The 119056-nt window shown below is 33.8% G+C and overlaps 12 protein-coding genes, 2 long non-coding RNA genes, 2 other non-coding genes and 2 pseudogenes across 19 annotated transcripts; 7 read left to right on the plus strand and 11 right to left on the minus strand.

Annotated features, from left to right (window-relative positions):
- Positions 1–12315: 12315 nt before the first annotated feature.
- LOC123911121 lies at positions 12316–16254 on the plus strand. 2 transcript variants are annotated; one of them, XM_045962475.1, is made up of 8 exons: positions 12318–12473; positions 12630–12724; positions 13010–13124; positions 13271–13329; positions 14042–14326; positions 14509–14587; positions 15094–15202; positions 15991–16254. In XM_045962475.1, exons 2-8 carry the CDS (start codon positions 12668–12670, stop codon positions 16067–16069), a joined length of 783 nt encoding a protein of 260 aa, XP_045818431.1. In that variant the 5' UTR covers positions 12318–12473; positions 12630–12667; the 3' UTR covers positions 16070–16254. The 2 variants fall into 2 exon arrangements, with proteins under 2 accessions (XP_045818432.1, XP_045818431.1); XM_045962476.1 differs by lacking the exon at positions 12630–12724 and having other exon boundaries at positions 12316–12473.
- A 684-nt stretch (positions 16255–16938) lies between these two features.
- Positions 16939–22597, minus strand: LOC123909888 (ras-related protein RABH1e). Its single transcript, XM_045960817.1, has 6 exons — positions 22290–22597; positions 20874–20944; positions 20614–20702; positions 18364–18475; positions 17702–17792; positions 16939–17429 (listed from the first exon to the last, which is right to left on the minus strand). Exons 1-6 carry the CDS (start codon positions 22404–22406, stop codon positions 17286–17288), a joined length of 624 nt encoding a protein of 207 aa, XP_045816773.1. The 5' UTR covers positions 22407–22597; the 3' UTR covers positions 16939–17285.
- A 1942-nt stretch (positions 22598–24539) lies between these two features.
- On the plus strand, positions 24540–26324 carry LOC123908449 (F-box/kelch-repeat protein At3g06240-like). Its single transcript, XM_045959091.1, has one exon. It carries the CDS (start codon positions 24679–24681, stop codon positions 25894–25896), a length of 1218 nt encoding a protein of 405 aa, XP_045815047.1. The 5' UTR covers positions 24540–24678; the 3' UTR covers positions 25897–26324.
- A 5032-nt stretch (positions 26325–31356) lies between these two features.
- Positions 31357–32087, minus strand: LOC123904953 (ribonuclease S-7-like). Its single transcript, XM_045954556.1, has 2 exons — positions 31857–32087; positions 31357–31755 (listed from the first exon to the last, which is right to left on the minus strand). Exons 1-2 carry the CDS (start codon positions 32085–32087, stop codon positions 31357–31359), a joined length of 630 nt encoding a protein of 209 aa, XP_045810512.1.
- Positions 32088–34195: 2108 nt separating this feature from the next.
- LOC123908498 (sister chromatid cohesion 1 protein 3-like) lies at positions 34196–39079 on the plus strand. The gene is made up of 13 exons (XM_045959152.1): positions 34196–34478; positions 35557–35821; positions 35907–35953; positions 36042–36073; positions 36192–36256; positions 36354–36724; positions 36810–36969; positions 37076–37206; positions 37299–37777; positions 37954–37999; positions 38158–38206; positions 38391–38526; positions 38698–39079. The coding sequence occupies exons 1-13, from the start codon at positions 34355–34357 to the stop codon at positions 38794–38796; spliced, it is 2004 nt and encodes a 667-aa protein (XP_045815108.1). The 5' UTR covers positions 34196–34354; the 3' UTR covers positions 38797–39079.
- A 4851-nt stretch (positions 39080–43930) lies between these two features.
- On the minus strand, positions 43931–44833 carry LOC123908519. The gene has a single exon (XM_045959185.1). It carries the CDS (start codon positions 44735–44737, stop codon positions 44171–44173), a length of 567 nt encoding a protein of 188 aa, XP_045815141.1. The 5' UTR covers positions 44738–44833; the 3' UTR covers positions 43931–44170.
- Positions 44834–52459: 7626 nt separating this feature from the next.
- On the plus strand, positions 52460–57792 carry LOC123906940 (asparagine synthetase [glutamine-hydrolyzing] 3). Its single transcript, XM_045956976.1, has 13 exons — positions 52460–52786; positions 53322–53417; positions 53516–53657; positions 54415–54510; positions 54611–54705; positions 55515–55676; positions 55801–55881; positions 55978–56199; positions 56327–56461; positions 56830–56910; positions 56992–57078; positions 57175–57282; positions 57412–57792. Exons 1-13 carry the CDS (start codon positions 52568–52570, stop codon positions 57598–57600), a joined length of 1713 nt encoding a protein of 570 aa, XP_045812932.1. The 5' UTR covers positions 52460–52567; the 3' UTR covers positions 57601–57792.
- A 291-nt stretch (positions 57793–58083) lies between these two features.
- On the minus strand, positions 58084–60977 carry LOC123906941 (oxidation resistance protein 1-like). The gene is made up of 8 exons (XM_045956977.1): positions 60728–60977; positions 60026–60546; positions 59859–59931; positions 59616–59696; positions 59422–59485; positions 58805–58892; positions 58640–58724; positions 58084–58495 (listed from the first exon to the last, which is right to left on the minus strand). The coding sequence occupies exons 1-8, from the start codon at positions 60839–60841 to the stop codon at positions 58412–58414; spliced, it is 1110 nt and encodes a 369-aa protein (XP_045812933.1). The 5' UTR covers positions 60842–60977; the 3' UTR covers positions 58084–58411.
- An 87-nt stretch (positions 60978–61064) lies between these two features.
- On the plus strand, positions 61065–61137 carry TRNAR-ACG. Its single transcript has one exon. It is a non-coding gene; the product is annotated as a tRNA-Arg (tRNA).
- A 2039-nt stretch (positions 61138–63176) lies between these two features.
- TRNAR-ACG lies at positions 63177–63249 on the plus strand. Its single transcript has one exon. It is a non-coding gene; the product is annotated as a tRNA-Arg (tRNA).
- A 34-nt stretch (positions 63250–63283) lies between these two features.
- LOC123906943 lies at positions 63284–66498 on the minus strand. Its single transcript, XM_045956978.1, has 5 exons — positions 66250–66498; positions 66081–66154; positions 65162–65291; positions 64700–65014; positions 63284–63801 (listed from the first exon to the last, which is right to left on the minus strand). The coding sequence occupies exons 1-5, from the start codon at positions 66361–66363 to the stop codon at positions 63529–63531; spliced, it is 906 nt and encodes a 301-aa protein (XP_045812934.1). The 5' UTR covers positions 66364–66498; the 3' UTR covers positions 63284–63528.
- Positions 66499–69392: 2894 nt separating this feature from the next.
- Positions 69393–77984, plus strand: LOC123906944 (annotated as a pseudogene).
- Positions 70281–76211, minus strand: LOC123906945. Of its 3 annotated transcripts, XR_006809056.1 has the most exons (7): positions 75771–76192; positions 73218–73323; positions 72686–73006; positions 72379–72598; positions 71920–72085; positions 71084–71188; positions 70281–70979 (listed from the first exon to the last, which is right to left on the minus strand). It is a non-coding gene; the product is annotated as an uncharacterized LOC123906945 (long non-coding RNA). The 3 variants fall into 3 exon arrangements; XR_006809057.1 differs by having other exon boundaries at positions 71920–72598; positions 75771–76204; XR_006809058.1 differs by lacking the exon at positions 73218–73323 and having other exon boundaries at positions 71920–72598; positions 75771–76211.
- A 2813-nt stretch (positions 77985–80797) lies between the features above and the next one.
- On the minus strand, positions 80798–81626 carry LOC123909597 (annotated as a pseudogene).
- Positions 81627–95908: 14282 nt separating this feature from the next.
- Positions 95909–105150, minus strand: LOC123908530. Its single transcript, XR_006809633.1, has 5 exons — positions 103115–105150; positions 102866–102936; positions 97392–102010; positions 97143–97213; positions 95909–96287 (listed from the first exon to the last, which is right to left on the minus strand). It is a non-coding gene; the product is annotated as an uncharacterized LOC123908530 (long non-coding RNA).
- A 1114-nt stretch (positions 105151–106264) lies between these two features.
- On the minus strand, positions 106265–107089 carry LOC123909147. Its single transcript, XM_045959924.1, has one exon. It carries the CDS (start codon positions 106941–106943, stop codon positions 106344–106346), a length of 600 nt encoding a protein of 199 aa, XP_045815880.1. The 5' UTR covers positions 106944–107089; the 3' UTR covers positions 106265–106343.
- A 7326-nt stretch (positions 107090–114415) lies between these two features.
- Positions 114416–115354, minus strand: LOC123908835. Its single transcript, XM_045959563.1, has one exon. It carries the CDS (start codon positions 115128–115130, stop codon positions 114531–114533), a length of 600 nt encoding a protein of 199 aa, XP_045815519.1. The 5' UTR covers positions 115131–115354; the 3' UTR covers positions 114416–114530.
- Positions 115355–117146: 1792 nt separating this feature from the next.
- Positions 117147–118354, minus strand: LOC123908838. Its single transcript, XM_045959566.1, has one exon. The coding sequence runs from the start codon at positions 118229–118231 to the stop codon at positions 117632–117634; it is 600 nt and encodes a 199-aa protein (XP_045815522.1). The 5' UTR covers positions 118232–118354; the 3' UTR covers positions 117147–117631.
- Positions 118355–119056: the final 702 nt, after the last annotated feature.

A 119056-nucleotide genomic window follows, 5' to 3' on the forward strand; every position in this document is an offset into this window, starting at 1 on the left:
CCAGAACCATCATCTTTTGTGCCATAGCCAACAACCAGAACTGCATGGTTTGGATGATCAACTAACATCCATGTTGTCCAACCTCTCCATGCATCCGTCGTTTGTTAAGGAGCCCTAATCAATTAAGTACAAATCCTCATATAAATGCTTCCCTGCATAAATAATTTTCTAACTTTTTTGTAACCCTCTATTTCGTTGTCCACACAAATATTTACGTCGACGAACTGTTGTGCAACGGCATACATCAACTCATCCTCGTATGGATCCCATCGAAGCCCGGACTCTATTCTAACTTTGTGAGCTCCTTTGACTTTAAACAATGAAGCCAAAGTAGTAATGAACAAATGGTTAACAAATTACAAATTAAATTAGGTGAGCAAAAAAATGACATTAAACATGGAACTAACCATTTTTTCTTTTTTGTTTTCCGTGCAATAGACACCCTCAAAAGGATAATCTTTTTCTAAAAAATGTCTTTCTCGATCACATAACTCAGTCTGTCAAACACGTAACCATCTTTAATATGTTATAGTGCCGTAAACAAATGTTATTGGTGACAAGCCCACAACAATAAAAGATATTAGGCTTAAATACAGTTTTGTCCCCCCTATTTTGATTAAATCGGAATTTTACCCCCCCCCCCCCCCCCCCCCCCCCCGTTTTAAAACTTGGACTTTTACCCCCCCTGTTTTATAATTTTTTGGATTTTGCCCCCCACTAAAATTCTGCTTTCGAGTAACAACTTCAAAGCTTCGCACACAACTCAATTTGGATCAATAATTCACCAAATGGATATAGAAATGACCGTAATTGTGTTATCTTTCCACAGAATCAAACCTCACCAAATTTGGTGTTATAAAGAGAGATTAATTACCATTTTAGTGAAGGTATGTCCCCCAAAAATTCTGCACAAAATCTGTTTTCGAGTCACAACTTCAAAACTTCGCACAGAATTTCATTTGGATCCATAATTCATCAAACGGATATCGAAATAACCGTAATCGAGTTATATTTCCACAGAATCAAACTCCACTAAATTTGGAGTTATAGAGAGAGATTAATTATCATTTTAGTGAAGGTCTGTCCAAATTAATTATTGTATGGAACTACTACTGGTATTTTTGTAATGTCTCTCACCCTGTAGCTCATTTTTCAATAGTATTTACATGTTCGGAAAGCTAACGAAATTACCCTTGTGTTCATTTAAATTTCTTCAAATTTGAAGTTACGATGTGTTTGGTACACGATGTTGAATTTGAAGGTCATAAGTAGATTTTTGCAAAATTAGTAATTGGACAGACGTTCGCTAAAACTGTAATTAATATCTCTTTGTAACTCCAAATTTAGTGGGGTTTGATTCTGTGGAAAGCTAACTCGATTATGGTTATTTCGGTATCTGTTTGGTGAATTATTGATACAAATTGAGTTGTGTGCGAAGCCTTGAAGTTGTGACTCGAAAGCAGATTTTTGCAGAATTTTGGGGGACATACCTTCACTAAAACGGTAATTAATCTCTCTTTGTAACTCCAAATTTAGTGGGGTTTAATTCTGTGGAAAGCTAACTCGATTATGGTTATTTCGGTATCTGTTTGGTGAATTATTGATCCAAATTGAGTTGTGTGCGAAGCTTTGAAGTTGTGACTCGAAAGCAGAATATTAGGGGGGGCAAAATCCAAAAAATTATAAAACAGGGGGTAAAAGTCCGCGTCTTAAAATAAGGGAGGTAAAATTCCGATTTAATCAAAACAGGGAGGGCAAAACTGCATTTAAGCCAAGATATTAAAAACAAAGAAAAAAAACAAAAAAAAAGACATAAAGCGATTTAATTGGATCGGGCGGCAAATAGGTTGTACTAAAAATTATTTTCACTCTTGTTCAAATATGGCTTTTATGTCATTCTTTTGAGTTCAATTGATTCTTTATTGTTAAGAAAATTATTTGATTTTGTTTTTTAATGGCCGAAAATAACTTGATTTAAAATCTTGTAAAATGTTATTTCGCCATCTAAACATTTGTAGGAAGTTTTCTTGATTATCATATTCTATTGAGTCATCGTGACCACGAACAGGAAATCCTTGCAACAATAGATAGCAAAGACAATAAAGTGAGGTTGTCAATCGAATTCGATACAAGTCACGAGCAACATCAAATTGCCTTGATATCAAAACTTCAATATGTTGATTTTGTTTATTCAAATCTTTACATTTATTCCAAGCAATGTTATGAGCATAAATACAGCCTAGATGTAATGAGAGTTTGTTTTTCTTATTTCAATTTGTGAATTCCTCTATTACAAATGTATCACCGCTATATTGTTTTCCAACATCATGTTTAAACAAATAACAATAAAGACAAAATGCAACATCTTTATTAATACTATATTCTAACCAATTGCCAATTCACTAAACCAAGAGGAACAAAATCTTCTCATTGAATTCCAAATTTTCTTTGGGGAAAGTTATGTTGCATAGCTTGACATAGTCCTCTTTGTAAATATGTGATTTGTATTATCTCTTGATGAGTAGGATGATATGTTGATATTTTAAAGGCCGCTTGCCAAGATCTTATGGAGACTCTTTCAAATTAAATTGAACATAATTAATAAAATTAGAACTAGATTCTTGCTCTTGAGATGATAGTCTCCTCTTAAAAAATCTTTCCATAACCTCATACAACACCAAAATGAGCATAATTAATAAAATACAACAAATTAAAACAAGTCATAATAAGCATCAATGACTCCAACCACAACATATTTTGTCACCACAATAAAAATAACACGATTCATACATAACACAAGGACATATTCTATTATTTAATTTAAAATTTAAACAAACTACAGATTATGTTACCACAACACAACAACACACTTTTCCATTACATTAGAAACTTATTAAATTATACTATACACATTTATCCAACACAATTTTTGTCACAACAACAGTAAAGTATGGTTTACATTTTGTCTAATATACTGAAGAGAAATTCCTTCACCATTATCAATTTCTCAGTGCAGATGAAAAAGAAACAAATTGCAAAGGGAATGCAGTGCATTGCAGTGCAAGTTCTTCACCACTCACCAAAATAGGAACAAAAAAGATACAAATATTGGAATTCAATTTTAATTGCATAGACAGATTGCAAATAGATTGAGAGATAAAATAGTGGTAGAAGGTTGAAGTTATACATCAAATTTTATCACAATTGAAGTTATACAAAAAATTATCATATTGCAAAACCCTAAACCATAGATTTTTTAATTGATTACCTTAGTGATTGTTTCAAGGTTGTTAGAGTTTGCAATCAATTTCTTCGTGGTTGCAGAAGGGGGGAGGATGACTGGAAAACGGCGAGCAACGACAAATTCACATTGGAGGTTGAAATCGATTTTGTTTTTGTTTTGGGTTCAAGCACCAAACATGGAGAGAAAGATAAGGGAGATTGCATGTCTCGCAGAAAGAAAGAGAAGGAGGTCGCGTGGTGGAGGAATTGACAGACCGGCGTCAGACTGTGGCAGTGTGTGGTGGAGGAAGTGTCTATGTTTGTGTTCGTGCTTGTTAAGATAAGTCCCATATCGGATGTGAGATGACCTGAATATGTACGTTTATAAGTGAGGACAATCATCACCATACAAACCGGTTTTGTAAAGATGAGTTAGGTCAAACTCCTAGAATTGTTCTCACTTATAAACACATATTTATGTCATCTCACATTCGATGTTGGACTTCTCTTAACAGTACTTCATATGCAATATGAGATTTGTTTATGATGACATTTGCTTCGCATCTTGAAATATTAGAATGGACACGAGACAGATTCAAACAATATGGTCACAAACAACAATTGTGTTCATATTCAAATAACCATGGCAGTTGGTACATTTTTGGTATCACACTGAATTTGATAAAATTAAGGTGACTCTAAAATTTTAGCGAACCTTTAAGCTTTTAAGTACAATCGTTTTCAAATTTATGATAGTTTACCGAAATTATGTCAAATTCGCCTGGGTTCAAACACGAACTTAAGCGGCTGGCATTCTAAGCTTTTAAGTACAATTGTTTTGAAATATTTATCCTTTATCATGTGCAATCAACGGTATATTAGTGAAAACTATGGATTTTTGTTTTTGTTTTTATCACTACTATTCGGCTTGCTGGACCGTCTAATATGGTTTGAGAGTCAGTTCTAACATGAAGTGGTTTCAGCCTCCTCCCGATCGCAGTTGTAGGAGATCGAACTGTGATTCTTCCTACTAAGTCCAATGTCAATCATCACTAAATGAACTATGAATTTATTTATTATGACTATTAAGTCTTAAATTTTAGTTAACTAACTCAACTGGTAAGACAATTATCCTAATTAAATTAATGGAGAGAAAGAGATTGATATAGAAAGGTGACTACTAACAGCATTGTATAAAGTAAGTGGGATCTGCATTATTGTAGTAAATCAGCTTAGAAACGCTACCAGCATTCTTATCAGCATTCCTAAAATTGATTATTCCCATCATATCATTGTAATTAAAATCTGATGTCATTAAACCCACACAGATGATTGGTCATAATCATAGGGGGCTATTATTACTCTAATACGTCAAACTAACACTTAGATAATGCGGTAGTTCAAGTTTAGGAGCTGAATTGTTTTCTTTTTATTTTGATTGAAAAGAAATTAATTTAATTTTTTTGGTATTAGATGGTAGTATTACTTTCTTTTTTTGTTTACAATGAGTAGGAATCAAACCCATGACTTATAGCATACTACCCAAACTTTTCACCAGTAGACCAAATCTAGTGGCTTATATGGTAGTATTACTGTTATTAGCAAAATAAGATTGTTCGATGTCATTGTATGTTTTTCTTAAATTATTCTACTAATTTCTAACTTAATTCAAATTTAATATGATAATTTTAACTAAAAAAAATATACAATAAATTTTAATATCAACGTATCATATAATGTTGTCTCACCAAATTAATACTTGATTGAGACAAGATAAGATTCGATTATTATATCATAGAGAGTATCTCTTATCATGACCATCAAACATACTCTTATAGTGCTTTTAGAGAAGATAGATATTGATAATTTTAAGTTCAATCAAAAGGTAAATAAAATCGAATAATGATGGTTCTAATTAGAATTTGAACTTGCGTAAAAGAAAATCAAAATTTGAACTTAAATTATGTTAAATGGTTTGTCAATAGGTAAAATTCATTAATTATTTGAGTTCAATTACTTAATTTTAGTATCATCGTAAATGTACAGGAGGTGATGACAAGTTTCCCCCAATTTTTAGTATTAGTTTGACCGGACCCAAAAAAAAAGTTCATTAGGAGTTGCAGATGATAACTTATGTTAATATTAATAGAGTTTAATTTTTTACACTGTTGGAATAAAAGAAATGTCTTAGTTAGACCAAGTTTTTACTCTTGTATTGGAAAAGTGTATAGATAAAAAATATGTCTTAATTAGGCCAAGTTTTTCTAGGACTTTGAAAGTCTAATGCTCCTCATGTAAAGCTATTTCATGGTCTAGGCTTGGACTGGCATTATTTTAACACTAAAATTTCATACTCACAACACTTTTTTATTTGATCGTCTTTGCATGTACACCTCATTTATAGGAGTTGTTATAATGACCGTTATATTATTTTTGGGTAAGATATCTTAGGTATGTAAATATTAATTTAGGGGAGTGTATTGAATTGGATCAATAAGAATTATATTAATGATGTATATAATTATTATTTTTTTTTACAATAATAAATCTAATTTTATATTAATCTATTTCCGTTTTTTTTTTCTTACTAAATCTATTTCGGTTATAATTATATGGGACTTTGTACACCCTTAAAATTAAAAATTGTATGATGCATTTTCATCCCTATATATAAAGTTATAAAGTGATAAAATAGGCCTAGTAATCAATGTTTTGGAATGTACTATTATCAACGAATAAAAATGTGTTTAAATTTATGGAATAGGCCAAGATAAAAGCGGTGCATCACCAATCTTTGTCAATGGGTACCACCGCCATATCATTCACCATAAGAAACTCATTTGTGTCAATAATTTTTAGCCAAGTATTTAACGAATTTCTCTAAAATGAATCGTTCGAATTTGAGTTTGATTTTTGGTGAAAAGTGGAAATAACTATTAGCTATATTTTATATACCTGACGATTAAATTCTATATTATCGGAATTCTTTTTGCCTAAAAGAAGAAGGCTTAAATGCAATTTTGCCCTTCTATTTTGATTAAATCGGAATTTTACCCCCTGTTTTAAAACACGGACTTTTACCCCTGTTTTATAATTTTTTGGATTTTGCCCCCCCTAAAATTCTGCTTTCGAGTCACAACTTTAAAGCTTCACACACAACTCAATTTGGATCAATAATTCACCAAACAGATACCGAAATGACCGTAATCGAGTTATCATTCCACAGAATCAAACCCCACTAAATTTGGGGTTACAAAGAGAGATTAATTACCGTTTTAGTGAAGGTATGTCCCCCAAAATTCTGCACAAAATCTGCTTTCGAGTCACAATTTCAAAGCTTCTCACACAACTCAATTTGGATCAATAATTCACCAAACGGATACCGAAATGACCGTAATCGAGTTAGCTTTCCACATAATCAAACCCCACTAAATTTGGAGTTACAAAGAGAGATTAATTACCGTTTTAGTGAAGGTGTGTCCAATTACTAATTTTACAGAAATCTACTTCTGACCTTCAAATTCAACATCGTCTACCAAACACATCGTAACTCCAAATTTGACGAAATTTAAATGACAACAAGGGTAATTTCGTTAGCTTTCCGAACATGTAAATACTATTAAAAAATGAGCTACAGAGTGAGAAACATGACAAAAATACCAGTAATAGTTCTATACAATAATTAATTTTGAGGATCAGGGACGAACCTACGACTTAAGACTTAAGACTTATGTAGGCAGCCGCCCCCACTATATTTTTAGGAACTTTAGTTACATATACACCAGCTAAATATTGAGAGAATAGAGTGAAGACATAAAGATTGTTAGGTTGGGAATAGAATTCGGCAGAAACTCCTTATATACATACACTAACACGATACCATATATGTTTTCTAATTAAATTAAATAGCAAATATAAATAAAAATGCCAAATTCATTCCGATGTCTTTAAATTTAATATTTGTAATAATTACGTGGTTTAAATTTTTTAGGTAACAAATTGATCTTTTAAATTTCTAACATGTTGCACCGTTATCCTTTTTGCAATTATCCTTCCTTTCAGTTGGGTCTCAATTGTCTGAGACTCATAGTTCACATCAATGTGGATCCATCGATTAAAATAAAGTACGTACAAATTAATTTTTTTTTATCACATATAATCTTGCTTGCCCCCACCGGCTAAAATTTCTGGATCCGTCCCTGATTGAGATATAATTTTGAATAGTCTTCATCTTCTGATAGTTCATTGTCTCTCATAACCCAATAAGTCTCCATGGACTAGCCTAACCAATTCATACATTAACAGATACAATCTCTTCTGTTGATATTTTTACCAAATAGGATACTAAAGCGATTTCAAGGGACCATATATAAGTTCTTTCCCCCTTGCCTTTGTCTTGTTTTGTCAATATGATGTAGAGTTACACTACCCGTAGATAGTAGTGAACCATGATTGTCTGTTGTCAATCTTTTGTCGCATTCACGTAATTAAAACAATCGTGATCGTTGGATCGCGATTTAACAATTCAAAATTTCAAGTTTAATATTGTTTATTTTAATTATTTGATCTTAATCCAACGATCATGATTGTCCTAAATACATGAATACGGCCAAATGCAACTTGGGCGAACTACGAGACTAGGCTAGAAGTACCATGTTTAGTCAAGAAAAGAATCGATCCACGGACAAATAGAGAGATTGTGGAATAATAGTTATGAAACCCGTGACTATACTTTCTCTACTGACTTTTGTCTTGTTGTCCGTGGCAACTAAGCCAACTTTTTCCTTTCACAGCTTCTTCCTAACATCAAAATCACATGCATGCATTGCATTGCATTGCATCCTTTACCAACAAACAAACACCAATGTATATATTTCACTATATAATTCACCCATTTTGCCCTTCATTTTTTAGCCAACAAAGGTAGTTCTCTAAAGTCCCTACTCGTCATTTCAGTCATTTATTCCTCTGTCTCTACGATGTCTCTACAATTTAATATAAGGAGTGGTGTTATTAATTAATTTGGCAGACAACTACCCGGTTGTTTTATTTTAAAATAATAATATGGTTTTATAAAATATAAAAAAAATTTATTTTTTTTGGTACATAAAATCATCTTGTTTTATTCTTGCATTTTAATAAGATAATAATAAAGAATTAAATTACATAATAAATACTACAAGAAATTTAAGTTTTACTAACGATTTGTAATGAAAAGACGTTACCAAAAATCAAATTTATTGGAATAGGCTTATAAAAAAAAAACTTGGAATAGTGGTAAGAGATTTAAACACTTTAAGTAATCAATCATGAATTCAATCATTAATTTTATGCATGAAGAAAGTCAACTAAAAGAGAAAAATTCACTTAAAATAAAAGTAATGTTATGAAATATAAGTAAAAGTAATAATATATAAGTATAGAGGAGAGAAGAAGAGAAGAGAGAAAAAATAGAGATCGTATTATTCTCATCAAGATGTATCTTTACATGACAATACAAGTCCTATTTATAGGACAATATAATGGGCCAGTGGAATGGGCCAATGCTTAATGGACATCCACCAAATTATTCATAACACTCCCCCTTGGATGTCCATCGAGGATATGCCTCGTTAAAACCTTACTAGAGAAAACCTATTGGGAAAAAATCCTAGTGAAGGAAAAAGAGTACATCATCCTTTGTGTGTGAACTGCCTCATTAAAAACCTTACCAGAAAAAACCCAGTGGGACAAAACCATGGTTAAGGGAAAAAGAGTGCAGAACATATTTATATCTCCCTCTCATAAAGACAATTATATATGAGACGAAGAAAATCAAATAATCTTATGTAGTTGTAATAGTTGCTTAAAAGTTTTACTTGAAGCCGACTTTGTAGAAAGACATGTCTTATCTTCTTTATCATATAATCTTCTCCAAATATGTAGTTTGTGCGACATTATCTTCATGTTGAATCGTTGCAAGAACCCTTTAGAAGAAAACTCACAAATTCTTGTATCTGATGAATCATACACTTCAACCAAATCACATTCTTGATTTATCTTCTATAGTGCTCAACTTTCCTCGTCATTTTGTTTTTCTTCATGATATTGTTATCGTTGTTTGTTTCATAGATCTCCATGAGTAATTGTACTTCTTCATGTGAACATATAGTTTGTTTGTGATCTATACCTTTACGAGGATTAAACAAATTACCTGCATATCTAAAATAACAAAATATATATACTTGATGATATATTGACAACAAATAATAGGTCCATAATGTATTTGGCCCCAATTAAACTAAAATGTGGTACTTCATGACCAATTTGTTCTTCATCATTTACTCGAACTCTAAAATATTCTTCAAATACTTATTTTGTAAGAAATGACAATATTTCAAACTCTCAAGGAGTGTCTTGATGATATTTTTATCATCAACATAGATATATAAAAAAAATCCATTGCCAAATATTTTCTTAAAATGAACAAATTGTCATTTTTCATATTTCTCACTTGGAAATATTCAACAAGAATATTATACAACATGCATATATATTGCTCGAGTATATAACGAGACTTATTCATGTTTATTAAGTCACCTTTCCAATAGTTTGATATATGTGTCTCACGAAAATTAAATCCTTTTGGGATTTTCATATAATTATCAAGTGAGATGATTTTCATGTAATCATCATTATTAAGTGAGCCATTCAAATACATATACTAAACTTAATCAATTATAAAGAAGTTCAAAATTCACTTCAGGTGAATATGCCTCTTGAAAATTAATGATAGACGTTTATCATTATTCTTTAATAATGAGTCAAACTTTAAATATTTGTATATTTTCTTTTCTCAAATAGTTTGAAATGTATGTCTCGTGGAAATTAAATCCTTCAAGGAGTTTTATATAATTCACACTAACAAGTGAGCCATACAAATATATCGTGACACATTTTTCAAATTAATTGAATTTTCCATGTGTTAAGAAACTTAATCAAGTAAGAGAAGGATTTTGATTTCACTTCAGGTGAATATTTCTCTTCACATTCAATGGCAAACTTTTACCAATATGCTTGAATAAAAAAATCAAGCTTTTAATGTTTGTATGTCAACATTTTCTATTCACACGAAAATTAATTCGCATCTATCATGTTTTACATCTTCAGGTGTATGGACTGCTGGTCCAAAAATCTTCACTTTGCAAGGTGACTTTAATTACGTAGCAATTGCGTTTTGTGATACAAAGGTATTCAATACCTCCTTCATTTCTTGTTTCAATATGGTATCCATTTAGACGAATATCCTTGAAACTTAATAAATTTCTATAAGATTTGGAGGAATATAATGCATTCTCAATATGTAACTTTGTTCCACCATATAACAATATATCTGCTCTTCCGGAGCCTTCAATTATTTTTGAAGTGCCGGATATTGTACTTACATTAGTTTCTCGTTTCACCAAAGAAGAGAAATATTTTTTATCTTTAAAAATTGTGTGGGTAGTTGCACTATCCACAAGACATGTATCATCCTTATTGATGCTAGTGTCAAAGCTCAGTATAAAATAAATAACGATATTGATAATAGTGATGCTTCACCAGACTATTGTCGGTCACGAAACTCAAACAATATCAAACATCCAAGATACATATTATAAATAAATAAATAAATAATTGATCAACATTTTATGTAATATTAATGATCAAAGTGTTATGCTTCACCATACAAATGTCGGATATCACGAAGCGTAAACAACATTGAATCAATTAAATACATAAAGAAATGATGCTTATTTATTTATTTAATTTTAATTATTATTATTTGATCTTTTATAAGTATACAAGGTTCAAACGATTGATAATCATATAATAATCAAAAATAAAAACTACTTGTGATTTCATAAAAATAGAATAAGAATTGCGTACCTCAATTAGTTAGAGCGTCGTGCTGATAACGTGTTATGAAATATAAGTAATAGTAATAATATATAAGTATAGAGGAGAGAAGAAGAGAAGAGAGAAAAAATAGAGATCGTATTATTCTCATCAAGGTGTATCTTTACATGACAATACAAGTCCTATTTATAGGACAATATAATGGGCCAGTGAAATGAGCCAATGCTTAATGAACATCCACCAAATTATTCATAACAAGTAAAACGTTTAAAAATACCAAAGACATAGAACACTCGGAACATTATTTTTAGATACTAGTAGTACAAACTAGTACAATAAGCCAAATAGCATAATAATTTTGGTCTTACAAGTGCTCTCGGAACTTTTTTTAAACATTTCATTTAAATAAATAATTCATTTAAAAAATGAAACATTTTTTTAAACCAAAGGTATGTCCGCGCGTAATTGCAGAGATTAACCCCTTCGAGGTAACTGAGATTCATTGAAGGAATTGACCCCTCGCAACAAATGTTTTTTCATACGCATTGGCCGAGATCGAATCTATGATCAAATGATTAAGAGACCTGAGTATCTACCAATTATATCATACTATGTCGTAATGAAACATCTTTAATATATTTTTGTGAGCATATTCTTTTCTAGTATTTTTTTGTGAGCATTTTTTTTTTTTTAAGTTTATGAACATCCATTAATCTACTAATTTAATACTCATAGAAAGTAATAATATCTAAATATTTAGTTTCCTAAAATAAAGTATATGAAAAGGAAAGGCAATTATGGTCACGGATGAAACGAAGGTCTTTTGTCGTGACAGTCCAACTCGTATTCATGAGGAGCGAGCTAGCAACTGTAGGTAATATAGCTCTAGCCTCTACTGTACTTCCCATACAATTCTTATTATTAATAGTAGTAAACTATAGTAATAAACCAAATCAAATGTTCTCGTAAGTATAATTTAGTTAGCAGAGACATCACATTATATGTGCAGATTTCGGATTCGAACTTGAAGTTGGATTTTTTAGCCACTAACCTACTTGACAAAAAAAAACTAAAAAAAAAAAAACATAAACTAAACTACAAAAACAGATAAACAAATAAACCTTTTTCTTCCACACCTCTTCTCTTCTCTTCTCAGATGTCCTAACGTTCATATCTCTCTATATCGCATTTCATTTCACTCACTTTTATTTATTTATTTATTTATTTATTTTTAGAAATTTTCCTTAAATATAATAATAATTAATTAAAAATAAAATTATAATATAACCAGCACCACCACCGAAATACTCATTCATTCACGTGTGAAGCCAATTTCCTCCATGACAATGGCCGTCGATTCTTCCTTCTGTCAGGTAATAACAACATTCATTCTCTCTCTCTCTCTCTCTCTCTAACCTTCGATTTCATTTTCCGTTATTCTCATCCACATTCACTACTTTCAACTGAATCGGAATCTCAACTTGTTTCTTCTTCTTCTTTTTCTCTCTCTTTTAACAACTTGTTAACAGCTTGCGTTTCAACTCAACAAAATTGACGTTTACGAGTAATGTTAAGATACTTTCAATTCAATAACAGCTGGAAACTAAATCTCAACCAGACTCATGTGTGTTGAACTCTAACTCTAACTCAAACCACACGATTTTCTTTTTAAGTTTTTCATTAATTAAATTAGTTTACAGTTCCAAATTCAACTTGATTAGTTATAGAATCTTGATTAAGTACGGTTTATTTTAGATCACGTTATTAGGTTCAAAGTTTTTACTCTACTAACTAACTTGAGTTCTTGCATTACATTGTTTAATGTATAATGTTATTCTTGATTGCGATTTAGTTTATTTTTTATTTATTTTTTTCAAATGTATTTTGATTTTTTTCGATTTTATTGCAGAAAGAACATTTAATTCATGAGTTTCGAGAGGGGAATGGAAATGTACCTGTCGGTTGTTCATGTTTGAGGTTAAATAAATCAGGTGTTGATGATCTTAATGCAAAGCTACCTCTAGGTAATTTAATTTAATTTAATTAATTTCGTTAAGTTATGTATTGGCGTATTGCTTAATGTTGCTAGTTGTGGAAATTACTTTAGTATTTACAGCATTTTGAGCTGATTTTTTTTTGTTTTTGTTTGTTTGTTTGTTTGCTTTTTTAGATTTACCGCCAATTCTGGTCGAAGAAACTTCGATTCCAGTAGGATTGCACGGTTCACAGGTTAGTTCTTCTTTCCGTCAGTGCTGCGAATTGTTGTGGATCACTAAAAATAGCGGTTTGTTCAAATTTTGTTATGCTACAGTGTTGTAAGCACTATTTGACTAAATCGTGTAGTGTATTGTGGAACAATAGCAACAATAGCAGTTTGTTAAAATTCTGCTACGCTATGGCGCTGTTATATCTGCTATTTTACAACACTGCTTTTGATACAAAGATCTAACTCTTACTATTTACTTTTTGACTTGTTAATTTAGTGCATTGCATATTGTGTATCGTTGAATGTAATGATTTTATAATCTGGTATATCTTCTTGTATTGCATATGTTACTGATGGTTAGAACCATAAGATTGAGGGGGACAGGTTGAACAATCTTTGTCCGCAATCATGTTACATCTTGATCAGGAAAATAAAAACACTGTTAGGACCAGAATTTCCATTTGGTTCTAGTCAACTTGTTATTTTGGATCAAATGGTATCTAGAAATATGAATTAATATGAATTACTGAAGCTCCTTTTTCTCAAACTAAAGAGACTAAAGAGACATAAACTCAAATGTTTTTCTGTCAAAAAATACTCAAATGTCTTTTCAATGGTTCTTATTTGAACTGCCTTTCTTATTTTAAATGGTTCAACCGATTTGTGCAATGAATGATTCTTTGGAAACATCTCAAAATATGGTTTCAGAAACTGGTCCCTTTCCATTTTTTACAGGTCAAAGATGTTTATAGTATTTCAATGGTACCAGAGGAAGGTGAAAATGCAAGCAGTACTTCACCACTAGCTTTCTTAAGTGTTGTAGAGGTTCCTAATCAAGCTAAAAGTGGAATGTGTTTAGACGCTCATATAAATTGCCAAAACAACATTGATTTTCAAATGAAGAGCAAAGATACTTATACCCAGTGCATAGTTGATATACCTAATGCGAATGGAAACTCAGTTTCACCTGAATCCTATGAAGACGGAGTTGAAAGTTTTAAAACTGGGAACTCACCAACAGTAAGTCTCATAAATTCACCTTCCACGCTGTGATTTTTTAAGATATTGTGTGCAAGATAGCTTTCGTTAAATGCGGATAACATACTACCCTTACACATATATGTATGTGTCTATGTCTCTCTCTAGTCTCTGTGTGTGTACCAACATCTTTATACAAAGGCTGATAATTTACAACATTGCAGAGCGTACTGTGGAGAGAATCTAGTCTAAAAGCAGGGGCAAAACTTATGCAGAGTTTAGTAAACCTCAGCAATCCAAGAGGTATTCTTCTGTTCTTGTGTATCTTAATATTTTTCATTTCAGATAAGCTTGTGTAGTTTTATTTACTGGAATCAATTAGATAGCTGGTTCTTTAAATAAACTATAAGATTTCTGGTTTGTTTGCCTTTTCAAAAGAAGTAAAAGATAAGTGGGTTTTGTTCTGGCATTGGCTTATGCAATTGAAAAAGCATATGAAATACTCATAGTACAACTGGTTTATTTGAACTTGAAGAAGACGACAAGGGTATCTTCCATTGAAAATTTAAATTGTCCACCATAATCTTTTTGTTTTCCATTGTTAATCACATTGATAAGACTTCATAACCTGACATGCTATATTAGTATATTATGATATTTTGTTTATCTTTAATCTAGAATTATTTTGTCATATGAATAAACTATTTTTGCTCTCCTTTTTCTTGGACTAGTATTCATAATTTTGTTGGCAGAACACAATAGGTTTGTGATCCAGATGTATTTTTAATTCTTATTTTATAAATTAACAGATAAACCGGTCACTGAAAAGTTACATGATTTGCCGAGTAACAAATGGAGAAGATATAAGCGCTCTACCTCATTCGATTCCAGAAAAGTTGCTCTTCTGTTTTCAATATTGTAAGTTACAGCAGATCGAATAGTAATGCTTGAAATAAAATCATAGCTATCCACATGACTATATACATTTTATCTTAGTTACTTATTCGTCTATCTCACTTTACTATCATTATTTGAGAAAATAGGCTATTATTTTGTGCGTATTTTCCATTTTTTCGTGGTAAAGTATTTCATCTAATATTCTACTAGTATTACTTTTTTCATGATCATAACAAATTGTTGAATAACATATTTTATCATTTTACACTATTCATAATAGTAGACAACTGAAGTGCTTCAATAGGAAAATAGAAGTCCTAATATATCAAACTTTCTCTTATGTTTATGTAATTTTTTGCATATGGTTTTGCCGTTTTGAAACTTGCATTTCATATGTTGTTGTGCATTGCATATCTCGTGAATTGTGGAGTCATGTTCATGTAGTTTTATATAGACAACCTACATCTTCATAAATGGTTATACATAAGGTTTTACCGTTTTGAAACTTGCATTTCATTGTTGTGGATTGCACATCTGATGCCACATCAAGAATGCTAACATGTGTTTCATTTTTGCTGAAAGATTCCCAATTAATGTAGTATTTGTCAAATACATATTCCACTCGAACAAATTCTGATTGGATTCCATGCAGTGGGAAATAATGCACGTAGTCATTTTTCCAAGGAACTGACATACTGTTGCCATGTTTCTCCAGTGTCTATTTTTTTTAGTATTTTGTTTATGGGCATTTGTTATTTTTTTCAGTTCTAAATTTGTGCAATTTACTAAATAAAACAATTTCTCTGCAGGTCAAGTTTGGGAACATTGGTATTGATATATCTGACATTGAGGGTCAGGCAGAAGGCTGATGGGTTTGTTCTTATGTGAAGGTTTCAATCTTCGTTGCCTCCTGTTTAAGTGTACACTTCTAAGTTTCTATGGTTTTTAATATAAACGTGTCTTTTGAATTGTAATAGAGCTCCTTGTGATGATGTTGAAGATAGAATTTGGGAAATGCTATTTGGCACGAAAATGTAGATTACGTTTATCCTAAAAGCTTCCTCTGTTATTTACTCTCTGTCTCATAGTGTGTTTTTTTTTTTTATTGTGTTGTTGTAAAAAAGTGTTCTTATTTCAAATTATTTTTTATTTTAGAATATTAATAAAGTATTAATTATCTTTATTCACCAATATTCTTATTTGTTGTATCTTATTCCACATGATTACTCTGCAAGCTATTTTTGATTTATAAAGGTATTTTGGTCGATGAAGCTCATGTCATTATAAAATTTAGTACACTCAACCAAAACATAATACACTTCTATGAAACAGAATGAATATTAAATTACCTGCTAAACCGGACAATCTAATGATTTAGCAGAGTCAAACTAGGACGATTGAATGGAAACATACCAAAAAAGACCGTTAGACCGTTAATCACTTAATTAGACTCAATGTGCTGGAAGGAATAAACCTTGTGTTCTGATAATATTTTTGCCGCCCTTTAGCTTTGATTAGAGAAGCTCGCGAGATGAAACCATGAAACTAATGCAAAACCAATACTCTGTTTAAAGAAATTGTATATAATGTACCAATGAGAACTGTGTCTAGTGGAAGAATTAGACTCGCAATGTGGTGAATCAAAATTCAAATCCCAATCATAAGAATTATTCTCAGGAACTTAGTGTCTCACAAGCATCAAATAGGATTATTCTCGGTGGAGAAAATCTATAAAATTAAAATGAAACATGATAACATTTGGTCGATAAAAGCCTCCATTTTGAAGCTTTATCTAAGTATCCATTACTTGATGATGTCTACTCCATGTCAACCAGTAATGTTTAGATCAGTTTATTATATGCATTCTTACATAAAGTGACTAACTGCATAAGAAAATAAAACAAAATTATCAAAGTATTTTTAGTTTCTTATTTTATCTTACATCGAAACCATTACTGCTAAGTGCTAACCCTACCAAACTAAGCTGAAGAGCGTTGGTACAAAAGCACATCTGGCCTAGGTGCATGTTTCCATTTTAGTTGCCAAGCCAATAACTGTGCCAAGTGAAAAGATTCATGCTGGCTTTGTTGTGAATAGCACTTGTTTAGCACGAGCAACCTCCTCCTTGCTGATCTGCCTGGGACGAATTCACAGTGGATTTTAAATTTACATCAACCATGTCGTCATTCTTTGTTGAAGAAAGAGTTTCCATCCCAGGTAAGGCTCCAGCAATCTTGCGAAATAAAGGCTGCAACATTTTATTTATTTGAATTAATACGTACACAATAAATTGATGAACATGTATGAAATGAGACTAAATTGTCAAAGAGAGAGACAGTTGACAACAAATTTGAAATCCCTGAATGGTCTAATTTTACATTTTATGAAAATGCAGCAGGGAATCATTCTAGGTTTCTCAGATTGATATACAATTATACATTCAGAAAACAAAGTTCAGAATTCAAAAGCATAAAAAATATTAAAAGTATGGGGTGACTTGGAGAATTAATCAAATTTCACCTTGATATTAAATCCTGCTTTAGCACTGGTTTCTATAAACATGATCCCGGTCTCACGCGACTTGGCGTCTCCTTCCTCTATAGAGACTTGCCTATTTAAGCATTACAAGTGTAATAAAATACATTGTCATTTAGTATATGAATTGTATCAGCAAAGATTTAGACAGCGATATCACAAGAGTTGAATCGCAAACATCACATGCAAAGCTAACAGAAAATATCATGTCCAATAATGAAATTTTATCATCCTGGACTTAAATTTACCTTATAATAAATAAGATTTTGAAATAACAACTTCAATGTATGGCAATTTTGGCAAACCTGTCGGAATTGAGTGTTACATAGTCTATTTACTAGCAAAACAATCATAATCAAACACTTTTAACTAAATTATTATTTAATAAAATCAGTTGTTAGGCAATCAAAGGAGAGACTTTGTCCTACCATCATAGTATTCAAACAGAACATAAATTTACAAATATTTTCTTGCCAAGTTTTTAGAAAACGAAACTAGAATTATAGCAAACATTAAATAAAGTCTCATCTAATCTAATGCACAAAGAAAAGCATCTGAAAAAAATATCATGTCAAATTAGCAAACCAGTGGATATTTAACTTTAGAGAAAAATGCTCACTGTCCTGACTGGTTGACTCCCTGCTCACCTTTTTTCAACTAGATCAGTTTTGTTTCCAACCAAAACGATAATAACATCACTGCCTCGTTCTGTGCGTACCTCCTCAACCCACTTGTTAGTATTAAGAAATGATTGTCGATCTGCATCAGAATAGCTTGCTAAGAAATTTGATGATTATAATTTGATTTATGCCTCATAGATTGATTAAAAAAAACTAAGCACATCCAATTCCACAAGCAAACAGCGCATAGTGTACAATAGAATACACACATAGAGAGGTACGGACTGGGGAGCTGCCGTTTTCAACCATTTAGTGCTTTTCTGATAAATAAAGATCATAACAGTAAGACAAACATCAATCTTAAAGAATGGATTTAATATACATGCAGCAAAGCAAGCTTCCACTAGTTGGGGAATGCCTAGATCAGACATCATAATTTTCTGTCATGTATTAAGTGTTAAGATAGGTTGTTTATTCTATAAGTTTCTTATGAGTTTGGCCTATAATTTATCTTAATTCCCCTCTATGTTAGACTATACTCCATTTAGTCAACCAGTGCTTTTAATTCTTCTTCGTGCTTAAATCACCTAAGATCTTGCCATCTTCTCTACAAAGGGAACCACCTAATTTTGGAACCACCTAATTTTTTTTCCCAATTAATGTATTTTTGGTCCTATCTCATCTTGTGTAAACCGCTCATCCATTGTAACATTCTTATCACTGTGACGCCGAGTCTTCCTTCTTTTTGGCTCTTTACAACTCAATATTGAGTCCCATATAACATTGTAATTTGTAAGTTTATGACTATGCTGTAAATCTTCCTTTATGCTTAAGGGGTGCTTTATATCACACGGGTCAAACTCAAATTATCCTTCTATTTTGTCAACCCTACTTGAATCCTATAATTGACATCTCTTATCTGTGGCGGTCATTTTGTATGATGGAGCTGTTGAAAGAGAGAATATAGAGACATATGATGATGAAGCCGTGCGTCTCAATTAAACAATGAAGATATTATTTTGGACGGAAATATAGGAGATAGTATTCCTAATTACGTTGTAATATATGCTTATAAAGTTAGTAAACTATATAATAATTACAAAGATCATGATCATATTTTCAACATGAGCCAGAGTACTTTTAATATTTTTTATTTTCTCCAATTTTCACCTCTAAAGCTAGACACGTCCCTCTTGCAAAACTTGTGTTTCATAAACTTATTTTAAGTTTCATGGAATTGGAAGCCTTGTGTTTCGATTACCGACTCTGTATCACTAACTTCCATTACTTTTTTTTTAGCCTACAACTAAGACTATATTATCCACAAACAACAAAAAGTACAATGACATTGTCTCTTGGATATAAGCATAAACAAAATCAAGACAAAATTATAAGCACTAAAAATTGACTCTTGGAGCACACCTATAGCTATAAAGAGTATTCTCAGTTTAGTTATGTTAACTTGACTATTCTTATTTGTTTTTCTCTCAACTTGGATATTCATAACTAAAAACCCTATGCTGGATGGTCAAACTCTTTTCTGATACGACATTGTAGTTCTGTGTCCTTTTTTTCATGAAATAAGTGTTAACTATGGGAAGATTAATAATTATAAAAAAATCTAAAATGGTGTTTACTTCCCAATATACCATATCCCAATAAACACTCTCACACCCTCTTGAGCTATTTCACGTGACCATTTAGATTATCTTTTACGAAACTCTTTTTCCGTACAGTATTTCATGATCCAAACCTTCTAAAACCTGTCCAAACCTGTTTAGAATTTCACCTTGTATTACTCTTCTAACCTTACTTGTGGTGCATATGCTGCTTAGAACTTCACCTTGTATTGCTCTTCTAACCTTACTTATTTTTCCAGTATTTCAAATCTTGAATTCCAACGCGTCTAGTTCTTTATCCATCTCTTCTACTCACCTAGATTTTTGCAAGTACTTAAAATGTATCTTCTCATTAATCATGATCATGATTTCTACTTTCTAGTACTTTTATTGATTTACCTATGAGTGTGCCTACATTGCATGTTCCAAAATGAATATTACACTCATGAACAAACTTCCATACCCACTCCCATTCCAAAAGAAAGCATTCACATGATACAAATGTTATACATTAGAAAATAATTTGGAATAATTATGTCACAACTCACAAGAAAATCTATGAAGACTAAGTAGACAACCCTTCCATTTCATTTTTCCTTAAAAGAACAAAAAAATTATTACTTACTGGGTTTTTCCCAATTATAAACATAATACTTACTGGCTACGTCATATACAATAACTGCAACCGAAGAATCTCTTATATAGCTTGGAATTAGACTTCTAAATCTTTCTTGTCCTGCAGTATCCCTGTGGAGTTAAAATAAACCACACTCAAAATATGCAAACAAAAAAAAAAAAGAGAGGGTAAAATAGTGTCTACACTGCAATTTGAAATCTGCTATAACTTTTAGAATAGACAAACATATAATCCATAAATAGACTGATGATTTATATGGCTTGAAGAGGAATACTGCCTACCAAAGCTGCAAACGAACCGTTCGATCTTCAAGGTACATTGTTTTTGACAAAAAGTCAATACCGATAGTAGCCTGAAATTTATACAATCAAAAAATGTGTCACGAACCTAGCAGCTGGAAAGGGGAAAAAGAAAATGCAAAAGTTGAGACCAAAACAACATGAAAAAGAAGACATTGATATTTTAAGCAACCTTGTATGATAAGGTGGTAACTGACATAAACGAGGAGCATTATGAATGAAGTAACTTTAGCGTATCGTCTCTTAATTTTTTCAAGGAATGAGGTATCCCCGTATCGGATACAATTATCGTATATTGTCTGTGCATCATTGATAAAATGGCAGAAATTTCATAAATATGATTACCATGAAACTATATTCAATTATTTCATGGTACTTTTATTATAACAATTAAACCTTGAAAATAATTTCACAATCACTAATAACAGCTCTTCTTCCCACTCTAGCACTTCACAAACTTAAACTTAAGGGTCATGCTAACTAGTGCCCTGCCCCTAGGGGCACTAGATAGTTAAGGAAACCAAAAAAGGTAAATTTTGTATTGAAAAGAGCATGTATTTTATTATGAAAATATAGACTACACAAGTTTCAAGACTAGTTTACTGCATTAGGTTTCTTAACTAGTGCCTCAGGGGCACTAGATAGTTAACCTGCAGATATGATCAATCCACGACGAAAACGGAATTTACAACTAATTTTTAATTCTTAACTGTAACTTATTTTTCATTGTATCAAAATCAACATATATTATTACTCCGTACACTTATATTTAGATCAACTCCAGCTGTTCATCGGTTATAAAAAAAAATCCCGCTGTTCATAATACTCCAACGACAACACAGAAAAACCATTCGAAGAAAAAGCATCTAGAGTACATTGCAGACAAAAAATATCCTCTGATTCTCCTAACTCCTAATCAAGTTTTTTTTTTTTGGTAAAGCCTAATCAAGTGTTATAATCACACAGATAATTATGCTTATTTCCTATACGCAACAGAAAATAATTTTTTTTTGGTTGACAAACAAATTTTACTTATTTAGAAACAACAGAAAATAACAAATTTCAAATTAGCAATCAATGACGCGATCTTTTCACATCTTTGTTATTGATGCAAACAAAACAATCACAAAATTGGCAAAAAAAAAGGAAAAGAAAAAAAGAAGTTACATGATTAAAACGGCAATAATACTCTAATAACAATCAATCGTATAATCAAAATGCCCTATCTGATTTATGATGAGCTGAAATACAAGATCAATGGAAAAACAAGACGATCCAGATTGATAGCAACAGAATTGTGATAAATTGACATGAAAATTGAAACAGAGAATCGATAGATCAACAAAATCTTCCAATCACGATAAATTATAACAGAAAAGAAGAGAACGATGGAATTACCTGATAGGTATTGTCGAATTTGTCATACATGAAGCGAGTGATGATGCTGGTTTTACCAACGGATTGATCACCTAAGAAAACGAGTTTGTATTTGGCGAGAGGAGATACAGTTGCCATTTTTGGGGATTTTTTTTTGTTTGTTTGTTCTTTGGATGAGATCTAGATCTGAATCTGAATCTCTCAAAATTCGAGAGAAACAGTTAGAGAGAAAATGAAGAGAGGGAAAGAAAAATTGCAGTTGACGATAATCACCACTTGTTGCAATTTCAAAGTGCAAACACTATATATATGGGCGCCACTAAGCGCCAACCACGATGACTAGTTCTTTTGGGCTGCCTTTTATTATTAGTTTATTATGTGTACAATTATATAAATAATTTTTTTTTTTCTTCTCTTCTAACCTTAGCCGTTATAATTATTTGTTTCCTTTCTTAGTCGATCAGAACGAGTGATTAAGGTCAACATAGACTTCTTCATTAAAGTACCCTTGTGCAATAAGTTTGGCTTTGTTTTTTGTTACAGTGTCATTCTCATCAGACTTGTTCTTGTAAACCTACTTGGTATGAATCACATTCACATTTTCTTGTATAGGGACTAAATCCCACACTTCATTTCTTTTAAACTGACCTAATTCCTCTTGCATAGCATTGATCCAGAATTCATTAGTTAGAGCTTCCTTCACATTCTTAGGTTCAAATTTAGATACAAAACATGAATTGGAAACTAAATCATTTGATCTTCTGGTAGTAATTCCTAGATCAGGATTCTCAATGATGAGTTCATTTGGATGGTTCTTCTGAACTCTGATAGATGGACCTTTATTTGATGGAACATTGTCTGATTCAGAATTAGAAACTTCTGAGTTGGATTCAGGTTCCTTGTCATCTTCATATACATCTAACTGTTGATCAGATGCTGCAACATCAGCTTCGACATATGTTACCTTGTCAATTGTTGAATCATCTATCACCGCATTAATTCACTCCATCAAAGTCTTGATTCTATAATTGAACACTCTATAGGCTCTGCTATTTGTAAAATTATAGAACCAAGTGGATAAGTTAGCTTCTTCTTGGGGTCCATCTTCCTTCTATGTTCCCTATCTGTTAAGATGTAACATTTGCTTCCAAATACGTGGAAATATTTAATAGCAGGTTTCTTGTTTTTCACAACGCATACAGAGTAGTTGAGGTATTTGATCTCAAAGTGACCTGATTATGGGTGTAGCAAGCAGTATGGGTGGCCTTAGCCCAAAAGAAATATGGAAGTTTCTTGGCATGTAGCATAACTCTAGCCGATTCTTGTAATGTTCTATTTTTCCTTTCTACTACACCATTTTGTTGAGGTGTAATGGGGGATGGGAACTCATGCACGATTCCTTCAGATGCGCAAAATTCAGAGAACTTAGAGTTCTCAAACTCCTTCTCATGGCCACTTCTTATCCTAACTATCACATTGTCTTTTTCTCTTTAAAGTTGTTTACAAAGATCTTTGAACACCTCAAAAGTATATGATTTTTTTTTTCTAATAAAGTTTACCCAAGTAAATCTTGAGAAATCGTCAACAACCACAAGAGCATACTTTTTTCCACCAAGATTTTCAACTTGCATAGGTCACATCAAGTCTATATGTAAAAGTTCAAGGACTCTTGAAGTTGTCAGATGTTGCAACTTCTGGTGCGACACCTTGGTTTGTTTTCCAATCTCACATTCTGCACAAATGTCGCCTTCTTCACTTATGAGTTTAGGTAATCCTCTAATAGATTATTCAGATATGGCTTTTTTCATACTTCTCGGATTTTGATAACCAAACTTTTGGTGCCACAATTTTACTCTATCTTATTTAGTTATCAAACAAGTGGATAAGTTAGCTTCTTCTCGAGGAACCCGCACAATACCCTTATCACCTAAAATCAATTTTTTTTTACGGGGACTAAAATCAAAACTAGAATTAATTTTCATATTTAATCCAAAATCCAAATATTCAACAAATACATCTCTTTGAAAAGAAAAAAATCATTTTTTTTTACAGGGACTAAAATCGAAACTAGAGTTAATTTTCATATTTAATCCAAAATCCAAATATTCAACAAATACATCTCTTTGAAAAGAAAAAAATCATTTTTTTTACGGGGAATAAAATCAAAACTAGAGTTAATTTTCATATTTAATCCAAAATCCAAATATTCAATAAATACGTCTCTCTTTTTGAAAAGAAAAAAATAAGTTACTTCTCAATTAAGTTTTTTTTTTTCTTTCTATTTTTGGTAGAAAAAGATATTTGTCTTTTGAAGACCAAACCATCTCAATCTGAAATAGTTTAAAAACAATGGTAGGAAACCAGTTTCCGTCACATTCAAAGATTACTATGCTCGTTCCTCGTTCTGTCAATGGAGATGGCGAAATCTTTGACAATTGCAAAAGTAAGTAACCACATACCTGAAGATCTTGCATTCTCTGCTGTTCTGTATAAACTTCCTTTGAAATCTTTGAAGCGATTTGGATGTGTAAGCAAAACATGGTCTCTCTTATTTCAAAACCCTAATTTCTTGAGCAAGTTCCGCAATAATTTAATATCTATTCCTCACTCTTACTACAATGATACATCACTCCTCCTAAATCAGGTTATGTATCATGATCATAATAATAGTCAAGTTTATTCCTCTATGCATTCACTTTTTGGTGAGAAATATGAGAATAGACTCAAATTAGAGTTTCCAAATCCATTTCAAGAGGAGGATCCTTTCTTTAATATTTTGTGTTGTGGTAGTATTACTGGAATTCTTTGTCTTTTCCAACATCACAAAGTTGTATTGTGGAATCCAACTACCCATGAATTCAAAGTCATTCCTCCAAGCTCTGCTGAATCTATACCACCTCCTTGGGACCCTTCTCCGCTTCTCTATGGATTTGGTTATGACCATGTAAGTGATGACTATAAGATTATTAGGCATGTATGTTATTTTTTAAATACTCAAGGTGAGGATTGGGATGATCTGTTGTCGTCGAGCCAAACATGCTATGAACACTTATGGGAGATTTATAGCCTTCGATGTAACTCTTGGAGGAAAATTGATGTCGATATTCCTAGAGATTGGGAAGTCTCTACGGAGAATGGATTGTTTATGGACGGAATATGTCATTGGTACTCTAGTTGTACAAAGAACGATGATGAATGTGAACATATCTTAGTGTCCTTTGACTTGACCAATGAGGTGTCTTTTGCAACACTCATACCCTTAGACATAGATGCCAATGAAAAATGTAATTTCGTTCAGCGAAATTTGATGATGTTAAATGGGTCAATTGCTTCGATCTCATGGTATATACATACATCTACTTTTCACATATCAGTTTTGGCCGAACTTGGTGTGAAGGAATCATGGACTAAACTCTTTGTTGTTGGACCTTTGCCTTACATTCAGTATCCTGTTGGTGCTGGGAAGAATGGTCACATATTCTTCACAAAAAAAGATGGAGGACTAGTCCACTTTGATTTAACTACCCAAATGATTGAGGAACTTGGTGGTGTCAAAGGAGCGCATTATTATTCTGAAGTAATAATTTATAAGGAAAACCTTCTTTCGATTGGAGGAATAAATCATTAGTTGGTTTTCGCTTGTCACCTAAGAGGTTGTTGATTGGGTTTATTAGGATAATTTCATCTTGTATAATAAAAAGGGGGGTTTTCAATCACCCATATCATAATAGTGATTATGAGGATATTGCTGCTGTATCAATTTTATGAGGATATTGAAAAGTCTATTCTCTTCTGTTGGAAAACGGATGTGCTTTTTATTTCAAATATTGGAATAATTTTTTGGCTTTTTCTTATCTGCTCGAATTTTATATAGAAATAGATTATATTTGGATAATATGAGAAGCCTATATTTGTTTGAATTTCATTTTATTCTACTTGTAATATCTATGCTCTATGTTTGAGTTTACACTGTAATTTTGTCTTGTATGTCCTTTGGCTTAGGAATCATGCTGATGAGATTTCAGAGCTGTAATTATACAAACATAGATATTATCCACAAAATCCTCTTGAAAGAAAAAACCTCTTTAAACCAACAATGAGAAGGGAATCAAAACACACATCACATTGATATTCGGGGTTTAATATAGAAATCATGTGTTTGCAGTTTAGTTGTTTGATGTAATACTTGTTTGATTATGTGCTAGTTTTCCTACTTCATTTAACTTGCATTGCAGGTGAAAGTTTCTTATTATGGTTAAATGTTTCTCAGTATTTTATTAAATTCAAGGGCCAACAACATTTTGACGTGTATGCAAATACAAGCTTCGTTTCTGTTTTGTTCAAGTTTGATGTGTTTTAATCTTATTGCAATTTTTGTTCTTATGTCTTGTAAATCATCATTAATATGAAAATATATTGTAAATCTTTTCCCTTCAAAGTACTTCATTAATATGAATATATCAACTTTTTCTTGTTTTATGAACTGCTCAAAGTGCAGCAGCATATAGGGATTGATATGAATCTGTTTCTTCAATTGGTCAACAAATCTATTTACAGACAGCTGCCAACCTCTTCAATTGTAGACCATCAAGTTTCTGTCGAGGTATTTTACATTTGCATATTATCTCCAGTTCATATATCTGAAGAATGCATAGCTAAATTTTTCATATATTCAGCACACTTTTTTTAAGATGGGATACTATTGAGGATTTTTATCATTGATTAATCTCACTGCCCTACCTGAAATATTGAAAATAACATGGCTACATTCATTTCAGTTTAATAATGTTAAAACTGAATATGTACTTTTTTATAAAGAATAAAAATTTCAGTTTGATAATTAACATTGTTAAAACTCTGTGTCTAAAAGAAGATCACACAATTTCTATTTATAATGAAGCTGCAATAATTACATTAAATGTCTAGGATGTTGTAAAGTCGAGGAATAGTAAAAACACACAGACTTTTAACACTCCTCCTCAAGCTAAAGCTTTCTATGCTTTAAGCTTGTTACATCGAAATCTTTTCTCACTAAAAGATTGGAACTAAGTTTGACCACTGTTGGCTTTATGGAGGGAACAACTGATCCAGCACCAGACAAGACCAATGGTGAAAGAGAAAAGATTGCTAGGAAATCACCAAAAAGATGAAAAGCAACCTCGGAAAGTTGCAGGGGCAATCCTGCAGTGGCTGTTGCTGGAAACAATAGCTAGAGAGAAGCTCAGGCGCGGAGTTGGGGGCTGTGTTTGGGACCCACTTGCAGGAAAGGCAGTGGCGCACGCAGAAGCGCTTGTGGAGGTGGTTGGCGACGGGAAAAGCACCATCGGACACGCCGAACTATTCTGTGGCGGTTGGCGACGGGAAAAGCATCATCAGGCACGCCGAACTATTACGGCGGTTGGCGACGGGAAAAGCACCGTCGGCCACGCCGAACTATTTTGTGGCGGTTCGCGACGGGAAAAGCACCGTCGGGCTCGCCAGACTATTCCACAGAAGTTGTTGTTGGTGGTTTCTGGTCGCGGGTAAGGCTTGCAGACTGGCAACGCTATTTGAAGATGGAGAAGACAACGGAAGATTGCCACCGGCAACGATAGTGAAGTACAGAGTCAGGTCAGAGAATCAGAACCTGCTCTGATACCATGTGAAATATGTAAAACTGTGCGTCTAAAAGAAGATCACGCAACTTCTATTTCTAGGAAGTTGTAGTGACTTGGAATACTTACAAATAGCCTACGATGTTGTAAAGTCAAGGAATAGTAAAAACACACAGACTTTTAACAAACATAAACAGGAGAGTGGTGTTTTTAAAAAGTGGAGTAGAAGAATGATACTTACTAGGAATTAATTCCGAGTTTAATTCGTAGTATGATGCATACCAAGATGAAATGGCATATTTTCTAGCATGGCAGCATGCATTTGCAGCATTGGTGTGAGTAACATTTCTTTTTTATTTGTACTTTTAGTTTCGTGAATCTGTCAGATGTGAAAAGGTTTCAATAAGACTCTTCATGTTATTTGAACAACTTTTTGCATAGAGGACGATCTTCTACCTGGTGGTGTACTTTTTATTTTTCTCTCTCAATTTTCAGAAGAACTTGAGAGTTGAGAATGGGCAACATACGAAATTATAAATCAAAATGATGAAAAGGTAAAAAAACTGAAAGCTGGCAGTGTGGTCTATGATTCACAAGTCCTTTGCACTCTGATGTATACATTGGAGAAAATGAGAAACAATCAATACTTATTTTTGGCCGCATAACGCTTTGCCTAGCACATTCATGCCCCTGTCCTTTTCATTGCTAAGGCCCACCCATACTCTAGTCCCTTTTCAAGGATATGTTCCTCAGTTAATTGGTTAAATTTACCAAATGCCTCTTACTGCGACAAAGTAATCACATTATTCAGATCTTCTACATCTTTCTGCTGCAGATTTTCAGGGTGTGTGTTGGGGTTGTGGTAGTGCAGTTTTTTTGTCAGATCAGGGAGTATCTGTCTAGTCCGAGGAGGCATGATATGGAGGGTTCTTTAAGGCATTGGAGGTAACTTTTTACAGCAGAATTTTATGCATAATACTTTCTTTATGGAGCTGCTCCAATGGTAGCAGAAAATGTCCAAATACTTGGCATAGTATTGTTTTGTATGCTTTGTTTCAACATGGTTACTTGACTTGGTTTGTAATGTATTTTGGCTTGTCATTTATAAGCCTTTATATTTGAGTTGGAGCCTCTTGGAAGTGTCGGTCATTATCCATGAGAGGCCGGCTTGTGCTTTTAAAGTCTTCCTTGTATGACATGCCTATCTATTTCCTGTCCTTTTTCAAGGTACCACCAGGCATTATTTCTCTAATTGAATCTCTCTTTATAAATTTCCTTTGGGGAGGGAGCAGTGAGGCGGGGAAATTTAATTGGATAATAGTAGTATTTTCAAGCCGAAGGAGTCGGGAGGTCTGGGGATTAGAAATTTAAGAATATTTAACATGGCCCTTCTAGGCAAGTGGTGGTGGAGAATGAAGGTTGAGAATAAGGCGTTGTTGAAAATGGTTCTTATCCGAAGATATGGTTCAAATTTGGAAGAGGTGGACAAGAGCAGTTCGATATGGTGGAGGAATTTTAATTCAATCATGAGAACGCCGGGGAGAGGAGGTGTAAATTGGTTTGAAGAACACCTAAGGAAAGAAGTAGGAGATGGGAAAGAAACATTATTTTAGAAGGACCCATGGGTGGACGGAGACGTCTTGAGTAAACTCTTGTCTAGACTTTTCAATCTATCGCTAGATAAGGAGAGTCGTGTTTCTGATATGATTGTTGAAGAAGAGGGCGTGAAGAAGGTTAAACGGAATTGGAGGAGAAGAATTTTTCAACGGGAGATAGAGTTGGTGGATATTTGTAATGGAGTTGCCTTAGGCGCCGATAGATCCAGCAACAGTCAAGACCGGTGGAAGTGGAGTGAGGACCAATACACGGTTAAGAAAGTGTATGACTTACTAACTAGAGAAGAGACAGAGGACTGTGAGTGGGTTAAAGACGTTTGGAATCCTTTAATCCCATCTAAAATGTCGATGCTTGGCTGGAGACTTTTTCAATCTAGGCTACCAACCAAGCATAACCGTCTTAAAAGAGGAATCCGTCTCACAACCTCTTATTTGTGTGTAGGAGGCTGTGATGGAGTCGAAACAGAATCTAGGTTAAATGCGATGATTTTTAACTGGGAAGGGTTTGAGTGGGAAAAGGTAGTAGAGGAGACCAAGGTTCCCTCATGGCGAATCCTTAGAACCCCTTTGAAAGGGTTTAATTACCAGTTATCGAAATGGATGGAGAATTCGACTATGTGCTTGGGAATAGTTACAAGAGAATAAACTCTGATTTTTCTGTCTTTAATTTTGTGCTGGCTGTTTCAACTTTTTTAATCTTGTAGGAATCTTTAGCGGTGCATCTGCAGAAAAATTGATGAGCCTACTCTTACCGTTGTGATGGGCAAGTTGAACTAATTCTCTGGTATTGTTTAAAGCTGTCTGCATAATGTGGTAATAAGGTAGTATCTCAAAATCCCTGTCCCGTTGAAGGCGGATCTGTAAAATTCCTCGTCAATTCTTACACAGTTTCTGCTAATTATGTGGCTGGGGCCGAGATCCATCGCTGCCAAATTGTGCAGACAGTTTTGACATCTGTTTACTGGTTAATTGTATCAGCTCAGAAGGGAATTGGACTATTTCTCATTGGTCTTGATGCTGTCGGGTTTGTCCCATCGTAGCATGTTCACTACAAGGACTATTTAGTGGTGATATATGTTTACCACTCTGTATGTTAGCTTCTTTTAGGTCTTTTGTTTGTTATGCTGTGATATTGCTATCTCATGGATGACATAATTGTGCATTACTGGTAGAATTAAGGTGTGCTTTTGTTGGTTTGGTCGTGGACTTGTAGATTTGATGTCCTTATATTAAGGGATACTGAAATACTATATATCTTCAGTGTGTGGACTTTTTCTTGGTTTTGAATTGCTCCTTGTTTTAATATGATGTACTACTATACTGCTAATTACTGGTTCTATTAGCCTCTATTTTAAACTAAAGCCTCTATTTTAAGCTAAGTTACCAAATATTGTTATTGAAGTGATTACTCTACTCTACTGCTAAAGTGATGCAACTCATTGTGTTCTAGGTGGTTTGATAAAAGAGGAGTGCTAGCAACACACTCTTTAACAAACACACTCTAACACACTCTCTTTTATTGGTTAAAATTTATATGGGTCTCATAAAAGTTATATGGGTCCACATTTTTTTATGGAACCCATGTGAATTTCAACCAATAAAAAAGAGTGTGTTGGAGTGTGTTTGTTAAAGAGTGTGTTGCTAGCATTATTCTTGATAAAATGTAAACATAAAACTCAATACTACTACTTACATTACATAATTTTAGCAGTAATTAAGAACAATGAGACTAACTATAATAACCGTGCATCACACACACAATAGCTTAAGACAATTCATTATTTTACCAGTATGAAAAATGTTAATTAAACTTTCATGTCTTCACTAGTAAAAAGCAACCATTACAATTGTATTTACTTTATTTATAAATTCTTATAATTATAATGGTAAATACACATTATTAAGTGGACAATTTGTATTAGTAGAACAATTTTTATACTTTGGATTTGTGCTAGTATCGAAGCAAAGTCTAACTTCCAGCAAATTCCCAGAATTTTGATCACAACTAAGTTGTGGTGCCAAGCCGCCAGTGGCTACCTTTATAGCATCCTCAATGTCTTTTCTATTTATGGGTCCTTTCCCCGGTGTTATATTTTTCTTTTGAAGAAGGTCTTTGATATTACTTTTCGCGTAAAGATCTAACGTGAGCTTAAAGTAATCAAATGCTGCCATTGTGGAGCAAGTTCCGTGAACTGTCCACTCATGATTCCATAAGCCAAAGTTGTTTCCAGTTAGAGACGGCCAAACATTTGCAATCCTAGGCTTCAGTGGCTTAAGCTGGTAAAATAAATAGAAGTAAATTATCAAATTTCCAACACCATATAAAAATAATACTAGTAAAATTAAAGCATTAAAGCTATTGATCCAGATAAACAAACCATTGTCTCCACTAATTTTTTAGTAGTTTTGCACTGTGTTGGGTGAGGTAAGGAGTTGTTCTGCGGCCACAGGCCGTGGATACTAAATTTTGAAGGTATAGCAGAGATACATGTCTTAGTTTGACAGAAAGATGGTGGCCATGTTTCAGCCAGCATGAAGTAATCAAAGTTAATTGTTGCAGAACTTGAGTGTATGAACAAAGAGAATACTAACAAAAGAAGGTAATTCATTGTTTGAAGAAGTTCCTCCAAAGACTTGATTGTTTTGATTGCGTTTCATTGATTTCAAAATACTGAATTTATAGGATCATTGCCAACTGCACCATTAATTGATCATGAAAATAGGGACTTGTTTTGCTCTCACACTACTTGCTAAATTATGTCTTTGCTGATAAGACTTACTAAGTCTATGAAATTTGATTCTATTAGGACTTTCTAATATCGACCAAAAGATCAAGTTTTGTTTTGATTCCTATCAATATAAACAAGTTTTATTCATATAAGTATTACCATCTTTATATTTATTCAATTTTAGAAAATACTTTGTTTCACACAATGTCATAATAATTTCTTACACATGGTCGATATACTCATTTTGCACATGCTTTCTCTTTATCTTTTAATTGGTTCACACACAAGGATCTAAATTTCAATAATTTGAATCTCTAAGCTATGTTTTTATTCTTAAGAAATCTTAACTATTATGCTTAATATTCTTATTATATATGTTTTCAGGCTAATTTGTTTTTTTTAAGGTTAATAATACATTTTATAAACAAGCTAGACACCGACCCGTGCTATCACACGAATTTTGTACACTATCATATATGATATTACAAAACATATAATAATAATTTTAAAATAAATAAATAAAAAGAACTCAAAATATAGTGATGATAAAAATAATAATATTCAGTACAAAAACAGATATAGATAAATAGTTTACAAATTAACTACTAAACATTATGAAAAACTTCTTGATAAACCATATTTTCAGTTCCATCCTGTATCTTCCTCTTTTTCATCCGTTATCAATATTTTCAAGCCTTTCTTTGAAGTTACTCTTGATACTATAGTTGCTCATGCATGGGAGAAAATTGACCGTGGAAGATATACACCAACATGTTTAAGTGACTGACCTTGACTCTTGTTGATAGTCATATCAAATGAAAGAGCCAATGGAAATTGTCTATGTTTAAACTTAACAGAGATTATTTTATCTGAATGAGTCGATGATAATCTAGGAATAAAAACTTTCTCACCAATATTGCTGCCGGATATCTCTCTTCCTTCAACGACATATGTTCTCAAATTTGTAATTATCAACTGAGTACCATGGCATAATCCTAAAGATTGTTAAATGTTTTCATAGCAACATTACCGATACTCCAACTTTTAATCTTAGCTTGTGATTCGGAATTTCAAAAGAAACGATGGTGTTCAAAAATTCACGTGTATGAATATCATATGGTGTATCAAGATTTGATTTGTCATGACACGGAGAATCATAACTCAAATAATATTTTTTTTTTGGAATTAAATTCATTTATTACATCAAAAATTGTATTTTAAGAGCTAATATAGCTCTATTTATTATGGATGGAGCATCCAAATTTTTATACACGGGATGAAGGTTCTCTAGGTTATATTATTAGCCAGACTCGATGTAGAGAAATGGAGAATCTAGGATTTGAAGTGCAATCCCTTTAATAATGTCAAAATTTACCAACTGAGTTATATTCATAGACCACAGGGATGAAAAATTTACAAGTATAGAAATGAATGAATGTTTAATATTAAATTACTTATAAGATTTAAAATTTTCAAATGTTTTATTTTGTACGTAGAAAGATAAAATTTCAAGATTTTGTCCTTTAATCCTAGGCTAGGGATTATAGAAATTAATATACACTTTCAGTTTTTTTGTGAAACTATTTCGTATAGGAACTTGAAGATTAACACACAAAAAATACTTATATACACCTTCAATAATAGAGTAACCACATGTACATTTAAATTTATTATTAATTTTTTAAAATTTTAATATAATTATTATTAAAAATACTGTAAAAAAATTGATATCATAGTATAAAATAATTGATATTTTTATAAGTAAAAATAATTTATACTTAGTTCGAATAATATATATATATATTTTTGACAAATATTGAATTCAATATTAATAATACTAATATTCAATGGGTTTTATCGTAAATATAGGGTGAAACGAAGGGTAAAGTACAGAAACCAAAAGAAGTGTATCCAACACACCGCTTCCCCAACACGATTCTACGACACTTCAAAAAAAAAAAATCCAATTGATTTACGCGCGCCAAAAATTTCCCTAAAATAAAACCCACCAACGAATGCGAAAATTCAGAACCCATTTCTAATAAAAACCCTAAAATCCCAAATCTTCTTCACTCTCCATTCGAATCTCATCTGAAATCAACAGCAACAACAACAAAGAAAGAAGAAGAAGAAGAAGAAGAAGAAAAATGTTTTACTCTCAGACATTTTTGGCGCGAAAAGGACCACTCTCTACAGTGTGGATCGCCGCGCATCTTCAACACAGACTCAAGAAATCTCAATGGGCTTCTACTGACATTCCATCCACAGTTCGTAAGTTTCTTCAACAATAAATAAAAAACCCTTTTTTTTTATCTAAAGGTTAAAAGTTTGTATTTTTTCTTAAAATTCCATCTGGGTTTGGGATTCTTTGAGGAAAAATGTTACTCATTCTACTGGGTTTTAATTTTTAATTGAAAAATTTAATTTTTATTTGTTGAAAAAAAAATATGTCTGAAAGTTTGTATTTTTATCAAAATCGCATCTGGGTTTTATGTTGAGATTCTTTGAGGGTCAATGTTATTTTTTTAATTTAAAACAAAAAGAATCTTTGAGTGGGTTGGGGTTGTTTATGACAATTGAGAACCTTGATAGCATTGAAGTTGGTAATTCCTGGAATTTGCAATTTATTTACTATTGAGTTTTGGTGATTTTGTTTCTTTGGTTGCATGATAGTTTTATTTTAGTGTTCTGAACTTGTATTTAGAGAGCTAGGTTTTTCTTATTGTTGTTATTGTCATGGTTAATTGTTAATCGTTTGAATGTTTCTTTCAAAACACATAATTCCTCGAAAAACAATGTTGCTTGTTTTTTATTTTGCTGTTGAGAGTACTTGAAGGACAATGTTACTCATCCTACTTGGTTTAAATTTTTCTTGATTGAAAACAAAAAGGATGTTTGAGGTGTTGGTTACTCTTGTAGTGTTTTACTCACAGTTTTTTTGTGTTGAAAACTCGGTATCCGGCCCAAGGGCCAACTAATCCGAGTGTTAAAGTTTGAATAATATGTTGTGTCACAACTTGAGGAGATGTGCTCAAGTTGAAAATTCTGAGAAAGTTTGTTTTAGAAGTCTTACATAGTTGCAATTGCAAAATATTATCAGCGAGCTCAGTAATAGTGTGGAGCTTTGGTTAAAAATAAATTTGTGTTTTGCCTATATCACTGGTTAATTGGTTTGTTGCCTGAATTTATGGTAGAGTAGGTTTCAACCTTTATTGCACCAGGCGCAGGTACCGTTCACGGGGTTCCGATTGTTGTTTATCAATATAAAGAGTCTGCTCTACGAAGTTTATCAATATTGTTGTTTTTATTGTTGTTGCGATCAATTATCAATTTTGAATGTTTCTTTCAGAACATATAATGGATCCTGGGGTTCCGATTGCATTGAGAATGTCAGCTCACCTACTCCTAGGTGTTGTTCGTATTTATTCGAAGAAAGTTGATTATCTTCTTAACGATTGCAATGCTGTTCGTACTGTTTTGTACAAAGTATTTCCTTCTATGCCAAATAATACTTTACCTGAGGATGCGAGACAAGCCCCTGTTCATTCTATCACCATGCCAGCCACTTTTGACCTTGATATGCTTGACGTGGACTATGAAATAGATACTAACGGGTAGACTTTCCTTTATGTTTCTTTTATCTTTTCAAATTATTATCAAAATCTATATACAACTGATATATAATTGGATGTGTCTTAGGTCTGAGGATGTTCACATGAGGACTTATGAAGAGATTACAATTACAGGTTATTTAAGTGAATCCATAATTTTAGTTATGTATTTTTCAAGTAACACATGAAAGTTTAAAATATTTTCATGTTTCTTCATGTGCAGATGAAAATTATGTGATTCCACGTTTTGATGAGGTGCATGCTTTTTTCTTTCCTTCTCATTCCTTTCATCTATGTATAACCTATGTTAATAATTGGAATAGTTTTTTCTTGAGTTACAAATTTATTTCATCTACTTTTCCTTTGTTTTTAGGGTGAAAGATTTGGTGATTTGAATGAACAACCACCACCAGATTCTGAGGCACCAACTACGGAAATGTAAGTTTTGTTAGTTTTGGTGTTTAGTTGCATTTTTTTTTTTAATTTCTATTTTCCCTTATGAACCAATAGAATAATACATTGTTTGTTCTTATAGCATTATTCCCCAGTCTCCATCGACAAACGAGGCAATGCCAGTGGATGTTCAAGATGGTAGTCCAAGTACCCGTAGAGAGTCACACACTGGTGATGATAACCAACATATCTTTCAGGATCCCAATACAAAAGAGACAATGCCAGTGGAAGCTTTTCGTAATCCATCCAATGATCATGATACTATTGGAAATCTACCGGACCCTGGGTCTAATGATACTGAACCCAATAGAGATTTCAATCCAACTGTGAATGAAGAGGATCCAATTGTTGAAGTGACTGAAGTCCGTGTTGAAACCCCACAAGTTCAACCAACTGGACCACCAACTCCAGTTTCTATTCAAGAAGGTGCCTCAGATGCACACGTTAATGGAGGTTAATGTTTATCTGTTTCATACATTTTACTGATTTACATATGAATTCTTGAATTTCGTAACTGATTATTCTCGCTCAATCTTAGGGGAAATTTCTCAACAAACTGCAGGAGGGCATGGTTCTTTCGATTTTGGGATGATTCCTAGCCCTCAAATAGAGCAGAGACAGGATCAGGGACAGGATCAGGGGAATCAAAGAGGAAGGAAGAGAAAATTCATCGATGATGCCATAGTCTTAACAAACGAGTAATTTTTTATTATTATTTGATTCTACTAGTTCCATGTTCTGTAACATATAGTTATTTTTAGAAATGTCCGATTTTTTGTTTCTCATGTTGGGATGCCTTTATAGATTCATGAGGAAAAACCTTAACGATACTCGCAAAATACGGCGGAAGAGAAAGGATGTTACTACTTTGGGTAATTGGGAATTGAAGAGCAAACGATTGAAGGAGGATGTTTTTGACCAGCCTTTATTTACAGGTAGGCTGTTCTTTATTGTTTAATTTACATATATCGGTACTTGCAACAACATTTATGAATTTGTCATTTGAAACTTGTGTCTTCTTATTCAGGGTTATGTAAGGAACTTATAAACATACACAAAAGAGAATATATACTTTCAAAACCCCACCTGGTCATCTCTGAGGAAGATCATCCGGATAATACTACTAGAACTTCTCCAATTAACGAAATTGCTGACGAGCCAATACCTGATGCACCTGAGATTATTGGTAATGGTAATCCACCACCGAACCCTGGTGTGGAGGATATTGAACGCATGCGTTCTGATGCTAATGCTTCCCCTCCCATTATCCCAACTCATAGTATAGACACTGAACCCGTTATTGAAGATACTACTTACAAGAGTCCTGTTAGAAGAGATGATGCAACACCTTCGGTTTCTGAGACAGTGGAGATACCATCATATGGTGCAACATCACCTCGTGCTCGTGTATCTGAAATTGGTACCCCAAGCACATATCAAGATACAATAATTCATGACTATGACATTCCAGATACTAACCGATTGATCAATTCTCCAGAAAACGAAGTACGATTTAATGTTTCTTTATGAATACTTTCATACAGTCTCACTTGATGAGTTATATTCCATTTCCTTTCATCATAAAAGTTTTATTCTTGATGAATTATATTCCGTGTGGTTTTGCTATTGGTTGAATTGAAGCAGCTCAAGTAATCTAATATCTATTAACCTTGTTCTTTTAGGACCTTTATTTTCTTGAAGAAGATAACAACACACCAGCCACATCCAGTAAGTTCTATTTTCATGTCATTGTCTATTTGATTCATGACAGTATTTTACTTAATGTGCTGTTACTTGTATTATGTCATGATGAGTTAATATTATATAGTCGGTTTCTGCTATTGGCAACAGTTATATTATAGTTGACGTGAATTTTTTAACGACAGGTTCACAAAGTACAAACAAAAGTATTAGTACATTGTCCGGGAGGAGTAGGTAATTATCCATTTATTACTATTGTAGAATTCTTGGTTAAACCATACTTTAACCGATATATTATTTTCTTGGTAAAAGCTGTAGAACACATCTTAATTTGTGCCACATTGTTTGTTAATTTTGTTCTTCAAAATACTTCTCAAGTATCTGAATCTGCCAATATTTTTCAATTGTTTAATTCCAGGGGTGTAGCTCAATATCTAAAAGATTATTCTCCGTGTACCCCAATTCCGGAGCATCCTGCTGAAGACTTAAGCTTGAACAAGATATTGGATGGAAAAACTCGAAAGATTGCTGCTCGGATGTTCTTTGAAGTTTTGGTGAGTTTCATGACATTTCCATCCATTGAAATGAACTTCAGTTATTATGGTTTTGATCTTGTTTACAATTTCAACATAATTACATTGCTCCACTCTTTTGCTAATTTTTTTGTGAAATGCAAATCTTTGTTTATGATTGATGTGACATTTTTATTTTATGTTGCATTACAGGTGTTAAAGACTCATGATCTTATTGATGTAAAACAAGAGGAGCCTTATGGTGATGTCAGTATCAAGTTGACACCAACACTTTCAAAAGCTAAAATTTGATGTGCAGTCTCTGATGTAGATAGGCAAGGTTCTACAAATTTTGAGTTAACTATTTGAGACTGATAGTGGAAACTAGTATTATGAGAAATGTATATTTTACTTTAGAGTAAATTTATTACATGTTAACCCCTTGGAAGTTTTTCATTACAAGTTTACAACTCCCTAGTTTCAAGTGTTTCTATAGATAAGCTATTGAGTTTGATAATTGTAAGAAGAGAGCTGCTAAATGGTGCGAATAAGTACCACGCGAAAATTCACGAATGTGCGTGCACAGTCTTTCTCACATGTTCGGGCGGTCCAACTTCTGGTTTTAGTAAATTAATGGGAAAATTAACTATCAAATGTGGTCACCATAAAATGTATTCTACACTACAATCCTTAATAGACAAATATCCCACTGCTGCTCAACGCGATGATGGTTTTGATTTTTCAACCAAGGAATCACTATGATCTCAATTTCTTTTCTTGACTAATTATATTCTCAACTAAAACTGAGGGTGTTAGGGTGTTAGCAACTAGTTAATTCACCAGCAACACATTAATTCCAACCACCATCACTATTCTCTCATCATGCAAAAAAGCTTTCTCCTGTTGTAGAGCTTTTTCTTAACAATTGGTCCTTTGGACTGGATGTGCAATATGGTTTGCTGTGTGAGCCTATCAGAACCTCTATGCAAGTGGCCGGATTCACAAGATCGAAGCAGAACTCTGAAATTAGCGTTGTTGCTAGAGGCTGGTTCACTTTTCCGGTGACGACATCAGCCACAGTAGATTCCAGCGGAGTAGTTGTGCGAACATATTTGGACTGTGAAAGAAGTTGGCGGTGTATGCTGAATTTAGTAGAGTCTGATGAGTTCGATTTTACTTGAGAGACTATGAAAACTCATTCGTGAATTTTCGCGTGGTTTTGGTTCGCACCATGTAGCATTTTCCTTGTAAGAAACATGGTAAATAAGACCATTGGATCTCACAAGAACAAAATCAAACTCTAGCATTTGTTTATGTTTGTTCTATTCTTTTTTCTTAATTTTATTGATATTATATTAGTGTGTCACCCATATGAGAATCTAGCTATTATTGCTCTTTAACGAAAGAGCCACATATATATTAAATTAAAAGACACTCCCCATCAATATGTGTGCACAATGAAGAGGTTAAGACAAAAGTCAAATTACAACGAGAACACCCAAAATAAGAAATGAGATAGTGCCGTGAGAGCCAACATTCATAATTCTTCTCCTTATTAAATTGTCATTCGTTGATAGTCGATCCCTAAAAAACGCCAAGCAAAAACTGAATTCTTATTTATTAATTTATTAATGTTATTGATATTATATGATGAGGTATTTATCGTAAGTACAAACGTTTATCTTTTTTATACAAACATTTATGGTCATGGCACGGTCACGACCTTAATTATCTGTTTCATGTTTTTTTTCACCATATCTCTTTCCTTGCTTGCATGTAAGACTTAGGCTCCGTTTGAATTGAGTTATTTTAAGCTCATGTGAGTTTATTTATTCATATTAGTCATTGTATTAGTGTTTAGATAACTTATTAAAAGTGTGCTTATCACAATTTCATAGCATAATTGTAGAATATGAGACATGATCTGACATCGTCCGAAAGCTTATCATGTAATGCTGAAGATAACACAACGTAAGTACCAAGTACAACATGAATTTTGAAGTATTTCTACTTCAAGAACACACGTCTAGTAGGAGTTCACCGTCTTTGATGTGTGTCTTGAGCTAGACATTTCTATAATGCTACTAATATAACGGGAGCTTCAACTCCATGTTTAGTTCTTTGGAAAAACACTCCATGTTTAGTTGTTTTTATAGTTTTCGTTTTTTGAGTTTCGGGACTCTTGAATTCCCAAAAAAATAGTAGTGAAGATGTGAAAGTTGTCGTAATATCATTTCTTGTCTCGGAAGCTATTTAACAGTAAGAGGAGATTCAACAGATATAACTCATAATTCCAAATGCAATTTTCAGAACTTGTATTCTGTAATAACAACATTAAGAAACTAGTTAAAACTGAAATCAAATAAGAGAACATGACAAGCATTCAAACGATGATCAAAACATTAAAGTCCACAGAAGCTGTCACGGGAAGAAAGGTAAACAAGAGAAGTAGCTCACAAAAACTGTAAACAACACTAAACTATGGACATTAAAACACACTGAGAAGAACTTGAAAATGTAACCAAGATGGCAGAACTGCATAGTTACTATTTCAAGTTCCAATGAGTAAATGTGAAGTTGAACGGCGAGTCAAAGTAATGGATGGAGTCTAAATTGGAGGAAGATAAATAACCTGTGCAAACCAAGATGGAGTTGATGGAACTATAATGTGATAAAACTAAAGTTACCAAACCCAGATAATAAAGTTTATTGTAATTCAAATGCAATTGTGGTTAGTCAATGAATGTTCTCTCATAGATCAATTACTGATGCAGCTTAATGTGCTCATAGAAGAAGCAGTTGGTAGATCATTAACTTATAAGTTAGCTTCCATCAAAAAACACTTATAAGTTAGGAAATAATCATAATACAGAAAAACGAGGCTTAATTGTAAGTATGCAATATATGTCTACAAAAATTTAAAATGCAGAAAATATGCTCCTATAATTCGCAAACAATGTTTTCATTTAGGATGTCTCTTCATGTTCACTACTTAACAAATTCCATTCACCTGCTCTTTGAACTTTGAATCACTTGACAAATTTCTGAATCACAATATAACAATTCACTCTAATATGTAGGCATGGACAAAGTTGGGTTCAGAACCAAAACTGCACCAAAGTGGTTAGTTTTAAACTGGTGAACCGGTTCTAGACACCGAACAGAACCAGTTTCAATTTAATTGGTCTGCTCGGACTAAACTGAACTGTTGAGATATGCATCAAACCAGTACTGAATCAACTGAACCAAACTGTTTTTCAAAATGAAAGAAAATCCGAGAAAACCACCAAATCAAAACACACAAGCATAATATATGGAATCAAAGAGGTGCATCTCTGACCTTAAAGTTGGCAACTCAGGTAAGCATCATCCAGCTAGATATAATGAATAATAGTCATACACATTTTTTTTTTGGGTCAAGTAGCCTAGTGGCTAGAAAATCTACCTTAAAGGTGAATAAGTGGAGTGTCCCAGGTTCGAACCTGGGCTCCTGCACATATAGTGCGATGTCCCTACTAGTTGCATTCAACTCATTGAACTCAAAAACATGATCTTACATTCTTACTTGCAGCAAAAATAGCACATTCAACAAAAAAACTATATGCAGTACTTTAAGCAAATGCTACGAGCATTAGACAACCAAACAGGAATATCATATGAAACTAGAGTTCATAACTGTCGATTAAAAATGTCAAACAGGAAAACCATTTAATACCTTACTACTAAACTCCTATCAAGTTTTTCAAAAAAAAAAAAAAAAAAAACTCCTATCAAGTTTGAAGGTATTACTTCAAATTAATTGACTCATAAATTAATAAAGCATTTGAAGAACCGGAACAATGAGTGTGTGTGTAGAACTATAATCAATGAAAGCTTGTTTAGCAGCAAAAAAAGAAACAGTTTAGACATGTGGGTTTCCTTGTATCATCATATATCTTTTTGCGTGTCTGAGATGATCAGAGGATAGCAACCCTCGATTACTAAATATTAGTACTAAATATACTACTTACTTACAGGAAAACCATCACGATAAAGGCCAATAAAACTATGACAAGAAGCACATACTACTACTCTTTTAACAATCACTCACACACTTATGTGTATATTTATACTAATTTAAATGTACCTGGCTAGCTGCGCACTTTGATTAATACAAATAGATAAATATTTGACTACTGCACAATAAACATGTTTTAGTGACATTAAATCATCGTGATCAATTTATTCAGTGTTTGTGCTCTAAACATGTCTCTTGCAAGCAAACATAAGCCACATAATTTATGTAAGAAATTAAAATTACATATTAATTAGCAAAGAGCCAAAGACAACTTTCCACAGTGCACGGCCCAGCTTCTGATAAAATAGCTAAGTAACGATTCTTAAATGCCCGAGTAAATTCTCAAAAGCATAGAGAAAAGAAGAAGTAGAATGTAAGAGTGCACACAAAACATCAAAGGTGCAACACAATCAATCAAAGATCAAACACTATACACACACATGACAAAAAGTACAATGCGAAGGCGGGTGATTACCTTCACTTTATTATCATCTGCACCAGTAGCAAGGAGTTGAGTCCGGTGAATATGCGACACAATTGACATCAAAGTAATGACCCTGCTGCTTCAAAATATAACTCTCATACCTCCATTCCCACACAAGAAGCTGACTGAGTTTCACACAGCCAAAGGACAACAAATTTCCGAGTTTCGCACAGCCAAATAAAGACAGCCTAATAGTAGTCAAGTCATGTAGTGGAGCAACTTATAGACCAGAGAATAAATGGCTTGTGTACTGTCAGACTACAACGATGGGAAAGAACCCATAAAGACTCCTAAGTGCTAAGTTCTACTAACTCGTGAAATGTTAAAGGCAAACTCGCATTATTAGTGTAAATAGTATTACTCAAGAAATTCCCATAGGCAGCAAACATGCATTTCATGCTGCAAACCCCCAACATACAGAAACGGAATGAAACAGAAGATCAAAGACAATTGTCAGGATAAAATCTGAGAGTAAAAACAAGTCAAAGTAATCTGAAAACCTTTTCGAACTGAACCAAAGAAAGCTGACATTTGTGATTGTGTGTTCATACCATAATGCCAAACACTTGCATATTATTATTCATCAACATGCAAGAAATAGGTTTATAATTTGTTTGTTTAAGATAAATAGGTCATCAAGTTAAACATAACCAGAAAAAACACAACCGCAACTGCCCGATATTTGAAATGACTAAAAGAACCGAGTCAATAGACCATGTGAGCACATAATATTCCGCGCGCGCACACACACATACACACACCATATTTTGCAAACAAACAACTAGCACAATGCATAGCAACAAGTACATAAATGAAAAACAAGCGATATTAGTTAGAACAAGAAAAATCTACCGTTACTGATTAATCACATATTTACTAAATACCAACTAATGAACATTTCATCCTAACAGTTAACATCAATGCATTGATTTCGCAATTCATCTCAACATGTTTTTCCAATTTAATAACATCTTACATATTCCTTGCTACTTCCAATAACATAATAGTTAATCCTCAAATGTAACATCTCAAAACAAAAATTTATTCATCAGAAAAACCACTATCATCACTAAAAAAATCCAATAAACAACCAAAACCCATAACACAATTTCCATCCTCAAACAAAACAAACAAGTTAACAATCACTACCTAGGAACAATCCTCCTCATATTAGTCCAGGGAAACTTGGCACCAGAACCATCACCAGACCGGTTTGAATCATGACGCTCAACCCGTCCACGGCTCTCCCTATTCGATCCAGAACCATCGAACCGTCCCCTATTATAACCATTTTGTGGCTTAACCCGTTCCTTTTTCTCATCAAGCCAATGACTTTTATTCGGAGCTTCCTCAACAAGACTAGCCATAGCTTGTTTATTCAAATTCTTCTTATCCTCTTCAATAACTCGAATCGGGTAAAGATTCGGGTCAATTGAAAGTGGATTTTTTAGGGTTACATAAGCTTTCTTGTAATCAGGTTTAGCAATCAATATTCCACCGCGTTTCTTCTTCTTTCCGTCCATGTTCAATGTACGAACCTTATCAACTTCGAATCCGTAGAGAGATTCGAGAACGCGTTTGATCTCGATCTTGGTGGCTGAAGGAATGGTTTTGAGAGCAATTTCTTGAATGTTGGTGAAGGTTGTTGGCATGAGAAGTTTGATTGGTAGGTTTGCGAAGTTGATGACTCTTCTTCCTAATCTGCTTCCCATTGTTGTTGTTGTTGTTGTTGTCTCTGATCGATTCTCTGCAAATTCGATAAACCCTCGCTCGCAGTTCAATTTTGCAGAAGTTCTATTTGTTTGGAAATGGCGATTTCTGCAGTGAGTGCTTCGTATGCGCTATTGGGCTTGAGGTCATGCTATTGTTTTGACAAATATTATTAACACCTCTCATTTTACATTTATCACCTTCCAATTTAATAAAAAATGACCTAGATTAAATTCACATTAATTTAAAGAGTTTTTTTGTTTGTGAATTGTTAATTTAAATAATTTAATTATAATGTACATTTTTTAATAATAATAATAATAAACACATTAAGTTTATATTATTAATTTAATTATCGGTCTATGTAAGTTTAACTCAGTTGAGAGGAACATCACATATGTTATGCAATAGTCATGATTCGAATCCCAAACACTCTACTTATTCACATTTAAGGTAGAATTTCTAGCTACTAGGCTATTAAAAAAATAAAAATTATAAGTTGGCGAACCTATTAAGCTCTTTTCTCTTAAATGAAATCTTAAAGAACCTAAGCGATTTTCATGCTTATAAGTTATAACCCTTTGTCTAATCTTATATTCTTCACATTTCGTTCTTTCGATCTCTATCTAAAACATGCAAACATATGGCTAATATGCTTAAGAAACGATATAATATCATAAGACTAAATTAATCAATACAAAATGCTATAACATATAGTAAGGATAGAAATTGCATAACATCTATCAAGGGACTCCCTACAACCATAAGGTAAAGGGGACTACTCACTCTTGATCATATTTATCCCTATATTTCAGAATTGAAATACTCAAAATAGTAGCAAGAATAGGTAGAAAACTTTAGAGAAAACTAGATTTATAAAAGTGCAATTTTATTGAAATGTATAAGAGTTAAGTTATAGACTATTACACGTAAAATTATTAAGAAATATACAGTATTGGAAATATGTTGTGTATATAATTACTTTTCTATGTTACCTTGATTCTATAGTTATGTACTTTAATGTATAGAATAAATTAGATCCCATTGATTGTGGATCACGTCTGTCATGAGCTAGAATTAGTGTAGAATCTTCTTGTATATGTATTATATATATCAAGCAAATGATCAATAAAAAGATATACACATAATATATCACCTTTACATTGTTCTTTTAGATGGTATCAGAGCACGATCTAGAAACAAAAATAACATCACCTCAAAAACAACCAAATAGCAGTAGCAACAATTCAAATAACACCAGTTCCAGTCTCAAAAACAATAACAACAGTTCTGATATGGATTCCTCAAATCCATACTATATCCATCCTTCAGATCATCCTGGTCATTTGCTTGTCCCAACAAAATTGAATGGTACCAATTACCCATCATGGAGTATATCGATGATCCATGCCCTCACAGCCAAAAACAAAATAGGCTTTATCAATGGATCCATCAAAGCACCATCTGAAATTGATCAATCTGCAGAATATGCTCTATGGAATCGGTGTAACAGCATGATTTTATCATGGCTCACCCATTCTGTAGAACCCGATTTAGCTAAGGGAGTCATTCATGCCAAAACTGCGCAACAGGTTTGGGAAGATTTTAAAGATCAGTTTTCACAGAAGAATGCTCCAGCAATATATCGGATTCAAAAGTCCTTGGCCTCTTTATCCCAAGGAACCATGGCTGCCTCAACCTACTTTACAAAAATCAAAGGTCTTTGGGATGAATTAGAAACATACCGTATTCTTCCTACTTGCAACCAGATGAAAGCACATGATGAACAAAGGGAAGAAGATCGCTTGATGCAATTTCTCATGGGTCTTAATGATACCTACAGCACTGTTCGCACCAACATTCTCATGATGTCGCCGTTACCCAATGTGCGGCAGGCCTACTCCCTAGTCATTCAAGATGAGACACAGCGCCAAATGTCTTCCGAAACAACGGAGAATTTCTCCATTGCTGCTGCAGCCAACAGTCATTCAAACAACTTCTCCAACAAGCATTTCAAAAACAAGCATTGTGAACACTGTAATAGAGATGGCCACACAATTATCGAATGTCGAACTCTAAAATTTCATTGTGATTTCTGCAATAGGGATGGACACACAGAGGATCAATACAGGATTAAAAACAGAACATGGGGTTCGAACAACATGGGAAATCAGAGCAATAGACAAAATCAATCACAGCAGCGACAAGTTGGGTCTCGAAGCGCTGCATCCAGATCTTCCCCTGCTGCAAACGCAGCGGAATCTTCACAAACTGCATGTGAGTTATCTGCAGAACAACTTCAGCAACTTGCCCGCGCATTGAATATGATGTCTTCAAACAATACCTCTGGTAATAGCGATGTTTATGCAAATGTTGCAGGTCTATCTCTTTTCTCTAATGCTTCAATTAATTCTGTATTCACTAAGCCTTGGATATTGGACAGTGGAGCTACCGATCATATCACATCTGATTCTACATTTCTTTCTACAACAAAATTTCCATCCATACCTTCTGTCAATTTACCTACTAGGTCTTCCGCTCCAATCACATCTATTGGAGACATGTCATTTAATTCCAATATAACCTTAAAAAATGTTTTGTGTGTTCCTTCATTTCGGTTAAATTTGATGTCTGTTAGCAAGCTCACCAAATCTCTGAATTGTTGCGTCATTTTGTTTCCTGACTTTTGTGTGTTGCAGGACTTGGCTACGGGGAAGATGATTGGCTCGGGTGAACAATGTGGTGGTCTTTATTACATGTCCCCATTACAAAGAATGCCTGTCTCTCATCAAGTTTCTCAGCCCTCAAATATATGGCACATGCGACTTGGTCACCCATCTATATCTCGTCTCAAATTATGTTCTCCTTTATTGTCTCCAAATAACATAGCATCTTTTGAGAATAATTGTAATGTTTGCCCTATGGCTAAACAAACTAGAATTCCTTTTCCTTTAAGCACTATATCAACTAATGCTCCTTTTGATTTGTTACATTGTGATATTTGGGGTCCTCATAAAATTCCCACACATTCAGGAGCACGTTTTTTTTAACTATTGTTGATGATTTTACAAGATGCACATGGGTATTTCTTATGCGATACAAATCAGATTCTCAAAATATTTTGAAATCCTTCATTAATTTTGCTTATACCCAATTTCAAGCGTTTGTTAAAACAATTAGAGTTGACAATGGTTCTGAATTCATGTCGATGAGAGAATTCTTTCAATCTCATGGGATAGAACATCAACGAACTTGTGTGTACACACCACAACAAAATGGAGTTGTGGAACGCAAGCATCGTCATATCCTAGTTGTAGCACGAGCACTACTATTTCATTCTCATCTACCTCTTGAATTTTGGGGTGAATGTGTATTGACCGCTGTTTACCTTATAAACCGTTTACCATCTCCATTATTATCCAACAAATCACCTTTTGAATTATTATACAATAAGCCCCCATCACTTGATCACTTGAGAGTATTTGGTTGCTTATGTTATGCTACTATTGTCCACCCTACACATAAATTTGATCCTCGTGCAAAAAGGGGTATATTTGTTGGATATCCCACTGGTCAAAAAGGTTATAAGATTTATGATCCCGAGACAAAGACTTTCTTTGTGAGTCGTGATGTCAAATTATGTGAAACCAATTTTCCTTCCATTCCAAACACATCTGAACCCAACCTAATTTCATCTCATCCTTCATATGAGGCCATTGATGATTTGCCTTCCCCTACATCATCTCATCATCAATCGCAACAAACCGATATACCTTGGCTTCTACACATGAGCCAAATTCTCCTTCACACATAACTACCGAAACATCTTCCGCTGCCTCACCTATAGTTGAACCAACTCCACTTACTACCCACACAACAGACCCTCCAACCCCCTTCATTCCCCAAGTTTGGAAGTCTGTACGTGATAAGCACCCCCCGATATGGCATAACGACTACCACATGTCCACACAAGTCAATAAAACTCCCTCAGAGCCAACTTCTGGGTCAGGTACTCGGTATCCCCTTTCACATTACCTTTCATACTCACGCATTTCTTCTTCAAATTGTGCTTTTTTAGCTAACATTACAGCCCATAGAGAACCACAATCCTATGATCAAGCTGTCCATGATCCACTTTGGCAGGATGCAATGAATGCAGAATTAGAAGCATTAGAACAAAACAACACATGGAGCCTTGTACCTCTTCCTTCTGGTCATAAGCCTATTGGTTGCAAATGGGTGTACAAAATAAAATACAAATCGGATGGTACGATAGAGCGCTACAAGGCACGCCTTGTTGCTAAGGGATACACTCAAGTTGAAGGAATTGACTATCAAGAAACCTTTTCACCTACTGCCAAGGTCACTACTCTTCGCTGCCTTCTCACTGTTGCAGCTGCTCGTAATTGGTTCATACACCAATTAGATGTGCAAAACACCTTTCTTCATGGCGATTTACATGAGTTAGTGTACATGGAGCCTCCACCTGGTCTTCGCCGACAGGGGGAGAACGTTGTATGTCGGCTCAATAAGTCACTCTATGGACTCAAACAAGCATCAAGGAATTGGTTCTCCACTTTTTCTGAAGTCATTCAAAAGGCTGGTTACCAACAATCAAAGGCCGACTACTCCCTCTTCACCAAATCCCAAGGTACTTCATTCACAGCTGTTCTTATTTATGTTGATGACATACTTCTCACAGGAAATGATCTTCAAGAAATGAAACGCCTTAAAGAGTTTCTTCTCAAGCGTTTCCGTATTAAAGATCTTGGAAATTTGAAATATTTTTTGGGCATTGAGTTTTCTCGTTCCAAGAAAGGCATCTTCATGTCTCAAAGAAAATATGCTCTAGACATTTTACAAGATTCAGGACTGACAGGCGCTCGCCCCGATAAATTTCCAATGGAACAAAATTTGAAACTAACTCCCACAGATGGAGTGGTGCTAAATGATCCAACAAAATATAGAAGGCTTGTTGGTAGGCTAATTTACCTTACTGTCACAAGACCTGACATTGTATATTCTGTCCAAACATTGAGTCAATTCATGCACGAGCCAAGAAAGCCTCATTGGGATGCGGCATTGAGAGTCCTCAGATACATCAAAGGCACACCTAGACAAGACTTGCTATTTTCATCTACTAATGACCTTACCTTAAAGGCCTTTTGTGATTCAGATTGGGGAGGTTGTCATGCCACTAGAAGATCTGTTACAGGATTTTGTCTTTTCCTTGGGAATTCTCTCATCTCATGGAAGTCTAAGAAACAAGTTGTTGTCTCTAGATCATCAGCCGAATCTGAATATCGAGCCATGGCTAATACATGCTTGGAGTTGACATGGCTACGGTTTATATTACAAGATTTGAAAGTCTCACAAAATACTCCAACACCATTATTTTGTGACAACCAGGCAGCTCTACACATTGCGGCTAATCCTGTATTTCATGAGCGTACAAAACATATTGAAATAGATTGTCATATAGTACGGGAAAAACTACAGGCTGGAATAATCAATCCTTCTTATGTGCCAACACGATTCCAGTTAGCAGATGTGTTTACAAAAGCTTTGGGAAAAGATCAATTTGTGACATTGCGCAGCAAGTTGGGACTTCACGATATTCACTCACCAACTTGAGGGGGAGTATTAAGAAATATACAGTATTGGAAATATGTTGTGTATATAATTACTTTCCTATGTTACCTTGATTCTATAGTTATGTACTTTAATGTATAGAATAAATTAGATCCCAATGATTGTGGATCACGTCTGTCATGAGCTAGAATTAGTGTAGAATCTTCTTGTATATGTATTATATATATCAAGCAAATGATCAATAAAAAGATATACACATAATATATCACCTTTACATTGTTCTTTTAGAAAAATTGACCCTTCTAAGTCAGAATTTGTGCCCTGTATATAGTTTGGGAGGCTTCAAAGACTCATTAAAATAAAGGACTTATGAAATTATTCAAAGAAAAACAGTTAAAGTATACTCATAAATTCTGCCACAGTGATGGCAATCAGTGTGTGCAAAAATTATATAAATAAGTTTTCAAAAACAGAAGTATCTTTATTTAATATTGTAAGAGAAAAAGCCTCTAGAAGCTCATTTATTTAATATTGTAAGAGAAAAAGCTACTAGGAAGCGTTTGTTTCACGGTTGAGAATTTTATTTCCACGAATAACTTTTCCAGAAAATAATAATGGACATTTTATTCCCAGGTATTTTACAGAAAATGTGTTTGGTTAATAAAAGTCATGTTCGGGACTTATTTGTAAGAGTGAGTGTGTGGGTAATTATTTTAATTTTATTTAATCCATCTGTATGAGAACCTTTCATTCCCACCCATTTTTTTGGGATCAAAATCATAGGAAAATGGAAATTAATTTTTCCCTAGGAGTTAATTTCCTAACTTTGTAACAAACATAAGAATTTGGATGGTTTTTTCGTGTTTGAAACTGACAGAATGAGGGGAGAAGGTGGGGCGTGTTCCTTATACACTTTGGATCGTCCATGACCTAAGTCGCGGTATGTTTAAAACTGACGGTCCGTGGACTTAGGTACCGAGTGTAGAAGTGTAAAAATTGGGTGGTAGGGTGCCGATTGAGGTGTTAATCTGTGGTCCTTTGGAGTTATGAATTTTTTTCACATCCGTGACTTAGCCAACCGGGTAAATTCAAACTCACTACATACTCCATGGAATTGAGAACCCGACGTAATTGGTTTTATTCTGAGACTCTTTTTCCTATATTCTTTCATATGGCCCTACTACGTCTGCCCGGAATGGTTGAGTAGATTCATGAGAGAGGAACCACTGCTTGAATGGAAAGATAAAAGGCGAAAAAAGGCTCCTTAACCCACTCACTCTGAAACCCAGAGAAAGAAAATGAGCCAAGCCCGTAGGGTGTAAATTGATAAGATCAATAGGGAATCAAAAGGCATGATTTAGAGATAGTCTCGGGCATTATTTAGTGACCTAAGTAACGGGCAAGGGTAAAATGCTAATTTCATAGGGTGCGTCCCAGAATCAGTAGGGTGACAAAAGTAAATTTCTTATTCGTAAGAGTGAGTATGTGGGTAATTATTTTAATTTTATTCCCATCTGCACGAGAACCTTTCATTCCCACCTATTTTTTTGGGATTAAAATCACAGAAAAGTGATTTTTTTTTCATAGGAGTTAATTTCCTAACTTTGTAACAAACGTAAAAATTTATATTTGTAACTTTAACATTCATGAAAATAGTTTTTCAACCATGAAACAAACACACCATAAATGTAATCAAATCAGTAACTACAAAAGATATTATGGGTAGTTTGACTTTGGGGTCTTAGAAATATTTTCTTTCTTTTGACTCATAAAAAACCAATCCTGTTGAATTTTAATCAATTTTGTTTAATGTGAATAAGTGAGATAAAGTCTTAAACCACATACAAATTTATTTTTATCATTAGTTAAATCAATAATTTTCACTATTAGATCAAATAAGATAGATGTGATATAACATATTGACGAAATAATAGAATCTATTAATCAAATAATAAAAATAGTTACAAAACTTGTCTATTTTTTCGGGTGTTAAGTTAACAACCAATTTCAGAAGGAGGGACGTAAATAAAATCCGATTAAAAATTGTTTTAATTGGAACCTGAACTCGAATTTTCCCAAATAATTCATTTCCAATTTGGTTAAAATTAGTATCATTTCCAATTTGGTAAGACATTATTTTAATCTATATCTCACGAGTACTATAAAAATCGGAGAGAGTATCCAAACTGTGTACTTTTTCATTTCATAGTAAAAAAACCATCCTTGCTGTTGCAGCCGTCATGTGTGGAATCTTAGCAGTTTTAGGTGTGGTCGACAACAGTCAGTTGAAACGTGCTCGCATAATCGAATTGTCTCGGAGATTGAGACATAGAGGCCCTGATTGGAGTGGTTTACATTCTTATCAAGATTGTTACCTTGCTCATCAACGTCTTGCTATTGTCGACCCTACTTCTGGAGATCAACCTCTTTACAATGAAGACAAGACCGTTATTGTCACTGTATGTATCATCATCAATCAATTTTCATTTTTTTTGTTATTTTCTTAAAAATATCCATTTCATTACAAAATGCATTGTTTAACTCATAAAAGTACACTTGCATGCAACCAATTGTTACTTGGTCCGGTGGTGATTGACGTTGGATTTGGTAGGGAGGACAAAGTTTGATCCCAGATTAGGCGGTTAGTGGGCCGGATACCGGTTGTGAAAAAAGAAACAAAAAGTACACTTGCATGCAGTTTAGGTTTAGTACATTGTGTGATTGATTGACCGTGTAAAATTCTGGATGCAGATATAAAATGACAACCAATTACATGCGACTTAAAAAGTAATTAGGACAGTGATTGATTGATGGTGTAAAATATCTTTATAGTGAATGTGGATATAAAATGACAACCACTCGAATGTGACTTTAGAAGTAATTACAATTGTGATTGATTTACGGTGTAAAATATCTTTATTATACCGAATGTGGATATAAATTGAAAAATGTTTTTTTTTGGGTCTCATTTTTTTGTTGAAACTATGGTGGCAGGTAAATGGGGAGATATACAACCATAAGAAATTGAGACAGGGACTGAGTTCTCATCAATTTCGAACGGGTAGTGATTGTGAAGTGATTGCTCATCTTGTAAGTGTTTTATGGAATAAGTTTGAATTTTGGTGATTATTGTATACTACTTTTTTTTTTCAAATTATTCTGATGATTGATTATTATGATGTGATTAGTATGAAGAACATGGGGAAGAGTTTGTTGATATGCTGGATGGGATGTTCTCATTTGTGCTTCTTGATACTAAAGATAAAAGTTTTATTGCGGCTCGTGATGCTATTGGCATTACCCCTCTTTACTTGGGTTGGGGCCATGATGGTAAATACATTCGCGCCTTCTTCAGTTGTAACTTTTTACATTTTCACGGTAGACCCTGTTTAGATAAACAACTTAATTAAGCGTCTATAACATATCAGCACTTATCGGAAGTACTTATGTATAAGCTATTTTTATAAAAGAAATTAGAATAAAGTCAAACTGTTCAATATAAGCTATAAAGTATAAATTGTTTTCATAAGCTATCTTGTAGATAACTCGAATAAACTAATCCAAACACGCTCATAATCTCGTTCGCATGCCAACCACTGAAATTGAGCTAGCTACTGTTCAATTTAAGTCAGTATGAGAAATGCATTTGAGTTTGGGTTTGGATGTGCTAAGTTGCTAACTGTTTTTGTCAATAAACTGAAATAAATCATTCATGCATGAGCTCCTATATAAACTTTGAAGCTTCAAATCAATGTGTTTTGTAGTATGTTTCGTAGTATTAATAAACTTGACGTTGTTTACCCACATTTGCACATTACATGAATTTTTATAACTCAAGCGAAGGTACTTAAGATTGAAAGTACAATACTAATTTCTTATAAATTATGGACGAATATTCTGCTACATATATGTATAAACATAAAGAATGAATTTGTTATATCTGCCAATGCTTCTATATTCTGCTGTTGCATAATTCTAGAATATAAAATATAGAGTTGTCTATTCACTTGGGTGGTATGCATGGCCTTTTCTTTATCAAATGAACAAGTCAGATATATTATCTATGGAATTGCTGATTTATTTGCAGGATCAATATGGTTTGCATCTGAAATGAAAGCTCTGATGGATGATTGTGAGAGATTCATACCTTTTCCTCCGGGGCATATCTATTCCAGCAAACAGGGTATGTCTTATTCTATTTTCTGTTTATGATTACTCTTGTAAATCAATTCCCATTTCCACTCTCCTTTAACTGTCTAAATTTAACACTGAGATATTTGCAGGAGGATTAAGAAGGTGGTACAATCCACCATGGTTCTCAGAGTCAATTCCATCAACACCCTATGATTCAACGATTTTGCGTGAGGCCTTTGAGAGGGTAAGCTGTTACAGTCTTATCCACTGACTTCCATCACCGTTTTAAGTTTAGAAAGGATGTTCTACTCTGTTGTTAAATAGCGGTGCTATAGCATAGTGTAATTTGAACAAATTGCTATTGTTCCGTGGTACACTATTTGTCTATGTTGTACAAAATATTGTCAAGTAGAGATTATTGTGGCGCTATAGCACTATTGCATAGCGGAATTTGAACAAACTGTTATTTTCTGCTATCCATGATTGACAACGTTGGTTCTACTGCATGTGCTTAAAGAAATGTTTCGTACTATTTTCAGCTCTCGATGGAATTTTAGAGCATCCTTACGCATTTTTTTGTCTATTATATCATTTTCACAAGAATACAAAACTGCTAAATTTGCAACAAATTTAGGAATGTCATGGCATAACTAGAGGTGATGAACCCAAAATGCACCATGAAATGCTACCTAGTGCCTTTTGAGAAAGTATACTTAACTTCTGGAAAAATTACATGCATTTTAGGAATGATACATCATCAGTATCTGTTGAATTTGATGTCCAAATACTGAACAAGAGGTCGCAAGGTCTTACTTATGGAAGATGTAGGCCTTCCGTACACTAAATTATTTGATACGCTGCTGATGTGTGTGGACAAAAGCTCAGTGTTGGAATTTGGAGCTGATTACTATGTGCTAATTTGTAAAGAATAAAAAAAAAAACCATTTTGTTCCTTTTATATTTAGTGACTTCTTTTAGTGTACTTGTGCCACATACTAACTGATAACCTTACTAACATCCCTTTTAACTAATTTTAAATGTGATATCATGCAGGCTGTTTTTAAAAGAATGATGACTGATGTACCTTTTGGAGTTCTTTTGTCTGGAGGACTAGACTCATCACTTGTTGCTGCAGTGGCTAACCGATATTTGGCTAAATCTGATGCTGCTCGTCAGTGGGGATCGCAGTTACATACTTTCTGCATTGGTTTAAAGGTCAGAATTCTTTCCGCAGTGTTAGGTCAAAATGAGTTATATTATCCATCTTTTTCTTCAACGTCCAAAACTAGTAGTATATTAGCATTTATATGCTTCATGATATGATATTTCCACCATTCAGGGATCTCCGGATTTGAAAGCTGCACAAGAGGTAGCAGATTATCTTGGCACTTGTCACCATGAACTTCATTTCACGGTTCAGGTTACCATCTCACTCATTATCTCATCATTTTTTACCTTGTGCAGATGAGATTTTTATTGCTAACTCATAGATAATATTTTATTTTGGCTATATCAGGAAGGTATAGATGCAATTGAGGAAGTCATTTACCATATTGAAACATATGACGTAACGACTATCAGAGCAAGTACTCCAATGTTTCTTATGTCCAGAAAAATCAAATCATTGGGAGTGAAAATGGTTCTTTCTGGAGAAGGTTCAGATGAAATATTTGGAGGTTACCTGTATTTCCATAAGGCGCCTAACAAGATAGAGCTTCATCAAGAAACATGCCGAAAAGTAATATACCATAATTGTTATGCGTATCCCCCATATTTTGATCTGATTATTATGTGCATCTTTATCTCTTCACTCTTTTGTGTACTTTTACACATTCAAGTTTTTGGTGGTTTTGATGGTTTGACAGATTAAAGCACTTCATCTTTATGACTGTCTGAGAGCCAATAAATCAACTTCAGCTTGGGGTATAGAGGCACGTGTACCGTTCTTGGATAAAGAATTTATCAGCACATCCATGGCTATTGATCCGGAGTGGAAAATGGTATTTTACCTTTACTTCTTTCTTGGTGTTCATCTTGTCATGCAGCATACAGCTCTTGCCTATCTTATGATTTGGTTGCCTGCATTGTTTGTTGATAGAGATTATGTTTACTACTGTAAAATAAATTCTAACGTCATTTCAATTTCTTGCTTTGGTTTAAATGTTCGAGTTGCTTCTTTTGATGATCTTGCTTTAGTCACTAGGGCATATGATGTTGATAGAGATTAATGCTTACTGCATAATTCATGCTTATGAACAGTTCTAAATTTCTCACAAGTCTCTATGAAATTGAATTTACTAGTATGTGAAATTAATCTCGTTGACTTCATTTTTTAATCACCTCGTGAAATTTATGACAAATTCCACAGATAAGGCCTGATCTTGGAAGGATAGAGAAATGGGTATTGCGCAATGCATTTGATGATGATAAGACTCCATATTTGCCAAAGGTTTGCATCAACTTCTGCTGTATTATGCTATTCATATGTCTTGAAGGATTTTTTCATATAATTATTCTTCTGTTTTTTCAGCACATATTGTACAGGCAGAAGGAACAGTTCAGTGATGGTGTCGGATACAGTTGGATTGATGGTTTGAAGGATCATGCTAGCGCACAAGTAAGCTCTAAACTGTGAACAATGAATTCAATAACTAATTTTATAGAATTCCATTGATATTATTCTTGTTTCTGTTTTATTCTTATAAATGGCCAGGTCACAGATGCAATGCTGAAGCATGCCAACTTTGTTTACCCTGAAAACACTCCAACCACAAAAGAGGGATACCACTATAGGACAATTTTTGAGAAGTTATTTCCAAAGGTGAATTTTAGTTTTTTTTTTTTTCTATTAAAAAATATAATACATTTTCATCAGAACATGGAATTGTTTACAAATTTCAACCATACCAAACCACTTCTTGACTATGTTGAACCATTTCCATTTCAACAGAATTCTGCCAGGTTATCAGTGCCAGGAGGTCCTAGTGTGGCATGCAGTACTGCAAAAGCTGTGGAATGGGACGCAGCATGGTCCAAAAATCTCGACCCTTCTGGACGTGCCGCGCTCGGTGTTCATGCAGATGCATACAAGGATGCAGTAGATACCAAAATAGCCGAGCCCAACAACAAATCTCTCTGAAGGCTGTGATGGATTGTCAAGTAAAAATTTAAAATGTATATGTAACTTGTGGATTTAAATTCAAGTAGATGGAAGTGAAACTACTGAAGAGAGTTGGTGTTTTCCCCTTCATTTTTAACAAACCAAGTAGTACAATTGATGTTTTAGAACTTCACAGCAGGTTAATAATATTTATGATTTACTTTTGTCATATATACTAAAAAGGTGGCTTCTTTTAATATGGGTGAATGCTTAAATTTGCCCACCATAGTCTATTGCCCTTTTAGCCATGGATGAATGCATAAACAGTTTCCGACTCATCTCCTGCACTGCCATTTTTGTCGCGGCATCATCAACGGTGCTCCCCTCCACCACCCCAGCATGGTTTTATATTCAACCATCAGTCTCTACTCTTTCTCATGATCAATTTCACATTATTGACCATGTTAAAAGTCACCACACTAAAATAGACACGAATCCTCTGTATTATGCAGGAGAACAGAATTGTATTAAAACATGATATATACGACACCAACAAAAAGTTTCTATAGACTCGGACAAATACAACCTGTCCATCATTAGCTTTTGAAATTGCAAAAACAAATAAACCTGCTCCACTTTTTGTTGTGTACAACATTTGCAAAAATGTGCATAGATTATAATATACACAGGCTATGTAAATATTTACAGATATGTTTGTTAGTGGAAACATAATTGGATACATGAAAATTTCTCCGTGATCGTTGCATTGCTCACTTAGTAAGAAGCGACTATTCCATGAAATGCCGACCGCAGGCTGTTTGATTTACATCAGGTAAATATTCAGAGATGTTTACCATCGACAGATCCCTGGCACCTCAGTTCTGCTCAATGCAAGCATTTCCTCATATCTTGAAGTCTGTACAAACCCCCACAACTGCATGATGGATCACACAGACCAATTAACTTTTCTTTTTATAAATGTCTCTAAATTTAGCAACTAGCTTGTATCTGGAAAAAAAACAAATAAAACGAAGGCTGGAGATAAGTGTGATAGGTCTGTGCATTTATTGTGTACTACCTCTACTTCCTTCACTTCAAAGTCCTGAGAATTTGCAAGGCAAGGATTCCCGAAAGTTTCTGATACCGAACTCGAGCCATTCAATCTTTAAAATAACAAAAACCACGTTGATAATCTAGGAATAAGAAAGGGACCACAATGAAACTGAAAGTACAAAGTCCTTACAGATCACCGTCCAGATAAAGTGCAAAATGACCTCCCCCGCCAATTGCTATGTAGTCAGTGTTGCAAAGTGTGAAATAACGGTTTACCCCTGTAATTTTGAGGTGTTAATAAGCATCATTCGGAAGTCTAAACCAGGTTAGATCTGAACTTTTTTAGTATCACATATTTTGCAAATGAAAACTTAGGCCCCATGCTGATGCTGAATCTTGCAAAATTACTCTATTGAATCTCAAAATCTATTTTGTAAAGGGAAATGTGGCATCAAAATAGGAGTTTTCAACAGTTCATATATTTCCAGAAGAATATGAAATCACACAATGGATTGACAACTGTATCTAGCAGACAAAACTCTGTAGATTCTAAAGAAAAGAAAAATGAAGTAATCCTCAACTGGAATTAGTTCCATGGTCAACTCAAAAGATGACATTCTGTTATAGCTATCATGTGTAGACCAAGGAACTATAGGAAAACCTAAATGTCATTAAGCTTTCATTAATCATCACAATAAACAAACTTTAAATTCTCTTCTCATTCCATATAGTTATAAGACCAATTAATCTTTGATTTTGATTGCTTGTAGAAACACAGTATGACCAAATTCATATGCAAGTGCATACCTGTTGGACGATATATGAAAGGATGACCAGATATATTTGTGAAAACATAAGTACTGTTTGTTCCCTGTACACACAATCTGTCAACAAGATAGAATAACAAGTAGCATCATTGCATGATAATCAAGAAAACACTATCTCAGTCTATATGAATTGATAATCCATATGATTACAGGATAAATGAGTTTTCGCATGACCTGATATTTTCTCTTGTTGGATGGTTTGAGAGGTGTTTCAACCAAGCTGCCAAACACAGCTCCTTTTTTATCTCCAACAACCTATAGAATGGAATCACTAACATTGATCGAAAACTAACACATGATTGTAAAATGAAAGAAATTTGCCTTTCAGTTTAAAATGCAGATCAGACTTGGATAAGTGCATGATTAAGTTTAACATCAACTATTCTGCTTAAGGATAGTTTAGTCTGTAGTCTGTACCAGCAAACTCAATCCAGGCCAAAGCATGCTTCTACGGTAAAGAGTTGAAAGCGATATACCATTCCTCCAAGTGCTGCAGAAAATGTATTGAAATTTAATAAAGAAATAATCATATCAATCAAATAAACTAATCATCAACACAGCAATGAACCTTCATCTTCAGATACCTGTATAGCAACAGCCATTTTCTTCCATGCATAAGCGGCGGAAGAGAAGCATAAAGAACATTCCTTATACTTTCCGAAACAAGAACCGAAGGTTCAGAAATTCCAGGAAAATCATCCAAAGGCAACGACTCTTTTATAGGCAGTGATTCTTTCCTCCTATCTTCAAGTTTCACCTCAACATTATTACTACTATCCTTCCGATCATGATGGCGAAATCCACGGATTCTGACAGCTCGGCGAATAACTCTACCAACTGATTGCTTACTTCTAGAAAACAAACTTTTCCTACCACCATTTTCCTCAATGGATGAATCAACTAAAGGGCTATTATGATTATTATTATCAGGTTCAGCTTTATCATCATTATGTCCATTTGAGTTATCATTCTCTTTAGAGTCTGAAGAAGACAATAAAGAATAGAGAAATGCAGTGAAAGATGAAGTATCAGGGCCATTATCAACTAAATCAAGATTACTATTATTACCCTCTTCATCACTTTTTTTTAATTCACCTACTCCTTCCTGATAAGAAACAAAAATGGAATCTTTACTTTAATTTGAAACAAAATGCCACAAAAAAAAAAAAAAAAAAAAAAAAAGTTAAAGAAAAAAACAACCTATGACATAATCTTAAAAAAACATGAACCTCGTACAAGCTAAGATTTAATCTTAAATTTAGTTTGAAATAAATAAGAAAACTTACTGAAGAAGTTGGAGGGTGTTTTGAGGGTTGATGAGAATCAGGATCAGAGATGGGGTTGAGAAGGACAGAGACAAAGTTGGTGGCTTTGGTACGCAAAGATTGTTTCTTTTTCATGTTTACTTTGTTGTTTATGCGGCAAACAAAAAAGACAAGATACTATGTAATGGTGTTAATGTTGTTTGTTGATGCAACTATGAAGGTTGGTCACATAGGTTGACTCGGTTCCTCACCTTCAATTGTATTGTGAAGAAAAGCATGCCATGGTTAAAGTTGAAGAATCAACTTTTTATGGTTTGTTTGTTTATTAATATAAAATGGGAAAAAGTAATAACAAGAGGACTTCATGGCCCAATGGATAAGGCGCTGGTCTACGGAACCAGAGATTCTGGGTTCGATCCCCAGTGAAGTCGAATTCTGATTTTTTATTCTGTGTGCAACAGAACACAATGAGAAACAACATTTTTTGGTCTGAATGAAAAAAAAAAACATGGGAGCTAGTTTTATGCCAAAATGAATGGCTCATTGTCTTGCTCATAGGCATCAATGTTGCAGAAAATACCTTTTAAAAAAGATCCATTTCCGATTATAATATAAGATCTCAAGGCAAGTTGAGCTGTCTAATTGATTTTGAAGCAACCTTGGTTTGGGGGTGTAGTCTTCCATGAAATATCAATTTATCTATGTTTGTTCTCTTTATATGAGGAAGAGTTTCGTTATCCATTGTGATTCTATTATGCTCGAGAGATTAGTATATGTAGTTAGCTCTTCTTGTCTACTCTCTCGGTACATATCATAAGTCTAACATTAGAGGGATAAAAGTTTATACATATAATTTTAAACGTGTGTTCAAGAAACGAGTCGCTTGGCATTAGATAAGTGTTTACTTGAAATTACATGATGGACAACTTTTGATTTGACATGAATTTTCACCATTGAAATAAAAATATCCAAACATATGCTAAGTTAGAGTATGATGCATCTATAAAAAAAGTATATTGGTAACTAGGGTTGAGCAAGACTCACAATCCGATTTGAAACCAACATATTGAAGTATTCAATCGGATGTCAGTTAGATCTCGAGTCAACAATTGTGAAAAGTTGGTTTTGAACAGTTGCATACAGGCGGTCCGAGTCTCTAAAAATATATCTCTCTGTAACCGAAACTGATCGAACAATTGCTAAGATACAAATTAATTTTTTTTCTTCTGTTTTGAGAACCTCTTCTCTCTCAATCTCTTATACTCCCCACTTTATTGCTTTTATCCATCTTTGATAGGGGAGAGAAATGTTATATTTTACAAGTTTGAAATATGTTGATGAAGGTGGTGTGAAATATACTCTAATATTCTAGATCTATTTTAATTTCTACTTCACATCTACTTAATTTATTATATTCTTTAGATCTACAAATTGAAACAAAGCAATTGCATCTCACCCTCTTTGTTGTTCATTTAGTTATTCTATCTCTTGTTGTCTTCTATTTGAATACTAGGAATTTCGGGATCAATGGAGTTCTGGATATAGCAACAAGGTTTCAATCTAACCTCTAACAACCGATCTATTTTACTTGTCATCCGTATGACCCAACACCCGAATAAACTGAAGTCGTAGGCGTTCATAATTGGATCCAAATTAGGTGGTCGTAGTTTTTAACTGTTTTGCGACTTTCAGTCCGAAATCGACCAAAACCTACTAATGCTCAACCGTATTAGTAACATCGATACATTAAATAGACTCATTTTTCTTATGTTAAAGTGGGAAGTATAAACAGGGATGACGGTATTATCAAGATCAAAGCTTTGTGATCGAGATAAAATAAAAATTTCTAGCATTCGTAGTTCCCAAACTGGCACTACAAAAATAGAGTTTGGATCCTCTCTAACTTTTTATCACTCTCTCAATATTCTTTCTAACAAAAAATAGAGTTTGGATCCTCTCTATATTTGTCTTTTATCTCTCTCGTCAATATTCTTTATATAAAAAAATAGAAACACTAGGTTTGATCTAGTGGTGAGGTCTTATGTTCAATCCTCATTGCCAACATCGTAAACAAAAAAAAATTGAGTTTGGATCCTCTCAAATATTTGCTTCTAAAAATGTTTTAACCTAAGGCCTGATCTGATATGAACCCCCATCAATATGTTGCTTTTAGAAAATTAACATCCTAACATGAAAGTCAAATATTAACATGATATTTACGACTACAAAAAAGAACATTCAAAATTTATACAAACATTCAAAGACCATACTATTTCATCCTTTATGATGTTTACATTTTCAACTATTACTAGTATTAATTTTGTATGAAGTAAATTTACCCAAAAAAACAAATTGCATTTAGGTAAAAAACAAAAACTGTAGTAGTTGGCCCAGCATCAAGACTTTGTGATACAAACAAACATCTTAAAATATTATTTTTAAATAATGTACGCATAAAACAAAACATCAAGACTTCATGGCCCAATGGATAAGGCGCTGGTCTACGGAACCAGAGATTCTGGGTTCGATCCCCAGTGAAGTCGTTTTATATTTTTTGTTTTTAAAGAACACAGCACAAAGCTTTTAAATGAATATTATTCCACTTCCCAATCCAGTTCTGATAACAATACCAAGCTTGTAAGTAAACACTAAAATATCATCCAGTTGATATTTCATGTTACCCTCTTCTAATTTGAAACCTAAAATGATGTTAATCAAACACATTAAATTAAACCCCCTTCTACTGAATAACATGGGAGTTCAGACAGAAGTATAGAGTGCCTACATCAAGGGGTTAAGTTTAAATATTTAAATATCATAATTTAAAGTAAGGCAATGCTGCTGTCTCCACCAGGGGGTTTACGGGCACCTTTAACAGGGTCTTTGATTTCTGGCTTTCCATCAGCAAATATGTCACTGCCGGTTATTTCTCTCAGCTTTGCCCTGCTCAGAGATTTTTCAGCGGATCCTACAGGAACATCTCCATGGAAAATATTATTGCCTGAAAGCTCCGCAAACTTTTGGTCATGTATCTTCTTTGATGTCTTCTCAACAGGTGCTTCACCGAATAAGATATTACTTTGGCCACCTGCAGGCTACAAACAAAGGAAAGGAATCTCAAAGTGGAGTCAAAATTATCGGGCAAAATAAAATGATGAGCAAAAGCGTTATCTCATAACGTTGGACAGTTAAGATTAAAAAGAAAGGTTGAGCTAAATAAGCAGTAAGGACTTTGCAGAAGGAGGAAAGATCCTCCATGTACTAAGTTAAAAACACATAAAACAAATAAATGGGACTGCAAACATGTTTTAGATTGACGGGATTGCGATGAGTCACCGCAATTTCGGCAAAAACTACATTTTAAAATTTCAACAAAATCATAGTGTTTCGGTGATTTTACCACATACTGTCAATCCAAACATACACACACATTTTATTTTAGAAAAATATCTGTTCATTACTAGAAGAAACCCCACCCTAACACCCAAAGAAAGACTTTAAATGTTATACACACAAAAGTCAAAAAAGAACAATACCATCACAGAAACTTTAAAGACAATAAACTAATGGACCTCCTGGATGCAATGCATGTGCAGTAGCCACATGTACTGAAAATAAAAGTCCACATGTACTGAAAATAAAAGTCCACATGATTGGCCCTCAAGAGCTGCAACTGTATTATGATTATCTCTAGTACAACTCTGAGTTGTATCTTTAATAAACTCTTAGCCCCCCAACCCCCACCCCAAAAAAATAAAATAGAAAGAATTGATCTACATTTGAATTTCCCATTCTAGAAAAGCGCATAAGGTAACATGGTGGACTGTCAAGGGTCAAAATTCATCACTACAAAGAGTCATGTGGATGTTACCGGCCCACAAATAGAACAGAAGCCTAGCTCAATCCAGAATGATAACCATGCCACAAGAAAAGATTACACTAGAACTAACACTAGACGACAATTCAATATTTTCATGCCTAGAATACACTTACATTAGAAACTTTCACCGATGTTCGCAAATTTCTAGGAAGAGGTTCTCCCATGTCCTTACTTTCCTTTGATTCCAAAGTCCGTGCAGCTGCTGTGGAACGTGGCACAATTTCAGGAGGAGGGCCAAATATATCATTTCCAGTGAGCTCTTTGGTCTTTGCATTTGATATTTGCTTCTGAGTCTTTGCATCTAAGTCAGTTTGCAAAGTCCCGCTCAATTCACGCTGTTTTGCTACCTCAGGTAGAGAGGTAGGCTTCTTAGGACTAACACTTTCGTCAGTGCTGAATGATATCTGACTAACTCCATTTATTGCTTGCTGAGATCCAATGCAATGACAGAAAAAACAAAAGAAAACCAGAACATTGATATCAGAAAATGCCCATAAGGTCTCAAATTTAACCGAAGATAATCGAAATTATCCAAGTAAACTTGATATATGCGGCTTGTTCAAAAAAAAAAAAACCTGATATATGCGAATGCTAGTTCTGTTATTTGGATTTGCAGAACCGGCTTCTGATGCAGAATCTTCAGCATTGTCTGAAAATATACCATTTCCACTCATCTCTTTCATTTTATAGCCTGAACATGGTTTGCTGAAAGCACCAGATGGAAATATATGTTCAATAAATAAAGGTTAGACAAAAAATGAACATATAAAAATTAATCACCTTCATGACATAACCCAAACTAAATTTCTGGAAAACACTTCCTCTAATGAAGGGTCAGTTTGTTTGGGATTTTTTTAAGAAAAAATCTATTTTATAATTATAATAGTGTTTGTATAGATTTTTTAGAAAATCATTTTGTAAAAAAAAAAATTTTAACCCCAAAATGAAAAGCTTATCCTAATAGCTTTTGTAGAATCTATTTTTTTTAAAACTAAGGAACCTAAGTGTAAAAGCTTCACATTTTTTAAAAAAATGATTTTTATGATGGTAAACAACCGGAAAGTAAATTTAAATTTTCTTTTATTTAAAATCTCCAAAAAATAATCTTTTAAATTTTTAAAGCTTAAAAACGTTTTTTATCATTTCAAAACAAAATCATTTTTTTAAAACTTAAACAAACGCACCCGAAATGTTCAACGCCCCAAATCATATAGAAAATATAGATGAATAACAAAAATGTGGTAGCCTATATAAGCTCAACAGCTAATTAATCAGGCTCAACAACTGTTCTATTCGAAACATGTAAGATATCCAACAAAATATTGTTAAGTAAATAATCCTACCTCTAAAAAGAAGCGAAATAAATAATTACAAATTAAGAAACAGATCTATTCGGCAAAATATACAAGAATTAAATCAGATCGAAGAAAATTAAAAAAAATAAAAAAAGAAAAACATAAGATCTGATCCGTGTTATGAGTTGAGATTTAGCACCTTTTGGCGAGAGTTTGAGCTTCTTCTTCAGTGAGCTGGTCACTATTAAGAACCTTGCTAATTCTATCAGAAGGCTATATATGATTTAAACAGAAATGCAGTGAGTGAATGAATGATTGAAAGTTGAAACAGAGATAGATAGATAGATTGAAGAAAAAGAAATAGTAACCTGTCGAGAGCGGGTAGCGGAGACGGCGGAGGAAGATTGAGGCGGAGGAACTTCCGACCAAGTGAGGAGATCGGAGGTGTTGGTGTGTGGTTTTCTCACCGGAGTGCTTCCCATAGTTTTCTTCTCTCTTTGCTGGTTTGGTGTGAAATGTGAATGAATGAATAGAAATAGAAATATAATGTGAATTTGTGAAGGAACGTGATGTTAATGTTTAGTTTTTGAAGAGTGAAGATATATTCATCAATTTTTGAATTGAAAATTACGTTTGTTTGTTTAAAATTTAAAATCAAGATCAGGTGGTGGGTCCCAGGTTTTTCATCTAATCTTCACTTTCTTTCTAATGGCTTCTTCGATGATCGCCGCGTGTCCTTTTGTCGCTAATGCAGGATGTTTCAACGTGCTAGCTAGTACTTCAGTGTCTCATATGGGCCGTCTCATATGATATATCTCACTCCAATTTATAGAGTTTTTTGCTTTCTTAAGGGAAGCAACCACAATAATTTAAAGTGGTTTTTCACCTTTTCAAAATTCACCATGTTCAATACATCTGTCCCATATTATAAAAAAAAAAAAAAACTTTTTGATGTTTTAAATTATAAGCAAAAAAAATTAACTTTTATCATTTTTAAGATAGACTTTTACTTAACTTATTCTTTTTCTTCTTTTCTTCATAATCAATAACTAATAATTTTTTTTTTATATTTTCTCATTAAACTTATTTCAACAAAAACATAAAAAATCATCCTTAAAATTACCATATTTTACTTTTCTTAATAAATGTGAAAATATTTTTTTTGCTTGGGACGGAGAGAGTACTATTTTTTAAAAATAAATTCAAAACTAAAAAGGTAACGTGTAAACTTAAACTTTACCATATAAAGAAAATTTTGTAGATTTAACTTTTAAGCCTACGTCCGAGCCTATTTTAGCCTAAAAAAGATCTTTATTTAAATATTAAGACTTTTTAAAAAGTCTATTTTATTTTAGCTAAAACAGTCATACTTCGTGCTACAAAGAAAGTTTTTTAAGCTTTATCAGATCGGGTTACTTAAATAAATTGAGAGTAATTTATTTTTATCATATTAGATTTGTACTTTGTGTTAAACATTTTATTTACCAAAATTATTTTCATTAGTTTAAGCATATTAACTTACATTAATTTTTGACATATATAATTAGATTATTATTATTATTTTTATTAATTATATTATTAATGAAATATATATAGTTGAAATATGTTTTCATATAAAGTTATATTCTCTAACTATTATGTTAATAAAATATCAAAATATGACTAAATTACATTGACATATTTGTTCATTAGTCTATTTAAATGTGTCAAATTACTTATTTGAGAATGTTCATATATTTAAAAATGTTTATATGAAATAGAGCTTTAAATATGCTTACAAGCAAGCTATAATAGGATTTTAATTAAGAAGGTTAAACTCATACTTCAAAATAAACTTATGATTATAATCTGATCGAAAACTTTTTCATCAGGTCATACTTAGGTTTTGCAAATCTTCAATTGACCTAGCTTATCTATACCCTACGTACAAGTTTCTTTTTTTGTTATTATTGACAAGTTTCTTTTATTAAAGGTAATTATGTTCAAAATATTGTTGGACACTAAATATGAGCACATCTCTCAATTAAAATTTGAATATTGATTCAATATGTTGTAGAAGACTAACTCATTATACTATTGTAGTACTAGGCATAGCATTTGTTTACAATACATATTTTTTTAAAAAAATAATAGTATTATAAAACTTGTATATACAATTAATTACATTAATAATATCATGAAAAAATATAAAAAAGGAAATGTTAAAATTTGAGAGAAATATTTTTGGAGTAATGCTATATATATAATAAAGAATATTTTTTAATTTTATATTAAAAAGGAGTTTTCTAAATAAAAATGGGCCGCCTTAAATCACGCCATATTACCATGAGTTTAATTGATATGCACTGACAGTGTAAAATAGTTTTACACGATCATCAAATAAATAACCATCATTTGTCATGTCAAGAAAGTGGGGTGATGTGGCAGAAAACATTGTTGGTATTGGTTGAAAGTGTAAAATTATTTTACACACGGTGCATATCAATTAAATCCTATTACCATTAGTGCAACTCATATCACTTTGAAATAATCTTTTATATTATAAGCTTGTATACACAAGCAAACCTTAAACCCTAATTTGTTTTTCTTGTTTTCCCTCCATTTTATCTTGCAATTTTTATTAAAAATAATACAATTTTGTCTTGATAAGGATTCGAACCCGCAACCCTTCGATGCAAGACAATATTTTCAACCACTATGGCAAGTATACCAAGAAAGTGGCAGAAAACATTGTCAAGAAAGTGGCAACCCTTCGATGTCAAGAAAGTGGGGTGATGTGGCAGAAAACATTGTTGGTATTGGTTGAAAGTGTAAAATTATTTTACACACGGTGCATATCAATTAAATCCTATTACCATTAGTGCAACTCATATCACTTTAAAATAATCTTTTATATTATAAGCTTGTATACACAAGCAAACCTTAAACCCTAATTTGTTTTGAATTTAATTTATATGTACCGTTGGTGTAAAGTTATTTTGCACATGCGTCCAATAATATACCGACACATCATGTATGGTAATTAAAAACACATGATATGTCACATTCATTAAATGATGTGGCAACACGTCATTGGATGTATGTGTAAAAAAATTTTACACCGACGGTGCATAACAATTAAACTCATTTGTTTTCCTTGTTTTCCCTCCATTTTATCTTGCAATTTTTATTAAAAATAATACAATTTTGTCTTCACAAGGATTCGAACCCGCAACCCTTCGATGCAAGACAATATTTTCAACCACTATGGCAAGTATACCAATTGTAATTAAAATTATGTGCAATAATTGATAAGCACCATCAATTTTAAAAGTATATCATATCTAAATTATTGTTGACTATATTATTCATCACGAAATATTTTTATGTTTTTCCTGATCAATGATTTTGAAAAGTTATTATCAAACTCAATTATGCTAAATCAATTTTTTTTTGCAATACAACCAAACACAACCATAGTCATGTCACTAATTACATTCATTATTTTGATTTTAACATTGCAGATTTAATATTAACCGATAATCAATTGATACAATATGCACTAGAATATATTGAGATGATGTTACGTAGTTGTGGGAAGAGTTTAAAAGATTATCCTCCAATGCCTAGAGCAGCCACATCATTAGTTCCTGATATACGAAATAGTTTAATACATGACGAATTGAATTATAACAGACAATTATTAGCTGAGGAACATGTTAGATTGATGTCAACTATGACTTCAGAGCAACGTAAAGTATATGACACAATCATGACAAGAGTTAACGAAAACAAACCTGGTGTGTTTTTTCTTTATGGTTATGGCGGTATAGGGAAGACATTTATCTGGAGGGCCATCACTACTAGAAAACTCGGCTTTAGCGACCGATTTAGAGACCGATTTTGATGAAAATCGGTCTCTAAATCCATTAGCGACCGAAATAGCGACCGAAAAAATCGGCATCAATGACCCTGGTCGCTGATCAGTTGTGACCACCCCAGCGACCGATTTTGTAGCGACTGAATAGCGACCGAAATTAGCGACCGAAACAGTGACCGAAATCAGAGACTGGCTTAGAGACTGATTTTGCGACGATGGATTCGACGAATTGTCCGACGCTATAGCGACTGATTTGTGACTGATTTTTTAATAATTTCTTTGTTCGTTGCGACCAAAGTAGCGACTGAATTTAGAGACCGAAGTAGCGACCAAATTCAGAGACTGTTAGAGACTGATTTTAGCGACTGATTTTAGTGACTGATTTGAAATTATTTTCTCTGCCCATTGCGACCGATTGTAAGACGCTATGTAGGAAATTCAGTCTCTATTTCAGTCTCTAAATTTTTTTTTTTTTATTATTATTATTATTATTATTATTATTATTATTATTATTAATTTAAAATCCCAAACAATTAAACATGAACACAATATATTTATATTTAAGTATTACCAACTACTTATCCAAAAATAAGTAATAAATCCAAAGCATAACCTAACCAAGACCAAGTTATCACTACTACCTACACTTGCAAGTATATAAGTGAATTGATCTTCACATACAAAAAGGGGAATAAATCCCGTTCAATTCTTGCATAAAAAAAAGTCAATATCCTAACTAAGAAAACAATATATAATAAATCACACTTGTCATACTTTGTTCTTGATCATCATTCTTCACCATCATCAAACACATCATAATTATCATCATTCTTCACCATCATCAGACATGTCATCATCATTATCATCAGTCACATCATCGTTACTATTAGCTGCAATATCTTCATGAACTTCATCTCTAGTATATGGCTTCGGCCGAAAGTTTAAGCTTTCCATCAATTGTTTTACCATATCACGAAGTTCATCATTTTCCCTTCTCATTTCTTCCCTTTCAATTTTCAGTTCTTCAATTTCATGTCTTTGCACCCATTCAGTTGACGCGGAACCTGAACCACGGTAATTTCGCCTGCCTGCAAATAAAGAAGATTCACTCCCAAGACCATATATGTGTCCTTTCTTTGTTCCTGCAACCTCAATCCACACATCTATTTCCTTTGGTGGCTGAGTTCCTTGCAAAGATGCTTGTTGGGTTAATTCTTCCAATCTACATTTATAGTTTTCCTATTGACACAAATATGAAGCTACTTAATATTTTAAAATTAAGTAAAATACAATGAAATCAACATGAAAAAAAAAAATACTATTTAAAGTTGAGAACTCGTTACATAGACATGTTCCGATCTTCGATCAACTCAAGCCTTATTCTTGCGATGTTGGTGTGTGTAAACAAACAAATCTACAGGAGCGGGGGGAGTGCCATTCAGTTCCGTCTATAACAAAACAAAGAATATGAATTAGAACTATCAGCCAAACTTTTCAACTCCTAAAAATTAGTTATGATCAGTATCTTCTACCCAAATTCTCATGGTTGTCATTGCACATTTCTCATAATAATATATATATATATACAATTAGTTATAGTTATTTTTACTTACCAGTGGGAGTATATTAAAATTTAAAACAGAACTCCTCGTTGTCAGACACATTTAATTAATTTACTAATGAAATTTGATCTAAATAATACTTTATCATATCATAAATCTGACTGATTCTTGGACAAAATAATATGGGACCTCCTCCTTATACACCTAGACTTCATTCTTTTCAAAGAAGATAAAGTCTGCTATAACAAAAAAAAAATAGTAGTAATAAAAGAAAAATCAAATTCAGAAATTTATGTGGCTATTAAGAAAATTCCTACTAGTTTCTTTCTTTCTTAGCAAAAAAAAAAAAATCTCAGTTAGTTCTGTAACTTCTAAACAGTACTGAAAAATAAACTAATTGTGCAGTCCTATTGGCTTCTTTCATCATTAAGTGTTTCTGACTACTTCTTTGGAATCATTGCTTTCATGCTTCACGCTTAAAACAACATCATGATCTTAGAATATCCATTCTCATTAACAACATAATAAACTAATTTAAAATAGAATTTCCAGCAGAAACACATAATCACAAAAATTTAACACACCATATTTATATAAACAAAATAAATTAACTTTACCAAATTAGCTCTATGTTGCGATGTGGTGATAGAGTCACAAGTGTGAACGTGCTTTTTAAAAACCTCCACAGTCAGATGCTCGATTTGTTTTCATTATTACCGCACCTCGCCTTTCAAAGTTCTTTCTAGCCAATGCATCATCCGGTGGACAAAAATTGAACCTTGTCTGTGTGTGTATATATATAATCAGAGGGTTAGACAAAAAGCAAGCCTAAACAAACAGAATGACTGACACAAGAACCGACCACTTATTTTTTTGGATCACAGGACACACACACACACATACCTCTAGACACAACAGAGTGAATGAAAGTAAGGTGACATACAAGTTTTATGAATTAAGACAAGTCACAGGCTCTTATAAATGATACAATGTAAATCCATTGGTACAAGTGATTGATTCTCAAACACTTATTTTATATATCATTTTTATTCATCATTTCAAAATTAGAAAAATACCTTAAAGTCTTGAAACCACAATTTCCTTGGATCTATCCTAACAGAAATTATCAGATTATGAGGTAATTTATGAATTATGGGGTATCAAGAATTTCCACTCCTAGGTTTTCCCTATTATAAATTATAAATAAATATACAAATCTATGTTGGGTGTGTCGGTCATCTAATAATTGTACGCCATTGCAAACTCCTTCCATTCAACTCTAGTGATTATTATTACCTGTTACAATTAGCAGGCTATCAGTTACAATGCTAAAATATGTAGACTTAAACTCAACCACCAACAAAAGCACTCATGAATGCTCACCCTTAGGAATTTACGATTATGAGAAATGGAAGGAATCTTTGACACTATCAAAGAGCTCTGCAATCCTTTTCTTCCCAGGTTTAGGAAATCCAAAAATAACTCTTCATGCATCCTGTTTGCTTTCATTCGTGTTGCTCTTACCAATGTTAAACACTTTCTCATTTCAGTTAAATTAAGCAAGTTAAACTCATCAGGATTTGCCGACTCTGCAGCATCAATAGTTTTTGACATCTTGTCTTTCCCTTTCACCTCTACGGCCTTCCCTTTCACCTCTACTGCATTACTACCCAGCTTTGGTCGCTTTTCATGCGGTGTATCACCCTGTAAGTGAAACGACAACTTTTCTTAACTTCACAATGAATGAATAGTATACTCATCGTCACCAATACACAATAGAAAAGGATCCCAACTAAAAAAGGGTTGACAAGTCAATAGCATTCAGATGTTTACAGCAGGCCATAATGCAAGTAAATAATTGTTGCAATCCATCCAATACCTATACCTATATAATCTATAATATTAAACTACCAACCTGTTGTATACTTTTGGACATGATACCCAGTGTTCATTTGTACGGAAAACAATCGGGAGGACAAAGTGATACGGTGCCATGGAGAACATCTTAAATCAGCAAACATCTGGAAAACAATTATCCTTGTAAAAAAATGGGATTTCAACCTTAGCTATATCTACATCAATAGCTATACTAATGATATATATGTAGCCATGGAATATTTTAATTTCTGACTGAATAATGCATAAACACCAAGTTCAACCTTGAACCACTAAACCCTGATTTGTGCATCCAACCTATAATCTAAAATAAGCTATGACCATTCAAATTTCAATGGAGACAACAAATGATTTCCCAATCTAAAATAAACTGTGGATAATCCTTCCATCTAGAAACAACAAATGATTTCCCAATCTGTATAAAGAGAGAAATATATCAATAAATAACCTCAGGAAACAAATAACTATACACATGGACCAATATGCAGCCCAACTAGAAGGCACAAGAAATATGGGACGAAGCGGAAAACCAGTAGCATAAAAAAAATATGAATCTAATGAAACTATAAACTCCAGAAACTCATTAATGGCCATGATTAACAATCAGCTTAGTTTCCTCCAATATAAAGCATTCAAGTATTGTATAACTTTTGGAACATAGATGATCAATGTAGATGAATGGAGTGTTGCACTATATACCTTTTGAGTACCTAATTGACTTGGCACTTGTGACTAGAACAAACCCAGTATATAGTTTTCCCATCTTGACTAGGAACTTGACAACTACCATAGAATCAATTTCAGAGCATTAATAGTCAAACCATTGGCATTGCTTGCTCCCGTACAAGTCGAGAGAGACCGTTTGTCCCTCCATAGCAAAAGACTTAGTATTTTCTAAATGTGGTCTTATAATACGTGACATATATCTCTCGGCGACTCTGTTCACTTCCTGATTAAGGTTTCCACAGCTAAAATTTCTTTTAAATATAAACCACAACACAACAATAGATGAACTACGTCTACCAAAGAGCGCACACTGGATGAGATTCTCGCAATATCCAGATAGGAAAAAAAAAATCCTAAAATGGCTATCACTGAACCTCCACTCATCCTAAGTTTCACTCGGACCCGGGTATAGGGTCTCACTCACAAGTGTGTGCAAAGGTGAAATCAAATGCAGTACGTGTTTTAGGATGACATGAACAAAATTTGCAGTGAAATATATAATTATAGATAAAATAATAATTAGGCTTATATATGAAATGAATAAAGCATATAAGAAAACAGAATGAATAAAAAGAAATAGAAATGAAGAAAATAAATCTCAAAAATAAAAAGCTATTACCAAGGAAATGAACAGGCGGAGGATGTCTGGTGTTGAAACTAAATTGTAGCAGTAACTGAGTCTGAGAGAGAGAGAGAGAGAGAGAGAGAGAGAGAGAGAGAGATTATATGTGTGAGAGTGAGTGTTTGTAATGCCAATTTGTTTGTTTAATCTCAGAAGCACAAGTTATATTTAATTCTCCCAACCTGCCTCTTTGTTAATACACTCTACTTATACTGTAATTGATAGTAATCATTTAAGCTATACACTCTACTACTTAACCTTTTTTTGGCAATCTAAATATATGTGATGTCATACAGGCATACAGCTATACACAATATAAAGTGAACCATTTTTGGCAATCTAAATAAGTAGCAATGTACCATAAGTGAACCATTTTTGGATAAACAAAAGCACCCGGCCCATTGCTAAATATGTGATATAAAACAAGATAGTAGCTAGTAAAGAAGATTGGAAAATACTAATAAAAATTAAAGTAGTGAAGGCATAGTAATTATAAGTCAGTTCAGTACAATATATTTTATTTTTATTTTTGAAATTTCTGTATCCTCACATTACTGACTAATCTGAACAATATTGATCCTATCATTCACTATTAGGGACTTATTTAAAGTAAGAATCATACCATCCCACAAATTATCCAGTTTAGACACATCTTACAAAAATGATGATTCATAGATATGATTCAATGAACTATCTAACAAAAACAACACTAGAAAAAATTGACAATGATTCATAGATACCATACAATTCAATGGACTAACTAGCTAGAAATAAATGACCACAAACAAAAGCTCTTTTAGATTCAACAGTGGTAAATATTGAACACCAAAAGATCTTCAATTCAATCTCATACATAATTTTTTAAAATTATAATTCTATTGAATAATCATGAGCATAAGACACACTCATGAGAGAATTACATGAGCAAGGAAAAAACAAAACAAAAAGAACAAGGGACACCCCTTTACTAACATAACAGCTCACGAAAATAGCAGTACAAACCCACCTTAGTCTCACAAGCCCAAACACAAAAACAATTGGACCAAGACTGCAGAACACCGTACACAAATGTCTTCAAAGATCTTAACCTCATTTATATGTAATATATAAGAAATCAAGATGTAGCATTCAAAATATCACTTTTTTCACAGATCTCTACCAAAACAAACATGAAAACAATATTGAGAGAGAGAGAGAGAGAGAGAGAGAGAGGGAGTTTCATACGCTTTCCCGAGGACAGAATGAACTGGCTTCTGATGCTAAATTACGATGCTACGATTGAAAGTTGAATCGTGAGATTATGGTTCGTCGCGGTCTCTCGATTAGAGGCGGAATGTTAGATTAGGGATTAGAAGCAGCAATTGAGTGTCAAAATCAAAGGGATTAGGGCAATTGTTGAACTCGAAGGTATGTGGACATGAATTGGACAAGATTTGAGGCAATTGTTGAAATCAGAACTTAGACGTGACAAAGTTTGCAGAAAAAAAGGTTTCGTGGAGAGCTCAAGCACTGCGGAGATTTGGTGGATAACTCAGTCATGATAGGAGAGGGTATGGAGAAGAAAGGATCTGCTAAAGAAGAAAGGGTTTGGCGTGAAATTTGTTTCTTTTCTTCTTGTGTTTTTCAATTTGTTCAGTGCTTTCTATTTCTAGTCATTCAAAAGATAAATAAATTGGAAATCACAAGATAAATAAATTGGATTTTTTTTTTTAAAAAAAAAAATAATTTAGCATCATAACATAGATTTTTATTATTAAATAAATTTTTACTTTTTGTTGTAACAATATTTTTGCGTCAGATCTGTTGTCGCTAATAATAATCGGTCTCCAATTCGGTCTCTATAATCACTTAGCGACCGATTTAGCGACCGAATAGTTTTTGACTTTGAAGGTCAAAATTTTGGTCTCTAATTCGGTCTCTAACAGCGACTGAAATATTGGTCGCTAAATATTGGTCTCTAATTTGGTCTCTAAATCCATTAACGACCGATTTAGCGACCGATTATTTTTTTAACTTTGACACTCGAAATTTGGTCTCTATTTCGGTCTCTATAGCGACCGAATTATTTCGGTCGCTAAATCGGTCTCTAAAAGCGAATTTTCTAGTAGTGCATGTCAGCCGCATTACGCTCAAAAGGTGAGATAGTTTTAACAGTTGCCTCAAGTGGGAATGCTGCATTGCTTATACCTGGCGGTAGAACAACGCATTCAAGGTTTCCTATTCCTCTAAATGTTGACAAGTTTTCAACATGTACCATAGTTCCTAAAAGCCCTTTGGCGCTATTAATACAAAAAGCAAAACTCATTATATGGGATGAAGCACCAATGATGCACAAACACTGTTTCGAAACTGTTGATTGAACTTTAAAAGATATTCTCAAGTCTGTTGATAAAAAAACAAACACATTCCCTTCGGTGAAAAAGTTGCTGTTTTTGGCGGAGATTTTAGACAAATTCTACCAGTAATATCCAAAGGTACAAGGCCAGAAGTTGTTCATGCTACTATTAATTCTTCGGTTCTCTGGAATTTTTGTGAAGTTTTAACATTGAGTAAAAACATGAGGCTTCTCGGTGGTGCTTCGAGTGCAGACGTTGAACAAAGAAGATTGTTTTCTGAATGAGTTTTGGGTGTTGGCGATGGAGAAATTGGAGATGACAACAAAGATGATATAGAACTTGACATTCCATCAGATTTATTGATTCCAAATTCATGTGATCCTCTTGCTTCTATCATTGAAAGCACTTATCCCCAACTTTTACAAAACATGAACGATATAACGTATTTCCAAAATAGAGCTATACTAGCTCCTAAAAATTCAATAGTCGACACAATAAATGATTATATGTTGGATTTAATTCCTGGTAAGAAAAAACATATTTGAGTTATGATACTCCACTCACACAAAATGTAGACGGTCAAACAGTGGATGATGTTCATACTCCCGAATTTTTGAACACGATTTCTACGTCGGGACTTTCAAATCATAAGTTGAGACTTAAAGTTGGAGTTCGAGTTATGCTATTAAGGAATTTGAATAAAAAATTAGGATTATACAATGGAACAAGACTTATTATTACGATATTGGGAAAACGTGCTTTTGAAGGAAAAATTATTTCAGTAAGTAATATTGGTGATCAGTTTTTCATACCTAGATTTTCTCTGACACCATCTGACGTGAGAATTCCTTTTAAATTTCAACGGAGAAAATTTCCTATAATGATTTCTTTTGCGATGACTATTAATAAGAGTCAGGGACAATCTTTAAAGCATGTTGGGATATATCTTCCGTCGCCAGTGTTTTCACATGGTCAGTTGTATGTTGCAATTTCAAGAGTTACTTCTAGAAAAGGATTAAAAATATTGATCATCGATGACGACGGTGAAGATACAACTAAGACTTCGAATGTGATCTATAAGGAAGTCTTTCGTAATCTATAACAATATATAAAGGGGATAAGGGAGTTTGGGCTGGATTTTTTTTGTCCATTTTGCCCTTAACTTCCTTTATGGTTTTTTAATTATTCCATAATTGCCCTTAACTTCCTCTTTTTTTTTTTATGGTTTTTTCATCTATATCTATTCTATACTATAATATATAAGAAGAATACATGAGTTTTGGGGTAGAATTTTCATAATACCAACATTACCCTTGCTTTTTTTTAGTAGCAACAAAAATCTTTTATTAACAAACTCACCATAACATAAGGCGTATCTTTTTTTTTAGGTACATAAGTTAGACACAGGCAGGTGCGGAACGCGCCTGCCTGGTCCGCTAGTATAACATAATTTTCTTTGTATGAATATTTATCCAAAATTATTGTTGAACTATCGTTTAATGTTACTCAACTTTTTTCATATACCTGACATTATTGGAATTATCATATCTTATTTAATCATTATATATCTTACAGCTAATCAGTCGATGTTATAGTTTATTCAGTTTTCTTTCTATAATAGTGCACTCTAAGGAACCATCTCACATCTTTTCTCCACATATTAATATTTCCATTTATTTACACACACACACACACACATATATATATATATATATATATATATATATATATATATATATATATATATATATATATATATATATATATATATATTCTACGTACCGTCAAAGTAAATAAATAAATAAGTTAAAAATTCTAAGTAAATAAATAAATGTTTAAAATTTAATCTCTGATCCTTATATATAAAAAATGTAATGTCTAGATACTTAGGTCCCTTAACCATTTGGTCCTGGGTTCGATCCTCGGTCGATGTGTATGGAGAAGTATTTATTGGGAGAGGTCAACCCCTTAAATGGTTCTCAGTTACCTCGAGGGGATTAGTCTCTACAGTTGTGCGTGGAGGATACCTTTAGTTTACCCAAATAAAGAAAAGTAATGTCTCTATCAACCGAATTAAACTCACGAAGATACATAGTTTAGTTTTAACAAGCAAAAGAAAAAAGAAGAAAAAAAAGTGAGGGATCATATAACTTTCTATCTCACACGTAGGCTCGTCGATAATTCTAGGTAAATATGTTTTAAGTACTTTATATTTTGGCGGATTTCTAAAAATAGTCCTTACATTTTTTTTCTATTACTACTCTGTCCCAAAATATAAGGGAAAATTGGTCAAAGAAAGTTGATGTATTTGGTTAAAAATTTGGACTAGATACATCAACTTTAGTTGACCAATTTTCCCTTATATTTTGGGACGGAGGGAGTATATCTTTAGTCTCCACATTTTTTCCGTTTCTAACATTGGTTCATAATGTGAAATTTTGGTTGACCGGACAGAAATAAAATGCCACATATATAGATATCACACAGATTCATTTAATGCTTATTCTTTGCACATCAACGTCATTAAATAAGTATGTGTGACATTTATGTGGCATTTTTCGTCTGTCCAATCATTCAAAAATAATTTCACAGTAGGGATCAATTTTGGAAACGATAAAAACGTAGAGGACTAAAAACATAATAAAAAAATATAGGGACTATGTAGTCAATCAAAACGTAGTAAAAAAATAAAATAAAAGACATAATTTAATATTTGTGAAAAAAGAGAAAACAAGAAAAGAAAAGGATGACACATGATGGTAATTTTATGCAGCTGCATGTATAATTCTTTTAGATAATTTTATCTCGGACCGGGAATTTATGAAGTAAAGTCTTTTCCAATTGTACGTCTGTAGTAAAATCTTGACCATCGATTTAATATGAACGGTTACACTATATCTTTATTAAATAAATAATAAATAATTTAAACAACTCATTTAAGATCAAACGACTTTTATTCAACAAAATAGACACACATACAATTCATTTTGGATATACGTGTGTCTGATGTTGAATATAAGTCGGCCAATCTTAAATGAATCAATCTAAACAAAGGTTCGATAAGACTTTTATTTCAAAATTTCTCAATCTTAACCTATATATACCTTTATTTCGAACAAAGGTTCAATAAGACCTTAACCAAGAAATCAATCTTAACAAAGGTCCAATGACCAAATATTAAAATCTCAATAAGGGTCCAATACAGACCTCAATCATAAACACAGCAAGCATAACTGAACATAGCACAACAGGGGCAGCTCACCTACTCGCCGCCGTCCGAGTAAAGTGCTAATCGTTGAAAAATTCAACTCATCAAAGTACATGTTGTGCGTACAAGAAGAGATACCAATCTAAGTATTATGTCCTTACAGCCCTCGTACTTGGGGGGCTAAAGGAAAATGCACCTTGATTACTGAGCGAGATTTTAAAGGAGAATGCATTGCATATCCGAATAACTGTTTTGCTAATGATGTATTTCTTGTCACAGAATGAATTAATGAACTTTCAACTGAATACGTTTCCAATACCTACAGCAGCTCCTGCTGAAGCAATTGTAGCAGCTCCGACACCTATTGATTTTGCACCTTCTAACATCTCGAATGGAGAAAAACTCGTCATGCTCTTTCATTCACGATTTTTTGTTCTCATCGCTTCAAAATCTTGTTCCTTAGTGCGAGATTATTCGAAAACCGTCTCAAACACGGAGAAGATAAATGTTCTTGCTAAGGTTATTTACGTAAATGTCTAGTCAACAAGAATGCTGAACTAGGGTTTAGTATAGCGTGATAGTAGAACGTGTCCTTATAATATATTTTTTTTCTTTCTTAAGATAATATAGCTATAAAGTTTCTACTTCTACCGTTTAATAATTTGTAAAGTCATTTTAGAGTGGGATACTACAAATACAATCATATAAAATCAATCAATTTTCTACTATATTGATGAGCTAATTAGTTGATGTTAGTACATATGTGCATCGCAGAATCTTGCATCAAAATCAAAAGGCCTCTAAAGCTGCACTAAGTGCAAATATATCACAATCTTCAGTGTTGCACCAAGCTTGATGATCATGTCCATTTTTGCATCCACACTCATTCCAATTATTCAACCTTCTCTTATTTTGTTTTTCCATCTCAGCAGCTGAAGCTACTCTTACTTTAATATCTACTTCCACTTCCGGTGTTGTGAACATACCCTCTTTGCAATCACTTCCATTCACCAAATCCATTTTCAACCATTTTTTTAACTCCATATTTTATGATTCAATAATCACCTTCCATGGAATCTCACTTTTCGCAATAAGTTTTGACCCCCACATCTTCCTTTGCCTTAGCTCCAACACTAGGTTTTGTTCGTTAAGGTTTTCCAAGAATTCTTGAGGGCACGAACAATCTAGATTAAAAGACTCTTCCCAGATGGGCAATGATATGGTGGAAATATTTTTGCTGTTGAATTGAATTCTTTTGTTGTTTCCTGTTGGGAGATACAACCTTGCAAACAAGTTTTTCGTAGGCTTGATAAATTCGATGTTTCGAGCCTGTATTATTCTCAATTCGCAGCTGAAGTTTACATAAGCAGATATATGGGATGGATCCATTGAAAAATTGATATTAGCAAGGATTGTTTCTTGTTATGTATTAGCTAGAGAAGAGAGGAAACTAAGGCTAAAAATATATTATTGTAAGGGTTTGATTTATGTTTGAGTTGTTCTATGTGATGCATTATATAGTGGGAAAAAAGTAAATTGGAAATGCTTTTCAGGAAGCTGCCCTTATTCTTGAACACTAATATAATATTGGTATATGTTATGTAGATTGGAAAACACTTACATACATAGTACTGTATAAAATTGTCAAGTATCTCAGTTGTGCTTTTGTGTGAATATTTTAATGCTTAATCATAAATCATGCACATGAGAGATACTCTTAAAGATTACATGTATTAAATAAAATCGGATTTGGATGCTCTCCAATTTTCACTCATGTTTTCTCTTCTTTTGCTTAATCCGATGGTTGATACATGAAGGAAGGGAGAGAATCAACCAATATATCAACCATTGGATTAAACAAAAGGAGAGAAAACAAAAGAAAAAATTGGAGAGGATCCAAATCCAAGAAAACTTTTAGAATCTGGAAAGGTAGATTTTCAAATTTGGCCCTTGCTAGCACTATATGGTATTGACTATTGAGTAACAAATTAACGGTATCTTGGTGCAATCTGTAACAGGGGACCCCAAAGATATATGATAAGAATAAACTACGGTTTTTAGTGAACTAAGTACTAAAAGGCTTGAATGCTGCTGGCCTCAACTGACAATCATCTAAAAAGCTAGAAAGCTAAGTTGGCATTCTTATCAAATTCACTCACTATATAATGTACATATGTTAATAATAAAAGCACATTTCTCTTCCCCCTCCCATGAATCTTTTATACCCCCAATATTTCAATTTTGCCCTTACAGAAAAATTCGGTTCGCAGAAACCGAATTTTTTCTAGTGCAAATTCAGAGTAAATTTCGGTTTTTAGAAACCGAAATTTGTTTTCAAGGCAAAAAAAAACTTCGGTTTCTACGAACCGAAGTTTTTTCAAGAGCAAAATTGGAAATTCAGGGGTTAAAAGATTCATGGGGGTGGCGAGAGAAAACATCATAATAAAACATTGCATAATTTTCCTACCACTCATTATGCTTAGAAATGCCAAATAAGTTCTGAAATTTCAAAATTCGTCAAATACCTTTTTGAAATTTGGAAATATGCAAATATTCCTCTGAAATTGTAAAACGTTAATCAATTTGCCCTCTGCTCCGTTTATCCAGTCTATTTTGATGATGTGGCTGTTAACTGCATACGCGCCACATCACATGAGGGGGTTAATTGATCATGATACATGTCACAGGAGGGTAATCGTCTAAAATTTACAAAATCAGGGGGCTAATTGACTGAAATTAGAGCAATTAGCCCCTCCAGTTTTGCAAATTTAGTCAATTACCCCATGTGATGTCATCAAAAGACAGAGTAAACGGAGCAGAGAGCAATTTGATTGCATTTTAAAACTTCAGGGAGGCATTTGCCTATTTCCAAATTTCATGGAGTATTTCACAAATTTTAAAATTTCAGGAGGGTATTTAACATTTCACTCAAAGTATTGTCTATGACATGTTTTTGTAGGATAATGGTCGTTCTCCTTTTTTTTTCTTTTTTCAATTGACATTGGAAAAAGTCACTACTAGAAAATTCGCTTTTAGAGACCGATTTAGCGACCGAAATAATTCGGTCGCTATAGAGACCGAAATAGAGACCAAATTTCGAGTGTCAAAGTTAAAAAAATAATCGGTCGCTAAATCGGTCGCTAATGGATTTAGAGACCAAATTAGAGACCAATATTTAGCGACCAATATTTCAGTCGCTGTTAGAGACCGAATTAGAGACCAAAATTTTGACCTTCAAAGTCAAAAACTATTCGGTCGCTAAATCGGTCGCTAAGTGATTATAGAGACCGAATTGGAGACCGATTATTATTAGCGACAACAGATCTGACGCAAAAATATTGTTACAACAAAAAGTAAAAATTTATTTAATAATAAAAATCTATGTTATGATGCTAAATTATTTTTTTTTTTAAAAAAAAGATCCAATTTATTTATCTTGTGATTTCCAATTTATTTATCTTTTGAATGACTAGAAATAGAAAGCACTGAACAAATTGAAAAACACAAGAAGAAAAGAAACAAATTTCACGCCAAACCCTTTCTTCTTTAGCAGATCCTTTCTTCTCCATACCCTCTCCTATCATGACTGAGTTATCCACCAAATCTCCGCAGTGCTTGAGCTCTCCACGAAACCTTTTTTTCTGCAAACTTTGTCACGTCTAAGTTCTGATTTCAACAATTGCCTCAAATCTTGTCCAATTCATGTCCACATACCTTCGAGTTCAACAATTGCCCTAATCCCTTTGATTTTGACACTCAATTGCTGCTTCTAATCCCTAATCTAACATTCCGCCTCTAATCGAGAGACCGCGACGAACCATAATCTCACGATTCAACTTTCAATCGTAGCATCGTAATTTAGCATCAGAAGCCAGTTCATTCTGTCCTCGGGAAAGCGTATGAAACTCCCTCTCTCTCTCTCTCTCTCTCAATATTGTTTTCATGTTTGTTTTGGTAGAGATCTGTGAAAAAAGTGATATTTTGAATGCTACATCTTGATTTCTTATATATTACATATAAATGAGGTTAAGATCTTTGAAGACATTTGTGTACGGTGTTCTGCAGTCTTGGTCCAATTGTTTTTGTGTTTGGGCTTGTGAGACTAAGGTGGGTTTGTACTGCTATTTTCGTGAGCTGTTATGTTAGTAAAGGGGTGTCCCTTGTTCTTTTTGTTTTGTTTTTTCCTTGCTCATGTAATTCTCTCATGAGTGTGTCTTATGCTCATGATTATTCAATAGAATTATAATTTTAAAAAATTATGTATGAGATTGAATTGAAGATCTTTTGGTGTTCAATATTTACCACTGTTGAATCTAAAAGAGCTTTTGTTTGTGGTCATTTATTTCTAGCTAGTTAGTCCATTGAATTGTATGGTATCTATGAATCATTGTCAATTTTTTCTAGTGTTGTTTTTGTTAGATAGTTCATTGAATCATATCTATGAATCATCATTTTTGTAAGATGTGTCTAAACTGGATAATTTGTGGGATGGTATGATTCTTACTTTAAATAAGTCCCTAATAGTGAATGATAGGATCAATATTGTTCAGATTAGTCAGTAATGTGAGGATACAGAAATTTCAAAAATAAAAATAAAATATATTGTACTGAACTGACTTATAATTACTATGCCTTCACTACTTTAATTTTTATTAGTATTTTCCAATCTTCTTTACTAGCTACTATCTTGTTTTATATCACATTGTGTAGATGGGAATAAACTGATTTTGTCAGACTTGGTTTGTTTGGAATTTGAATGATTGTTGGTGTGAATCCGGAAGAAGTGTTATTTTGACCGGAGATGGTATAAAGGAATACCGAGGGAAGTAAAATGATTCGGAAAAGTGACGTATAGGATTGCTTTGCCGCCATCATGGGCGAATTTGCATGAAGTCTTTGTATGTTTTGGTTAAGGTAGTATGAGGAAACCCATTGGTTAGAATGTAGGTTGAAATTAGAAAGTCGGATGAGAGAGTTCATCCGAGGTTGTTCTTAGTCGAGCCATTTTCGAGGGCGAAAATATTTTTAAGTGGGGGAGAATTGTAACGACCCAAAATTTAGTATTCGTTGTTTAATTATTTTATTACGCGAGGGCGTGATTTATAATTAAATTATTAAGCGGCGAATAATCATTTAGCGAGAGCGTAAGTTAATGAGCGAGAAGTTATGTTGTTTGGGCCTTTGGGCGTGGAATAGGCATTGGGCCTAAGCCAAGTGGGCTTTGATCCATGAGAATAGAGAGAGCTATAAGTAGCAAGTCAACCATGAATAGTCTCATAATTTATGTTTCATGAGAAAGGAAGATTGAGAGCTAGGGCAAGAGCCAAAGAGAAAGAGAAGAGCAAGCTTGTGGATTCGTCGAGCTAAGGTACGAGAGTTATATTACATATTCGTGAGTGATTCGAAAGAGGGGAGGATGTCGATTCCTCCACTCCCAAACTCTTTCCACTCTATTTTCTTGTGGGTTTTGTGGGTGATTTTCTTAATGGAAAATGGATTCTTTTGATCCTAACATGTGTAGTGAACTCATGGTAGATGAGGTAAACAACTTTGGGGAGTTGAAAGTGGGTATATGTAGATGTTTGATCAATGATTTGCATGTTTTGTTAAACTTGCTTAAAATGCAAGAAATTGGTATGAATTTGTAAGTGTGATGTATGTGGGTGTTTGTGAGTGTTAATTAATGTTCATAGATACCATATATGCTTGAATTAGCTGTTTATAAGAATTTATAACATGTTTAGATGGATTTTTGAGTGGATTCCATGTTAAACCGCCTTAGAGAAACTCAAGAACAGATATTTTTCTGGTGTAGTTCGCTAAGCGACCAGGAGTTCGCTGTAGCGAACATGTTCGCTGAAGCTCGCCAATGCTCGCCATGAGCAGGTGACTTCCTGGTGAGGTTCGCCATGTCTCGCTAAGCCCTCGCTTAGCGAAGGCCTCTGTGACAGCAATTTTTGTTGATGTTTGTAAGTGTAATTAGGCACTTGTAACATGGTTTAAGGGTATCCTTACATGTTTGTTGATACATGTTGATGTTGTTAATGCTTATTGTTAATCGTTATATGATTGATAAACGTGTATGCAATAAGTTGTAGCTTAAAGTGAGTATGTATATGTTTTAGCATTAATTTGCAATGATAAGAGAATGATGTATGTTTTATGACATAAGTGTAAATGAAACTTTATGTGTATAAAAATGGTTATGCAGATAATTATCATGTGAATAATTATGATTTGAGTGATAGGATATTGTGTTATCCTAATGTGTTAGATGTTGGAATTGTGTTTCCGCATCAGTGAATGAATAGCTTCGAGCTAGATAGCGTCATGTATTTGATGTGTTTAAAAGTAATCATGCATTCATGAATAATTGTGTTATGGGAATCATGTGAATTCCAATAATTGATGAAAATGGTTTATGTTTATGAAAAGTGGTCGAAGATGGGATTATGTTATCCGAGATCTAGAACCCATATCCAAACATGATATAAAACTGTGTGACTCCTCTTTAAGGGAGAGATGGTTGATGATAACCATATCCTACATGATATAAAACTGTTATTGAGCTTATCCAAGGGAGATAAGGTGGTTCGGTAAGTTCCGACGCATCCAACAAGATGTAAAACTGGGTTCATCTTAAATGGGGTGAATAGCAGCATCCAACATGATGTAAAACTGGTTTGGTCCACCATTGGTGAGACGCTTATCTTGCATGATGTAAAACTGCAGATGTAGAGTCCGTACATGACTATAATCTGAACAGTCCGTACATGACTATAATCTGAACAGTCCGTACATGACTGAAAACTGAACAGTCCGTCATGACTGAAATCTGAACAATGTAAATTGGTACCACATGCATTAGTCGTGTCTAGGGATGACATGACATTGGATAATTGGCATTAGATGCATTAGGGTAAATGCACATGTATTTGATAATTGTTATGTGACAATATCTGATTGGATTGCAATGTGTTTTCCGTATGTGTTAAGCTTTGGTATTTACTAATTGTTTAATACTGTGATTGTTGCCATGTCTTGGTATGTGAGCAGAGTCCGTCATGACTATAAAATGAACAAGTGTAGAGTCCGTCATGACTATAAAATGAACAAGTGTAGAGTCTGTCATGACTATAAAATGAACACTTTGGTATTGTCCGAGAAGACGTGAAACTATATGATTGGTGTGTTTGTAAATGAATGATTAATTGGTAGTCGTATTTGACGATGTATGTGCGTGAGTTAGAAATGTATGATAGCGTGTGAAGTGTGTAGTATACTACTCACACTTATATTTATGTTTATGTTTTCTAACTCTCTGCTATGTGTAATTGCTGGACCTTTGGGGGTCCAGGTTGACAGGTTATATGTTAGCCTCGTCCGAGTGCAATGGTGAAGCTCTGCTCTGATTGAGACACGGGAAAAAGGGGTTTTATATCTATATAGAGTCCTTTGAGAACACTCTGTTTGGTTTAGTTTCATTTTGAAAAAGTATCCGTTTTGTATAACTAATAACGCATCGTTCGATGCGAGGTTTTGTTTTTAGTTCATTCGAATATTTTACTAGATAAATGTATTAGTATTATTTTGAATGAAGTTTGTGATATTCAAACCAGCGCTTTATAAATCAGATTTTTAATTTTCCGCTGCGTATTTTCGAAAAAGATTTTATAAAGGCAGAGTTAATTAAATAACGGGTTTGGGTGTTACAAAGTGGTATCAGAGCAGGTCGTCTTCGGACTGTGAGGTTATGTGTCAATCAGAGCCGGTCTGTGCATTCAGATCGAGTGAGCGTGTGTGCCAGTTGTGTCTGTCTTTTCTTGTTGTGTGTACTTGATGCGATTGATTCTTATCATTGTTATAAGTTATCAAGTCAAGTAGTGGTTGAGTATTTTTATGCTTAAAGTTTTAAAAATTTGTGTGGTTTGAACTTTTGGTTTGTAGATGCTTATTGCTAATAGTTGATGATCCGACATGATGTAAAACTGTATTGTTAATGATCCAGCATGATGTAAAACTGCATGTGATGAAGATTTTGTTGAAAACATAAGATTATTTTCTTTTGAGTAAGTGAAAATGAATTTTTCACTAGAGTGAGAAAGGAGTAGGATGTAAGTAGATCCTAATGTGTGTTGTTATATGTTTGTTTATAACATGTGGTAGATTGATTACTAGTACTTAGTGTGGTTCTTTAATTGAACTATGTGAATGTATCCTCATGATGAGAACTTGTTTTAGAACATGCTATGTTTTATACATGTTTGAGTAGATGTTGTAAGTATGCGGGCAAATGAAATGTAATGCATGTACTTGACTCGATGTCTTGTGTACATGGATGTTTTGTTGTCTTACATATATTTTAGTTATAAATATATGTATTGACATGTTATTGTGTTTATGTATGCTAGTTGTTACGTAGGTTGTTACATTAGCATAGATGAGAATAGTGTGTTTATGTATTTTGTAGTGGTGTGTATGTCAAGAGGACTGCACCGGGGTTTTGAGTAGATGCTTAGATATCTTACCTTATGTTTACCCTTTGCATACGACATGCATGTGAATGCTGTCGGTATTAGATTTCTCTTGGGAGGAATAAATTTGGAATCGATAGGACGGTTAGGTGCTTACACCGGATGTTCTAGTGGAAGTGTAAAGGTGGGTTTGAGATAAGTGGGGGAGAAGATTTTGTCTCTCCAAGATGTTTCGAAACGCGAGAAGTAAGGACGAATAGAGATGTTCTTGAAGTGGATTGTTTAAGATTGAGTAGCATTGTTCGAAGTGGAGTTCTTATTTGGAGAATATTTTGGAGGAAGTATCAGATGATCATTTCGGAGTGAGTCGGAATGAAGTTGTTTAGCCGTAGGGAGAATGTGGCCATTGGGGAACGATGGAGCAGATTGAATGTTAAGTGAACACCGTTGCTGGGAAACGGAGAAGACGTGTGCGTCGAGGGTAAGAAAACCTAGTGATGATCATACGACGAGTATGCGAATGGTGGGACCTTGAGGGTTAAGTTAAGTGGGAGATTGATGTCAAGGATGGAAGGTGTGGTTAGGGAACTGAAAACCCGATTACAATAAGTGGGACTGGTGGTGTTTCTAGCGGAACTCGTAGCAAGAATGTTCCATTGTTTGGTTGTCTTTCACTTGATGGTTCATCCTCAAAGAGGAGGAAGAGTGATAAAGATGGAAGCTTTGTTGATGAAAAGTTTTCAGAGGAATCTGATGAGAGTTGTGTTGGAATCAACAAGACGGAGATCATGGTTGTTTGGAAATCAACTTTTGATAGTAGCTGAGATTTAAATACAGAATTACTAGGTGATCAAGAAGAGCCTAGGAAGGATTTATAAAGGTCGAGTATGTTTGAACCGAGTAGTCATTTCTTGGAATGGAAAAAGTCGGTGGAGACTAAGTGATGTTGGGAACATCGTATATGTTGGAGTAGTATAGTAATACTATGTGGTAAGGAAATAAAATATTTTGGATATTTTCATCATGGACGATGAAATGATAGTTAGTCGACGAGTGACTTAAGGTAATATTTTGGATAAAAGTACCTCGACGGAAAAGTGACATTGGAAATGTCGTGTTAAGGAACCTAGAAATTTGGATAAGAGATTGTTTGGAAAATAAAACAGTTATGATGGGGTTCGACGCAACGATTTGGGAATTGCGAAGGAAAAGAATTTGACGGTTGGAAATAATATATTTTTGGAATGTGTTAAGAACTTTGAGAAGTTGGACAACAAATGAGTGTAGAAGTTGTGCTACCGAATGAATGGTTGGAGTGAGATTCGACGCAGTTAAGAACTTATGGAATTTGAAAAGTTGTGAAGTATGCAACGGAAGGGTCTTTCGGAGTATTTTGGGTTAAGTGGTTTTGTTTTGGAGTGGAGCTGCGAGTACCGTAAGATGTTAAGTTGAAATTTTAAGTAGTTTGATAAGAATGATTTATACCGTTGTCACGATTGTTGACTATCTATCGACAAATCGAGGGATTAGCTATCCTTGATCTATTGTTGGTAGTAAACTTCATTGTGTAGATGGGAATAAACTGATTTTGTCAGACTTGGTTTGTTTGGAATTTGAATGATTGTTGGTGTGAATCCGGAAGAAGTGTTATTTTGACCGGAGATGGTATAAAGGAATACCGAGGGAAGTAAAATGATTCGGAAAAGTGACGTATAGGATTGCTTTGCCGCCATCATGGGCGAATTTGCATGAAGTCTTTGTATGTTTTGGTTAAGGTAGTATGAGGAAACCCATTGGTTAGAATGTAGGTTGAAATTAGAAAGTCGGATGAGAGAGTTCATCCGAGGTTGTTCTTAGTCGAGCCATTTTCGAGGGCGAAAATATTTTTAAGTGGGGGAGAATTGTAACGACCCAAAATTTAGTATTCGTTGTTTAATTATTTTATTACGCGAGGGCGTGATTTATAATTAAATTATTAAGCGGCGAATAATCATTTAGCGAGAGCGTAAGTTAATGAGCGAGAAGTTATGTTGTTTGGGCCTTTGGGCGTGGAATAGGCATTGGGCCTAAGCCAAGTGGGCTTTGATCCATGAGAATAGAGAGAGCTATAAGTAGCAAGTCAACCATGAATAGTCTCATAATTTATGTTTCATGAGAAAGGAAGATTGAGAGCTAGGGCAAGAGCCAAAGAGAAAGAGAAGAGCAAGCTTGTGGATTCGTCGAGCTAAGGTACGAGAGTTAGATTACATATTCGTGAGTGATTCGAAAGAGGAGAGGATGTCGATTCCTCCACTCCCAAACTCTTTCCACTCTATTTTCTTGTGGGTTTTGTGGGTGATTTTCTTAATGGAAAATGGATTCTTTTGATCCTAACATGTGTAGTGAACTCATGGTAGATGAGGTAAACAACTTTGGGGAGTTGAAAGTGGGTATATGTAGATGTTTGATCAATGATTTGCATGTTTTGTTAAACTTGCTTAAAATGCAAGAAATTGGTATGAATTTGTAAGTGTGATATATGTGGGTGTTTGTGAGTGTTAATTAATGTTCATAGATACCATATATGCTTGAATTAGCTGTTTATAAGAATTTATAACATGTTTAGATGGATTTTTGAGTGGATTCCATGTTAAACCGCCTTAGAGAAACTCAAGAACAGATATTTTTCTGGTGTAGTTCGCTAAGCGACCAGGAGTTCGCTGTAGCGAACATGTTCGCTGAAGCTCGCCAATGCTCGCCATGAGCAGGTGACTTCCTGGTGAGGTTCGCCATGTCTCGCTAAGCCCTCGCTTAGCGAAGGCCTCTGTGACAGCAATTTTTGTTGATGTTTGTAAGTGTAATTAGGCACTTGTAACATGGTTTAAGGGTATCCTTACATGTTTGTTGATACATGTTGATGTTGTTAATGCTTATTGTTAATCGTTATATGATTGATAAACGTGTATGCAATAAGTTGTAGCTTAAAGTGAGTATGTATATGTTTTAGCATTAATTTGCAATGATAAGAGAATGATGTATGTTTTATGACATAAGTGTAAATGAAACTTTATGTGTATAAAAATGGTTATGCAGATAATTATCATGTGAATAATTATGATTTGAGTGATAGGATATTGTGTTATCCTAATGTGTTAGATGTTGGAATTGTGTTTCCGCATCAGTGAATGAATAGCTTCGAGCTAGATAGCGTCATGTATTTGATGTGTTTAAAAGTAATCATGCATTCATGAATAATTGTGTTATGGGAATCATGTGAATTCCAATAATTGATGAAAATGGTTTATGTTTATGAAAAGTGGTCGAAGATGGGATTATGTTATCCGAGATCTAGAACCCATATCCAAACATGATATAAAACTGTGTGACTCCTCTTTAAGGGAGAGATGGTTGATGATAACCATATCCTACATGATATAAAACTGTTATTGAGCTTATCCAAGGGAGATAAGGTGGTTCGGTAAGTTCCGACGCATCCAACAAGATGTAAAACTGGGTTCATCTTAAATGGGGTGAATAGAAGCATCCAACATGATGTAAAACTGGTTTGGTCCACCATTGGTGAGACGCTTATCCTGCATGATGTAAAACTGCAGATGTAGAGTCCGTACATGACTATAATCTGAACAGTCCGTACATGACTATAATCTGAACAGTCCGTACATGACTGAAAACTGAACAGTCCGTCATGACTGAAATCTGAACAATGTAAATTGGTACCACATGCATTAGTCGTGTCTAGGGATGACATGACATTGGATAATTGGCATTAGATGCATTAGGGTAAATGCACATGTATTTGATAATTGTTATGTGACAATATCTGATTGGATTGCAATGTGTTTTACGTATGTGTTAAGCTTTGGTATTTACTAATTGTTTAATACTGTGATTGTTGCCATGTCTTGGTATGTGAGCAGAGTCCGTCATGACTATAAAATGAACAAGTGTAGAGTCCGTCATGACTATAAAATGAACAAGTGTAGAGTCTGTCATGACTATAAAATGAACACTTTGGTAGTGTCCGAGAAGACGTGAAACTATATGATTGGTGTGTTTGTAAATGAATGATTAATTGGTAGTCGTATTTGACGATGTATGTGCGTGAGTTAGAAATGTATGATAGCGTGTGAAGTGTGTAGTATACTACTCACACTTATATTTATGTTTATGTTTTCTAACTCTCTGCTATGTGTAATTGCTGGACCTTTGGGGGTCCAGGTTGACAGGTTATATGTTAGCCTCGTCCGAGTGCAATGGTGAAGCTCTGCTCTGATTGAGACACGGGAAAAAGGGGTTTTATATCTATATAGAGTCCTTTGAGAACACTCTGTTTGGTTTAGTTTCATTTTGAAAAAGTATCCGTTTTGTATAACTAATAACGCATCGTTCGATGCGAGGTTTTGTTTTTAGTTCATTCGAATATTTTACTAGATAAATGTATTAGTATTATTTTGAATGAAGTTTGTGATATTCAAACCAGCGCTTTATAAATCAGATTTTTAATTTTCCGCTGCGTATTTTCGAAAAAGATTTTATAAAGGCAGAGTTAATTAAATAACGGGTTTGGGTGTTACAGCACCCAGGAGCCTGCTTGAGCCCATAGAGAGACTTCTTGAGTTTGCACACCATATTAGGAATGTGAATGCCGAAACCGGGTGGTGGTTTCATAAACACTTCCTCTTCTAACTCTCCATGTAGGAATGCATTATGAACATCCATCTGATGCAATTCCCAGTCCTTTGCAGCTGCTACTGCTAACACGGTACGAATGGTAACCATTTTGACAACAGGAGCAAACGTCTCCGTGTAGTCAATCCCCTCCACCTGGCGATTTCCAAGAACTATCAGTCGTGCCTTAAATCTTTCTATACTCCCATCAGATTTGTGCTTTATTTTGTAGATTCACTTACATCCCAATGCTTTCTTTCCAGGAGGCAAATCCTCTATCGTCCAAGTTTCATTATTTTGAAGTGCTTTTATCTCATCTTTCATAGCATTTCTCCACCTATGATCTTTCACCGCTTCAGCATAGGTGAACGGTTCTTTATCCTGTGAAATAGAAGCAAGAAACACACGGTGGCCTAGAGAAAATTTATTAGAATTCAAATAATGAGTTATGGAATAAGGATCACCTGAGCATACTGTTGAAGAGGGCGAAGGCTTGGATGGGCTTATTCTTGTAGTAGTGTTAGTTACAAATCCTTGTAGACGCACAGATGGTTGTTTAACTCGTTGTCCTCTCCCCAATAAAGGTTCATCTGATGTAGCTAAAGAACTTAATGACTCATTTGTCATGTCAGCAGCCATTTGTACAGCGGTGTGTTCTTCATTCGATGAAATCAATGGACTTGGTGATTCATTTACCGTGTCACTAGGAAATGGGACAATGCTGAGTTCTTCACTTGTTGTACCCCCTGTTTCATTCTTGGTGTTCTCAATCTCAACGTGACTTTGATGTGATTCATCATGCATCTCCTCTTCTACTATTTCCTCAAAAACCTCATTACTTTGATTGGCATGATTTGTGGATGTATGATTATTTTCAACAAAGGGATACACAGACTCAATAAACTTAACATCTCGAGACACAAAAATTTCTCGTGTCTCTAAATCAAGTAACTTCCATCCCTTTTTACCATAAGGATATCCGATGAAAGCACACTTTTTGCTTCGGCTAGCAAACTTATCTCCCTTTCTTCTTTGATTATGCGCATAACACAGTGATCCGAACACCCTTAAGTGTTCATAGAGAGGTGCTTTTCCATGTAACAACTCATAGGGAGACTTTCCATTTAGCAACGGGGAGGGAGTTCGGTTAATAAGATACCCGGCCGTCAAAATACACTCTCCCCAAAAATCAATAGGGAGATTTCCTTGGAATCTCAACGCTCGCGCCACATTAAGTATATGTCGATGTTTTCGTTCCACTCTCCCATTTTGTTGCGGCGTTGCCGTACACGATGTTTGAAAAATAATTCCATGTTCAAGAAAATATTTTTTCATGCATGTGAACTCAGTCCCGTTATCACTTCTAAATATTTTTACTTGCTTGTTAAACTGTCTTTCAACTAAAGAAAAATAATCTTTAAGATTTTGTGACACTTCTCTTTTATCCATCAACAAATATATCCACACGGCACGAGAGTAATCATCAACAATTGTTAAAAAATAATAAGCACCACAAGTTGAAGGAGTTCTATATGGTCCCCACAAATCACAATGAATTATTTCAAAAACACTACTAGCATTGTGTTCACTCAAAGGAAATTTCTCCCTAGTTTGTTTTGCTCTAAAACAAATATCACATGCTTTATTAAAGTCCATACCACTTCTATGTCTATTAATTCCAGGAATCAATTGAGTAATCTTCATGGTGGGGTGTCCCATTCTTTTGTGCCACAATTCCACTATGTTCACCCCATCAGCCTTGCAAGCCTTCTCCTTTCGGATCCCTTGAAAGTAATAAAGCCCATCCTTGCGTTTACCCGCTCCAATCAGCATCCTCGAAGATAGGTCCTGCATAACACATAATTTATTAGTGAACTGAACAGTGCAGTTTAATTCGTCTAATAATTGAGAGATTGATATCAAACTGCAATTCAATCTAGGAACATAAAGAACATTGGTGATTTTCAAGCCTCCATCCAGTACAACACTTCCTTCTTTTGTTGACAGTGCGTGTTGTCCATTTGGAAGCCCCACCGAGCAACTTTCAATACTATGCACATCATGCATAACATTTAAGTTCCCTGTCATGTGGTTAGAGGCCCCGGTGTCAATAATCCACTCGCCCATCATCTTTTCGTTGGGAGTATTACTCTGATTGTTCAACAAAGTTCTCAGATCAAAATATTCTCATTACTTTCTGTTTATTCAACCATTGAATTCAATGTACCTTAATTTATACCCGATTAATTGACATTGTTATGATTTTGAGTATTTTTTTGGACTTGTATCTGTGTGTGGTGTATCCATTACTGTATATTAACATATTGGGATTCATAATTTAATTAATCTTAGCAGTGAAATCTGTGGTAGTTTTTGTGTAGTTTGGGACTTAAACACACTATTATATAGATAAGTTGATTTTCTGTTTAGTTCTCTGAAATTTTCGCAAAAAATGACTTTTGGAGTGTGTTAGTGTGTCGAACACCGCCGTCACATTACTTACTTATAGTTACTTATACTATTGTTTTTAATAGATTAAGTAATTAATTTATTAACATGCCTTACTCATTTGACTTGTTGTAGTATTTCTGCTTTGAATGCATTGCTTCAGTCATAATAAGGTAGAACCATTTAAGCATCATTGGGGTTATGAATTCTGTCACAACCCAACTCCAATCGTGACCGGCGCACGGACTAATACTAGTCCGGCAAGCCTAATGACCGAATTTAACAAACAATAAATATATTATTTCCAAATGACTATTTACTTTAGAACAATTTTACTGAAATTTCGACAAAGTCTCATCTGTATTTTCAATGTTTCCAAATCAGAATAAATCCTGTTTTACATGATACATCATCAGCTAGACTTTTGAGATGTTTAAATTTATACATTTCAAAACAAGATATTCCTAGACTCAAAATAGCTGCAGATACTCGATCAACTCCAAATATACATATACAAAATAGTTTTTCATCAAGAAGGCCTACCAAAAGAGTGACATTGACAGATCTTTAACTCTGCTAGAAGCTTTCTATTCAGTTGACTTTGAATCTGAAAAAATATAAGATGAAGGAGTAAGTCACAAGGACTTAGTGAGCGATAACAACCATTACCAACTAGATGGGAAACACACAAAGACACAAGCATTTGATTTTTAGAAAGCTTGTAATAATTATTGTATAGTAGTAACTACAAAATATAAATAATACTTGATCCAAATCATTATAGAGTTTGAAATTTGAAATAATAAAAATATAGAAATCCAATCAAATAAAAAGAAGTCATAACGAGAGAATCGAGAGACGGCTCCATCTCGTTGATAGCCCTTTCCTCCTAAGAGTGGCCTTTCACTTAGGGGCGGCTCCATCTAACGGATAGCCCTTTTCTACTCGATTACGAAAACACATCCTCATCTTTAATTAGGTTGTCTACAACTCGTCGATAGTCAATTCGTTACGATAGAATCGAGAGACGGCTCCATCTCGTTGATAGCCCTTTCCTCCTAAGAGTGGCCTCTCACTTAGTGGCGGCTCCATCTAACGGATAGCCCTTTTCTACTCGATATTATATAACTAGGTGCACCTAGACCGTTATCCTCGTTATCGGTTACTTGATTGAAATCATTATTCTCAAAACATATTTATCAAAATCCACGTTTCACAAGATATTGAAATTTATGTAAAAATACCACAATCAAACCTCAATTTCAAATCATTTGTTCAATAAGTAATGAATAAATCCAAATAGAGTATTCTTAATCTGATGACTTTGAAATTATATAACAATGACGAGAAAAATGTTCAAGGGTGTGTTTCCCAATTTGATAAATACTTTAACATATAAAATCGACAAAATATCGATAATAATGATAATTAAAATAAGTGATAATGATCATCATCAACTCACAACTATGAAGACCGACTAATTTTGCTCTCCAACAACTCCCAGAGAAGCATGTGAAGATTCCAGCGTAATATCTGAGTATCAGTAATATTATATTTTCTTTAGATTCACAAACTCATTATAGAACTATAGTAATAACAGATAACCATGAAATCTTCTAATATATACTCTAACTTCTGGATTGGAATTAATTTCTAACCCACTAATCATGTCTAAATATGCACTAATTGAAATGTAAGTTGATAAATATACCTCAAAGAATCTTAATGAGCAACTTTCACAAAATGGGTATTCTTCTTCTTCTTCTTCTTCAAAGCACAAACCCTAACCCCAAAACACTAAATCTCACTTGTATTATGAATAGCTTAGCTTAGATGTATAGTTTTTCTTGTGGGTGTTTTGTTTGTGGAAGAAAATTGATGATTTAAAAGAAAATAGGAAAGAAAGAAGTAAATTGAAAGTGGGGTGTTGATGAAACTGAAGCTTAGAAATGGAAAGTGAAAGAAGAAATGGAAACGTAAGACAAAACAATGGCGGTGGGTTCGTGTTAATCTATTTTTTTATTTATTTATTACTATTATTTTTTTTAAAGGGGATTTTCATTTTATTTTATAATGTTTTTTTTTAAATAAATATTAAACGGTGCGTTTCAGTCTTCCCTCCTTAAAGAAATTCGTCCTCGAATTTATACTACTAACCTTGATTTTCAAATAAGTGTGGATACTCTGCTCGCATGATCTCTTCCGACTCCCAAGTTGATTCTTCAGCCGACGATCCTTTCCAAAGGACCTTCACTGAAGCAATATCCTTTGAACGTAATTGTGTAACTTCCTTATCTACTAATGTTATCGGGTGTTCGGTGTATGACAAGTTCTCATCTAATCATGACTAATCACATGAAAGGATTATAAAGGTATTTCCGGAGCATAGAAATATAAAAGACCGTACGAACTGTCAAAAGATATGGTCGAAGGGCCAAAGTGATAAGCTAGAAGTTTCGAATCACTACCAAAACTCTAACATTCCAATGAACTTTGAACAAATTTTCCCATTTTTGTCAAACCACAATACACGCTACATTGGCGAAACTTGTAGGAATACATGCTCTCCCACATTGAACCCTAAGGGTGACACCTCTGATTATAGTAAAATTTTTCCTACTTCGAGTTGTCATTAAACACTCTTAGATGATCTTAACCTTTTCAATGATATCTTGGATCAACTCTAGGCGCACTAGTTTAGACTAGCCAACTTCAAACCATCCTACCGAAAACATACATCATCTATACACAATGCCGCAAAAGTTACTTTAATACCAGATTGGTAACTACTTATATGACAATTCTATCATAGAAAAACATTGGTCATCTTCCTCCAATATTAAAAACGCAAGAACAGAACATATCCTCTATGTTTTGTAAAGTTTTGACAGATTAGCCATCAATTTCAGGATAGTGATTTCACTAAGATTCAAATGGGTTCCTATTTCTGATAGACATCTAAAACGGAGCAGGCAACTGAGCAAGCTATGTTGTTAGATATAGTAGAGATTGGCATACCATGTAAAGAAAGGATCTCGTTTAAATAAATCTTAACATAATGATCTACGGATGGTTTAAAGTTTCTACTGTTGCTTATATGTAAAATGGTCTACTGTTGGCACAATTCCATTAGCATTATTGCTGTAACTAACTAAAATTCAACAATAAACCTTAGAATCACATCTCTTTTAGTTCAATGGTCTATTACTTTAGGCATTTGGAACCATACTTTCACATCTTACAATCATTAAAACAGTATACTCAAGGTTCTCACTCTTGTGACATCTGTAAGACCACCCCTAACAAGAACTTATATAAGGTTGCAACATTACTTTCAAACAAAACACGCAAGGAATTGAACATAAAATTAAAGGTACCGAACTTAAATTATGTCTTGAACAATGATGTATGGAGGTTTTGGGAGTAGCACTTCACACACTTCTAGTTTTATTTGACACCCTGCTTTAACTATAATCATTGCAGCATATCAGAATCTCCTTTCCACCAACATGCTTCCGCTGCACAACTCTGATTTGTTTGGTAAGTAGTTTATGACCGTATTCCATAATACTCACCTAATTTACTCTCTACTGTTTCAATTTATCAACTCGTGATCTAATAACCCAAGAAACATATAGTAAGAAATATTGAGAGGTTTAAAAATTAGTCTTCAAGAGCTTATAAATAAAAATAAATAAAAAAATAAATATTTGTTTCATTCATTCCAGAAGTTAATCACCTTGAATGACTATCACAGGGCATCATTCTATTATAACTAGTATTTATGTTATATAAACCACCTACTTCATATTTAATTTACATCTTAATAGTCTACCAACCAAGTCTAGACATACTCAATCCAAATGTATTCCTAAATCAAGGAATATTAAATTTCAAGTTTAATAATATCGTTATCAAGGCCTAAATTTTTTACTGATAAATATGTCAATAGCCTAGAAGCTACTAACCAATGTAGAGTTAATAGGTGGTTTTCCGCCTGTTTCTATTGCTTAGGAATTTCACATATAAGTAATTTTTATTTTATTTTATTTTGGTGACTCATAACAAAAGGTAGGATTTTGAGACTTGAAAAGAAATTTTTCAATCCTAGTAGGTCTTCAGTACAATCTTGATTTGAAAACTCCCAGGTTTATGACCATTATCCTAACTCTATCAAATATCCATAAAGATCTTAGAGCATTAGTAAACTCAAAAGACATAACCAGAATTATATAATGCTCAAGTATGTGCAAAGAGTTTTCATTGAAATAAGACCCCTCTCAACCTTTAATTGGTGATGCCTAGACCGCAAATCAATCCTAGACAAAACACTTAGCTTCTTGAAGTTATCAAACAACTCGTCAATTCAAAGTAAACAATATTCACTCGTTACTACCCTACTATTCGATTCTCTACCACACAATATCACATGGGTACGATTCATCTTTCTTCCCTATAAACAATACCACAGCTTCCCAAGGAAAAGAAGTTGGACTAATAAATATCTTATTGAGAAAATCATATAGCTTCTCCCTTAACACTTAAAGTTATGCTAACTATTTGATTAAGAGGTATGGATGTCGTTGAGTGTTAGGAATCAAGTTTATAGAGATCTTAATATTCTTATCATGAGGCAATCTAAGAAATTCTTCAGGAAAAACATTAGGAAACTCACGTTTTTGGAACTATTTAATGTTTTTTCTTCACTCACTTGTATTTCCATAATCAAGAATAATTATCCATAATAACTCCCTTTTTAATAACTTGTTAGATCCTAAACAAGAGGTTAAATTATATGGTACAAAATCACGCTCTACTCGCAAAGGATAAAAGCGATTACCGAATATCTCAATTCTCACTCCCTTGTTATAATAGACTAAGGTGATATGATGGAAGAACATCCAATTCATACACAACATCCTGTCATAATCTATACTAAAGCTACTAGTGTTAATTCATGACTAGATAATAATTGTGTCATAGCTGCCAAGGACGACCCCTCCTGTTATTGCATACTCCACCACATTGAAAGTACATTTTACCCTCTTTGAAAAAAAAAAATTTCAGATTGAAATCAACCTTTAGAGTCAAAATTATTCTAAGGAAAAGTGAATTATTTATATGCCCCATAATCTAATCTACGACTCTACACTGTGTAAAAAAATTTGTCTACTAGAACTATCTCTCTTGTGATACTAATATTTGTTGTGTCTTGAAAGTTCTGCAAAACGAGTTTTGTTCTTTGAAATTGACATAACCTCAGTTTGTTTAAATCCCTCATAGTCATAATTTAAACCATCTCCAAAACTTTCTAGAAGAAAACGAGTCATAAACAATCAAGAGATCTCACTCCATGCCAACGTCGATGATCCTATTTGTACAGGTAAGTGTATCAAACAAGTCGTATACCAAATCCTCCAACTTAAATGATGTCAACTTCACTGCCCTTATATCTGAGCATCCTAACGCTTTTTATAACCTCTTTAGATAGTCAATGAATTTAAGTGGATCCTCACGCACACTCGACGTAGAAAAGGTAAGGGTTTAAGTATCACGAATTTCTCTATATCAACATCAATCTCTCTAGGAACCTCAACACTAACTACTACCGCAACCAAGCCACGTTCGTCGACAACGAGTACGACTGAATCACGACCTCTTTGACAAGGGTCTTAAGGTTGGAAAGTAAATGCATAAGGAACAAACTTCGCTTCTAGTGGTGATCCTAGTGTTGGGTGGCATACTCACCAAACGAAAGGAAATTTACCGAATATTAGACAAGACGACAAAAAAGTGAGACAGAGACTACCATAGAGTACTAATAGCTTCTTGCAAGTAAATGGTGCCGCGGTTCACAATTTACTAGCAAAAATCTATTATCACTCTATGTCTGCAGCTATTTGGACCTACAACCGAGCTCTGATACCAACTTTGTCACGACCCAACTCCAATCGTGACCGGCGCACGGACTAATACTAGTCCGGCAAGCCTAATGACCGAATTTAACAAACAATAAATATATTATTTCCAAATGACTATTTACTTTAGAACAATTTTACTGAAATTTCGACAAAGTCTCATCTGTATTTTCAATGTTTCCAAATCAGAATAAATCCTGTTTTACATGATACATCATCAGCTAGACTTTTGAGATGTTTAAATTTATACATTTCAAAACAAGATATTCCTAGACTCAAAATAGCTGCAGATACTCGATCAACTCCAAATATACATATACAAAATAGTTTTTCATCAAGAAGGCCTACCAAAAGAGTGACATTGACAGATCTTTAACTCTGCTAGAAGCTTTCTATTCAGTTGACTTTGAATCTGAAAAAATATAAGATGAAGGAGTAAGTCACAAGGACTTAGTGAGCGATAACAACCATTACCAACTAGATGGGAAACACACAAAGACACAAGCATTTGATTTTTAGAAAGCTTGTAATAATTATTGTATAGTAGTAACTACAAAATATAAATAATACTTGATCCAAATCATTATAGAGTTTGAAATTTGAAATAATAAAAATATAGAAATCCAATCAAATAAAAAGAAGTCATAACGAGAGAATCGAGAGACGGCTCCATCTCGTTGATAGCCCTTTCCTCCTAAGAGTGGCCTTTCACTTAGGGGCGGCTCCATCTAACGGATAGCCCTTTTCTACTCGATTACGAAAACACATCCTCATCTTTAATTAGGTTGTCTACAACTCGTCGATAGTCAATTCGTTACGATAGAATCGAGAGACGGCTCCATCTCGTTGATAGCCCTTTCCTCCTAAGAGTGGCCTCTCACTTAGTGGCGGCTCCATCTAACGGATAGCCCTTTTCTACTCGATATTATATAACTAGGTGCACCTAGACCGTTATCCTCGTTATCGGTTACTTGATTGAAATCATTATTCTCAAAACATATTTATCAAAATCCACGTTTCACAAGATATTGAAATTTATGTAAAAATACCACAATCAAACCTCAATTTCAAATCATTTGTTCAATAAGTAATGAATAAATCCAAATAGAGTATACTTAATCTGATGACTTTGAAATTATATAACAATGACGAGAAAAATGTTCAAGGGTGTGTTTCCCAATTTGATAAATACTTTAACATATAAAATCGACAAAATATCGATAATAATGATAATTAAAATAAGTGATAATGATCATCATCAACTCACAACTATGAAGACCGACTAATTTTGCTCTCCAACAACTCCCAGAGAAGCATGTGAAGATTCCAGCGTAATATCTGAGTATCAGTAATATTATATTTTCTTTAGATTCACAAACTCATTATAGAACTATAGTAATAACAGATAACCATGAAATCTTCTAATATATACTCTAACTTCTGGATTGGAATTAATTTCTAACCCACTAATCATGTCTAAATATGCACTAATTGAAATGTAAGTTGATAAATATACCTCAAAGAATCTTAATGAGCAACTTTCACAAAATGGGTATTCTTCTTCTTCTTCTTCTTCAAAGCACAAACCCTAACCCCAAAACACTAAATCTCACTTGTATTATGAATAGCTTAGCTTAGATGTATAGTTTTTCTTGTGGGTGTTTTGTTTGTGGAAGAAAATTGATGATTTAAAAGAAAATAGGAAAGAAAGAAGTAAATTGAAAGTGGGGTGTTGATGAAACTGAAGCTTAGAAATGGAAAGTGAAAGAAGAAATGGAAACGTAAGACAAAACAATGGCGGTGGGTTCGTGTTAATCTATTTTTTTATTTATTTATTACTATTATTTTTTTTAAAGGGGATTTTCATTTTATTTTATAATGTTTTTTTTTAAATAAATATTAAACGGTGCGTTTCAGTCTTCCCTCCTTAAAGAAATTCGTCCTCGAATTTATACTACTAACCTTGATTTTCAAATAAGTGTGGATACTCTGCTCGCATGATCTCTTCCGACTCCCAAGTTGATTCTTCAGCCGACGATCCTTTCCAAAGGACCTTCACTGAAGCAATATCCTTTGAACGTAATTGTGTAACTTCCTTATCTACTAATGTTATCGGGTGTTCGGTGTATGACAAGTTCTCATCTAATCATGACTAATCACATGAAAGGATTATAAAGGTATTTCCGGAGCATAGAAATATAAAAGACCGTACGAACTGTCAAAAGATATGGTCGAAGGGCCAAAGTGATAAGCTAGAAGTTTCGAATCACTACCAAAACTCTAACATTCCAATGAACTTTGAACAAATTTTCCCATTTTTGTCAAACCACAATACACGCTACATTGGCGAAACTTGTAGGAATACATGCTCTCCCACATTGAACCCTAAGGGTGACACCTCTGATTATAGTAAAATTTTTCCTACTTCGAGTTGTCATTAAACACTCTTAGATGATCTTAACCTTTTCAATGATATCTTGGATCAACTCTAGGCGCACTAGTTTAGACTAGCCAACTTCAAACCATCCTACCGAAAACATACATCATCTATACACAATGCCGCAAAAGTTACTTTAATACCAGATTGGTAACTACTTATATGACAATTCTATCATAGAAAAACATTGGTCATCTTCCTCCAATATTAAAAACGCAAGAACAGAACATATCCTCTATGTTTTGTAAAGTTTTGACAGATTAGCCATCAATTTCAGGATAGTGATTTCACTAAGATTCAAATGGGTTCCTATTTCTGATAGACATCTAAAACGGAGCAGGCAACTGAGCAAGCTATGTTGTTAGATATAGTAGAGATTGGCATACCATGTAAAGAAAGGATCTCGTTTAAATAAATCTTAACATAATGATCTACGGATGGTTTAAAGTTTCTACTGTTGCTTATATGTAAAATGGTCTACTGTTGGCACAATTCCATTAGCATTATTGCTGTAACTAACTAAAATTCAACAATAAACCTTAGAATCACATCTCTTTTAGTTCAATGGTCTATTACTTTAGGCATTTGGAACCATACTTTCACATCTTACAATCATTAAAACAGTATACTCAAGGTTCTCACTCTTGTGACATCTGTAAGACCACCCCTAACAAGAACTTATATAAGGTTGCAACATTACTTTCAAACAAAACACGCAAGGAATTGAACATAAAATTAAAGGTACCGAACTTAAATTATGTCTTGAACAATGATGTATGGAGGTTTTGGGAGTAGCACTTCACACACTTCTAGTTTTATTTGACACCCTGCTTTAACTATAATCATTGCAGCATATCAGAATCTCCTTTCCACCAACATGCTTCCGCTGCACAACTCTGATTTGTTTGGTAAGTAGTTTATGACCGTATTCCATAATACTCACCTAATTTACTCTCTACTGTTTCAATTTATCAACTCGTGATCTAATAACCCAAGAAACATATAGTAAGAAATATTGAGAGGTTTAAAAATTAGTCTTCAAGAGCTTATAAATAAAAATAAATAAAAAAATAAATATTTGTTTCATTCATTCCAGAAGTTAATCACCTTGAATGACTATCACAGGGCATCATTCTATTATAACTATTAGGATCAAATTCGAATTGCACTTCTGCTTTATTTTATTTTGTTATGTATCTGGTTTGCTATATTAGGATCAAAAGTATACATATAAGAACTATTTGAATAGTTTTGAACCATTGTTGTGCATTATTTTAGCGGAGGTTTTTTCTAAGAACTTATTGTCACTGTGATGCACTACAAGTCACACTATAATGCTGTTGCTGCTCTTAATCATGTCGAGATTGTGAAAATTGCAGAGAAGATAACTAGCACATCTCACTTTCCATTCTTTCATCTGATTTTTTTTCAACCTTCATTGATTGATTGTTACAATGGAAGGTGATTTAGTTTGTTTTGTGTTACTACTTGTATTAGGATTTGGTTCACACGACTTGGTTTATGCACACGTCAACAAGAACTCCCTCCTATCTTTATTACAAACAAAATACATACTTTATTACATTTAATTAAATTTCTGTTTGTACAGCTACTGCTAATCCATGTGATTCTAATATCCTATTACTGCTACTTTTCCCCTTCCTATCCTAAATATTCTTAAGGCATAGCATACTAATGTTAGTTGCAGGTGGTTAATTAAGGCAAAACAACGTTGATGCTACTGGTCGTGGTTGTGGAGAGTAGATTTTCGTGCTAACGGTGCTGTCACAACCTGTTAGTGTTGTTGCTGATCTTGACTCTGGTTAGTTTTCTTTTTAAAATCTTTTGTAACGTCAATCCAGATGTGTTACGATAATTAAACTAGCTCGGAAGTTCAAATTTTAGTACACTCAAGTAAAAGAATTGTTACTATACAAGCCTGTTATGAGTTGGATATGTAACAACAAAATTTTAGAGGAGGTCTTGACAAAATTTCTATAGAAAGTCATACTAACTGACTTATATAGTCAATTTATGATTATGATTAGTCTCTAAACTTAATCTTTGCAGATGTTTATCTTTTCAGAAGTAGTTATGGATCGTAGTTGAATCAATACTAATCGTTTGTGTCAAGAGTGTGAGAAAGGAGCGGATGAGTTTTTACAATATGCTATAAAAAAACAAGAAGTTAATGCTTAACACACTAATCATATATACACAATCAATCAATAAAAAATCAATCCAATACATGATAAGCTAATTAGTTGATGTTAGTACATATATACATCTGCATAATCTTGCATCACAATCAAAAAGCCTCTAAAGCTGCTCCAAGTGCAAATATATCACAATCTTCAGTATTGCACCAAGCTTGATGATCATGTCCATTTTGGCATCCACACTCATTCCAATTATTCAACCTCCTCTTATTCTGTTTTTCCATCTCAGCAACCGAAGTCACTTTTATTTTAATCTCCACTTCCACTTCTGGTGTTGTGAACATACCCTCTTTGTAATCACTTCCATCCACCAAATCCATTTTCAACCATCTTTTCAACTCCATATTTTGTGATTCAATAATCACCTTCCATGGAATCTCACTTTTCGCAATAGATTGTGACCCCCACATCTTCTTTTGCCTTAGCTCTAGAACTAGGTTTTGTTCGTTAAGGTTTTCCAAGAATTCTTGAGGGCAAGAACAATCTAGATTGAAAGATTCATCCCAAAAGGGTAATGATTTGGTGGAAACATTTTTGCTATTGAGTTGAATTCTTTTGTTGTTTCCTGTTGGGAGATACAATCTTGCAAACATGTTTTTCGTAGGCTTGATAAATTCGACGTTTCGAGCCTGTATTATTCTCAATTCACAGCTTAAGTTTACATAAGTAGATATATAGGATGGATCCATTGAAAAATTGAGAGTATAGTTGGGAATATTTTGTCTAGTTATGTGTTGTAGCTAGAAAAAGAGAGAGATGAAATAAAAGCTAAAGAATATGTTTAAGGGGTTTGTTTGAGTTTGAATTGTTCTATTCTATGTGATTCATTATATAGTGTGGAAAAAAGTGAATTGGAAATGCTTTCCATGAAGCTGTTCTTATCCTTGAATATTAATATATGTTAAGTAAATTGTAAAGCACTTACATACATAGTATTGTATAAAATTGTCAAGTATCTCAGTTGTGCTTTTGTGTGAATATTTTAATGCTTAATCATAAATCATGCACATGAGAGATACTGTTGAAGATTACATGTATTAAAGAAAACCTTTAGAATCTGGAAAGGTAGATTTTTAAATTTGGCGCTTGCTAGCACGATATGGTATTGAGTAACAAATTAACAGTATCTATGCAATCTGTAACAGGGGATCCCAAAGGTATATGATAAGAATAAACTAAGGTTTTTAGTGAACTGAAGTACTAAAAGGCTTGAATGCTGGCCTCAACTGACAGCCATCTAAAAAGCTAGAAAGCTCAGTAGGCATTCTTATCAAATTGACTCACTAGTTGTAATATAATGTACATATATTAATAATAAAACATTGCATAATTTTCCTACCACACATTAAGCTTAAAAAGTATTGTCTATGACATGTTTTTGTAGGATAATGGTCATTCTCCTTTTTTTTTTTTTTTTTTCAATTAACATTTGACAAAGTCTTATATAGCTTTCAATCTAAATACAAGCAATGTGCGTGCCTAACTTACGCCTAAACCAGCTAGAACACATGCATGCCTATTCCGTGCCTAAAAAAACCGATCAAATGAATCGAGCCTAAAGCAAGTTAAAAGATTAATCTTAACAAATCCTCCCCTAATTTGAACTTTACATAAACAAACAAAGATCATATTTAAAAAGAAACAAACATCAATTACAAATCAAAACAAGTACATCTTTCTAAACTGGTTGAATCACAAACTCCTAATACTGCAAAAGTTTTCCAGCTTCAGTAGCTTAGTCATTTGAGTAGACATGATCAAAACCCTTGCTATCATGATACACTTTGCAAGTATCATTAGATAACACAATAGTAACATTCTTGTGTTGTAATTGGCCAATGCTCAACAAGTTATTCTTTAGGCTGGGCAAAGAATACACATCAGTAATGCGATTGGATTGATTTTGGACTTGTATCTGTGTGTGGTGTATCCCTTAATTAATCTTAGCAGTGAAAATCAAACAGCCCTAAAGTTGTTCTCATCCCCTTTCACATTATGTTTTGATTTTATGAATTATCTCGAATGGTCAATATTTACACAACTTAAAGTGGATCTTTCACTTGATATATTTCATATATGTATGTGTGTAATCTGTGGTAGTTTTTGTGTAGCTTGGGACTTAAAGTACATAGATAAGTTGATTTTCTGTTTAGTTCTCTGAAATATTTGCAAAATATGACTTTTGGAGTATGTTAGTGTGTGGATTGGAACACCGCCGTCACATTACTATTTACTTACTTATCGTTACTTATACTATTGTTTTTAACAGATTAAGTAATTAATTTATTAACATGCCTGACTCATTTGACTTGTTGTAGTGTTTCTGCTTTTAATGCATGTCTTCACTCATAAGGTAGAAGAACCATTTAAGCATCATTGGGGTTATGAATTCGAAATGCACTTCTGCTTCATTTTTTTATTTTTTTGTTATGTATCTGGTTTTCTATTCTTAGAATTGAGTATTGGGCCTAACTCATCTGTTGGAAAATATTTAGTTTCCTAGTTTGTTATTTCTAGGAGATTCTAAGCTTATCTATTATTTCCTTTTATGTTTGTACTCTTCCTATTTAAACCAGCCTTGAGCTGAGGAATAACATATAACAGTATTCACTTATTATTTTCTACATGGTATCGAGAGCTCCTGATTTTGGGGGTCTCGCTTCCGCAAAACCCTAGCCGCCGTCGTGTTTACAATCTGACCACGACAACTGATTTTGTGTCGGCACTGTTCACCCGTGGTACTGTTCATACGCACTGTTCAGTTGCTGGTACTGTTCACGACGGTACTGTTCACGACTGTACTGTTCACAACGGTACTGTTCACGGTGGTACTGTTCATACGCACTGTTCAGTTGCTGGTACTGGTCACTTGCTGGTACCGGTGTTAATTTTTCTTTGCTGCTTCCGGTACTACTTGGCTAAGATTATTAATTATGACGTTTTTTTATTCTCGACGACGATCATCCACTTTCAAATACCGTCGTGAATGCAAATACTTTCAAATTACATGGTCTTCCGCGACCTTCAAATCAGAAGAACAAAGGTGGAGGTGAGGGTCATACATTCCAAGCCAGTAATTCTGATCAAGAGCATCAGTCTCCTTCAATTCAGCTTTCATTCACGATGGAACAACTAGACAGACTGTACAAAATTCTTGAATCTAACACTCTTTCTGGCTCTGTTGCCTCCAAAGGTACTTTTGCCCTTTTTAGTGTCAGTCCCAGTCGTGCTTGGATAGTAGATTCGGGTGCAAGTGATCACATGACAGGTGATTCTACTTTGTTTTCTTCTTATAGTCCATGTGCAGGTAACCATAAAATAAAAATTGCGGATGGATCCTTTTCAGCCATTGCGGGTAAAGGTTCGGTTGTGTTGTCTCCAAGTCTAACCCTTAAAGATGTTCTTCATGTCCCAAATCTATCTTGTAGTCTCATGTCTGTCAGTAAATTAGCCCAAGATAAAAATTGTCAAACTAATTTTTTTCGTACTCATTGTGTTTTTCAGGATTTGAACTCGGGGAAGATGATTGGTAGTGCTAAGGAGAGTGGAGGACTCTACTACTTCGACATTGAACCTGAATCACAACTACCTTCCAAACCAATAAGTTCATGCTTTGAATCTTTTTTAGTTCTGAATAATAATAATGATGATGTTATGTTATGGCATTCACGATTAGGTCATCCTAGTTTTCCTTATTTAAAACACTTATTTCCTGAGTTATTTCGTAATAAGGATTTATCTTTGTTTAAATGTGAAGCATGTGTATTTGCAAAACATCACCGTTCTCATTTTCCATTACAGCCCTACAAACCATCAAAACCTTTTTTCTGTTATTCACAGTGATGTTTGGGGCCCTAACCGAACGAGTACACTTTCTCATACAAAATGGTTTATCACATTTATAGATGATCACTCAAGAGTTTGTTGGGTGTACTTGTTAAAGGGGAAATCTGACGTTTGTCAGGCGGTAAAAGATTTTGTTAAAATGGTGCAAAATCAATTTCAAACAAATATTCAAGTATTTAGAAGTGATAACGGCAAAGAATATTTTAACTCAATGTTGAGTGATTTTTTTCGTGAAAATGGAATTGTGCATCAAAGTTCATGTCCTAACACTCCCCAACAAAATGGAGTTGCAGAAAGAAAAAATAGGCACTTGTTGGAGGTGGCTAGAGCTTTACTTTTCGCAAGTAAAGTACCAAATTATTTGTGGGGTGAAGCAGTTTTAACTGCTGCATACTTAATTAACAAAGTGCCCTCCAAAGTTCTTAATTTTAAAACTCCAATTCATATTTTCAAAGAATGTTTTCCTAATGATCGTGTTTCAAACGATTTGACGTTAAAAATCTTTGGTTGCACTGCATTTGTTCATGAACATAAGAATATTAGCAAACTTGAACCGCGTGCTATAAAATGTGTTTTTGTTGGGTATTCTCCAACCCAGAAGGGATATAAATGTTTTGATCCAAAAAATCAGAAAATGTTTGTCACCATGGATGTTACATTCTTTGAAAATAAACCTTTTTTTGACACGCATCTTCAGGGGGGAAATTTAAATGAAGATTCGTCTCAAACTGAGGACATGAGTTTTTTTAACTCGTTTCAAACTGAGGACATGAGTTTTTTTTAATAATTTATCTTTGCCGGTATCACAAAGTTCTAAGACTTATACTTCTGCACCAACGAAAAATGGTCATGATTCTTTATCTAATCCTACTCCTGTTATGAGTAGTGAGCTTGGTGAATCCGAGCCTACATTTTCTCATGAAGAAAACAATGAGAATCTTGAAAACAATGATAATGATGATCTAATTGAAATGCCACAAAATAATGAGTCATATAAAGATAATAGGTTTGAAGCAGGAAACAAGACTTGGAAAGAAAAGGTTTTTGTGAGAAAGAATCACAAAGAAAGTGATGAGTCCACATCTCAACACTGTCATGAATCTGAACCGGGGGATGATCAACTTCCTAAAAAAAGAAAAGGTAAGTCTATTTCTGTTTCTGAGAGTCGTATTTTGTATCCCGATATCGATGATCCTGTGGCTGTTAGAAAACCTGTTAGATCTTGCACTAAATACCCATTGTCCAATTTTATATCATATTCAAATTTGTCTTCGTCTTTTTCTGCCTTTACCTCAAAATTGTCTAGTGTAGAGATTCCAAAAAATGTACAGGTTGCTCTAGAAGTTCCAAAGTGGAGGGAAGCTATACTTGAGGAGATGAAAGCTCTTGAAAAGAACAAAACCTGGAGTGTTATGACACTACCGGATGGCAAGAAGACGGTTGGATGCAAATGGGTGTTTACTGTGAAGTATAATTCAGATGGGTCAATCGAAAGGTACAAGGCTCGATTGGTGGCTAAGGGTTTTACTCAAACTTATGGTATAGACTACTCAGAGACTTTTGCTCCTGTTGCAAAATTGAACACTGTCAGAATTCTCTTGTCTCTTGCTGCTAACTTAGATTGGCCCCTACATCAGTTGGATGTTAAGAATGCTTTTCTCAATGGTGATTTAGAAGAAGAAGTATATATGGACATTCCTCCTGGCTTTGAAGACAAGTTTGGATCAAATGTATGCAAACTAAATAAGTCTTTGTATGGATTAAAGCAGTCTCCTAGAGCTTGGTTTGAAAAGTTCACTTATTCCATGAAGAAACAAGGGTACATTCAAGGACAAGCTGACCACACCTTGTTCACAAAGTTTTCCCAAGATGGAAAAATTGCTGTCCTAATTGTTTATGTTGATGATAACGTCCTTACTGGAGATGATATAGTTGAAATTGCAAGAGTAAAAGAGAAATTAGCATTAGACTTTGAAATCAAGGACTTGGGATCCATGAGATATTTTCTTGGTATGGAGGTTGCTCGATCAAAAGATGGTATTGTAGTTTCCCAGCAAAAATACATTCTAGATTTATTGAAAGAAACAGGAATGAGTGGATGTCGACCAGCAGATACTCCCATGGATCCTAATGCAAAACTTTGGGAAGAAGGTAGTGTTCCTTCTGATACTGGAAGGTACCAGAGATTGGTTGGGAAACTGATTTATTTGTCACACACTAGACCTGACATTGCTTTCTCGGTTAGTGTAGTAAGTCAGTTTATGCATTCTCCTTTTGAGGAACATCTTGAGGCAGTCTATAGGATACTGCGATATTTGAAAGCAAATCCTGGAAAGGGATTATTTTTTACGAAGACTAATGAAAGAAATGTGTCTATCTTTACCGATGCTGATTGGGCAGGTTCAGTCACTGACAGAAGATCAACCTCCGGATATTGTACCTATGTTTGGGGTAATCTTGTGACATGGCGGAGCAAGAAACAAGGAGTTGTAGCAAGAAGTAGTGCAGAAGCTGAGTTTAGAGCTATGGCTCAAGGAATTTGTGAAGGATTATGGATCCACAGAGTCCTCGAAGAGCTTAAGATGAAAATTGAGCTTCCATTGAAATTATACTCTGACAGTAAAGCCGCTATTAGCATAGCTCATAACCCAGTTCAACATGACAGAACCAAGCATATTGAGATCGATCGACATTTCATAAAAGAGAAGTTAGATGCCGGAATCATATGATAGATATCTATGCACCAACTTGAGGGGGGGTGTTGGAAAATATTTAGTTTCCTAGTTTGTTATTTCTAGGAGATTCTAAGCTTATCTATTATTTCCTAGTTTGTTATTTCTAGGAGATTCTAAGCTTATCTATTATTTCCTTTTATGTTTGTACTCTTCCTATTTAAACCAGCCTTGAGCTGAGGAATAACATATAACAGTATTCACTTATTATTTTCTACATCATCCTTACAAAACCGGCTTGTAAGGTGAGGATTGCCTCTAGTATATATATAAACACTTAGTCAGGCCATATCGCAACCGATGTGGGACTTCTTCGGATATGAATGGTGGAGGGCCCGATCAGAAACCTGATTGCAGGCGGCCCGACGAAGTGGCCCAGCGAATCGTGGATAGGCTCTGATACCATCTTAGAATTGAGTATTGGGCCTAACTCATCCTTACAAAACCGGCTTGTAAGGTGAGGATTGCCTCTAGTATATAAACACTTAGTCAGGCCATATCGCAACCGATGTGGGACTTTTTAACATCTATATTAGAATTTTTTTTGTTATGTATCTGGTTTGCTATATTAGGATCAAAGTATAAGAACTAGTTGAACAGTTTTGAACCATTGTTGTGAAATATTTTAGCGGAGGTTTTTTCTAAGAATTGTGTAATAATGTGTAGTTGGCAATTTGAAGGCCATTCTATTCTAATTGTCACTGTAATGCACTACAAGTCACGCTATAATGCTGTTGCTGCTCTTAATCATGTTGAGATTGTGAAAATTGCAGAGAAGATAACTAGCACATTTCACTTTTCATTCTTTCATCTGATTTGTTTTTCAACCTTCATTGATTGATTGTTACAATGGAAGGTAATGTTGTTTGTTTTGTGTTACTACTTGTATTAGGATTTGGTTCACACGACTTGGTTTATGCACACGTTAGCAAGAACTCCCTCCTATCTTTATTACATTCAATTAAATTTCCGTTTGCACAGCTACTGCTATTGAAGAATTCATGTGATTCTAATATCCTGTTACTACCACTTTTCCTCTTCCTATCCTAAATACTCTTAAGGCAGAGCATGCTAATGTTAATTTCAGGCGGTCAATTAAGGCACACCAACGTTGTTGCTACTGGTCGTGGACTCGTGGTTGTAGAGAGTAGACTTCCGTGCTATGGTGCTGTTACAACCGTGTTGCTACTGATCTTGACTCTGGTTAGTTTTCTTTTTGAAATCTTTTGTGACGTCAATACGGATGTGTTACCATAATTAAACTAGCACGGCAGTTCCAACTTTTGTACTCTTAAGGAAAAGAATTGTTTCTATACTATAGCCTGTTATGAGTTGGATATTTAATGGCAAAATTTTAGAGGAGGTCTTGACGAAATTTCTATGGATAGTCATACTAACCGACTTATATTATCAATTTATGATTATGATTATCCCCTTAACTTAATCTCTGTAGTTGTTTATTTTTTCATAAGTAGTTATGGATCGTAGTTGAATGAATACTAATCGTTTGAGTGAAGAGTATGAGAAAGAGGTGGATGAGTTTTTACAATATGCTTTAAAAACTTTTAAGTTAATGCTTTAAAACTCCAATCATATATACACCATCAATCAATTATAATTTTGTTAAAAAATCAATCCAATACATGATAAGCTAATTTAGTTGATGTTAGTGCATATATACATAATCTTGCATCAAAATTAAAAAGCCTCCAAAGCTGCGCCAAGCGCAAATATATCACAATCTTCAGTGTTGCACCAAGCTTGATGATCATGTCCATTTTTGCATCCACATTCATTCCAATTATTCAACCTTCTCTTATTCTGTTTTTCCATCTCCGAAACTGAAGCAACTCTAACTTTAATCTCCACTTCCACTTCTGGTATTGTGAACATACCCTCTTTGCAATCACTTCCACTAACTAAATCCATTTTTAACCAATTTTTCAACTCCATGTTTTGTGATTCAAGAATCACCTTCCATGGAATCTCACTTTTCGCAATAAGTTTTGACCCCCACATCTTCCTTTGCCTCAGCTCCAAAACCAGGCTTTGTTGATTAAGGTTTTCCAAGAATTCTTGTGGGCAAGAACAATCTAGATTAAAAGATTCGTCCCAAAAGGGTACTGATTTGGATGAAACATTTTTGCTGTTGAGTTGAATTCTTTTGTTGCTTCCTGTTGGAAGATACAACCTTGCAAACAAGTTTTTCGTAGACTTGATGAATTCAACATTTCGAGCTTGGATTATTTTTAGTTCACAACTGAAGTTTGCATAAGCATGTATATGGGATGAATCCATTGAAAAATTGAGAGTCTATAGTTAGGAATTTGTCTAGTTATGTGTTGTAGGCTTGTAGCTAGAAAAAAGAGAGGAAATTGAAGGTAAGATTATATGAAAGGGGTTTGTTTGAGTTTGGGTTTTTCTATCTGATGTATTATATAGTGTGGAGGAAGTAAATTGTAAATGCTTTCCATCCTTGATCAAATATAATATTGTATAAAATTGATCTAGTATCTCAGTTGTGTTTTTTTGTGAATATTTTGATACCAACTTAATCTTAAATTATGCACATGAGATTGTGCCAAAGATTATATCTTATTAAAGAAAACCTTAGAATCTTGAAAGGGTGGATTTTCCAAATCAAGAGTATCTTAATGCAATCCATTTCTGGGGACCCCAAAGGTATAAGATTAGAATAAACAAGGTTGTAGTGTAATAAAACAAAAGGCTTGAATGTTGGCCTTAACTAACAGCCATATAAAAAAAGCAAGAACCCGCGGTAGGCATTCTTATCTAACAGACTAGTTGTATTAACATACACATTTATAAAACTGCAAAATTTTCCTACCACTCATTAAGCTTACAAAAATATAGTATGGTATGTGACATGCTATTCCATCATAACGTTAATGTCACTTGCAAATTGCAATTACTCTTTATTTTGATTGCAATTAATAAACCATTGTGGTTTTTTTTTTTTTTTTTTTTTTTTGTATTTTCTAAAGTAATATTAACGGTTGTGTGAAAACAAATTAAGGGGATTTTTCTTTAATTTAATATCATTATAAAAACTAATTACCATAAATTTTGATCCGGGCTAGAGATCATCTTAGAATTGAGTATTGGGCCTAAGAGATCGGATATGGCCGAAAGGTGGAGTTGGCTGGTGACGTTCTTCGATGAACTGGTGGAGATAACTGCAAACACTTAAACACTCAAATGTCAGAGTTTGGAAGAGTGAGAGTTAGAATGAACAATGTATACCTTTTTCTTTGAGAGTTTGATATCTATTTATAGATATGTTCATTAATTTTAATGGCAACCCTTTTAGCTTAGATTGAACCGAAGGAATGTATATTCGTAATCGCGACCTGGCTTACTTCGAAGCAATTTCCCTAAGTCAATAGTTTTGTGGAGACAAGATGCTGACTTGATATAGTTGTGTAAAGTGTCTTCAATTGCTGAAGACCAAGATGTCATTCTACTTCGATAAAATAAGTGATGACATGTAGCGTCGATCTAGTGAAGCAGCTTCGTCTACTGAAGTTCAAGATGTCATTCTACTTTGATAAATAAGCGATGACACATGGAATCACTATTGTATTGAAGTGTCTTCATCTACCGAAGTCCAAGATATAATTCTACTTCGATAAAGAAGTGATAATATCTTGCATCCTTTATTGAAGTGTCGTCGTCTAACGAAGTCCAAGATGTCATTCTACTTCAATAAAGAAATGATGAGATGTGACATCCTTATATTGAAGTGTCTTTGTCTATCAAAGTCCGAAATGTCTCTACTTTGATAAAAGATTGGCATCACCAGAGCCATGCCTACCATACTCCTCCCCCGATGTTCATGATATCAATCTATATTAGTAAAGGGTAGAAAACACCTTCAAACTGTGTTGAGGAAGTTTAGGGTTTTTCATGAGTGGTGTCTCTGTCTCATATCTATAAATAAAGGTGACGAGAATGGTGACTTACGATAAACAAGAGAGAATGGTGGTTCACAATGAGTGAGTCTTTGTGCAATGACATGATTGCGCGAGGCAAGAGAGAAAATAGAAGATTCATCCTATGAGAGGGAAGATATTTTTGCGAATTAGGGAAATTGAAAAGGGAAAAGATGTGTTTCTGGTAGAGGGAAAGTGTAGAGAGTAAAAAATGAGGGAGAATGAAAAACATGCACATATTTTTTCACTAGCTAGGTAAACTGAAATAAAATTGGATTCTATTAGTCCCGAGATAATTATGGCAAACATGTTTCTCTATCCAAAATCATGATAATTGTGGCTAAACGCTTTGATTCAGTAATTTTTAGTTGCTAAATTGATGATTTATTCATGATTTTGGAACACAAGTTACATGATAAAACCATAAATAACTCGATCTCGATAATACTGACTGCGTGATGCAAAGATGACTGACTACAACAAATTCAATTTCATTCACAATACGCGCAGCCTGGTCATATTTTAATATTTTTAAGCCACCTTACTTTATTTATTACACTTGCCAATACATTATTATGTATTATAGTCACACTACCACATTTAAACCTACGAGTAACATTTGTTGGTAACAGTTTTTTAAATGTTACTCAAAATCTGTGTACAGTAACATTCAAATACTTTTGTCAAAAAAAAATATTCAAATACTAAAATATTAATGCCTTTGCAAAATCATTTTAGAGTATATAATCAATCCATTATAATTTTGTCAAAAAAATCAATCCATTATAATGATAAACTAATTAACTATGTTAGTTCATATGTGCATCACATAATCTTGCATCAAAATCAAAAAGCCTCCAAAGCTGCTCCAAGGGCAAATATATCATAGTCTTCAGTGTTGCACCAAGCTTGATGATCATGTCCATTTTTGCATCCACACTCGTTCCAATTATTCAATCTCCTCTTATTCTGTTTTTCCATCTCAGCAACTGAAGTCACTCTTATTTTAATTTCCACTTCCACTTCTGGTATTGTGAACATACCCTCTTTGCAATCACTTCCATTCACCAAATCCATTTTCAACCATTTTTTCAACTCCATATTTTGTGATTCAAGAATCACCTTCCATGGAATCTCACCTTTACCAATAAGTTGTGACCCCCATATCTTTGTATGCCTTAGCTCTAACACTAGGCTTTGTTGATTAAGGTTTTCTAAGAATTCTTGGGGGCAAGAACAATCTAGATTAAAAGACTCGTCCCAAAAAGGTACTGATTTGCTTGAAACATTTTTGCTGTTGAGTTGAATTCTTTTGTTGTTTCCTGTTGGAAGATACAACCTTGTAAACAAGTTTTTCGTGGGCTTGATGATTTCGATGTTTCGAGCTTGTATTATTCTCAGTTCGCAACTGAAGTTTACATAAGAAGATATATGAGATGAATCCATTGAAAAATTGAGTATAGTTAGGAATATTGTGTCTAGTTATGTGTTGTAGCTAGAAAAAGAGAGAGGAGATTAAAGCTAAAGAATATGTTTAAGAGGTTTGTTTGAGTTTGATTTGAGTTGTTCTATTCTATGTGATGTATTATATAGTGTGGAAAAAGTAAATTGGAAATGCTTTGCAAGAAGCTGCTGTTTGTGATATAGTATTGTATAAAATTGATCCAGTATCTCAGTAGTGCTGTTTTTGAATATTTTAATACCAACTTAATAGTGCACATGAGATTGTGCTGCAGATTATATCCTTATTAAAGCCTTTAGAATCTCGAAGAGCTAGATTTTCTAAATTGTCTCTTGCACAAGTAGCACAATTGTATTGGCTTAAGATTCAAAAGTATTTTGATGCAATCCTTAACTGGGGACACCAAATATAAGATTAGAATAAACAAGGTTTTTAATGTGCCAAAAGGCTTGAATGCTGGCTTCAAATGACAGCCATCAGAAAAGCTAGGAACCTGGTAAGCATTTTTTATACAAATAATTCACTAGTTGTAATAATGGGATGTACATCAATTATAAAACATTGCAAAATTTTCCTGCCACTAATTAAGCTTACAAAAATATAGTCTGTGACACGTTATTCCATCATAACGTTAATATAATTTTAATTTGCTCTTTATTTATTTTGATAGCAATTAATGAACCATTACAGTATTTTAATTTTGGCTTTTAAAAAGTGGAGCTTACCAATGATGTTGGCCGGTGAAGTGGTGAGCGATGCGTAGTCCTTGAACTTGCTCAGTGGTGCTTACAAATCCTTGACGAAGATAT

The sequence above is a fragment of the Trifolium pratense genome, linkage group LG2 (assembly GCF_020283565.1).
Source record: "Trifolium pratense cultivar HEN17-A07 linkage group LG2, ARS_RC_1.1, whole genome shotgun sequence".
NCBI classification, from domain to species: domain Eukaryota; kingdom Viridiplantae; phylum Streptophyta; class Magnoliopsida; order Fabales; family Fabaceae; genus Trifolium; species Trifolium pratense.

What these genes read in the sequence shown, in the direction of transcription:
- LOC123908838 (XM_045959566.1), bottom strand. Translation starts at nt 118,231, where the DNA reads ATGGATTCATCTCATATATCTTCTTATGTAAACTTCAGTTGCGAACTG.
- LOC123906943 (XM_045956978.1), bottom strand. Translation starts at nt 66,363, where the DNA reads ATGGGAAGCACTCCGGTGAGAAAACCACACACCAACACCTCCGATCTC. An exon ending in CCGCTACCCGCTCTCGACAG is followed by an intron (nt 66,155 to 66,249) that starts GTTACTATTTCT and finishes AATCATATATAG; the next exon opens with CCTTCTGATAGAATTAGCAA. An exon ending in CATCGGTGAAAGTTTCTAAT is followed by an intron (nt 63,802 to 64,699) that starts GTAAGTGTATTC and finishes CTTTGTTTGTAG; the next exon opens with CCTGCAGGTGGCCAAAGTAA.
- LOC123906940 (XM_045956976.1), top strand. Translation starts at nt 52,568, where the DNA reads ATGTGTGGAATCTTAGCAGTTTTAGGTGTGGTCGACAACAGTCAGTTG. An exon ending in AGACTCCATATTTGCCAAAG is followed by an intron (nt 56,911 to 56,991) that starts GTTTGCATCAAC and finishes CTGTTTTTTCAG; the next exon opens with CACATATTGTACAGGCAGAA. An exon ending in TTGAGAAGTTATTTCCAAAG is followed by an intron (nt 57,283 to 57,411) that starts GTGAATTTTAGT and finishes CCATTTCAACAG; the next exon opens with AATTCTGCCAGGTTATCAGT.
- LOC123904953 (XM_045954556.1), bottom strand. Translation starts at nt 32,087, where the DNA reads ATGAATTACCTTCTTTTGTTAGTATTCTCTTTGTTCATACACTCAAGT. An exon ending in AAAAATTAGTGGAGACAATG is followed by an intron (nt 31,756 to 31,856) that starts GTTTGTTTATCT and finishes TTATTTTACCAG; the next exon opens with CTTAAGCCACTGAAGCCTAG.
- LOC123906941 (XM_045956977.1), bottom strand. Translation starts at nt 60,841, where the DNA reads ATGAAAAAGAAACAATCTTTGCGTACCAAAGCCACCAACTTTGTCTCT. An exon ending in AAATGGCTGTTGCTATACAG is followed by an intron (nt 59,932 to 60,025) that starts GTATCTGAAGAT and finishes CATTTTCTGCAG; the next exon opens with CACTTGGAGGAATGGTATAT. An exon ending in CTTTATCTGGACGGTGATCT is followed by an intron (nt 58,725 to 58,804) that starts GTAAGGACTTTG and finishes GTTATTTTAAAG; the next exon opens with ATTGAATGGCTCGAGTTCGG.
- LOC123909147 (XM_045959924.1), bottom strand. Translation starts at nt 106,943, where the DNA reads ATGGATCCATCCTATATATCTACTTATGTAAACTTAAGCTGTGAATTG.
- LOC123908498 (XM_045959152.1), top strand. Translation starts at nt 34,355, where the DNA reads ATGTTTTACTCTCAGACATTTTTGGCGCGAAAAGGACCACTCTCTACA. An exon ending in GCCATAGTCTTAACAAACGA is followed by an intron (nt 36,970 to 37,075) that starts GTAATTTTTTAT and finishes ATGCCTTTATAG; the next exon opens with ATTCATGAGGAAAAACCTTA. An exon ending in CAACACACCAGCCACATCCA is followed by an intron (nt 38,000 to 38,157) that starts GTAAGTTCTATT and finishes TTTTAACGACAG; the next exon opens with GTTCACAAAGTACAAACAAA.
- LOC123908835 (XM_045959563.1), bottom strand. Translation starts at nt 115,130, where the DNA reads ATGGATTCATCCCATATACATGCTTATGCAAACTTCAGTTGTGAACTA.
- LOC123908519 (XM_045959185.1), bottom strand. Translation starts at nt 44,737, where the DNA reads ATGGGAAGCAGATTAGGAAGAAGAGTCATCAACTTCGCAAACCTACCA.
- LOC123911121 (XM_045962475.1), top strand. Translation starts at nt 12,668, where the DNA reads ATGTTAAGATACTTTCAATTCAATAACAGCTGGAAACTAAATCTCAAC. An exon ending in TAAATCTCAACCAGACTCAT is followed by an intron (nt 12,725 to 13,009) that starts GTGTGTTGAACT and finishes ATTTTATTGCAG; the next exon opens with AAAGAACATTTAATTCATGA. An exon ending in AAACTGGGAACTCACCAACA is followed by an intron (nt 14,327 to 14,508) that starts GTAAGTCTCATA and finishes ACAACATTGCAG; the next exon opens with AGCGTACTGTGGAGAGAATC.
- LOC123908449 (XM_045959091.1), top strand. Translation starts at nt 24,679, where the DNA reads ATGGAGATGGCGAAATCTTTGACAATTGCAAAAGTAAGTAACCACATA.
- LOC123909888 (XM_045960817.1), bottom strand. Translation starts at nt 22,406, where the DNA reads ATGGCAACTGTATCTCCTCTCGCCAAATACAAACTCGTTTTCTTAGGT. An exon ending in AATTCGACAATACCTATCAG is followed by an intron (nt 20,945 to 22,289) that starts GTAATTCCATCG and finishes TATAAATTTCAG; the next exon opens with GCTACTATCGGTATTGACTT. An exon ending in TATTGTATATGACGTAGCCA is followed by an intron (nt 18,476 to 20,613) that starts GTAAGTATTATG and finishes ATTCTGATGCAG; the next exon opens with ATCGACAATCATTTCTTAAT.